The 121,896-nt window shown below is 41.5% G+C and overlaps 5 protein-coding genes across 6 annotated transcripts; 3 read left to right on the top strand and 2 right to left on the bottom strand.

Moving 5' to 3' along the window:
* Positions 1-280: 280 nt before the first annotated feature.
* Positions 281-17,276, bottom strand: LOC124287228 (nuclear pore complex protein DDB_G0274915-like). The gene is made up of 11 exons (XM_046723727.1): positions 16,626-17,276; positions 14,656-14,889; positions 12,654-12,737; positions 11,304-11,375; positions 10,579-10,831; positions 8,315-8,430; positions 7,476-7,557; positions 7,166-7,288; positions 5,295-5,418; positions 2,159-4,275; positions 281-776 (listed from the first exon to the last, which is right to left on the bottom strand). Exons 1-10 carry the CDS (start codon positions 17,231-17,233, stop codon positions 2,810-2,812), a joined length of 3,162 nt encoding a protein of 1,053 aa, XP_046579683.1. The 5' UTR covers positions 17,234-17,276; the 3' UTR covers positions 281-776; positions 2,159-2,809.
* Positions 17,277-17,547: 271 nt separating this feature from the next.
* On the top strand, positions 17,548-62,860 carry LOC124287085 (condensin complex subunit 1-like). Its single transcript, XM_046723564.1, is given in 36 exon segments — positions 17,548-17,625; positions 17,819-17,948; positions 18,814-18,886; positions 19,201-19,259; positions 20,224-20,402; positions 21,281-21,343; positions 21,345-21,427; positions 26,153-26,274; positions 27,032-27,126; positions 33,482-33,492; positions 33,671-33,818; positions 34,222-34,344; positions 34,994-35,068; positions 35,476-35,610; positions 35,744-35,837; positions 36,250-36,394; positions 37,230-37,445; positions 37,957-38,021; positions 38,443-38,543; positions 39,774-40,027; positions 40,614-40,698; positions 41,546-41,742; positions 42,449-42,581; positions 42,840-43,066; positions 47,575-47,731; positions 48,340-48,460; positions 49,171-49,226; positions 49,228-49,295; positions 49,926-50,081; positions 50,560-50,737; positions 57,985-58,079; positions 58,200-58,280; positions 58,797-58,980; positions 60,220-60,364; positions 61,002-61,157; positions 61,648-62,860. Coding segments are annotated over 36 exon segments (4,380 nt in total). The 5' UTR covers positions 17,548-17,595; the 3' UTR covers positions 61,788-62,860.
* A 5,124-nt stretch (positions 62,861-67,984) lies between these two features.
* Positions 67,985-77,179, bottom strand: LOC124287052 (45 kDa calcium-binding protein-like). The gene is made up of 6 exons (XM_046723522.1): positions 76,643-77,179; positions 74,315-74,451; positions 72,010-72,123; positions 70,684-70,842; positions 69,496-69,671; positions 67,985-69,250 (listed from the first exon to the last, which is right to left on the bottom strand). The coding sequence occupies exons 1-6, from the start codon at positions 77,011-77,013 to the stop codon at positions 69,074-69,076; spliced, it is 1,134 nt and encodes a 377-aa protein (XP_046579478.1). The 5' UTR covers positions 77,014-77,179; the 3' UTR covers positions 67,985-69,073.
* A 378-nt stretch (positions 77,180-77,557) lies between these two features.
* Positions 77,558-89,049, top strand: LOC124287049 (cyclin-L1-like). 2 transcript variants are annotated; one of them, XM_046723518.1, is made up of 11 exons: positions 77,558-77,786; positions 77,903-77,977; positions 78,232-78,341; positions 83,123-83,243; positions 83,603-83,667; positions 84,919-85,018; positions 85,309-85,413; positions 86,813-86,933; positions 87,087-87,174; positions 87,684-87,776; positions 87,901-89,049. In XM_046723518.1, the coding sequence occupies exons 1-11, from the start codon at positions 77,583-77,585 to the stop codon at positions 88,226-88,228; spliced, it is 1,410 nt and encodes a 469-aa protein (XP_046579474.1). In that variant the 5' UTR covers positions 77,558-77,582; the 3' UTR covers positions 88,229-89,049. The 2 variants fall into 2 exon arrangements, with proteins under 2 accessions (XP_046579474.1, XP_046579475.1); XM_046723519.1 differs by lacking the exon at positions 87,684-87,776.
* A 10,195-nt stretch (positions 89,050-99,244) lies between these two features.
* On the top strand, positions 99,245-100,414 carry LOC124287084 (acetylcholine receptor subunit delta-like). The gene is made up of 2 exons (XM_046723563.1): positions 99,245-99,757; positions 100,355-100,414. The coding sequence occupies exons 1-2, from the start codon at positions 99,245-99,247 to the stop codon at positions 100,412-100,414; spliced, it is 573 nt and encodes a 190-aa protein (XP_046579519.1).
* The last annotated feature ends 21,482 nt before the right edge of the window (positions 100,415-121,896 follow it).

The following is a 121,896-nucleotide window of genomic DNA, read 5'->3' as shown; positions in this document are numbered from 1 at the left end:
ATCTTATGACAATGGATAATAAGCTTCTGTATCCCTTATGAGAATACCCGCTCCACATCCTTCTGAATCATGCACATCGATATGCATGTGTATTATATGCATGTTAATCTTGAGGAAGGAGAATATCCTGCCCCATTACTCTGACATCGATATGCATGTGCAGCCCAAGCATCCTACTCAGGAGGAATGAGTTTATTTGTACGCTGCTTTTAGCAATATTCCAGCAATATTTCAGCAATATCACGGGGAGTGACACCAGAAATGGGCTTCACATATTGTACCCATGCGGGGAATGGAACCTGGGTCTTCAGCTTGACGGGCAAATGTTTTAACCACTGTAGTACCCCACCACCTCCTCAGGAAGAAGGCAGAGAATACCTCTTTTCTGAGGGTTTGGATACAACTTACAAGCTGTCTCGTTAGGTGGCTTCACTTAAAACTCAATCCTGCTAACATTTCCACATTGTCAGCATCTTCAAGTGACAGTCCCATTGGAGATATTCTCTCTTGATAAAATAATTTCTTAAATTCTCCATCTAATGTCAGCACTGGAGAACAAGAAGAGGTGTCATCACCGCTGAGTCAGCTAGAAATGTAGTGCGGTGGAGACCCATGGTCCTGTCCCTAGCATTTGTTGAGTTGGCTTCTGGGTGGGACTCATCTCCTGGCACCCCTCCTTCGTCCTCGTGCGGTGACCCGTGGCTTGGGTGGCACCCCAGTTGCACTGAACATGTTGGATGGAGTACCGAAGGAAGTGTTGGGAGTGTTCGGGGTTCCTGCAATGACACGATATGGTAAGTTATCTGACACCTGGAAACACTAAATGATGACATGAGGATGAGAACTGGCTCTGGGTAGTATTGAACAAAGCGAGCTCAGTGCTACGATTATTGTAGCTCCTAAACCTTTAACCACCAGGCTGCCTCTGATTTGTTGAAGATTATTATTCAGTGCTGGACCCAAATAATGACGATGTTTATGATGATGACAATGAGAGAATTTGGATGTTAACTCACATCAGCAGTGTACACAAGAAATACATGTATGCACACTATTTAAATACCCATCTACAAAGGAGAGTAAAATAGCTTGACCTATAACATTTCATAACCATAAAAGGATATCGCTTCACAAAACAAGGCATTTTAAATATGCCAGCTACCAAAGTTAGACCACCATCCCTGGGACATAAGTTCAGTCACTATATGAGTGGTGAGTGAGGATTAAATATAGAAGGACTACTGTATGCCATGTGTACATACTAGTGTTGGGAATTGGCTGAAATCTTACAATTGAAAATCAAAAATAATTGGTTAGAGTAATTTGTCAAGTTTTCCTGATTATGTTTGTTAATGCACAAAAAAGAAGAAGAAAAAACATGTAAATCTTTCGAGTTTTTGGCACACTGCACAATATGCATTTGCAAATTTCACATCTTTAAAGGATGACTAGTATGACTAAAAGGATGACTAGAGTCTCTAAGATAAAGGCAATCCTGACTTGGAACGAGATTGTAGTGCTTATGAAATGTAACACACAAAACCAACCTAGTGAAAAATATTGTTAATGCCAAACAAGTGTTCCAAAATTGTTTGAGTTCGATTATGAGAAAACATGATCGATTGCTTGGTCATTTAGTCACTGCGACCAATCTTCGATTATTTCAATTAATAGGACCACCACTAGTACATACTATGGTTGTTCGCACACAGAATGGATGCAAGTGAGTATGGTTTTACTCTGCTTTCAGCAATATTCCAGCAATATCATGGCAGGGGGCTACAGAAATATGCGAGACACATTATTTCCCTGTGGGGAATCAAACCTTGGTTTTCAGCATGGCAAGCAAACGCTTCAACCACAGGGCTACTCCAAAACCAAGTTGAGCATGCCTTAAGAAGTGACTGATCCCAGTTGCATTTAGGTTCCCTGATGGTGGGGCTTGTTCAACATTTACACAGCAGAAAGCCACACACTGTAGTATTAAACAAGATTTGCACATCATAATGTAATCATTGACTTATACCTTTCGTCTTATTGGTTTCCTAATACCATCACAATGTTTCCGTCAAAGAAAATGAAAGCTGAGTTGAAGATACGAATATGTATAATTGCTTCAAAATGAAGGAGTAATGGATGTAATGAATGAGTAACTTACCAAAGTTTACTTGTGGAGAACCTGTGAAGGATGCATTGAAGTTGAATCCCTTGTTTTCCCCTGTACTTGGCTGACTTGTTTGACCAAACTGAAATGTACCTGGAGTGTTACTTTTACTGGGTGTACTCGTGCTTCCAAACCCAGACGATGACTGTCCAAACCCAGGCTGTGAACCTGAAGAAAACGCACTAGGTGTTGATCCAAAATTGAACCCTGCTTGGGTGGTGGGTGCACCAAACACACTTGTCTGTTTCTGGTCCTGACTGCCAGAAGGTGCCCCAAACACTGAAGATGTAGAGGCAGCCTGACTGGAACCGAAGGCTGGTTGTGAAGGAGTGGAAGTGTTACCAAATGTGAACGTACTTGACCCTGTATTGTTCTGTTTTGTAGTGCTTGCACCTGCTCCCGAATGCTGGAGCAGCTTGTCCAGTGCTGCCAAATGCTGTCGTACCTGAGCTTGTTCCAAATGCAGACGTAGCTGTTCCTGTTGCAGACCCAAATCCTGGAGCTGGTCCTGTGCCAAAACCTTGTGCCGAACTGTTTCCAGAACCAAAGGCTGTACCACTTGTTCCTACACCAAAGGCTGATGTTGCACTTGCTCCTGCCCCAAAGGTAGATGGTGCACTTGTTCCTGTTCCAAAGGATGATGCATTAGTTCCTGAACCAGGCTGATGTAGCACCTGTTCCTGTTCCAAAGGGTGATGCTGCATTTGTTCCTGAACCAAAGGCAGATGTTGCACTTGTCCCCTTACCAAACACTGATGTAGCACTTGTTCCTGTTCCAAAGGCTGTTGTGGAAGTGCTCCCCTTTCCAAACACTGGAGCTGCTGTGCTACTCACCCCAAGTGCAGTGTTGCTGGTGTTGCCAAAGGAAGCTGCTGCCCCAGCTGCAGGAGTTGCACCAAACGAGAACAACCCTGGCCCTGAGGAAGTCTTTGCTTGAGTTGTTGACGCTGAACCCAACTGAAACCCAGAAGACTGAGCAGTTGAGCTGCTACTCTGTCCAAACTGAAACCCACTAGAAGCAGTGGACACAGCTGTATTCTGTCCAAACTGATTAGCAGCTGCAGACCCTGTGACATTCTGCCCAAACCCCAGCATAGTTGATGCAGTGGATGATGCTGTGGTAGCTGCTCCAAACAGGTTTTTAGCTGGAGTCGAAAGTCCAGTTGACTGTCCTGCTGTGATGCCTTTTGTAGTCGCAGGTACAGAACCACTTCCTCCAAATTTAACATTCGTGGTAGTTGCTGCTGGTTGTTGGCCAAAAGAAAAAGTAGGGGCTGGAGGCCCAGTAGATCCTGCTTGGTTTGAAGATGCTGTACTAGTTGCTGAAGGAACTGAAGTCTGCCCAAACTGTAGAGCAGTAGGTCCCGATAACGAGAAGCCTTGCTGAACTGCAGGCTTGGGTGTACTGGTAGTCAGTGGTAAGATGCCGATCACTTGAGAGCTTGGTTTAGCTGGAGCACTGGAGAAGTTGACAGGGGCATTTCCAACTTGAGTTGTGCCTGGGTATGGGGGTGGGGGATTGGCAGGTGAATTAAATGTGTTAAACAGTGCCTGCGCTGCTGATAGACCGGTACTGCCAGTATCTGTTTTAGTTGATGGAGTTGGAACAACAAGGTTTGTTGTTGTTGTTGATGTCCCTGTAGACACAGCTGGTGGAAAGATGGGGTTGAAGCCTGAAACAGTCGTAGATGACACTGGGGTTGTCACTGATGCTGTTGTTGAGGTGCTTGCAGATGATCCTGTGGCCACTGCACCGAAGATAGGCTTGAAGGTTAGGTCTAGTTGAGAAGCTGTGGTAATGGCGGCCGGTTTGGTGTTCAACAAAGGATTTGTACTTGCAGCTGGCTTGCTGTTTAAGAGAGGATTGGTGGTGCTGTTTAAGAGAGGATTGGTGGCGGAGGTTGGCATGGTGTTCAACAGAGGGTTGGTGGAGGAGATTGACGATAAGGTTGGTGTCTGGCTGACGGACGTCAATGTCTTTGTATTAATGGGCACAGATAGGAGAGATGAAGATGTGCTGATGCCTGCCTGCTGAGACGAGGTGGTGCTGGTTGTGGCTGCTGTTTGGCTGGAACTTGCAGGAGCGGCAGCAGAGGCCACCACATCAGTACCTGCAACAACAGACATATTTATCACCAGGAAGATTCACCTTAATTTTAAAATCCACCATTTTGGCTGCCAAAGTGAGAAACCATAACTTTGTAAGGTGTTAAAGGGTTCAATGTTGCTTTCAAAACAGAAAGCAACATGCATAAGTGTGTCAGTGTGTGTACTCATCCTAAATAATGCAAGTTCTATAGTAGTTTCACATGGATACTGACTCTGAGCTGATCAGTCCTTATTTTATTCCCTTCCTGCTAAGCATCAGGCAGAGTAACAACAAACACCATCTTTTCGTGTCTCATGGCTGATTTTCGATTCTCCACTACATCACTGAAAAGGTCAACCCTTTGAGACAAGTAAAAGAATATGTAGTACCTGGGGCCATCTTTACACCTAACCATAACAGTACTTCCTTAACAGTGAATCATGGCACTGAACTGTTTCTCTGTCAGGCAAACCAGCTGCATTTGTAGAAGAGGTGACTTACATTATAAAATGGTCAGACCAATTGACTTGATTGATGAATGCTATCATTTGCCACTAATTTATTATTTCAAAACCAACATCATACAGCTGGAATTACATGTGATGATACGAATTAGAATTGATCTTTGTAACCCATGCTTGTCTTGAGTGAGTGAGTGAGTTTAGTTTCACACTGCTTTTAGCAATATTCCAGCAATATCGTGACGGGAGACACACAAAATGGGCTTCACACATTGTGCCCATGTGGGGAATCGAACCCGGTGTTCAGTGTGACGAGTGAACACCTTAACCACTAGGCTACCCCACCATCCCTTGTCGCAAGAGGCACTGGGTAGTCAGGCTCACTAACTTGGTTGACACATGCTATTGTACCCTAATTGCGTACATTGATGCTCATGACATAAATCACTGGATAGACTGGTCCAGATATGATTATTCACAGACCACTGCCATAAAGCTGGAAAATGCAGTGCAGCATTATATAACAAACAATCAACCATCAAGTTGAAGACAAACAGCATGAGTGTGTTCCATCGAGTACCTGGCCTGCTCTTCTTTTTGATGGACTCCTCAGCCTCCTCCAGCATGTCCTGCACTCGCTGCCGCTCAGCCTCCCGGTCTGCCTCGTAGTCGTCTGCTGTAGCTGACACTCGCGCCACTGGCACCTGAAAAGCAGCCAACAGCAAGATCAGTTTACTTCTGGACATTATACCAACCCTAGCTTATGGGGTACAAGGTAGGTGAACAGATAGCTAACTCCTGTAAATGTACAGTTCAAGTCTGGGTTCCAGCTACAGAATATTTAGCCATACAAATGAATCTGAGAAGCCTGGGTACAGGGACAGATTACTCCAGAATACCAACACCAGCAAATGAAGCATTGAAGCCTGGGTACATAGACAGATTACTCCAGAATACCAACACCAGCACATGAAGCATTGAAGCCTGGGTACATAGACAGATTACTCCAGAATACCAACACCAGCACATGAAGCATTGAAGCCTGGGTACATAGACAGATTACTCCAGAATACCAACACCAGCACATGAAGCATTGAAGCCTGGGTACAGACACATTACTCCAGAATACCAACACCAGCAAATGAAGCATTGAAGCCTAGGTACATAGACAGATTACTCCAGAATACCAACACCAGCACATGAAGCATTGAAGCCTGGGTACATAGACAGATTACTCCAGAATACCAACACCAGCACATGAAACATTGAAGCCTGGGTACATAGACAGATTACTCCAGAATACCAACACCAGCATATGAAGCATTGAAGCCTGGGTACATAGACAGATTACTCCAGAATACCAACACCAGCACATGAAGCATTGAAGCCTGGGTACATAGACAGATTACTCCAGAATACCAACACCAGCACATGAAGCATTGAAGCCTGGGTACATAGACAGATTACTCCAGAATACCAACACCAGCACATGAAGCATTGAAGCCTGGGTACATAGACAGATTACTCCAGAATACCAACACCAGCACATGAAGCATTGAAGCCTGGGTACAGACAGATTACTCCAGAATACCAACACCAGCAAATGAAACATTGAAGCCTGGGTAAAGACAGATTACTCCAGAATACCAACACCAGCACATGAAGCATTGAAGCCAGGGTACATAGACAGATTACTCCAGAATACCAACACCAGCACATGAAGCATTGAAGCCTGGGTACATAGACAGATTACTCCAGAATACCAACACCAGCACATGAAGCATTGAAGCCTGGGTACATAGACAGATTACTCCAGAATACCAACACCAGCACATGAAGCATTGAAGCCTGGGTACATAGACAGATTACTCCAGAATACCAACACCAGCAAAATGAAACATTGAAGCCTGGGTACAGACAGATTACTCCAGAATACCAACACCAGCAAATGAAACATTGAAGCCTGGGTACAGACAGATTACTCCAGAATACCAACACCAGCACATGAAGCATTGAAGCCTGGGTACAGACAGATTACTCCAGAATACCAACACCAGCACATGAAGCATTGAAGCCTGGGTACAGACAGATTACTCCAGAATACCAACACCAGCAAATGAAACATTGAAGCCTGGGTATATAGACAGATTACTCCAGAATACCAACACCAGCAAATGAAGCATTGAAGCCTGGGTACATAGACAGATTACTCTAGAGCCTGGCATCTCGGACAGATTACAGAATACTAAACCCAGAATATGAAGTATTGAAGCCTGGGTACAGAAGCTGATCACTGTAGCAGTGTTCCTGCTAGCATATTTTATTTGCCAGTCCTTGGGACCGGTAACAATGAAAATACCAGTCTCTATACTATTTTGCTATCTGCAGTAGAATACCTACACCAAAAATATTAAGGCCTCGGTGCAGGACTGAGTACTCCCAAACACTAACCCCAGCAAATGAAGAATTCAAGCCTGGATACAAGGACAGGTTCCTCCGTCTTGTTGGCTTGTGTATACCATCCTGCTGCAATCTCCTGTTGGGTGTTGATGTCTTACTGGATGGTGTGGATGACTGAACAAAAAACATCACATAAATATGTAGACATTTCAAGTCTTGATAACAAACCAGATGTTATAAATACTAGAAAACAAACACTTCTTGTATATTTATAACAAAGAGCCTGTTTCATCTAATATGACCAAAGTCAATTGCAAGTTCAAAAGCTTAATTTCACTTTCTCTTAATACAAAGTAAGTACCTTATCTTGACTGACAAATTCGGTTGTGGCTGCATCAAGCCTATTTTCTTCACAGTCTGGAGTCATGATAGAATCACCATCCCTGGAACACAGCAGAGAACATGCTTGTAATTACAGGTCTTAGGTTACAAGCAGGTAATCATGGACTTAGGTGGATCAAAGTCAAACCAGACAAAAAACATAATGTCATTCTTCACACTAAATACTTGCTAAATACAAAGTTTCATTATGAACAGAAAAAGTTAAGAAACAGAAAAAAAGGGGCATTTTCAAGATGGCTGACATGACACCTATCCTGTCTGAGGAACATTTTCAAGACGGCTGACATGACACCTATCCTGTCTGAGGGACATTTTTAAGATGGATGACATGACACCTATCCTGTCTGAGGGACATCTTCATGACTGACATGACACCTATCCTGTCCGAGGATCATTTTCAAGATGGCTAACATGACACCTATCCTGCCTGAGGGACATCTTCATGATGACTGACAAGACACCTATCCTGTCTGGGTGACATTTTCAAGATGGCTGACATGACACCTATTCTGCCTGAGGGACATCTTCATGACTGACAAGACACCTATCCTGTCTGAGTGGCACTTTCAAGATGACTGACATGACACCTACTTAGCCTGAGGGATATTTTCAAGATGGGTGACATGACACCTACTCTGAGGGACACTTTCAAGATGGCTGACATGACACCTATCCTGTCTGAGTGACACTTTCAAGATGACTGGCATGACACCTACATAGCCTGAGGGATATTTTCAAGATGGCTGACATGACACCTACTCTGAGGGACACTTTCAAGATGGCTGACATGACACCTACTCTGTCTGAGGGACATCTGTTGTTGGGGCCAGGGACTGGTCAGTAGCTCGCCTCTTGCTTTGTGGAAGTTCTGCATCTTGATGAGACAGAGGAGTCTTACTCCTGGCTTCTATTCTCTGAAAAGTGAAAACAAGAAGACATGGTCATCAATATCCCCCGCCACAGTGTTCTTGTCCTGTTTGGTTCCTGTTTTTTAACTCCATCACAACATTCATGTCCCGTAAACACATACCACATTTGGTTTCCCTATCTATAACAGTTGCTGAGAAAATCTGTTCCCATTGGGGATACCGTGCACTAAGTCTAGAAACGCATGACAAGGGCTGTAAATCTGTAACAAATTGCAACACGGTTCCGTTTTTGAATTCCATCAAGGCATTCATGTCCTGAAAACACATACCACATTTGGTTTCCCTATCTGTAACGGTTTCTACGAAAATCTGTCTCCATTTGGGATACTGTGCACTAAGTCAAGAAACGCATGACAAGGGCCATAACTCTGTAACAAATTGTAACACTGTTTCCGTTTTCGAACTCCATCAAGGCTTTCAAGTCCTGAAAACATATACCAAATTTGGTTTCAGTATCTATAACGGTTTTTGAGAAAATCTGTACCCATCATTTCAGACGGACGGACAGACGGAAGGAGCTCAAACCAATATCCCCTCCCACTTCGTGACGAGGGATAATAATACTTCATGACTACAACTTCCAGTCAATACAGCAGTATTAAGTGACAAGACGAGAGATACGGACAAGAACAACAGTTATGATAACAAAAAGCATTAGTAGATGACGCAAGCTGATGATGCATGATGGCGATGCATGCTTGAGGCAAGACCAAAAGTGTGTTGTGTCCCTTTGACATTCTTTTAGTTGTATCACAGTGCATGGTGGTGTGTGGTCCTGTGCATAGAGCTCAGGTCACAAATCAGGGGAAGTTAATCAATGTTGGGCATGAGTTTCTAGGACTTCAGTCCTGCTTGACTCTTGAGAGTTTCTAGGACTTCAGTCCTGCTCAACAATGAAGCACATGTGATACATGTGGTCTCACCTTAGGCAAGTGAGTTAATTAAAAATGGCCTCTGTTCACCCAGCAGAAGATGGGTACCTGGTGGGATGAGTCATGTGACTATAACATTCTAGCATCTAACAGGCAGCTTGGGTTATCCGGAGTAACAATGTGCTGTGCTTTTCATTGTTAGCGATATGAGCATACCTGGAGTGGAGTTTGGCTCTACATAAATTGACACATTATTATTACATTATTAATGTAGGTCATAGACGCAACCATGTTGTGAAATCCACAATCACAATATTTTGCTAATAGGCCAAGCAGTGTGATTTTCTGAGGTTTTGGGGCCAGCTTTACTTTCCTTAATGAAGGACACGACCATTTTCCTCTACTAACACCTACTTTCACCCTGGGATCACATTTCAGTAAACCTGTCCTGACCCCATGATCCATTCCTGTGGTTCTCACAATCTCATATTACCTTCCTGGATTTACATTTTCAAATTTGCTTGGCTGTGCAACTTGTTCTAACATATCAATTGGAATTCAAGTTACAAACAATCCGCCGTGTAGATTTATCAATATCAACTGGACAACAGCCTGTTCCAGAGGTATAGGGTAATATGAGTTATCTCCCTTGCCCTGTCCATCATGTTGATGTTTGGAATGAAATTCAAGGGCAGGTAATGTGAAATCACAAGAATCAAGGGAATGGATGCAAGGGTTAGTTAAAGTTATCCAAAATTTGATCCCTGGATTTATGGAAATGAACCTCCCTGCAACTGTATATGGCTTACTGAGGCACCAAGACTGAAATGAAGAACCTTAGTCATGCTGGACAAACTGACATCCTGACCCCTGAACCAACCCCAGACATTCACTGAACTGACTGACTGACTGAGTTTAGTTTTACGCCGCTTTAAGCAATATTCCAGCAATATCACGGCGGGGGACACCAGAAATGGGCTTAACACATTGTGCCCATGTGGGGAATCGAACCCGGGCCTTCGGCGTGACGAGCTAACGCTTTAACCACTAGGCTACCCCACCGCCCCGACATTCACTGAAGAGTGAGTGAGTTTAGTTTTACGTCGCTTTTAGCAACATTCCAGCAATATAACGGCAGGGGAAATGGGCTTCACACATTGTATCCATATGGGGAATCAAAGCGAAGTGACAAGCGAAAGCTTTAACCACTAGGTTACCCCTATTCACTGAAGAGTAAGTCTTGATGTTACTGGACACGTACCTCTCTGATCAGAATCTTCCTGCTGGAGCTAAGTGAGCTGGTGATAGGGTTGTTGCGTGTGTTCTTCTGTCGCTTGGAAACACTGACATCCTCTTCTGCCTCCTCCATGGCCTCCCTACTGGGAGCAGATGGACGCTTTAGACTGACCTCATCCAGCTGCATCATCACGCTCTTGTCTGACAGGTCCGGCAGGTTATCTGGCATTGGGGGCAGGGAAGCTGAGGAAGCTGTGGACTGGCTACTTTCCTGCCGCCTACAACAAACACAAACTGTAAAATATTTCCATTTGTTTTTTAACAGGATTTTTAGAACAGCAGACAGTTTGGTGTGGCTGTTTACAATAACAAAAAGTCTGTTTGATATTACTTATGTTAGAGCTTTATTTCACTAAGGCAGTTGTAATTAGTCATCATGTTAGACATGTTTTAAACATTGCATCAGGATTATGAAACTAAACATATTAAAAGGGGGGCCTATGCTAGGTTCAAACTTCATTCTTATGTATTAGTCACAAATTTGATAACTTGCTGAATTTATCAAAATGTCACAGGTGAAGGTTCAGTATATCACAGCTGAACAATATACGATTCAGTTGATGTCAGGGTTCGGCACACAATTCTGCACATTGAGTTGGGTTTTTCACCTCCACTAATATTTCTTGCCATTTCCAATCTTGACATCAATGGTAAGTTTCATCAAAGTGAGAACCAACTACACTGAATCACCTTCTCTTGGCATGTTGACCTGATTCTTCAAAAAGTGTGTCTTCTTCTACGGCAACAACAAGTGATCTTTTCCTGAAAGAAAATAAAAATGCTGTTAGTTGTATGAGTGAGGAGAGGTGAAATTTGGTTAACGTCGTGCTTGAGAATATTTCGCTCATATGACAACGTGCATGCGTGTGTATGTGTATGTGCGGCTGCTTGTACTAGCCCAGACTTAAGGTGGTTTTATAGTGCTAGCCCACTGAGATACCATGCCGTAGTGAAGCATGAATACCCCACTCAGACACATTATACTGACTCCGAGCCGACCAGTCCTTGTTTAAACCATTATGTGTATGGCGTATTTATGAGACTGACTTTACACAAAGATTTTCTCAAAGGAGTCCCCATAGAAACAAATCTAAACTAATCCTATTTTCTTAACTGTCTTAGCACAAAGTACTCTTCAGTTTGTGAAAAGAATTAAGGTTAGAGTTATAACAGGTAAGAGAAAGGGAATGATAAGAAGATAGTGACAACTATTTAATGAAGTTGAAAACATTCAACACCTGTTCACTCATGATTTGCCTCGAGATAACATTGTAATAACAGGCTACAAATGGAAAAAATTATGAAATGATATCAGGTGAATCGTCTCACTGTGCAAGTTAAGCTTTGTTCATTCATTGGTTAAGCAGTGAACAGTATCCCTTCTACCCCATACCACACCCCAAGACTGGCTTCATGTATTACCCTCAACTAAACGATCTTGACACAAATGGCTGACGACACATCCGCACAAAACGGGGGTGTGGTCGAAGCAAGCCCTCTGGTTGGTCAACGCTACTTAATCTGCACATTCTTTATAAATTCTCGGGAATTTTTACTTTCATCGACTGCTTGACTTGGAAGTAATGTAAGATTTTTTCTCCCAAGCAATGGCTTCTCCAAAGAAAGCATCATTTGTAAATGTCTCTTTAACAAACATCAACCAACCAGAGGGCTTGCTTCGACCACACCCCCGTTTTGTGCGGATATATCGTCAGCCATTTGTGTCAAGAACGTTTAGTTGAGAGTCAAAATCGGTTTTCAATCAACTTGCAGAAATAACAATAAAGAACTGGTAGGTGTCATGAGTGGTGCTCGATAGGCCAATCATCCATGATTTTGTTTACATTAAGTTTAAATCGATTGCATGTGATGGTAGTGTAGCAATCGGCAAAGCAGTCGGGTGGGGTGTACCGAAGTGTCTGGCCTTGTCATAATGTATTATACTGTGAAGCATTTCGAGTCGGGGGGTCATCTCAAAATTTTGTATATATTTCATAAAATCTCTAATCATCGCAAAGACAAGAGGGCCTGTGGTATTACCTTCTTTCCCTGAGAGCATTGACGACAGCTTGCGTGTCCACTGGCTTTGGTGTGTTGTCGGTTCTCTCTTTCAATGGCATTAAACTGTGAACAGAAGGAGATACTGATGTGTACGGTACTAAAGAAAGGAGAGAAATTGGAGTGAGTGAGTACGGTTTTACCCAGCTTTTAGCAATATACCAGCAATATCACAGCAGGGACACCAGAAATGAGCTTCACTCATTGTACCCATGTGGGGAACAGACCCCGGGTCTTCAGCATGAAGAGCGAGTACTTGAACCATGGAGAGTGATGGGAGGAGAAAGGCATAGAACCAGTAGGGCTCAATTTATAAATCGATACCAGAACTATTCATAACTTTGATAAAATTGGTAATACATTAGAGACACAGTATTTTATACATTACTCACAGTTCACAGATTTTTAAAACTTCATCAGGTAGAGCTTTGAAATTCCAGTTATAAACTGGACCAAGTGTATAAATGCAACATAACATTGTCATATACCAAAAGCCAGACATCTTTATGACCCACATGATATTCCAACTGCATTTAATACAATCAAAACTCCAATCAAATTCAAAACTTTGGCCTTCTTTTTGAATTCAAAATAGTTCACTGACAATGAATGATTTGTCAAATTTTGTTGGCAGATTCACAAATGAGACAGTACTGTGACATCAGCCTAGCAACAGGGGTGCTGGGGTCATTGAGTGTACAAAAGTTTCTCTCTATGATCTATCACCTCAACACTCATCGAATAATCCCAGTGCTGCTGAGTGATTTAAGTATTTGTTAAAGTTGTTCTGGCAGTTTTTTATGCATGCACACTGCTAATAAACACAGTGCAATAATAATATTAAATTGTGGTATTTTAAATGAGGTAGTAATAATGCTAAATATTGTACGGCACCTCGAAACCAGGTTAAAGCTTGGACTTCTGACACATGTTCATAGGATGAATGCCCGCCTCCCCGCACTGTTCACTGATTTATTCAGCAGAAGGAATGATGATACGGGCCTAGGTGCTTACCTGGTTGGCTGCGCATGCGTAGCAGGGAGGTAACTCCACAGGGTGGGGGCCGTATTATAGATCAAAAAAGATTTTATTTATTGTACAATATTTTTATTAAAACATTGATATAACTGTCACAGGACATTTTCAGCCGCAGAAAATGCATATAAGTACCCCAAGGACGATCTCTATGAAAAAGAATGGGATTCCACTTCTGTGACTAAAGTCATACCAACATCTATAACAGACCCTAAATACCAAAGGCTAACAGTGAAATATCACACTGAAAATCTGGTATGCACCGTACGATATATGATACATATTGTTTTCCATACATCAGAAACAAACCACATATCCTTCACTTATTAAACAAAAATTTTCCCTCTTAGCATGATTAGTCTAAACTTCCCTTTCCTGACATATCAAGATATGTACTGTATCATGATGAGTATCACATCCAGTGTATCAAGAAACTAGTGTTGGGAATCGGAAACTAAATCCACTATCGATTATCAGATGACTTGTGATGAACGATTATCGATTATAATCGAAACATATACATTTTAATGCAATCACAAATTTGTTTTCTAATTAATGTTTTTAATAACTAATACTGTCATGCAATGAAATGCACACATGCAAGAAAGACACTTGAACTGTTATTAAACAATGAAAGTGGTTAAAATTTTACAATGCACATAGCTTTACGCTGTTGAGCGCATGTTTGTTCGTGAATATTCGTCAAAATTAATGGTTAGTTTGCTTCATTCAAGTGTGTTATACTAAAACAACAAAATTCTGATTAATCAAAAATATGTTTTATACAATCGATAATCATTTTTAATCCTTCTTTCGATCGATTTTCGATTTTTTTCGATTATCGGAACACCACTACACGAAACATATTCTATCACAGTCTTCATTATCATTAACATATGATTAAAATCCTAACATTACTGTAGAATTGAGTCATCCTGTTTGTGCTTACCTTGGGGAGAGAACTCTATGTGGATCAGGTGGAGCTACCCGTACAGTGTTTTGATGTTTGAAGGAATTGATGTCGGCCTTGTATAGGGAATGTCGATCTCTCCTGCCGAAGCGTACCCATGGCAAGACTCCAGGTGATGAATCTACAGGATGTGTTGGAGTGAAGTGGAACGTGTTGGCTCGTCTGACTGGTCGGCTTCGAGTGCCACTAGCAAGTGGGGAATTGACATCCGGGCTAGAAAATGAAAGAGAATAGAACACTATCATTGACTATGATTACCAATACATATGTGGCAAATATGTTTGATAAATGAAACCAGTAAATAGTAGGGCTGCAACGAATACACTATGTGGCGAATATGATATTTATCATGAATATTGGGTAACGAATACGAATAATTATTCACAAATACAATATTGTAGTTAAGTGATTGACGCACAATATGGAATGCCCATTTTGACAGTGTTAATTTGTAGCAGCAATAACCAATTATCTCATGACACTCAAATTTGGTATGTAATAGTTTATAGGGGACTGTACCATGTGAAGCCTTGGCAAACTAACATGACTTGTGCTACTGCAAGGCTAGTACATATTCCATAATTGCATATCTCACTTTGAAAAAGAACATAAGGGTTCAAGCAAAACACACTCCCTTAAAAATTGTAAATATTCGTTAATATTCGGTTCTGGTGACCACAAATAATGAATTGAATTCATGAAGGGCCTCGGTTCGATTCCCCAAATATGCGAGTGAATCATAACAGCCTTTGTAAAAAGATGAATTACCGAATGTGAAAAGGACAGGAAAACTGTGACAAAAGTGAAACTGGCACAGTTAGACACAGCCACTGGCCATGCGTTTCATGAAAACATGGGAAAACCTTTAATTTTCACAAAGACTAGTAATCTAACAAAAATAACACTGGTCAGAAAATGTGAAGTGGACAAGTTAAATCACCACCTGGCATTTACCAGAAAAGCTAATATCAATGGGAAATGGCATCTAATACAGACCTGTTTTTGTTTGTTACAATGTTTATAGTCTTCTCCACTTATTTCATTATAACCCTTCACAATCTTAAATGTGGTAAACTACAGGGAAAATGAAATCAACGATTCAGGACATTAACTGTCCCATCATCATGGTCATCAGATAAAGGACTTCTACTTCAATTTACAAGAAAAAAGGTAAGAGTTCTGCCCGTAATAACCGCTTGAAATGTATTCTGTTTATTATGATTATTTCAAGAGTTAGGGTTTAGGTTTAGGGTTTAGATTTAGCATTATGTTAGGGCTAGGGTTAGGGAAGGCCTTCTATAAAAAAAACATCTATTCTTACTATAAATCTTAGGCATAGAATGATAAAAAAAACACTGGGGGTTACGGGTGGAAATCTTTCCAGAAAAAGGTTGTTCCCAACTGTGCAACTGCAACTCGCTTGAAAAAACAGTAAATATGTGTGTGAACATAGTTACATCAAGACTGTGACTCAAATAGTGTTGCCTCAGAACTCTCAGAAGTTCAGTGTAATGCAGGGTTTTACATGACGTGGGATTCCTGCGTATTTGACGCAACAATTTAGTTAAAGACTCTCAAAATATTATCCTACGAGTCAAGCTTGACGCAAGTATTATGAGTGACCCTCAGAATTCTGTTCAGAGTCAATAAAATCGATTTGATAGCAACAATGATAGTTTTTGTGAGGTCTTCATTAATTTAGATATTTCTTTCAATTCATGTTTGTTACAGTGAATAAATCACAAGCCTGATTATGTGTTCAGTATACTGGAGTTTGTTATGAATGAACTGAACAGTGAAAAATATACTATTTATTAACTAACAACTACATGACAATACAACACAAAACAATAAAATATTTGCAAAACTCTTGCTTTTATATATACACACATAAGTATTACACTAAAAGTTTCACGACTCTAAGGAGCAAAATGGTAATATCGACATACCTGAAAGTGTCATTGTGTCCAGAAGTGTTCGCTACAGCTCTTTTTATCATGGGCATTAATGGGGTGGACAGCAGTGGACCAGATGCATTCAACACTGACACACTTGTATTTAAATCTCCAGTTGATACATTTCCACTAAGGCCCCTCTTTGGTGACTTTGGACTTGACACAGATATGGGAGCTGGTGAATTCAGTGCGTTAGATCTCTCTTTTTGCTTACTCTGTCCAAATTTAGATTTTTTGGTTCTCCTGGCAAACTTGGATCTCATCACTGGTCGCGATCCTGATGTTTGGCCGTCTTTTCCCTTCCACAACCATTGCAAAGGGTTCCAACTCTCAAACATGTTTGGAGTTTGGTTTCTGAATAAAGGTTTGTGAAGAACAGTGCCGATATATCCTGTGGTTTCTCTGATATGGTCAGCGACCGGTGCCAGGTGCTCTGAAAGTCTTACCGGAAGAAGACCGGTCCATTCTCTACCCTCGACCAATAAAAACACGCATAAAACAGTCAAAATATATAAAAACAGCGTTGTTTTAAAACCAAACACGATACAAGATAACAACGTTAAGAAAACAGCAGTTAAAACAGTAGAAAAATTTAAAGACATTATTCATAAAACTTTCGCATTCTCCCGGTGCGTTCGACACGAGAGTATCCGGTCGGACAACAGAAACGAACGGTGAATTCATCAGTTGGTGGAAAACATATTAAAATTTTATTACCATTGTTTTCACTTATTTCTAAAATGTCATTTCATATATAATATACAAAGCAAAAAAAATCCATCAAGCATTTACTTGTTTAGCAATATGATAAATTTAAACCTCTCCGCACTTCCAGATTTAGGAAAATCTGATTGGCCAACATCGTGCGCTGACACTCGCAGGCGCACTTTTCAAACCCGGAAGGTACAATGACTGACAACATATTGTAAATACTGAACCTTTGGATTCTATCGGCGCATTTTAGATGCACCGATGCAATTGTGCATTTACGCTAGTAATGCAAATCATTTATGATTGATCGTGTGACTGTTTTGACAAACCTCAAATGACCCTAACTGGCCTGTTTATTTTCTGTGTATTTTGGCCAAATAAATCGTGCCCGTATATGATAGATGGTTTTGCTTGTTTGTTTCTCTTTATGCCAATGGCAGTAGATTGATAATTACATCCCTACTACCTTGTTCCAGGAGACAAATTTCAAGATGTTTGAATTCCAAATCCCTGTGTCCCGAGACGACCTGCTAACCAAAACAAGTGTGAACCAATACTCCGTGGAGGAGATTCTGACACACAGACTAGTTCAAGGAGCTCTTCAAGGTATGTAACGCTCGGACACTACTGCGATGCCGATGAGAGATTTGAATGTTCCTGTTTGATTGTAGAATAAACAGCACTGGTATCAAGGAAATTGTAATCCAACGAGCTTGACGGTTGACCGACTGTTCCGAGACAACATAGTGTTATCTAAGATTACATGTCTATCTTACATAATTAATCATAACAGTAACAAACTGGTCGACACAAGGATTCGAATTACCACTTCTCATCGACACCAGTTAGACGAGTATTGCATTATCTATAAGTAGAAATGTCAGAAAGCATAATCTCAAAAAAAACAATAATGTCTCTCAGCTGATGTGCCAAAATATCTTTATCATGTTTTATGTTAACTGACCAAATACAGGCATCACATACACATAGATTTACTGCAGTTAATACTGCACTAAATGTTTTGTTGTCATGGTAATGTCTCACATATTGAAACTGTTGTAACATGTGATGTCATGTTATGGTTCAAAAATGTATGTAAAAAGTCATCTCCCTTTTAAAAATACTCAGTGGACTGGAAACTACAGAGTAAATATGCACGTACATTCAACACGCAGTAAAACCTCTCAATACTTTAGATAAATGATAAGATGTTATACTTGAAATATTATCTGGAGCCTGATGAAATGACCTTGAAATCAAGAAGATAGTTAAAACAGTAACTTGTCAAAAAAGGTTAGGTGTACTCCATTGCACAAATGTATATGAAGCATGGATCTAGATCTGCAACAGTAAAACAACTTATGTTGGTTATAACCCCTTTTAACTGTATTGGTTTCACTGTGTACTGGTTGAAATCAAGTGCCAAGTTATTTGGACATGTGAAACATGTATACTTTTCTCTAAATTTCAGATTTTAAATATGCCATCCGGTCCAACTCTTTTGCTGTCATCGATAATTTTGACTCACTCTTCAGCATCTTGTGGTTAGTATCCAGTTGTACTACTTAACAAATACAATATGAAGTCTGGATGTCTGTTTCCAGTCTGTCAATTTAGCCAATTGTATCAATCTTTGAGGATGCTAAAATGTCTTTCTGTTCTGTAAACTCAGCAAATATAATTCCATTCATTAAAACCAAATCTTCAAAATGTGTTGGCAAATCACAACTTGATTTCCATTTTTTAAACATCATATTTGTCAACAGTTTGGGAAAGAATTGCTCTTATTCCATTTGTTATATGTATATTTGAGCTTGAGTTTCAACTGTATATACTTTTTGGCTGTTGTATTTTCCAGTCTACAGAGGGATCTTGATGCTGCAGTGAAGGAGGAAACATGGGACTGCTTGTTGAAAGGTGTGTATGTGTTGTATGGACTCCTGAAGATCCTGTTAGAATTGGTCTTCACCAACCCATGCTTTTCGTAAAAGGCAGCTATTATGATTGGGTGGTCAGACTAGCTGATTTTGTTTGCACAAGTCATATTATCCCAACTGATCACTGGATTGACTGTTCCAGACTTGATTATTTACAGACCGCCGTAATACAGCTTGAATATTTCTGAGTGCGGCTTTTCAACAACAGACAAACCAAATCACACTTATGTCTTCCAAAGGCAAGGGAGCTAACTGACTGAACTAATGTTTCCATCCTTGCAGAACTATGCTGGAATTTTGTGGCTTGATGATTATTCCACCCATTACAAGTTGTGTGACTCATGCGTCATTCTTATTGACCAGTCAGATTCAAACTCTTACACTGCTAGCAAAATTTGCACCCAGATATTTTGCTGTTGATAATTTTTCCTTATCCTGACTCATGCTTAATTGCTTGTCTCCTTCTTCTTGCGAATGATACTAGTGGAACACTTGAATCCCCTTTTGAAGCTCCCTTTAAAAAAGCGGACGTAAAATCACTCACCTAGTGTTACCTCCCTTAGGTATATTAGGTGTTTGGTATCTGTCACATAACCAAACACGCTCTTCGACACAGACAATGACAGAATGACTATTACTGTTCATGTCATGAAAAGTTATGAAGCAAAATAAAAATTATCTTATCATAACCAGAATATTTTTGTTGAAATGATGTTCTAAATCATCAATACCCTAACTCGAGCATTATATATAATTTAGTTTTGAAGTGCAACCTGTATTTGTCTGGTGCAACAAGGTAATTATCATCTGAAGTCTTACCAACAAGGTTATTACCTAAGGTTGCAACAGGTGCATGTCTCTATTCCATAAATCCAGCCCTGCACTTACTTTCAGTTGAAGAAAATGTAAACCCAGAAATATATATATATTTACTGTTTTTGAAGCTACCCGTGGTGTAGCAAGTCAGGTGTCCAGTGTGGTGGAAGAGACCGGTATTGACCCCGACACCCGTGCCCGCAACCTGAATCTGGTCAAAATGACTGTCTACCTCCTGTGTCAGTTCATTGAGATGTTTGAGACTGACTTCCACAAAGCTAATGCTGTACAGATCAACGTCACCAAGGTAAACAGTTTGGGAAACATTTAGATACAAGGGTTACCATGCTTACAGCGGTATACAAATACTTAATCTTTGTGGGTCAGAATGCAAAAACAAGGACCCAGGGACTGGATCCCCGAGGGATAACGTCTCATTAAAAGTTGTATGGTGTCTTTTATACTGAAATTAATGTATACAGTGTTTATGTTTGAGGACTTCACCCCATTGTATTGTGAAAACAAATACCTGAGTATCTGAGTTGTGTAGATTAGTGGTGGTCCGATTAATTGAAATAATCGAAGATTGGTCGTAGTGACTAAACGACCAAGCAATCGATCATAATTTCTAATTATCGAACACAACCAATTTGGGAACACTTGTTTTCATTCACAATATTTTTCACATGGTTGGTTTTGTCTGTTACATTTGTAAGCACTACAAGCTCGTTTCAAGTCATGATTGAATTTATCTTGAAGGCTCCAAGAAATTTATGTTCCTAACATACTAGTCATCCTTTAAAATGTGAAATTTTGCCAAAAAGCCCCAAAAGAACTACTTGTTTTTTACCTTACTTTTATGTGCATTAACAAATTTCATAAATGATGTTAACCAATTATTTTCGATGATTGATCGGTTGTAATGAACCAATCATCAATTATGAGATTTTAACCAATTCCCAACACTAGTGTAGATCCATGCTCATGATGTTGATCAATGGAATTATTTACAGACTGCCACCTTGAATGTTGCAGTGTGGGTTAAATGACAAACAAACAAGATGAGCATTAGAATCCATGTTATATCATGTGATGTGATTTGCTGAATGAATGAATGAAGTTTACCGATAACAGAAACGTTTTCAATCCATACTTATCTTGTGGTCATGTTCACTTTGTCACCAGGGTCGAAAGTCCCAGAAGAAGCGTGTGGATTCAGGAATTGACTGGGAGCGTGAGCGAGAGATGGGGGGTACACGCCCTACTTCAGATCATACAGCTCAATCTCCCAAAGCTCTGGGACCCACCCATCCCAGAGGAGGAGTTCGTAAGGTCAGCCATCTTGTTTTATGAATCAGTCTAAACCAGTGCACCTGTATTAATGTTGCAAGCCACCTTAACATTTTCTGAAAGTTGCCAATAGGTAATGGCATCTTAGATTCTTAGTGTTGAAACGGTAGCAAGCATACACTTCTGGTTTAGAAACACTGCCAAAACAGCATGGTCGTTTTGATTTACCAATTACAGGGGCGGTGGGGTAGCCTAGTGGTTAAAGCGTTGGCTCGTCACGCCGAAGACCCGGGTTCGATTCCCCACATGGGCACAATGTGTTAAGCCCATTTCTGGTGTCCCCCGCCGTGATATTGCTGGAATATTGCTAAAAGCGGCGTAAAACTAAACTCAGTCAGTCAGTCAGTACCAATTACAATTCACTCAGCGTCAGATAGGCCTACTAATCACCACCAATACCCTGCTGATCAGTCATTAATCTGGATTAGCAGACACATGGGACACTCACGCTTCACTTCACATAGTCAGCGGAAGATCAATGCTTTGTGCGGATAAGTGAGTCATTTTGTTTTCAGAAGAAGTCCTCCTTGGGGATAAGTGAGTCAATATTGTGTTGATTCAGCCGGTTGGTTTTAAAATTTACCGTCCGGAATCGGAAACCTTTTTAACATAAGAGATTGTTGTTGGTTTTTTTTATCAAAATTGACTGGAAGGCGAGGTTTCCGGATATTTGGGGTGCAGGTATCGGGGGTCTCACTGTATTTGATTTCAGTTGAAAAGGTCTTATGATGATTAATGAATGTTGTCACTGTCATTTGTGGAACTCTGTAGGTGGAGGGCGTCAAGTAAACTTTCTGATCATTATTGAGGTCTGAGTGACACATAAACATACATATCTCATTTCTGTCTCTCAAAACAAATCTATATGAGTAGTTTCAAATGCATAAAACACAATCACAACTATTTTGTTGCGGACTTTATACATTATGTCGTTCATGTGCACCATGATGTCCACATCCCAGAGGGTGGAGTGTCTAGGTATATTTGTGTTCTTTGTTTTTTGCTCAAAACATAATTTTTGAACTTATCCTATCTCATGGTATGCATTCTCTCTCTTGATTTGACACTTGAGAGTGGAACGATGTAACTTTTTTCTCCCTAGGCTTCTCTTGTCCATCCGTCCAAGCACTCCATGCTACCCTCATTATAAGACAGCTTCCTAGTTGTCATGCAAGGCATGCGCCACAAGCTACCCACGTGACTATCTCTGAATCATCATTATTCTTCTTGTCGCACATGAGTGTGAACGTGTTTTGCTTTACTCAATGTTGAAAACATTAGTCTACAACATGGGGAAGTTGACCAGCCCAAAAAGAGGAAGAAATGTTCGCAGTGTAATAAGGTGATCTCTGCGAGTGATCCACATATGTTTTGTGTTGACTGTGTGGGACATTTAAATGGGACTGTCGTTGCGATAAATGCAAGAATCTTACCTTCGAAGCTTTTGGTGATTACACTAGGGCTTGTGCTCGTCGTGTTGCTGACAGCAACGGACGGACCCAGTCCCACCAAGAAAGGCAAGTTTAAGCGTCCTACTTTGTCTGCTCGTCGGTCACAGTCCCCTCCCTTGAATGAAGAGGATTTCATGAGAATGTCTTATTTATCTGAAGACCTTCAGAAACTGCTTGGCTCTCAACATTCCAGCCCGAGTCCTTCGTCTTCGACCACATCCCGGGTAGTGGTTGTCGAGCGTGTTACCACCCCTCAGGATACTTCTGCACAGCGGGACCTTAGAACTACGCTCTCTGTCTCTCATTCACCGGACCAGTTATCAAGGCAACCTGGATTATCTGTTTCGGACAAGAATCAGCTTATCTCTAAGCCTGGCTGCCCAGAGCGCATGTGCCATAGCCGTTCTTGCTCTCGTCGTTCGTCCAGCAGTGACAGGAATCAGTCTACCTCGCCTAAACGCCTGCTAGTGGTTGCTTCGCCGTCTATTTCCCATTCAGTGAATAGAAGTGTTGTCTCTTGCATCCAACTACCTTGGTCTTCTACTTCTCCGAAGCCTGCCAGTTCGTCGAATCACAGTTCAACAGATCACGCTTCGCCTGTCCGTACCTCTCCACCTTAACTTTCGCCGGAACGTCTACCTTCGCCGAAACAGCACTCGTTGAACCAGTTAGACTGGCTCCCTACGAAAAAGCTCTCGCCGAACCTGTCTTCATGGAAACGGCAGTCTACTATTCAACATTCACCGGATCGGTCTTCTTCCAAACAGGTTTCACCGAAATGGACTTCGTCGAAACAACATTCGCCAAAACAGCAGACTTCACCGAAATGGCATGACATGGTGAATCGACTTTCGCCGAAACGGCTTTCCTCAAATCGGAACGCCCTTCTCCGGATCATCTGTCTCTGAGTACTTCCCCGAACTCTGTTGGATCTTACAGTCACGTCTCTTCAGCACGGACGCGGTTTTCACCAAGTCGTTTGGACCAGTCTCCTATTATTCTTCGGATTTGTTCACCGGATAGACCTGGTAGGTCTACTCTTCACAACTCTTCGACTCGTTCGCATTCAACTAAACACATGCCTTCATCTACTTTGTTGAGATCAGTTCTTCGCTGGAAGTCACCACCTCGGACTTCGTCTTCTCGTCATTATCTGCGCACAACCTAGATCTCCTACACGATCGACTGCTGTCTATCGTTCAAGATACAGGGATCATCGTTCTCGTTGCGATACCTCCCCTCCTCGCTCCCGATCTCCTCAGCGGACTTGTTCAGCCTTTTTAGTTGAGGACAGAGAACTGTTTCACATGGACACAGCTATTCGTCGCTCCTTACTCTCGATCAACTGCATCATCTTGGAGGTGGATGCGCTTGCGGCATCAGTGGAGCACTCTTTCACCGTCCAGGATGCTTGCATCAGGGGCTGTATGTCCCTTATACTGAACCAATTTCAGATCGTACTGGACCAGCTGTCTCATTTCCTTGGTTATCTCCTGGCAGTTCATCGTCGCCATGGGATCGACAGGTTTAAGGCTGAACTCTTCCGTGGATCGGGACATTTAGTTTCAAGTTTAGGTGGAATTATTGAAACTCCAGAAATCCCATCTGCAAGTGTCCATGATACAGAGACGGGCTCCGTGGTCTGTGCCATCTCATCTGGAACTTCTTCAGGGTTTTCATGGTCATTCGTCCTGAGCTAGAGGTAGCAGGTCCTCCCGTGGCACCTCTTCCAGACGTCCTCCCAAGTCCGACCCCGGGGCTGGGAATGTGGTCCCCAAGCAGTGACTCGTCGAAACAAGGGCATGACTGGGAACTCCCGCCTCATTCCGTCCCCATTTACGACTCTCCAGTGGGCGGGAGATTAGGGAGGTTCGCTCCCAATTGGACCATCCTTGACGATCCTTTTGTGACTGACCACCCCGCCAAAGGCTATCAACTTCCAGTGATCGGACGCCTGCCTCTGACAGTGCATCCGGTACATCGCAGTTACCCGGTGGACCAGATCCAGTTTCTTTGCTCCACCATTGGTACACTCCTAGCAAAATGTGCAGTCCAGTCTCTCAGTCCGGCGCCCAGCACTCCAGGGTTCTATTCCCCCATCTTTCTGGTTCCCAAGAAAATCTCCATGGAATCTAAGACTCATTTTCAACATGAAACTTTTCAATGCACACTATATCCAACGCCCGCCTCACTCAGGATGGTATCAATCGTCCTTCTTCGCACTATCCTGAAGAAAGAGGATTTTCTTGTCAGCCTAGACCTTCAAGATGCATATCTTCATGTGCCCATTCATCAGGATTTGCAGAAATTCCTCCGGTTCGTGTTCCAAGGGATCCATTATCAATGGACCGTCCTGCCTTTTGGAATTTCCACGGCTCTGTCTACTTTACCAGGATGGCTCATTTACCAGGATCACCAAGAGAGACCAGTCGCTCTTCTACGATCAGTATGAAGCTTCTCCAGCAGCTGGGTTGGCTGTTAAACACTTGATCTCCCGACCAAGTTCAATTCATCGTTGTGTTTTCCAAGAGATGTACATAGTTCCGTTAGCACTGAGGACATGCATTCAGGCACAGAGACTCCAGTCTGAAGGAGTTGATTCTTTCCACCACAGAACCCTTAGTATTTGTCCTCTTCAGTTGGAGTTCAGTATGAAGCTTCTCCAGCAGCTGAGTTGGCTGTTACACACTGCACCGTGAGATAGGATAAGTTAAAAAAATTAAAATTTTAAATAGAGATTGTATATTTATATGCTTATCCTATCTCATGCGACAGATTCCAGCCCATCCTCACCACTATGCAGATTCTCCCCAGATTGATATTATGCAGTGGCTCCAAGAATGAGAATGATGATTCAGAGATAGTCACGTGGGCAGCTAGTGGAGCATGCCACATGCTATGCATGACAACTAGGAAGCTGTCTTATAATGAGGGTGGAGTGCTTGGGAGGAAAAGATTACATCTTTCCACTCAATGTCGAATCAAGAGAGAGAAGTGCATACTGTGAGATAGGATATACAATTTATATTTAAAATTTTCAAATTTCCTATTTGAGGTGGTAAAGAAATTGACCTGCATTTTTCTAGAAATCATTCTTGCTTCATTTGGTAAGAGTGGTGAAAGTTTGTTCGGGATTCAATGGATATTACATGCTATAGAGGTGTAGACAGATCTTGATGCAGATCGATATCAAGTTGAGTAAGATTGTAGAGAGTTGTGAAGATATAAATGAACATGTATTTTTTCTTCTCCACAGTTTAGTGAGTAACACATGCTACAAACTGCTGGAGAATCCTGGAATATCCAAGGTGAAGGACACAAGGGAAACAATTTCTCACATTCTTGGCTGCCTGGTGAAGAGATATAACCATGGTCTCGGTAAGTGTGATCAGTAATTTACATCTGGAGACAAAAATCCAAGGCATTTACATTTGGACCAAGATATTGATGATATGTGACACTATGCCATGATGTCGTGTGCGTGCTCATGTATGTGTGTGTTTGTGCTTGCATGTAGAATGTTCACTTTTTTCCCTCTTGTTGAATGCGCTTTATTACTTAGCAACTTCTCCACAAATGGCCATCTGTATTCAAGGGTTAAGGAAAAGCCTTGTGATTGGCAAGCCTCTCAGTGAACATGTATTCAAAGAGACCCAGTATTGCCCTCAAAGTGAAAATTGAGCCAGCATAGCTCATTCGATGCAAGTGAAAGTGACTCTGTATTGCCCTGAAAGTGACCCAGTATTGCCCTGAAAGTGAATGTTTTGCCCTGGAAGTGACTGTATTGCCCTAAAAGTGACTCTGTATTGCCCTGAAAGTGAATGTATTGCCCTGGAAGTGGCTCTGTATTGCCCTGGAAGTGACTGTATTGCCCTGAAAGTGAACCAGTATTGCCCTGAAAGTGACCCAGTATTGCTCTGAAAGTGACCCAGTATTACCCTGAAAGTGACTCTGTACTGCCCTGAACATGACCCAGTATTGCCCTGAATGTGACCCAGTATTGCCCTGGAAGTGACTGTATTGCCCTGAAAGTGACTCTGTATTGCCCTGAAACTTACCCCATAAGTGAATCAGCATTTCCCCAGGAGTAATCCAATATCCCTACAAATGAACCCGTGTATCTCCTGTGTTGTAGGAGCCAGTCTGAAAGTGATCCAGCTGCTCCAGCATTTCGAACACCTGGTCTCACCATTGTCACTCACAGTGGAGATGTTTGTCAACCATTATGGAGCCAATTTTTCCTTATCCTGACTCATGCTCTTTTGCTTGTCTTCTTCTTCTTGCGAACATAGTGGAACACTTGTATCTCCTTATTTGAAGCTCCTTCAAAATAAAATCACTAATTGGTACTCACCACGAGTTGCTCCCCTTTGTCTCCCCTGGCGGAAAAGGTGTAAGCCACCCTCTGGCCATGTGCTTCACTCTCTCCTTCTTAGCCCAGTGAGCAGGATGTGAGAGCCTTGTGTCTCCTTACACACATATCCTTTGATAATCTCTTAGTTTTACCTCTCATAGGTTACTATAGAGGTATAGCTAGTATCCTTTACTATTTGTATTGATTAATTATCATTATTTCTACTGTTTATTCCGTGTATTAAGTGATTGTTCAGCTAACTTTACGTTCATGAAAATCTGTGCGATTTGTAGATTACGTTTTCTGCCTCCGATCCACATGTAATATGCCCTAGTTGTTCTCGCCCGTGTGTGCGTTTAATTCCGCGTTGCAGTTACTGCATTAATTTATCTCATTCTGCATTTAATAAATATCATCTTTCGTCTTAAGGCGTGCTGCAGATAGATCACGCAAACAAAGGCAAAACATGGCAGAGAGTCCAGATATTCCTTCCAGTCAGCTGCTAGCGATCGACCCTCTCCGTCTGGTGTTCTGCTAGAGACCCCTGCGGCAGAGGCGCGTGGGGCCAGATCCGTTACCTCGAAGAAGCGACCGGCCTCCCCAGACATCCCGTCATTGCAGACTAAGTCTAAGAGGGCCTCATCGTCGTCTCAAGCAGATTGAGGACACCCAGGGCAGCGCCAGACTTCCAAAGGGAAATCTACGAAGACAGCAAGAACTTTCTCAGCCGAGATCGTTCCAGCAGCAGAGTTGGGCCTCTCGATGATCAGCCGATAATCATCCCGACTTCTGGCAGAAGAAGCGACCCGGTGTCAGCGACTGTGACTTCTGCAGAGATCTCCATGCAGCCTGATGCCTCTACACCGGCGTCAGGCGTCATTGATGTGAACCCCATGCGCAGAAAAGGCGCCGGCGACCGTCTCTGATCATCCCAGAAGACATGATCGCGGCAGATTATGAACATCATGGAGGACCACTACAAACTGCGCCAAGCGAAGTCCGAGCCCAGCGAAGGCTCCAACGTGAACAACAGCACCCCAGAGGCACCCCGTCAGCGTAGCAGCCAAGGCGATGTCACCTTCGCGAAGGAAGTCCGCACCACCTTGGCGAAGGACCTAGATGTACAGCCTTCGAAGGCCTTAGCGGCGGAGAGATCATCACCATCTTCGATTTCATCTCTAGATATGGACTCAGACCATCAGACATCACGGAAGCCTTCCGAAGGTCATATCATCGATCCCCGGACGGGCGCAAATGAAGCTTGAAGGCATTCGCGAAAGACATATGATTCCAGATCTTCATCGTCTAGAAGAACATCGAGGGACTGCCGAAGAGCTTAGCGAAGCTATCAACATTCACCTCACAAGTCTCGAGAAGATCATCCCATAGGCGATCTCCACTCCGTTCATCACCAGGTCGATCACCCATCAGATCTCCACATAGAAGCGGCGCAAGTCAACTAGATCGCCACAAACCTCATCAGATATTCAGACAGCTACGCGGTCGAAGAGCATCTACAATTTATTAATGATGATGGTTTTGAGGATGATGGAGGAATCATATTTTCTGATGCAGAATCACGGTATTGGATGGTCAATAACCTAGATCTCACATCACCATCTAAAAGTGGCAATACAGCTCAGGCGTATTTGATGAAGGAAGATGATCCAGATGCAATCACTCTACCCCGATCGACCCGATTGCGGCAGTGCCACAGAATCTAGATGCAGCTTTCCAGAAAGCTCACGAAAGTTCAGATACCACATCTACCCAACTTTCAAGCCAAGAAGTTCTCCACGCATAACATGGACTCCTTCTACAAGGCCCAGGACATCGATGAGAACTATAAGATCATCAGCGATGTAAAGAACAAGATTTACAAGATGGATGATGCAAGTTGGCTCATATAGAAACCATGGCCGAGGCGTATGTTCTTTGGGTTAAATAGATCTAGGGCGATCAATGAGACTCTTATTACTAGATTCGGGGATTCCACGGAGGAAGATGATAGAATGATTTATTCTGCCTTACTTATGCAAAGAAAGATCAGCAGTTTTAGCGGATCATCTTACATCTGTTTCAGCAGCACTGACCTTAGCTTCGTCGTCAAGGCCTCCTGCGCCTCCTGTAATTGGGGGAGAACTTTACAGCCCACTTTATACAGCCCGTGGTCGACAACATCCATCTTTGGCGAGAAATCGACAAGGTTAAGCCAAGGAAGTCTCTAAGGATTCCAGGGAAGTCCTTATGATTAGATCGATGGACACACTAGCCAGCGTCATTAGTCAGACTTCACAAAGATACTCAGGCAGATCTAAGTTCACGGGCCTACAAAGAGCAAGAGACAGGAAGATAGCCAGCTCTAGAGGTAAAGATTCTTTTAAATTAAGCCCATATGGCAACTATAGAGGAGGATCAGGAAGAGGCAGGACACCCAGAGGTTCCCGCAATTATAGGCAGCTGAAACACAGGTTGGAGCGACTGGAGTCTTCCACCCCAGCCGTTCCAGTACAACCAGCTCAAGTGGGTGGGCGCCTCCAACTACACTGGGAAAACTGGGAATACTGCAAGATCCTTCGTCTCCAACATTATTCAACCGGTTTTAGTATCCCTCTACAGGACAAGCCTCCGCTGACAATCAAACCCCCCAAGTTCGATTTACAAGCGCAACAACTACCAAAGATAAAAGAGGCTGTCTCATCACTCCTATCCAAACAGGCCATAGAAGTAATAGATCAAGCAAACGTCGAACCAGGTTTCTACTCCCCAGTTTTCCTAGTTCCCAAGAAAAACTCCACGGAGAAATACAGACTCATCTACAACATGAGCTTTTTCAACAAGAACTATCTACGCAAACCACCGAAGTTTCGCATGATACATTTACCTCAGTTACGCCAGATGATTCGTCCTATGGACTACATGGGCAGCATAGATCTACAGGATGCCTACTTGCACATCCCCATTCATCCCGATTCCAGGAAATACCTACGATTTACTCTAGAAGGGCTACATTACCAGTGGAAAGTACTCCCATTCGGAATATCATCAGCCCCCTGGCTATTCACGAGGATAACGAAACCGATTATCAAATTTCTACATCGTCAAGGGCTACGCAGTGCGTTTTACCTCGACGACGGGATACAAGTAGATCAAGATCCACTGCGTCTCAAACTACAGTTAAATTACATCATAAAGCTACTAACACAACTAGGTTGGTTAGTAAACTTACGCAAGTCGGACCTAGTACCATCGCAAGACCTACAGTTCCTAGGTATTCGATTCATCACAAATCGCAACCGTATTATGGTACCAGAAGACCGTTGGCTCAAGATACAACAGACCATTCCACCAGCTCTACTCTCTCCGTTACCACTGCGACAATGGCAGAGCCTACTAGGTCTTCTCACATCAGCCCAAGACATGACTGTCACAGGCAGATTACAGTTACGTCCCCTACAGGTCCTCATCAACGCACATCTCAACGATGTACAACCATTCAGTCTACCGAAACATCTCAGACCACATCTACTATGGTGGACCAAGAAATCGAATGTCTGCGAAGGGATTTGTTTAGCAGAGCAGGAATACAAAACCCATCTGTATGTAGACGCGTCACTCCAAGGTTGGGGAGCTCATCTCACCAACCACACGATATCAGGGTTATGGAATCAGCAAGAATGCAAACTCCATATAAACAGTCTAGAAATGAAAGCTGTAATCAACGCCATTCTACATTGGAGCACATTTCTACAAAATGCGCGCCTAATGATCCATACAGACAATTCGACAGTGGCGTTCTACATAAACAAGCAAGGCTCAACGAGATCGATGAACCTTTTGAACCTAAGCTTTCAACTGTTCGATTTAATACAAGATCTAAATCTACATGTCAGAGCAGTGCACATTCCCGGAGCCAGAAATATACTAGCAGACGCTCTCTCTCGGCCTCATCTACCATCACCGACAGAGTGGATGATCAACCGGGAAATTTTTGCACAGATAATCAAGCAATTAGGAGCGCCGCTAATAGACCTATTCGCCACGCGATTCAACAATCAGCTACCGACATTCGTGTCACCAGTCCCAGACCCCCAAGCTTGGGCAACGGACGCTCTAAGTCTATCATGGGAAGGCCTCAATGCGTACGCGTTTCCGCCGCCAGCAATAATACCTCAAGTATTACAGAAAATCAGACAAACACAGAGCCTACAACTCACTTTGGTCGCGCCCTACTGGCCGGCCAGAACGTGGTTTCCCATACTAATTCAAGAAATCGGTCAACCAACACTGGAGCTACCCAAGCGCGCAAACCTGTTAATTCATCCTCACACCAAACAAGTGCACGGAAACCCAGCAATGTTCCAACTACACGTATGGACTGTATACAAATGTGTTTAAACAAGAGAGGATATTCTGCCAGGGCGGCAAAAGCAGTCACGCTTGCCTTACGTTACTCAACTCGTAACTTGTACGACGACAAGTGGCACAGTTTCGAAAATTATGCAACAAAGAAAGGGTTTACAGCAAGAGAGGCTTCACAACCTCAAGTGGCAGACTATTTGTGTTACCTACGCCAAAACAAACATTTAAAAGGTTCAACGATATCAACATATCTTGCCGCGCTTAGCTCTGTAATCACCATGAGAACGGGTGTCAAATTGACAAGATCTCCAGAGTTACTGGCCTTACTACGAGCTTTCCGATTGGAGGACCAAAAGCGGAAGTTCCACGCCCCAGCTTGGGATCTGAATGTAGTGTTACAACACCTCACGAGTGAGGTCTATGAACCCTTGGAATCGACAAACTTTGAATTTCTCTCACAGAAAACATTGTTTCTGCTATCGCTAGCCACAGCAGCAAGAATGTCTGAAATTCACGCTCTGGATTACGAGAGGATACAGTTTGATGACAATCATAACACAGCGCACCTCGGATTAAGATGGGATTTCATTGCAAAGAATCAACTGCCAGGTCAACCAGACAGATTATTCCACATCCCGGCGCTATCCTCTATTCTCGGATCACAAGATACACAAGACCTATCACTGTGTCCGGTAAGAGCGCTCAAAGTTTATTTACGACGATCCAAAACAAGGAGAAGATTTCTCAAACGTTTATTCATCCCATTATCGCCTACGAATCAAACAGAAGTGTCACGGACCACAATATCTATTTGGATAAGGACTGTCATTCTCCGTGCCTACAAGGCAGCAGGCTTGGACCCACCAACAGCATCAAATCCACATGAGATCAGGGCACTGGCCTCTACCCTCGCCCTACACGGTAACTGTTCCTTGAACACGATTATGGAAGGATGCTATTGGAAATCTAACATGGTATTTGCTAATCACTACCTAAGAGACATCACTACAGAAGATGTCTCTGGCATTCACCATTTCGGACCACTGGTCCTCGCTCAGCAACTGACAGTCCCTCGTAGGCGTTAAAATATTAGCCTCACAAGATTAATATGTATTTTATACATACTCATCTAGCTTATAACTCTAAGGAGTTTTAGGGCTATGTATATATGTTCAGCTTAAGTATTCTACCTTAAGCATATACTTGGATATAGTCAATTTCAATGCCTCTATCAGAGTCACCTATATATATATATATATAATTTATATGTATTGTTCAATATATTCATAATGTAATTCCCCTTTAATGGCTTTATATAACCTATGGTTTTCTTTATACAGGAAACATCCTAAATCTAAGACTTCATGAAGTTCCCGTAGGGGATATTACAGTATATCTATACAAAATCACTAATTATAAATCCAAAGTATTCTGTTACCCACCTCCGTTCCGTTAGGATGCTACAAGCAAAGAGCATGAGTCAGGATAAGGAAAAATATGTAATTTTAGAGTAAAATTGATATTTTATACTTATCCTGACTCATGAGGTTAGCCCTCCCATCCTCCCCACATAACACTTTGGATTTCCCTGTAAATTCAAGTGTTGGGCTCGCTAAATCAGGAGAGAGTGGAGCACATGGCCAGAGGGTGGCGACACCTTTTCCCGCCAGGGGAGACAAAGGGGAGCAACTCGTGGTGAGTACCAATTAGTGATTTTATTTTGAAGGGAGCTTCAAATAAGGAGATACAAGTGTTCCACTATGTTCGCAAGAAGAAGAAGACAAGCAAAAGAGCATGAGTCAGGATAAGTATAAAATATCAATTTTACTCTAAAAATTACATTATTGTTCTCTTGATTTTCATTCTCAGCTCCCTGGGAAGTACACTTGGAAAAAAGGGCTCTGCAACAAGCATCAGCAACACGTTGTGATATCTTTTGTTAGCTATGCTCACTGGTATAACTGTTGATTTGAACTGGGATTGTACTTTGACTTCTCAGATGGTAGATGTTTGTTTTGTTTCAAAAGCCATTAGCAGTTTTAATTTTGAATATTTCAGAGAAATCGGCCGCATAGATGCCCAGGACCTGAGCCGTGACACGTCTGGGACGAGGGCGTACTCGCTGTTCCTGGTGGAGTTGGCAGAGCGTGTGCCAGCAGTGATGTTGCCGAACATCAGTGTATTGCTGTGTCACCTGGATGGAGATGTAAGGCAGATGCTTCACATGCTACTTAGTGTCTTCGTTCCTCATGGAAAGTTCTGACATTTGAAACTTTTGCCTCCAAAAGACCCTAAATTTGTTTCAGCCTTGATAAAGCCCTTATTACCAGTGATTTGCCTTTAAAAGGCCCTAACTTGAGAAAAAATTGTCAACAGGATATGATTTTACAGGAAACTAATGCATAAAAACTACCATGCAATGTTGAGTGTTTATTGATCTTATTTGTAAAGCAAAACTTTACCAGCACCGAGATGTTGTCAGAGTTATTTCCCTTCGATGTCGGTTCCCCATTCGACCAACCTCATTGTTAGACTACTTTTATGAACAGATTGTTTGCATTTGTGAGATAGACCATTTAACATAGAAATTTATATGGTGTAACTTTCAGTCCTACTCGATGCGGAATGGAGTGTTGGGTGTGCTGGGTGAGATTCTGCGGCGTGTGTTGTCAAAGGACGGCCTGGACGATAACATGAAGAAGGCCAGAGATGGCTTCTTTGATAAACTGGAGGTAAGATACTGAACAGGTTTCACATTGTCTCCTTGCATGTTGTCATAAGTGCTGATGAACCTGTGAGATCCGGGTTAGAATTGATCTTGAGCCGCCCAAGGTTGTCGTAAGAGGCAAATAATGGGATTGTGTGGTCAGGCTCACTGACTTGGTTGACACATGTCATCATATCCTAATTGTGTAGATCGATGCTCATGCTGTTGATCACTGGATTGTCTGGTTCATACTAGATCAATTACAGACTGCTGCATAGCTGGAATAGTGCTGGGTGTGGCGTTAAACACCAACCAATCACCTAACATAAGAGCTGATGAAGATGAGAATCAGGTATCCATGATGTATGACTTAGTTGACAGCATTCTGTTAAGTTGACCAAAATTAGGAATTTGCATTCAAAGCACAGACATTTCACAGACTGTTCACTTTGAATGAATATTTTTCTTGGAAAGTATAATGTATTTCTCACAATCTGTGTCACATCTGTGAGATTCATGTGGAGAGTGCTTCATCATAGGACTAAATCACTCAACATTATGCATCAAGATAATACAACTAACATACTATTCAAAACAACATTAAACTCCGAGGTTAAACTGAAAAACTCACTCACTCACCAAATAACATCTCATCGGGGTTTTTTTCTTTTCAGGAACATATTCATGATGTTCATGCATTTGTCAGAAGTAAAGTTCTGCAGATCTGGTTGACAATAGTCAATGAAAAGGTGAGAGTTTCATCTGTTCTGCTTGGCATTTTTTTTTTTAGCTTTGTGTCATGTCTTTAAACTGAAATGAGTTTTTTAGAATGTGTGAAGGACTTGTCAGGTGGTGTAAATACATTTGTCCAGTAATAACAAGGTTTCTATCAGGTATCTTAATTGAGCTACTCACTCACTTCTGGGGGACATTCTACTGTCAGGTAGGGGCAGTGCGGTAGCTTGTGTTTAACATGTTCGCCTATCATGCCAAAGACCTGGGTTCTATTCCCCACAATGTGTGAAGCCCATTTCTGGTGTTCTCGTTATATTTCTGGAATATTGCTGAAAGCAGCAAAAAATTAAACTCACTACTGTCAGGTAACTAAATTTGTAGTTCTAATGAACTAACTTTAGTTCTATACCTTGATGCCTAGTGTTTACCACTGCCACGCCAAGAGCACCTGGTTGCCAAGGTGATTGGTCGGCTCCAAGACAAGTCCAGCCAGGTTCGGAGGTACGCCATCCAGCTGATGACAGCCTTACTCAAGTGTAACCCCTTTGCTGCCAAGGTGAGTACTTGCTGGTGTGTTGGATATTACAGTACTGGGGATTTCTAATACAAATGAAATGCTAAATATGATACAGTCTGTATGATGTTTGTGGTGACTGTAGCTCCCAGTACAACTCTGACTGATGTTACAGTTGCCGATGGAGAAGTTGGAGTTGAACCATCAGAAGGAAGTGGAGAAGCTGGCGGCCATGAAGCCAGCAGAGCATCTCCCACAGCCCATCCCTGGTATGTATCTTCGTCAGGGATTCACTAGGCTGTTATCTGGGATTCCACAATAAATGCCCTTTGTAGGCAAATCGGGAAGTTGGGGAGGGAGCTAACGATTTAACCACAGATGCCCCAAATGCATGACACAAAAAATGCATGCCATGATTTTCTAACCATGAATTAGGGTAACAGTAGTAAAACTCAGGTTTTGTTAAGAATGCATCAGGATATTGTTCCCAAAACACACACACATGTATCCTCCTGTGATGAGAAGACAGTGGGCATGCTCCTGGTAACTTCAGTAACACTAGTGTTGAAGTGGCTCAAAATCTTCAGATTTCCCCTATAATTTGATGTCTGCGAGAATGCCAACGAGTGTATTTGGAAAAGGTTTATAGCTGATAAAAAATTAAATTATGCTGCATTACAGATGACGTGCTGCAAGGCTTTGAGAGAGAGTGGTTGGCTGTTGAGGAGAAACTGCTTGCTGCCCTGGATGAAGACAACAGCCAAGAGGACACACAGGACGAGGACAGCCAGGAGGACATCAGTCAGGAAGACATCACTGTTGCAAGGTGAGCACATATGTCAGGTCGACATCACTGTTGCCAGGTGAGCACATATGTCAGGCCGACATCACTGTTGCCAAGTGATGAGCACATATGTCAGGCCGACTTCACTGTTGCCAGGTGAGCACATATGTCAGGCCGACATCACTGATGCCTGGTGCAGGAATCACAAAGACATGCAATACTTTAATGAGAAAACGTCATTTGTGTATGAGCTATTCCTGAAACGGTGAGTATTGGCTGTAGATTGTTGGTAACAGTGTTGCTGAAACTGAGTTGTGCTGAAAAGGCGAAAGGCTTTAGAGTTGATAGGCCCCGCTACTTTGGTGACATGCCCTTGATGTTGTGGCAGTGTACACCACTAAAAACACCTGCATATGTTTGGTAATACAGTTTGCACATTTACCAACCATCCCATCTCCTCACCTTCTCCTGGTCCCTCTTTCAGCTGTTCCCATGACCACCACACCCTCAGGTCTTCATTCCTCCCATTCACACCAAGTGAAGTCTAATCTTTCCCTCCCTTATCCCTCTCTGCCCCTTCCCATCCTGTTGCTCAACCTTTCTGATGGCCTCTTTCACCCCTCCTTTATCCCTCTCTCTCCCTACCCATCCCATGTCTCAGCCATTCTGATGGCCACTTCCACCCTTCCCTCCCCTGCCATCACATGTTCAAACATATCTCCAAATTCTCCCCGACACAGTCCCAACCTTCTCTAAGACTCAAACCCCACCCCAAACCCTGCAACCCTTACTAAATCCTCCCCAAACCCTCCCAAATGTCTGCAAGCAAGAAATCAGGCTTGTGATTTTTTTTATCCACAATATCCCTGCCTTGCAGTCAGCTGACAAGGATCTACCACCTGTTGCTGGAAGGTCGGTACCTGTCCGCTGTGAAGGTCCTGTCGGCCACACAGCAGCAGTGGCCTGACCTTGCACCAAGGGGACACAACCAGGAGGGCGATCAGACAACACAGACTGATGAGGATGGAGAGACAAGTCAGAGCGAAGATGATCAACAGAAAGAAGAGAAAGATGGACAGGAAGATGGTCACAGGTAAGGGAGACAACTCTGTGAAGAATGATAGTTGCTTGCAAAAGAAAACAGTACTGCCCACTCCAAAATCTGATGTTTTTTTTGGGGGGAAGCATTGCTGCAGATAATTTAGCACAAAATAATAAGTGGGAGATGTATCGATACCTTGTTTCTAAAGTTACTTCATTGAATGTACGTCACATTTTCGGCATAGATCATGTGTAGAAGTGAACTATGTTGCATGAACCCAGATCTGAAATAACACAGGAGGGGGAATAGACATTTGTAGTTGTGTAACAGAAACCATGATGATGATGATGATGATGATGATGATGATGAAAAGTATCCTGAAAGTTGATGGAAAGTATCCTGTAAGTTCTTGGTGGTTTTGACTGGTCAGTGTTCCTTTCTCATTCACATTGTGTTGGCAACAAGGGCCAAGTGCTGCTGATGAACCTGAACAGTCCTCTTTGCTTGCATCAGTGTATCTCAATGATAAATATAATAATGATAATGTGTTGCTGTGTTTCAGTGTCGACAAGCATGAGGTAGATCCTGTGTCGGAAACTGTCACGCAGCTGAAGGAGATCTTCCTAGGTGAGGGCAGAATGTTTGTCACCTTGCTTGTTTGTAATATTTTATTCAATGTTTAAAATTCAACATGAAAGGGAGTGGGTCCTTGTCACGATGCTACTGTTGAAAGTTGAAGATTGAGGAGGTCCCAGGGTTAAATAACTATGTCTGTTTACCCTCTTGATTCCTTAACCGTTTATTTCATCTAATTTTCAATTGGAATAGACAGGAAAGTATTAAAGTCACCTCATATCAAGATTAATTAAAAACTCCTAGAAAATTAATTATATACCGTTTCCCTGAATATTGCCGAACAAATAAAGCATCAGACCCATTGATTTTAGAAGCTATGGTTATGTTTTTGGATATGATGTGAACCTGACAAATTATTTTGTCACTAAAATAGTTTGCACACGCTCTGACAGTATATGATGGACCGTTTCAGGCAACAAGAAGCTGGCCCACGTGTCTGCTACCCCTGTTGAGGGTGAGGGAGATGCTGCCAGCGAGGTGTGCAAGCAGCAGGTGCTTGTCCAGTACCTCAAGGTAGATAACTCTGTCTCTCCATTCCACCTGAGAAGTCAGTGTAACATGAATGCCATGGATGAATGGATGGATCTATGCTTTTGTCATTGATCATCTGATTGTCTGCTCTAGACACATATTGCTGGAATATTGCTGAATTATTTCCTTTCATCGTCCTGGATTGTTAGTCATGCAATCACCCACTGTTCTGGCTATCCCAGATATGGTACCATGATATGGCTGAACTATTGCATACACAAAGGTGCATAATATGAATCTCATCTCCCATGGTTAGATTGTCTTCAAGATTATAGTTTTTACTTTTGCCGTTGGGGCGGTGGGGTAGCCTGGTGGCCTGGTAGCCTGGTGGCGTTGGGTTGTCACACCAAAGACCCAGGTTCGATTCCCTACATGGGTCCAATGTGGGGAGCCCATTTCTGGTGTCCCCCTGCCGTGATATTGCTAAATAATGCTTAAAGCAGAGTCAAACTATACTCACTCACTCACCTTTGCCATTTCAAGCAAATACAGCTAGGCTGTTGGACACTTGTGTAAGATGTCAGTGATACTTAGGTTCAGGCAGCACTTGAATCGTAGGTTTGTTAGATTACGATGTGCTAGGAATTGAACAGAATGGCTGTATAGCAAAACAGGAGGACTTGGTGTTGGGTTTGGAAAGTTGTTTCTGTGAGGTGTGTGGAATTTTTGTTTTAAGTTGGGGGTTTTAAATATGTATACACAGTGCAAGCTGTCAAAACCAGCAGCTGTCCAATCCTGCATGTTGTCATCACCGGCATAAAATTTAATCCTGCTGTGGCTAGTACATTTATCATCATTTAAAGGCTCTGCAATCCGGCAGCTGTCAATTCCGGCTCTCGGCATGAAATGAGCCTCTTGAATATTTGTTTATACAATAATCAGTGTTGTCTAGTGAGTTGACATGTTTTATTGTGATGCAACACTGTATATGAGAGTGACAAAACAGTTCAGTTCTAGTCGTGGGTAACCGTGTCAGCTCTACAATCCGGCACGCTGTTTAAACTGGACTAATTCTTCAGTCCCGATGAGTGCCGGTTTAGACAGCTTCCACGGTAGTATGATTTCATCTATCTTACTCTATTCTGGTGGTGTATCATGATACCAGAGGTATCATCAGTGGATACAGTGATCATATTGTGAGATTTTTCATGCAATTCTCAGCTCAGGTACATAACATCTTTTACATTGAAGTCTACTGTCATGTGTATTCAGGACTCTCTGACCTTCGCCAAACAAGTTCAGACGTCTGTCCCCACCATCTGCCAACTCCTGGGGTCTAAGAACACGTCTGATGTATTTGAGGCCATTGAGTTCTTCGTGACAGGGTTTGAGTTTGGTGTGACGGCCACCATGTTGGGGATCAGGCGGATGTTGACGCTGGTGTGGTCGAAGGAGTCCGGGGTGAAAGAGGCGGTAGTGGCGGCGTACAAGAGACTGTACCTTAGTCCCCAGGGCGGGAACCAGAGGTGAGGGTCATGTGTAACTTGTATGTCACTGGTTTAGTCATCTGTAGGAGATCAAAACAAATGCTGCTTTGGCTGGGAAAGGGGGAATCTTGTAATGTCAGAATTCCAAAATGAAGTTGAGTGTCTCTACCTGAAAATGTGGAACCTACAACCTTGTACAGTTTAGTATTGAATACCAACTTCCCACGAATGTACCATCTGTGAAACCCTGATAACTTGTGAAACACACAATATATGAAACCATATGTAATAAGATATTGTACAATCTGTGAAACCACTTACCTTTAAGATTTTGTAAAACCCAGTAACCCAGTACAGCACCATATGTGAACCCCTATTCCCATGTACTTTACACCATGTGATACCTATTTCCAAATGCATGTTCAACAGACATGTTACCGAGTACAATACAAAATGTGAAACTTGTCAACATTACCTTTTGTGAAACACCTAGTTCTGTACAATTCGAGAATCCATCATGTACTGCAGTACAGTTTGATGAAATCTGTTTTTCTTGAACTCCATTCACTTATAACAGATGTCAGTTAAATATTTGCTCAACCTGAATTTGTTTGCCCTGTGACAGGTCGAAAGCCCTGGCCATCGTGACGAATCTAACAGCCCTCACCATCGGAGCAACATTGGGTGACCTGACATCACTGGAAGGGCTGGTAATGCTGACTTTTGTACCTCATCAGCAACCCCAAACATACTGAGATAGAAACATTCTTACTTCTTGGCACCTACCGGATGACATGGTGACTCAATCATCTGCAGGGCTGAAAATTAGGCACGCCAGATGCCTAAGATCATTATTATCCTGATTATGTTTATAAGTTTGCAAACTCCTTTCTTACTGTTGTCACCAAAGTGCTAAATCCATGATATGCTTTCCTGACAAGCTGTCCTTCTATTTCATAACTGAAATACTGTTCAAAGTAACATTAACCAAATTTACTCACCCGGGAATTTTAATTTTTCTTTTGAATCATTTTCTGCATCACTTTTTCAGTCATCAATTCGTAAATAGCCATTACAGTTTAGATGGCCAAGCCATTATCATCTTGGTTTAGAACCGGTCATTTTAATTAGAAAAACAATAATCAGATATGCTCATCTGAATTGTTCACTTGTATTTAAGAATAAAGACCTTTGTGACTTAAACATTGATAAGACCCGTGAATTTCCGGGTTAGAATGAAACTTAAGTAACCCATGCTTGTCGTAAGAGACGACTAACGGGATCAGGTGGTCAGGCTTGCTGACTTGGTTAGCACATGTCATCGGTTCCCCATTGAGCAGATCAATGCTCATGCTGTTGATCACTGGATTGTCTGGTCCAGACTCGATTATTTCCAGACCGCCACCATATAGCTGGAATATTGCAGAGTGCGGCGTAAAACTAAACTCACTCACTATGCATTGATAAAGTTTACCTGGTGTGACTACATCAGATAGATTTGAACAGATCATGTATTTAGTTTTGGATTAAAAGCTCAGGTGTTATTGTGTGCTGCAGGTTGTTGAGTTCATCAAGAGCGGGGAGATTGGGCCACCAGTGATACAGATGCTGTGGGAGAGGTTCACGTTGAAGGTGCCGAACACGACGGCATCAGACAGCCGTGCAGCGTTGCTGCTGCTCTCAATGGCAGCTGGGTATGACAACTTCAGTTTTTTACCTACGAGATATATCCCCAGTCGGAGATTCAACCAGCGGTAGGCCTCATTGTGTCACTGTCCGCACGCTGGTTCTGTATTGGTCGAGCTTGTGACCACTTGCAGTTTGTTTACCTTGCCTTGAGTTAAAACTGTTTACCTTCGTTTAAGTTGTCTGTTTTTTAATAGTTCATGATTCGCCTTTTACATGCTTGAAGAAGTTCCTGTTTCTCTGATCATTTTGATTTGCAAGTTTCTGTCTCATATACATGTTTTGATAGATTTAAGACAAGACAGAATATATGTAAAAAAAGAATAAAATAATAATAACAAATAATAACATGAATAATGTTGAAACTAAAACTGATGATATTTCTCTATACTTAGACTGTTACCATCATAGTGACTGGGTTTAATTCCATCAGCTGTAAGGGATTAGGCTAGGCTGGTGGTTAAAGTGTTCACCCATCACACTAAAGACCCGGGTTTCGATTCCGCACATAGGTACAATGTGTGAATCCCATTTCTGGTGTCCCCTGACATGATGTTGCTGGAATAAACCTTTTGTGTTTCATTTTCAAATTATTTTACATGTTGAAACATGGTGTTGGGGTGTGATGTGTAGTTATTGTGCATTGAAATAGTTCAGGTTAGCATGACCACATCTCAACCATTTAGTGGTTGCCAAAGTATGTTATTGCACATGGGAAGTTATGTTTATGCATACAAAACACCATGACAGTGTTGACGCCTGTGTTGTTCTTAGGGCGGAGATGGAAATGGTGAAGAGTAACATTGAGGTACTGATCAAGGAAGGTTTGGGACCACGAGCTGAGGATGACTTCCTGCTGGCCCAGAACGCCTGTCGTGCTCTCGTCAAACTGGGGTCTGTCAAGAAGGTAGGTGTAAGACAATGATCTCGCTCTCGTCAAACTGGGGTATGTCAAGAAGGTTGATGTTGCTCTTGTCTAACTGAGGTCCATCCGGAAGGTAGGTGTAAGACAATGATCTCTCTCTCGTCAAACTGGGCTATGTCAAGAGGGAGGTGTAAGACATTGATCTTACTGCCAAACTGGGGTCATTTTAAATCAAAACATACCCACTGTTACAGTGACTGAAGCAGGAAGAAGTTCAGAGGTGTTTATTTTACTTTTCAGAATCGAGGAGAAACGGCAGCTGAGCCATTCCGCCTACCACAGTCACATGAGCTGTTCTCCAGACTGTCTCACCTGCTGGTGTCTGAGCAGACAACCTCACTGGATTCCACTATGCGAGTTGTCTGTGAATCGCCATCTACAAGCTGTCTGGAATATCCCTACTCTGTGGTGTGTGGGAGAGACATCCTCAAGGGTTGGACTGATCAGAAAACCAGGCACCTCTGTCTGTAATCGAAGGGAGATGGTAGGGGATTCAGCCAGTTGTCGCTGTGTTCACAGGTAATGGTATAGCTAAAGTATTCATTCGCCATGCTAAAGGGGGAGAGGACTAACCTGTTCATTGACTCATCCATCTACACCCTGTACTTCCATTGGCATACTCTATCTATTCACATACATATCATGCCATCCATCACATCCATCAAGTACTTCATCTATTCTCATGCCATCAAGGCACTTATCCATCCATTCACACATGTACTCTATCTCACCATCAAGGCACTCTATCCATTCTCCACACGCCACCTGGTATATCCATCACAGTTTCACCTATCAGTACTTCATCTTGTTCACATCTCACCTATCATAAAATATATTCTCATGTCAACGAATAAGGCACTCACCCATTCTCATGTTTCACTATCATCCATTCACATGTTTCACACCATCAAGTGCTCATCCACATGTTTCACCTATCATAATTTCCTATTGTCATGCTCACCCATCAGTACTCTCATCCCATGCTCACCAAGTACCTATCCATTCATATATGCCTACTGTTCTCCAACTATTCACATACCACTCATGTACTGCCTATTCACATGCTCACCTCTATCCATTCATATGCCACCTCAAGTAATTCTTATCTATTCTCATGCTCAATGGTCCTTATCCATTCATATCGCTACTATCAATCCATTCATTCATGCTGTATCCTTACATGCTCACCTATCAATGCACTTCTTATCTGTCCATTTTTCACATGCTCACCCATCTACATGTGTCACCTATCAAGGTCCTATTCACATGCTCACCTATCAAGGCAGTTCATCCATTCTCATGCTCACCCATCAAGGCACTCATCCATTCACATGCTCACCCATCAAGGCACTCATCCATTCACATGCCTCCCCCATCAAGGCACCCATCCATTCACATGTTCCCATCAAGGCATCTTCATCCATTCATATGCTCTACCTATCAAGGTAATTTCATCCATTCACATGCTCACCTATCAAGGCACTCATCCATTCTCACCACCCATCACGTTATCCATTCTTACGCCACCCATGTTTCATTCACATGCCCACCCACTAATTAAGGTATCTATTCACATATGCTCACCCATCAAGGTGACTCTATCCATTTCACACGCTTCGCCTATCAAGGTAATCTCATTCCATGTTTGCTCTATGTTTCAATGACAGGTATTTCTTATCCATTCACATGTATCTATCAAGGATACTAAACTTACTCATATCTTGTCTCACTTAAGGCATTTTCATCTTATTCATCCACTTCATGCCTCTATCCAGGGGTCATTTCTTATCTTATCTGTCTGCTTCATTTAATTAAGGCACTATCCATTCACACGCTCATATCTATTCATATCGCCATCCTTATCCATTCGTTTTACTTCTAAGTTTATCCATAAATCTCTTACTATCTATCTACTTACTTATTCATCTTACTACCTATTCATCTACTTTCTCATTTATTCATTCAAGTCCATTCATTCCACTAATACTTCGCTTTCTATCTACTATTTTAATTATCTTATCCACTCTGCCTTCATCTTATCCATTTCTAACTCATATCAATCACTTCCTTCATCCATTCTTGCTCACTTCTGTCTATTCCATCAGTCTCTGGCACTCTATCAACACTCTTATCCATCTAATTTCATACTTGCTCTTATCCATCAGTCTCTTACTCAGGCCCCATTCTATCAACTTACCTCATCTTAGTCCACTCTTACTTCTACTTTCCATTCTTATCAACTTCCACCCCATCCATTTCAATACTTCACTATCCATCCAATACCTACCTATCCATCAACTTCATCCATCGCATCATTCCACCCATACCTATCAATACTTCTATCTTATCCACTTCCACTTAAGCCCATCTATCAACTTCACTAATCCATCAAATACTCTTCATCTATCCACCTATTTTGCCGTATCCTATCAACATTACCAATTAATTTCAATACCTATCCATTCCAGCCTACCTACCCATCTTATCAACACTCTCATCTATCAGTCCATCATCACAACACTCACCATATATTATTTGCCATTCCAATCTCCATCCATCATCCATCCATCAACTCTTTGCTCTATCTTATCAACTTCATCCCATCTCACTCTATACTTGCTCCTATCTTATCATCCATCTATCCATCAACTCTCACTCTATCCCATCCATCAACTTCTACTCATCTTATCTTATCAGTCTTCACTTCTACCCATCCACTGGGAACACTCATCCATCCACTCCACTTTGCCCATCCTTTTCAACTTTCATACTCCATCAACACTGCTTCACTACCCATCCATCCATCTATCTTATCAACTTCCACTCAACGGGGTTTCATCTTATCCATCAACTTCATACTCTGTCTATCCATCAACTCACTTTTGCCCATCCACTCACCACTTGCTTTCCTTGTATCCATCAACACTCTATCCATCCACTTCCACACTTGTCCCATCAACTCAATACCTATCCATCCACCTTATTTGTCCATCCATCAACACCTCCCATCCATCCACCTATTGTGTTCTATCCATCCACACACCACCAATCAATCAACATTCATCCCATCCACCTACTCTTTCACCTATCCATCAACACTTCATCCATCAGCTACTTCACCCATCCATCAACACTTCCCTCATCCATACACCTATTTTGCCTCCATCCAATCCCCTGCGCTCCATCCACCTTCCACCTACTTTGCCCATCCATCAACTCATCCATCCATCAACCACCCTTCATCATCCATTCTCACCCATCCACAATACTCATCCTCAGCTTTCACTCATCCATCCATCAGTACCATCCATACACTTCACCTACCACCTCCTTCCATCCACTTCCCCACCCATCCATCCTGGCCTCCCATCCATCAACACTCATCCATCAACACTCATCCCACTCACTCACCCATCCATCGGGAACATCATCCATCAACTCACCCATCCATCCACCTATCCACCTGCCACAGATTGCCCATCCATCAACTCCACCCATCCATCAACACTCATCCATCCACCACTTCTGCTCCATTCATCAACCTCCACCCATCCATCCACTCCACTCACCATCCATCAACACTCACCCATCCATCAACACTCATGCATGCCTCACTCCAACACTCGCCAATCTATCAACACTTCCATCCATCCGCATTCCATCAACAGCATCTATCACTCACTACCATCCATCAACACTTTATGTACTTCTACTTACCCATGCATCATCACTCATCCATCTACTCTTACTTGCTATATCAATCTCCATCCATTCCTTCACCCAGTCCATCAACACTCATGTATCCTCACTTGCCATCTTGGTCAACACTCCATCTACTTCACTCGCCTATCCTATCCATCATCACTCCCATCAACACTCAATCGCCCATCCATCAACTCACTCGTGTCCATCCACTCTCATCCATCTCACTTGCATCCATCCATCAACTCCTGTCCATCCACTCCACTCCTGTCCATCTCACTCACTCTGTCCGTCCATCCATCAACACTCATGTCCATCCACCTTCCTCCATCCATCAACACTCATCCATCCAGCCTCACTCATCCATCCACTCTTCATCGTGCCTCCGTCATCCTTGTCCGTCCATCAACTTCACGCCGTCCATCCATCAACACTGTCCGTCATCCGTCCATCCTTCCTCGATCCATCAACTCACTCCATCCATCCACTCTCGTGTCCATCCGTCCACTCCGTCCATCCATCCACTCGTCAACTCCGTCGTCCGTCACTCACGTCGTCCGCATCCACTCGTCCATCCATCTCCTTTCTATCCATCAACTCGCTCCATCCATCCACTCCACTCCACTCCATCCATCAACGTGTCCGTCCATCCATCCATCGGTCCGTTCACTCCGTCCATCCATCAACTCATCCATGTCCGGGTCCACTCACTCCATCTCATCCATCGGCTCACTCACCCATCCATCAACCTTCACTTGTCGTCATCCGTCCACTCACCCATCCATCACACTGCATCCATCCATCCATCACGTCCATCAACTCATCCATCCACTCACTCACCCATCCATCAACACTCGTCCACTCACTCACCCATCCATCAACACACTCATCCATCGGCCACTCACCCATCCATCCATCCGTCCGTCACTCTGTCCATCCTTTTCCTCGTCCATCCACTCCTCCGTCCATCAACTCATCCACTCACTCACCCATCCATCAACACTCATCCACACACTCATCCATACACTCACTCACCCATCCATCCACTTCCTCACCCATCCATCAATACTCATCCATCCACTCACTCTCCCATCCATCAACACTCATCCATCCACTCACTGCTCCATCCACCATCAGTGTTCCACTTATTTGTCCATCCACTCACTCCACCTTCAAATATATTATAGGTAAGAAACATGTATTTACTGTCCTTGCAGGAGCTGACAACACAGAGACCCCACTTCCTGGATGTAGCTCTGGCCAGCTGACCCGGGCTCCTGTGTCTGGCGGGACACGTGGCCCTCAAGCAGCTGGTGCACCTAGATGTGAGCGTGTTCGGGGAGGTGAAGCGACGGCTTGCTGTGCAGGAGGAACGCAATAACAGGAAGTCCTCGGGGAAGAAGAACGATGCATCACTCTCGAAGACAAAGGTAGCAAAGTCATGGACAATTTTTTGTTTTGTTAATAAATATTATTTAACAAATCTGTGGTGATCCTGGATTGAAATTAGTCATATGCAACCTGTGCTTGTCTTCTTTTGACTTAGTGAATCAGAGGGTGCGACTAGCTGACTTGATTTAAAGCATTACAGTAGATATCATGCACTAGTGCGTGGATATGTGCGCTATATAAATATGCAATAATAATAATAATAATAATAATATCAATCACAAGATTGTCTAACTCAATCATTTACAGATCACCATTACATATGAAATAACGCTTGGTATGGTCTTAAACAACACCCGGACACACCCACATGTTAATAATGTTTATTGTTTAACGCTGCACTCAGCAATATTCCAGCTTTATGATGGTGTTCTGTAAATAATCTGGACCAGACAATCCAGTGCTTGACATCATCAGCATAAATCAACACAATTGGGATCATGCATCAACAAGGCCCGATGGTCAACTCTTATGACAAGCATGGGTTGCTGAAGACTAATTTTACCCTGGATCTTCAGATGTTTTTAAAGTAATCGAATAACAGGCTGAGACCACCCCTTTTTCTAATTTCTGTGTTCATCCCTCACAGGACAGTGTGATGACAGAGCAAGAGACAATGGAGGATGAGATGGGGTTGGCTGGTGCGGCAGCCCGGAGGATGCAGAGAGTGAATACATTCGCCAGCATCTGTGAGATGGAGATTGTCACTGGTAATTCTTTTAATACAAATATTCCTACATTCTTTTTCAGAAGAAGTCCTCCTTGGGGTACCAAACTCAGTCAGTCAGTCAGTCCATTTTAAAATCCAACGACTCGTTTTTGTCTTGTGAGACCAACCCTACAGGGCTCCTCAGGGGCCCCCAACAACCAAGAGCAGGTTACTCTCGCTGTCTACTTCGTACCTCACTTTTCATGCTGTTGTTTCTCAGGAAGGACGTACTTGTGTTCATTCTCAGGAATCTTTCCCTGTCCCTACAGAGATAAGGGATACGAATGAAATACTGTGTGTATGGTTCCTTTATTTATGCATGGGCGTTAGATGGATTTCATATGTAGGTATTTTAAATAATGTTTTCTTATCCTGACTCATGATCTTTTGATTGTTAGCATGTTGATACTGTGTACAGGGTGTATAACATATTCACAACAATTTACAACTATAGTTATTTTTGGCTTTCAGATTTTCCCTGTTGATAAAACTTTAAGCCATACATTGGCTACTCTATTTGAATGCTTTGAAGTCCTAACACTGGCTGTTTTTAGAAATTTTGTCTGAATCCAACTTCAAATATATTAAGGCTTTGAACTTCTCCCAAATGTGTCTTGGTATTTACAGGATATTCTTGAGTTGTCTTTGATTTAGTCCTCTTATTTAATTTAAATGTTTAGTGTTATACAACCACTATTGCTATGTGACCAGGAGCAGGCCTGCTGTCTGAGTTTGAGCCCCTGCTGGTGGCGGTGTGCAGTTCCCCAAGGCAAGTACCCCGATCTGCAGCTGCAGACTGCTGCATCACTCGCACTTGCAAAGTTTATGACAGTCAGGTGTGTACTTAACTGCGCTAGTGGTGGTCTGATTAATACAAATAATAGTAATAATAATAAGCAATCGATCATGTTTTCAATCAAACACCCACCCACTCACTCACTCATGACTCACTTACGACTCACTCATCTGCACGAAGCTGTGATCATCCACTGACCGTTGGAAGTGAAGCGTGAGTGTCCCTTGTGTCTTGACATAAGACAAGGTCTGCTAGTCTGGATTAATGACCGATCAGCAGGGTATTGGTGCCCTTGGTGGTGATTAATAGGCCTATCTGACACTGAGTGAACTGTAATTGGCAATTCAAAACTACCATGCTCTTTTGGCAGTGATTTTAAACCAGAAGTGTATGATCGCTACCGTTTCAACACCACAGCCTGGATGACAGAAATCCAGATATCCGGATATTCAGTTATCTGGACAATTTACGCAAAAACAAATGTGTCCAGATATCTGGGGTCCACTGTAATTCTTGTCCAGAATTTAGTTGTTCAGTAAAATATCACTGTGATTTCTTGATGTTACCCTAAATCATTCAGATAAAGTGCATTTCCACTCTTCAGTAAGAATACAAACGAAGTGTTTAGATTGACATGACTTATGTCTCAAATATCTCATTTCTGTTGCAGCTCAGAGTTCTGTGAAAACCACCTGCAGCTCATGTTTACAATCCTGGAGAAATCCCAGAGCCCAATCATCCGTGCCAACACAATCATTGCCCTTGGCGACCTGGCGTTCCGCTTCCCGAATCTCATTGAACCCTGGACGCCTCACCTCTACGGCAGGTGAGATGCGCTCACAGCTGGCAACTTAGGACCAGCAATAATTGGATCTGATCAGCTGTTGAAAAACTATTGACAATAAAATCCTTTCATCTGTTGGGGAAGGGTGGGTGGTTTTTTTTGAGAAATTAAAAGTTAAATTGTCCTTCAGCTATATCAGTTTGAATATCTGACTCAAAACTTGTGATATTCCTGCTGTTTAAGCATAAAATAATGTGCTCAAAGCACCTCTGTACTTATGTAAATAGAGCCAAATGTCGGTAGTTTGGTTCTGTTCATGCTAAAACCAAAAGGCACCAAACAATAGTACTTGTTGTTACCCTGGCTGGTGGATATAGCAAGGATAGGTTGGCTCGGAGTACCACAATATTAGCTACTTTCAATTATGGTTTAGTGTGTGTTTTTGAGCTGGGGATGTAAGGCAATGAAGTTCCTGTTGGTTTGTGTTTTGTGCGTAAGTCAAGGTGTTTCTTTTTCATAGACTGCGTGATGAGTCGTCACAGGTGCGGAAGAATACATTGCAAGTTCTCACCCATCTCATCCTTAATGACATGGTGAAAGTCAAAGGTCAGATCAGTGAACTGGCGTCATGTATTGTTGATCATGATGAGCGAATTGCCAACCTCGCCAAACTCTTCTTCCTGGAACTGTCTAAGAAGGTGAGATGATGTACCTTGACGACGATATCTTGTACCTGTAGACACTTGTGTAATAATTTTTCCTTTCTTTTCAGAAGAAGTCCTCCTTGGGGTACATATAAGCATTAAAATGTCCATTTTAAAAGCCTACGACAGTTGTAACAATATTTCAATAAAATATTTTACCAAACAAAAACTTCGTTATGTGTGGTGAGACCACCCTACAGGGCCCGTAGAGGGGCCCCTACAACCAAGAGCAGGTAACTCTGGCTGTGTACCTCGTACCTCACTTTTCATGCTGTAAAATTCGGCCCGTGTAGGTCGATTGCATGGTCAAAAGCTCTGAATAAGAGATGAGTGAGATAGAGTCAAATCCTGTATGTATGGTTCCTTTTTTATTTCGAGCTAGCTGGAATCTTTGTATGACTTTTTTTCATTCATGATTTGTTGTAACTTTACCGGCGTGTTAAGCTGTCTCCAGCCACGTGGCAGGCAAGATGGCGGACCCAGCGGGGTTCCGTTTGCTTTCCTTCTCCTGGCTTTAGAAAAAGCCTTGTAGTCGGGTTGTGAAAGGGCTGATATTTCATTTTGTAGATTATACTTGCCTAAATTCCTCTTTTTCAGGCTTTAGGTAAGTTTTGCTTGAGTGTTTTAAATGGCCCAGCGTTTACGTGTAAGCTCACACATGTTGCTCTTTGTCACCTATATGCGCCCAATTACGGCCAGCTATTATGGCTTTACGCTAGTAATTAATAGCTTTGCTGTAGCAGTTAAAATATCGCCCGGCGTTGTATTTTGTTCTGTTTTGTTGTGTGCATATTATATTATGTATATCGTTACAGTCCTTGCTATTATCATAGCGTGGTTCTGTTTTTGCAGCCCAAAGGGGTGTGTCACCTGTAAGCGGCAGTTTGTAAGCCTCAGGATCGCCACCTGGTTTGCTTCGTTGTTTAGCGGAGGAAAGCCCATGGCGAACAAGGTTGTTCTATGTGTCAGGCTTTCTCCCCGCTTTCATCAAGTCCAGGCGTGCTGATTACATGTTCTACACGTCCTTACTTCAGGCGGGGGGACATTTGGGGTCAGGAGCAGCCTAAAGACAAAGATAAAAACAAAGAAAAGAAGGCTTGGCTTCCTCTCTTTCGGGGATGCTCCTAAGCGAGGCCGAAGGGTGCGGGGCCTCCGGCTCTTTCACCTGCCATCCCCTCAACATCACAGGCACCTTCCCCCCTCCTGTCCCTGTTTCTAACCAGCTAACAATTGATTTACTTTCTGATATATTGCAGAAGCAGATGGATTCGGTCCACTCTCGTGGCTGGCCAGCGATGGCTGGCCTCCGACAGGAGGTTGGTGTCCGACCAGATGCGGGTGTGTGTGTGGCCGGGTCTATGGCGGGCAGTGCTCCCAACCTCAGCTTAGGCTCTGGTGTGGGGGTTTCTGTCGAGGGGTGCGTCGGCTCCGAGTTTTAGTCTCGGTTGCTGGCCACCCTCGCTGTAGTAACTACTACCGGCCCGAGCCTTGGCTCGGGTCTGAGTCCAGTAGTTAGTAGTTTGGCAGTCCCTGTAGTTGCCGCTACCGCCCAGTGGTCCCACCGCTTGCGCCCGGCTTGGCGGGCCATTGATGTCTGGATCATTTTGTCTACCATTGAGGAATCCCAGCGCGGGCTCTTCCTCATCCGCGGCACCTTGACTCAGTCTCGAGTCTTGGGTGGGTGTGCGGGCAACCCGGCTCTGCTCGAGCCTTTGTCCCTCTCTGTAGACCCCTCGGATGATCCCTCAGAGCTCTCTCTGGAAACAGAGACCTCACTCATTGAGGATCGATTCGAGGAGGCTATGGAGGAGGATGAGGGTCGGGAGGAGTTAGATGCATGCCTTTGGTTTAAGCTCGGTCGTCCCTGAGGCAGATGCGGGGGCGTGTGCTTCTGTCCTGCCCCAGGTAGTGGTCAGTACTGGCGCACCCGACCCTCAGGAGTTTAGCCTCCCAGGGGAGGCTTTTGCTCCCACCAAGGTGGGGGACACAAGGCTCGCGTATATTACCCTCAGTCTTGTCTGAAGTAATCAACCCCTCCTCTGTGGTACCAGGTCCAGGTTGATTTGCCAGAACTTGACCGTCGGTACCTCATGGGGAAGGCTTGCCTCTACAATCCCCAGTGGTTGGCGATTGTGTTTTACGCATCCATTAAGCCCTGGGGGTTAAATCGAGTAATTCTATGGCTTCAGCCAAGCAAGGTCGCCCGGCTTCCGCCCGTTCCGCGACTAGCAGCTACAGCGCTTAAATCCGCCCTATCGATCCTTTGAAGAGCAATACGCAATGCGGTTCAATGCCTCAAAGTGGCGATCCATTCCGCCTACATCTCGGTGTTGCAGAGGCAACTACTGGATGTGGGTGGGGTGGAGAAAGATTAGATCTCCCTCCACCTTGGCTAAGCAATTAGCGGAGGTACAGTCACATCTGGTAGCGATTCTATCAGGTGTGTCGGCTTGCCAAATGATGTCGGTGATGGGCCTCCGTTAAGCCTGTGGCTTTCCGTGGCGAGGTATTAAGCCTGCCATAACAGGCTCTGCTGGCTGCCATTCGGATGGGTTCTACCCTGTTCCCGGGGCAGCTACAGTAGTCGGGAGGCAGCGCGGAGGCTGTCTCAACCTTCAAGGACTCTAAGCCCTTGCTGGAACAGCCTCACGTCTGGCTTCGCGGCCCCGGTTGTCTCCTCCGCATATCCTTCTGCGGCGGCGAAGGAATCTGTTAAATGGGCTCAGCCCTTGCAGTGTGCGGAGGGTAAGGGCAGAGGCAGGGGCAAGGGGCAAGGCCCGCGGCCCCACCAGCCTTTTCAGAGGAAGGGGAAGTCAGCCCGGCTTCCCAGCTATAATTCCTCGGGCCCTTGTTGGTACCAGACCAAGCAGTCAGAGTACTGCCAAAGTCCGGTATTCAATGTCTCCTGCCACATATCCCTGTGGGTGAGTGGACTTTCCCTCTTCCTGTCGAGATGGGAAAAGTCCGTCAATCCCTGGGTCCTGTCCACACTCAGGGAAGGCCACTTGCCACAGTGGAGGCGAGACCCACCCCTTCTCCGGGATCCGTTGCACTCCAGTGCGGCTGCCCTAGAGAAGGCGGAAGTGCTCCGTGCGAGGTCCAGTCGTTGCTGGACAAGGCAGCCATAGAAGATGGTTCCTGTGGGACAAGAAATGTTGGGTTTTACTCAACTTATTTCCTTGTCACCAAAAGGGACGGAGGGGGTTCAGACCTATTCTAAACCTCAAAGGTCTGAGCGACATGTTAGAGGTACCGTCATTCAAGATGGAAACACTGCGTTGGTGATTTAGTCTGTGGAGAGGGGAGATTGGCTCCGTCAATCGACCTCAAAACAGCGATACTTCCATGTCCCTATGCACCCGAGTTCGGAAATACCTAAGGTTTTCCTTCGGCGGGGAGTGCTATCAGTTCAGGTACTCCCCTTGGCATTTCCACAGCGCCAAGGGTGTTCACCAAACTCATGCTAATTCCAGCTCAGGTAGCCAGGTCACAGGGCAGGTGCTGTCACCCGTTACCTAGGCGATTGGCTCCTTAGATGCGCTGCCACTCACTTGAGTCGAGTTGCGACACTTGCTGTGATGAGTATTCTCACCAAGTTGGGCTGGATTATCAACCTCAAGAAATCAGAACTGGTTCCCACCCAGGATCTGGTGTTCTTGGGGAGAGTTGAGACAGCGAGGATAGTCTCCCTGTCTCGGACAGCGTCACCAAAGTCAGAGAGTTGTGTTACAATTTCTCGAGTTCCCCAGGGCCTCAGCTCGGACTTGGCTCCAGTTGTTAGGCAACATGGCGGCAGCGGTGGACATCGTTTGGCGGCCTTGGTTGAGGATCACGACCCATTCAGCAGGCTCTAGCTTCGAATGTGGGTCCACACCCAGGGTTCTGAGTTGATTCTCCACACTCCAGGGTGGCTAATTCCTCATTTACGGTGGTGGACACTGGCAGGGAATTTATCCAAGGGGCTCCTTTGGACATCCCATCGCCAGATCTCTCAATTCAGGCGGACGCTTCCCTCACAGGGTGGGGCGTGCTGAAGCGCCCTAATGGGTCTCAGGCCTGTGGTCACAGAAGCGGCGCAACTGCACATCAATGTGCTAGAATTGAGAGCAGTCAGGTTGGTGTTCAAGCGACTTGGGGAGCAGGTTCAAGGCCGTGTGGTCCGTCTGAGATGGACAACCAGGCGGCAATGACCTACATCCTGAAGCAGAGGCGATCTGGTTTCCCGTCTCTTCTGCAGGAGGCATGGCAGTTTCTGCTCTGGTGCGACCAGTTCGACATCACGGGTAATGCCTGTTTATCTCCCAGGGGCGGACAGCGTTCGAGCAGATGCACTCTCTCGTCGTATCCTGGCCCCACAGTGGATGCTCCATCGGGGGATATTCGGGGCTATCTCCCAGTTGTTGGTCGTTCCAGGTGGATCTGTTTGCATCTGGGGGCGAACCAGATTCGGTGTTTTGCTCTCGGATACGGATCGAGAGCCATCGCCCAGGCGCTTTCCAGCTCGATTGGGCCGGACAGGGTTCTGTGGGCGTTCCGCCACTACCCCCTGATTCCCAAAGTCCTCTTGCAGCTTGCCACCCAACCAGCTCGACTTCTTGTGCTCCTTGCACCTTTGGTCGGCTCAAAGCTGGTTTCGGTACTACTCAGGTTTCTGGCTCAGCCTCCTGTACTATTACCCTTTCGACCCGGACTTACTATCCCAGAGCGGGCCGCCGCACCCGAATCCCAGGATTCAGTGGGTGGCCTGGCCTCTGTCGGAATCGCCTCCGCCTTGGCGGAATTCCTGCACCAGTTGCAGACACAATTCTGGCCAGGCGGAGGGATTCGACAAGCGTTCAGTATGAGGATAGATGGGCCTGTTATGCTGGCGCTGGTGTTATTAATCGGCAGAGGATTCTTGATCCCTTTTCTTCAACTGTAATTGAAGTACTGGAGTTCTTGCAGTCTCGGTTAGAAGCCCGGTTTAGCGGCGTCTACTATCGGGGCTACTCCACGGCAATCTCTGCCTTCCATATCCCTGCCGGCGGTGCTCTCTTGGGGCAGCACCCTCTCGTACAGCTTTTTAGCGTGGACAGAATCCGTCCGACTGTCCGGCGGATTAGTCCCCGTGGGACTTGTCAATCGTTCTTGATTGGATGTCGGTCCTCTCTTTCCGCGATCTGTCGTCTCTTTCCTCCAGCTGTTAAGTTGGAAGGCTGCCTTTCTTGTGGCGGTAGCGTCTGGCAGGCGGGTAGGTGATATCCATGCGATGTCAGCGGATCCTGCTCTGACTGTCTTTCACAAAGACAGAGTCAGTATTCGGTTGCCAGACTCCTACCGTCCTAAGGTCGCGAAGCCTTTCATATATAGCGCCTATCGAACTGCCAGCTTTCACTCAGCCTCCATCGTCCGGTACCTCTCTTGGCGTGCTCCGTCTTAGATGTCCGTAAGACTCTCAAGGCTTATATCAAGCGAGCGGCTGCTATCAGGAAAGATAAGCAGCTGTTCTGTTGTTATGGCGGTGGCAAGGCTGGTCTTCCGGCGAACAAGCAGACCATATCTAGGTGGCTTGTCTCTGCCATTTGTTGAGTTACTCTTACAAAGGATTAACCATCCCTCAGGGTTTAAAGGCTCATTCTATTAGGGCAGTGGCGACATCAAAGCATGCGCCCGGCGGCACTGCCCATTGAAGAGATCTGCTCAGCGGCTATCTGGAGCCGACCGAGTGCGTTCATCCGCCACTATCAGCTGGACAAACACTCGCGGGGCGTGCTTTCGGTTTGGCCAGACAGTTCTCACCAGTGGGCAGTGTCGTGATTCTCTAGCGAATGAGCCTTAGAAATCACGTTTGCTTTTCTCATGGTGTAGGTGTTAATAAATTCCTCAATTTTTATGGGTGGTGGTATCACATTGGTGGTGGTTTTACTGTATGTAGCGATTATCACTTTCGCTACAGTCACTGTGTTCATCCCTGCACCAGCGCGGCTGGTTTGGGTTGCTGAGGGATATATATTGGACTAAGCCCATACTTTCCCTCCCATTTTGATGGTTGGGGGTGGGACTTGCGTCCGCCTTTATAAATTCCACCAATAGCCTATCGGCTAGGCTCCTTTTCCCCATGCCTTGCGCCCCGCCTGATTGACATCAGCGGTCAGGTGACTAGGTGAGTGTACTTTCTCTCTCTGTCGGCCCGGCTGTGCCTTCCGACTGAACTAGGGGGTATGTTAGGCAGACAGAATACCACTCCCGACTCAACATCGTTGGGAGTCTGTCTTATGCTTATATGTACCCCAAGGAGGACTTCTTCTGAAAAAGAATTTTACAAACCTGGAGAGGTTATGAATTCTTTGAAGAAAAGTCCTCAACAAGTCTGACACCTCCACCTCCCCTCATTCTGTCTGACACGTTCAGCATGAAAAGTGAGGTACGAGGTACACAGCCAGAGTTACCTGCTCTTGGCTGTAGGGGGCCCTCTACGGGGCCCTGTAGGGGTGGTCTCACCACACATAACGAGTTTTTTGTTTGGTAAAATATTTTATTGAAATATTGTTACAACTGTCGTAGGCTTTTAAAATGGACATTTTAATGCTTATATGTACCCCAAGGAGGACTTTTCTTCAAAGAATTCATAACCTCTCCAGGTTTGTAAAATTTTAGATTTATGCTCATGATGATAGTAATTGTCAAAAGATTATTAGTGTGTATGTAAATCTTTGAATAATACTTAATGACCCAAATCCTCAAAACATGTAAACTTCCCCAGCTGGAGTTGAACCAAGTGATCAATCAGTCTGTAGTTGGGGTTATGTTTGTTGTTGTTTAATGCCACAATCAGCAATATTTCACCTTTTTGAAAGCGGACTCGTGAAGATCTGGGGTAGAATAGGTCTTCAGCAACCCATGCTTGTCACAGAAGGCGACTATGCTTGTCGTAAGAGGTGACTAACGGGATCGGGTGGTCAGGCTCGCTGACTTGGTTGACACATGTCATCGGTTCCCAATTACGCAGATCGATGTTCATGATGTTGATCACTGGATTGTCTGGTCTAGACTCGATTATTTACAGACCGCCGCCATATAGCTGGAATATTGCTGAGTGCGGCGTAAAACTAAACTCACTCATTTTTTATAGCGGTCTATGAACAAATCTATTCTGTACCAGACGATACAGTGATAAGTTCTATATGTTTTGTGTTTTGTCCTTGATTTTTATTGGTGCTCTGTTGTATATTGTCATGTTATTTACTGGTGATCTATTGCAGGGTAATGCTGTATACAATGTCATGCCTGATATAATCAGCCGCCTCTCGGACCCCGACATCGGCGTGGATGAAGAGAACTTCAACACAATCATGAAGTGAGTAAACTGTTCTCTCAGACACAAAAGACATCCACAACAAAAGAGGCTGTCATATGTCTAACTGTGTAATGGTGTCTCAGAATGTCACATGCTGAATGTGATCATGTGTTCTTGCAGGTACTTGTTTGCGTTCATCCAGAAGGACAAGCAGTGTGAGAGTCTGGTGGAGAAGATATGTCATCGATTCAGAGCTACACGGTACAGATCCAGATTATTCTGTGTTTTTAAAACAATTGCACAAAACAGTCCGCTTGACAGGATTCCTTACATAATAAGTTCCTGAAGCCCATTTCTGGTGTCCCCCGCTGTGACAACAGAATATTGCTGAAAGCGGTGTAAAATCAAACGCACTCACTCAATAATAAGCTCCTTACATAAGAAATCTGAGTTATGTCCCTTGATACACAGACATTGCAGAAATTCCCTCCCTTACCTTCCAAGAAAAGGCAAAACTGGAAGCTTCCAGCACAGTCACTTAAGATGGTGAATTCGTCATATGATCTAGACCTATGCTAGACTTAAGCAATGTCACATTGTGGCATGGTGGCTTGTTTTGAAAAAGAAACCTTTCCTTTAACTTAAAACGTTTATGAAAAATAATCAAGTGATCCAACTAGTAAAAAAAGTATGGCTTTACGCTGTGAGTCGAGTGTATGTAGGCCAATAGCTATAGTGTTGTGTGCATCCATGTACTGACATGTGTTGCTGTTTCAGTGTGGAGCGACAGTCAAGAGACCTGTCCTTCTGTTTGTCTATGCTGTCCTACAATGAAAAGAGTATACGCAAACTTCAGGAGAACTTCTCCTGCTACTCCGACAAGCTGTCTGATGATGCTGTGTACAACTGCTTCCTCACCATCATCAACAAGGCAAGGACCTTTCAGAAACAAGAGGCCAAGGTACGTGATATTCCATGCAGTATGATGTTGTCAGGAGTTCTCTTCCACAGTATCTTCTCGCCATCAAACAAAGATAAACAGGATAAAAACATCATGCAGGGAGCAATCAATCAATGATATTTAGTAGGTAACACTGTAAAAATGTCCCTATTAGTCATATTAGGCAGCTAACCTGATGCTGAATGATGTCATCTGTTCTACTCACCAATACCCGAAGAAAACGTACTAGAATCTGTACTTTACTGATAAAGTGCAAAATGTATGATCCAAAATTAACATCGCATTTGACCACTTTCTAGAAGGCATTCATTCTCTTCCCACAGAGGTTACTCCTGTCATATTTTCCTACGTAACCTCTGTTCTAATACGGCCCTTTCACGGTGTGAGCGTTCAAGACTCGTGATTGGAGACAATCAGATTTAGTTGTGCAATCAGCGACGTTGTTTCAAAAGTGATCATTCGCAAGGCCTCGGTAATTTCCGTATGCTTCGAGAAAACTAAACTTCTTCCCCTGCGCGATGCGCAAACGTTTCTTCTAGACAGAACTCAGTTATGTTATGGCGGATCAGTGGCGTCTCCATCGCCCTCGTTGACAACGGACAAGCTAGCCATTAAACGTCTTGTGTGTAACATCAACACAAGTCCCCGGCAGATGGGGGATATTTGTGGCCCCACATTTGCTTGTGTTAGTCAAGTTGAATCTAAGTCGATGTAACAGGTGTTCTGATTGGATAGAAAGAAGGGAGATAATTCGTGTTGCGATCTTTTGCCGCTAGGGGATTTTACGAGAACCGGGAAATATGGCCGTATTAGAACAGAGGTTACGTAGGAAAATATGACAGGAGTAACCTCTGTGGGAAGAGAATGGAAGGCATTGTGTATCCAGAGTTATAATGCTTGAATATTGGTTGTGGAGTGTTGATCAACAAGAGCACACTCTCAGTCAAAGATGTTACGTTTTACTTGTTATGGTTATTGAGTGGTGTCTGTACTGCAGACCGAGTTACATTGATTTCTATACACATTTAACTGTGATGGTTAATGTCGACTGAATCCCGACATGGGTACAATGTGTGAAGCCCATTTCTGGTGTCCCCCGCCGTGATGTTGCTGAAATATTGCTAAAAGCGGCGTAAAACCAAACTCAGTCAGTCAGTAATGTCGACTGTATCAGGTTACCAGACAAGAGTTCTATTTAATAACTCTGGTTTGAATTGATGCCTATCTTTTCCTTTCAAGACCATTGTTGATGAAATTGAGGAACGAATAGAACGGTGTCGCAACAAGGGGTTAGAGGAAGATGAGATCGCTCACAAAGCAAGCAAAGCATCAGGGGCTGCTGCTTCACAGAAGTCGAAACACAAGACACCTGCCAAAACACCAGGTAGGTACTCATCTGAAAACCTGCATCCAAGCTCACTCTATCCATCACATGTTTGTGTGACAGAAGGATGTGATTTCCTGAAGACACAACTGCACAGGTGCAGATTAAATTGGCATGTGCAGTCCGTAACATGTTCACAGAATAGGCAAACAAACCTCACCTGCTTCAAATTTAAACCTTATTGCCAAGATTTAAACAAATTGACATTAAATTACTGACATTTTGGAATATTCCTTGAACAGTCTAAGATATCACTTGTTTCAAATTTAAACCTTATTATCGAACAAGGTAATCATTATGAGGTGACTGGGATCATATATTACTGTAATGTTGCATGGTAAATCAATTTACCCCAGGGGTGGTAGGGTAGCCTAATGGTTGAACTGTTCACTTGTCAAGCCGAGGACAGTTCGATTCCCCACATGGGTACAATGTGTGAAGCTTATTTCTGGTATCCAACTGATATTGCTGGAATATTACTGAAAGCAGAGAAAATCCATTCTCATTCACTTGACCCAGAATATTGTCACTGCAAAATATAGCTTGCTCTGGATACAGTGTAGAGAAAAAAGAAATGAAATTGCGCCCTGTCATGTCATTGCTGAGAATTTTCAAACTGTACTTATATTATGTGAAGGGCGACGGCGACGCAACACAGGGAAGGAAAATCGTGAGTTTGATGATAGCCCAACACCACAAAAACGACAACTGAAGAAAAAAACGAAGGGAAAACCAAAACTGTCATTCAGTTCTGATGAAGAGAGTGATGTGGAGCTGTTCAGTGTGAAAGATGGTGAGTAACTTTTCAGTTACAGTGAGGACCGTGAACGTCTGTGATAGAAATGTCTTCAGCAATACGTGCTTGTCTTTAGAGGTGACTAAGAGGATTGGGCTGTATCCCATTTGCATGGATGATGTTTGTTTGTTTATTGTTAATGCTGCACTCAGCAATATTCCAGCTATATGGCATCAGTCTGCAAATAATCAATTCTGGGCCAGACAATCCAGTGATCAACAGCATGAGCATCAATCTATGCAATTGGAATATGATGACGTGTCAACCAAGTCAGCGAGCCTGACCAGAGGATTCCGTTTGTTGCCTCTACGACAAGCATGGTTTGCTGAAGACAAATTCTAACCCAGATCTTTAACAATTAATAGATAGGGATGAACATTCCCTTATTGTTGTCAGGTAGTCCTGCTTCTTTGTGTCACAGCTCGTAGATGACCCAGTAGTCTTATGAGCCACAAGAGCTTCTACTCACAATTTTGTGTTGGTTCAGGTGGCGATGGGTCGGAGGCAGAGGATGACATTGATGACACGTTCTCCGCTAAGAGTCCGGTGAACAAGCGCAGCAAGGGTGGAAAAGTGAAGCTGACGCCTCGACAGAGAGGAATGAGAGTACTGAACACATCGGAATAGCCTACTGACTTGCTCTGTATTGTTAATATATCCCACTCATGAAACACCACAGATCCTTTATCTACTCTGTCCTCTCTATTGTCTGTTTTCTCCACACTTCTCTACACACCACAGAATGATGTGGTTCTGTTCATAGTAGCCAGGGTAGGAAAACAAACCATTCCTGAGCTCAAACATGTTCAGAAGAAATATCATAGTTTAGTATGCAACTGAACTGAAGGACTATGTTTTTAGATGCCAATCTGCTCAGAAATACTATAACACTCTCAGGCTTTTTGTTAAGAACACAAGTTCCACAAAGGGTATGATTTATTCCAATTAGAAGCACAGCAGGTTTTCTGCAGTGAAATCTTTAATCCAATTACTTCCAATCTCTGGAATACTGTATTCACTAAAATAAGCACCCACTGACCAAGTTTTTGACAGACTTGTAAAACATGGCAGTTTGTATTTTTTTGTGTACAATGTACATTCAGCTCAATTTTTTGGCAAATGTTTTAGTTTCATCTTTACCATTATTAGGCCAGACCAATTTTATTTCTTGTTTTATGGATTTTTGTCCTCCGAAAACCTAAAGGCCCTATAAGAACATAAGGATTTTATTTTTTGAGCAGGGAAATTTAAAAAAAAATTTTTTTCTTATTCTTAAAAAAATATGACCAGCGGATCCGTAAAACAAGAAATAAATTTGGTCTGGCCTCAGATATATTTTTATCAGGATCCCTCCTTGTCATGTTAGTCGAATCCCGGGGTCCCTATTAACAGGAATGTGGTTATGTCCATTTCAATACTGGCAGGTATCACCAGCTGTGGAGACAAGCAGTTTATCTGCGTGTTGACAAAAATGTTGTTAATGAAAAATTCATTTCTGTTTCAAAATAGTTAATGTCACTTATTATTTTTCATTATTTTTATTCAAGATGTCCATTCACCAAATTTAGTGGTTTAACTGCATAAACAAATGTGGCTTCTTCGTGATCAAAAACATTGTTGTGGACTTTGCTTCTGAAGCTGATAACTCCAGCTTCCATTGTTGCCTCTGTGTTACATGATTAAATAACCATTACCATTCAGCAACTTTGTTCATTTATGTGAAACATGATTCAATGCTAGAATTGATACATCACGCTTGTTCCCTGATGGATTCCAAATCAGAATAGGTCTCTGGTACCTCATGCATGTCTCCATGAGGGTTTGGCCATCAGAATAGGCCCTGAGTACATCATGCATGTCTCCATGAGGGTTTGGCCATCAGAATAGGCCCGAGTACATGATGGAGGGTTTGGCCATCAGAATAGTTCCCGAGTACCTCATGCATGTCTCCATGAGGGTTTGGCCATCAGAATAGGTCTCTGGTACATCATGCATGTCTCCATGAGGGTTTGGCCATCAGAATAGTCCCCGAGTACATCATGCATGTCTCCATGAGGGTTTGGCCATCAGAATAGTCCCCGAGTACATCATGCATGTCTCCATGAGGGTTTGGCCATCAGAATAGGCCCTGAGTACATCATGCATGTCTCCATGTGGGTTTGGCCATCAGAATAGGTCTCTGGTACCTCATGCATGTCCCCATGAGAGTTTGGCCATCAGAATAGGTCTCTGGTACCTCATGCATGTCTTCATGAGGGTTTGGCCATCAGAATAGGCCCCGAGTACATCATGCATGTCCCCATGAGGGTTTGGGCATCAGAATAGCCCCCAGTACCTCATGCATGTCCCCATGAGAGTTTGGCCATCAGAATAGGCCCCCAGTACCATACACATCTCCAATCAATGGTTGTGTATAAATAACAGTAGTCGGAATGCGTCCAGGGGTATAACTGTATCACTTTACGTTGATGGCTGGGATTGTTGCTGGCGTACCTGATCTCTGCTGCATTGCTTATCTGATACAGTTGGATTGTCACTCATTTTTCCAGGAGACAAATTTCCAATCTGTGCAGAAATAGTTCAATACCGTCAGCCGTAATGTAAAGAACACAAGTTTACACAAAGTGTATGATTTATTCAAATCAGAAGCACAGCAGGATGTCCATCATAAATACAATCATTGTTTACACAATAAGCAATTAGTAAGCATGAGTATTCATAAACATAGAAACTAAAACTTTTTCACCTAATATCAGTTAAGAACAAAAATATACCCCTGAAAGAAGTCAAGCATATATGTATTCAGCATATATCTAAATGACATTAATACCTGTTGACCACTGATTTTTTTGCATGTGATTATGTATTTTTATTACCAATGAGGGCGATGCCCTAGGGCAAAATATCACTTTGTCATGGTGACGTAGACAGCCTATGTTTGAAAGTAGTTTTGGGTTATTTTCCTCAATTTGACGACTTCGGTAATAAACAGAATATTTTATTCGTGCCCATATCATACTATATTTACGACACTCGTGCCTAAATATCAGTATATCCCTCGCTCTCGCTCGGGAAATACCAACATTTAGGCACTCGTGTCGGAAACATAGTATCACATGGGCACTCATGTAATATTCTGTTTAACACTGCACTCAGCAATATTCCAGCTATATGACAGCGGTCTGTAAATAATCAAATCTGGACCAAACAATCCAATGATCAACATCATGAGCATCAACCTTCGCAATAGGGATACAAGCCTTGACCACCTGACTGACCATATTGTCGCCTCTTATGACAAGCATGGGGTGCTGAAAACCAATCCTATACCAGATATTCATCTTCCTCCAGATAACATGATGCCAATATGCATGTCACTGAATAATTTTCAGTTCAGAATAAGTACAAGTTCATCACAAATGTTTTGTTATAATATTTTTTTAATTTGCTTGTTTCAATGCATGACTTTGTTCCAGGAGTATATTTCATATTTCTGTGAAAACAACTAAAGACTTGTCATGATTCCGTGCTGAATTGTGGATTTCACATCTCGGCTGCATCTCCAATGTATTTATCCAATTATCATTAACCAATCTTTTTGACACATAAATTTGGGAGAACGTAAAGTGAATTCAGCATAGCTTAATTCAAATTGCACAGCTGAGAAAATATCAAGACTTTCCTGAGAATGAGATATGCATGACTTCAGCTTTCTCCAATAACTTGATCCTGTTCCTCAACTGATTATGCTTCAAAATGGACAGGACATTTTTAAGCTTAACAAGCCAAGCAAAGAAACATTAACAAAATTAATAAAGATTTGAATTTGTGCTTTTCTTTTTGAGCTTGATCCAGCATATAAACCTTATCCACATGAAATAACGAATTTATGACTTAGTTAAGTAAATACTGAATTTGATTTTTAAAACTGTAAAATACTGAATTTGATTTTAAAAACTGTAAAATTTGTGTTGGATATTGGGCTGCATTCTGAGAATTTGGAGAACAGACTTCTGAATGCATGCAAAATCTGAGATGGAATGTAGACAACAAAATATTTCAAACTAATAGTAACAAACATGGGTGCTAATAGTTTAAATATCACTGTCAATACTTAAAAAGCCTTTGGGGATGCTAAAAAATTATCCCCAAAACATTTCCCATTAAAACAAATTTCCCAACAAATATTTTGTTTTTCCCTCCTTTGATTATGTACAAATATCCCCTGTCATTAATGTGTGACCATATCCACCTCCCATCAATTGTATTTGGTGGATCCTAGCCCCTTTCTTTAAAACACAATATATTCCAATAAATAGTTGAAAAATGAAACAAAACAATCTCTCATCCATGATATTCACACCTCAGAACAAACTCACATTGGGACTGGCAAATATTATTTGTTGTAACAATAAAAGTATGTATTACCACCAACCTGGACATAAAACACCAATTACAAAAATGGACTTCTTTGTAACATTCACAAAAGTTCAACACATCGCTGGCTCAAACCCGTGAAGGTCCGGGTTAGAATATTGATCTTCAGTAAACCTAAACTCACTCACTGGCTCAGTGTTCATATCCATTCTGCCACAAGCAAAGAGGATGCTGGTTTGGATAAAGGTCCCCTGAAACCTATGCTGCATGTTTGTTGCTTAACGCCGCTCTCAGCAATATTCCAGCTATACACTGTAAATAATCGAGTCTGGACCAGACAATCCAGTGATCAACACAATGAGGTGAGGTGAAATTGGGTTTAACGTTGTGCTTAAGAATATTTCGCTCATATGACGACGTGCATGTATGTGTATATTGGGCTGCTTGTACAAGCCCAGACTGAAGCTGGTTTTATAGTGCTAGCCCACTGAGATACCATGCCGCAGTGAAGCATGAATACCCCACTCAGACACATTATACTGACTCCGAGCCGACCAGTCCTTGTTGTACCAATTAATGCCGAGCGCCAGGCAGGGACCAACAAGTACCATATTTTAACGTCTTTTGGTATGAGTGGTCGGGGATCGAACCCGCGACCTTCCGCTCTCCGGGCGGACGCTCTAACCACTACACCACGGAGGCAGTCATCAACACCATGAGCTTCAATAGACGCAATTGAGATATGACAAGTCAGTAATTCTGACCACTAGATCCTGTTCATCGCTTCTTACAACAAGCATGGGTTTCTGCTTATCACATAAATGTAGCGTCCTTAAAATATTTTAACTGTTATACCCTGTTATGTAGCATGTTACACTGCATTTTGTACAACTATACCACTGGCAATACATCTACATGTAGTGGCCATAAAATTTCCGAGTCCCTTGCTGGGATTCAAACCATGGACCTTCTGATCCGAAGTCAGATGCCTTATCCACATGACCAACAAGCTGATATGGTAAGGATGTCTCTCTACCAATGGGATTCCAAGCCCTGTTACAAAAATACTCCTTATTACTGCCTCTTCTAAAACACACACAGAGACAGAACAGTTTAAGAGGTGACAAAATGGATGGAAGACAGCAGGTCCTTGTTTCCAAAAGTAAAAGATCTGATTTTTATGAGACTAGAGATAATACAAGTGGTTTGGTGTCAAGGATGTGAAGAATGAGATCTCTTGGCAACACTTTAAATGCTGTTACAGCACACTGTCAAACACAGAGGAGTGTTCAAAACCAACAGAGCTAGAAACTAGAGATATTACAGCGTTTAAAATTCCCACCTGCCCGACCGTCCGGAACAGTCTACAGTGAAGCCCCGTTAGTCCGGACTCCGATAATCCGGATGTCTCGCCTCCCGGGCGATTTCAGCTTGTTACCAATCTATGCCTATATAATTTGCCTCGATAATCCGGAAATTCGGTTTCCGGAACCGGACGGTAAGTAGCTGTCACCAATCAGTAAAATAAACAGTAAATTGCTTCACAGTCCGGATGCTGTAAGTCATGTTCACGAACCGTAACAACACCTCCCGGCGATGTTTACTTAATTAACTGGCCAACTGGGTTGTTGTTTTAATAAGACATTAAAAGCTCCCGACTGAAGATACTGTACATTTACACTTTGATTGACACCACAATACAAAGGCGTGGATGACAAGTGAACTGTTTTGTGATTGGTTAATGTACTTTGACAGACAGATGCGGTCACGTGGACTTTGCTTTACGACAATGTTGCAAGTCACAAGTGTGCTTCGCTAACTTTGCGAAATGTGACCAAATACCACGTCTCATATTCAACCGATGGATGCAGGAATAATTAGGACATTCAAGGCATACTACAATAGATCGCTTGTTAGACATTACCTCACCTGTGCTGAGTCAGGACGTGATCAGACATGTCGGATCAACATGCGGATGTCACTCGGTAAAATTATTGATGTGATGAATTAAGCTTTACACTAAATGCTTATTTGTTTTATCCAGATTCGTATCGTTTTTGTAATAGTTAGGGAAGCAACTTGGGTCTTGATTCAGTAGTCCGGACTATTCGCAATCCGGACGAATTTACTGAGAAACGCAACCGTCCGGATTAACGAGGCTTCACTGTATTTTCATCTCGGACAGTCAAATTTCAAAAGTAGCCTGTCCGGTGGTCTGGTAGATATTTTTTTTACCCCCAACAGTAAATATTTCATTATATCAGAAAGGTTCTCTTGTCGCCAATTTGAGGTGTTTACAGTATTATGATGATTATGTTAACCTACTTACGATTGACAGTTCATGTTTCGATAACCAACCACAACACGTGTACATTCAGTTTACCTAAACTCGGTGCATTGTGATACCTACAAACAGTAACCTGACTAACCTGGTTTCGTTTGTTTTTATTGTTGAAAACCGGACGAGCAAGTTTGTATCCGGACTGGTAATTATTATTGTTACCAGTCCAGCTGTCTAGCTTGGAATTTCGGGAGTTTTAAACACTGGATATAACTATTTCAACATAGAGGCTTATAAAGCTCAAATTAGCAGCTGAAACCCAGGAACCCACAAGACCAACTCATTGACCCACTCTGCAACAATTGACAGCAAGAATTTGAATTAAAATAAATTAAAATTCCTCATCACACCGATCAAAATTAAATCCCACACACTCAAACCATGGCAGGACAAGAACATTAGTAATGTAAACATTTTCCTCTGATCATTTTTTAGAAGCTCAAGATGGATTCAAAGATTATGAATTTGAACATACTTCTCCTGAGGAGGTATTATATGAAATGACACAAAGAGAGATCACATCTGGCTAAAACAAACATAAATTAAATTTATACTTAAAAATCAGTAATTTCTCTCTTTTAAAAAAAAAAATATCTTGATTTGGGTCATATGTTGATTGCATAAAGCTACTACCACTGTCCATCAAACAAAACAATATGATGTACAGGACAATTTGATTTACCAAATACATTGTGACATTGACAACCATCATAATCTTCATAAGTCTGTCTCTACAAACAATACTATTAAATCTTCAACAAATGTCAAATCATAAATGTTTGCCAACTGCAGCAAACCCCTCTCACATACTCAACTAAATATATATGAGCCACTCTCACAAGTCAAAATATACATATATATTGTGTGTGTGTGTGTGTGCATGTGTATGTGTGTCTGTGTTTATAACACTGACTCATTCTCACACGTCCACGAATTTGGAACATAATTAACAATGATAAAAATTCTTGGAAGAATACCTCTAACACCTGACGGCCTTTTCTTGAAACATGTTCTGAATCCACAAGTTTAGCTCGAAGAAAATTTCTTAAGTCAAAGGTTATATGTTGCCTTTCTTCCTAGTTATATTCCCGCTAAACCTATGGATTGAGAAACAAGTAAGGCAATCAAATTTTAGAGGGACATATTCATAAGAATTTCATATATGTACAAAAATACCATTTGTAGCTCAATGTTTTCAGAATTCGTCATGTACGTTGGCTGCAAAGTCGACGATCTTGCTGGAGATGAAGATGTCCTTGTGTTTCAGCATTTCATCCTTGGATACCATCTTGTCTTTGTCCTCGTCCATAAGGGAGATCAGATTCCTTGACTCCATGAGTGCTTGAATTGGGTTTCGTGGGTCCAGATATGCCTGAAAGTGCAAATTGTATCAGTAAACAGTAATTGAGTAGGATTATTGTTTGTTTATTTGGTGTTTAACGTCACACCCAGCAATATTCCAGCTATATGATGGTGGTCTGCAAATAATCGACTCTGGACCAAACAATCCAGTCATCAACAGCATCAGCATCAATCCACACAATTGGGATACAATGATTATATTGCTAAAATTGGCGTAAAACCATACTCACTCATTGAGGACAATAAGACACTTACTTTGAGTTCCTTTGAAGTGACCTTTCCATCCTTGTCCTGGTCAATGGCATCCTTAAATTCAGCTTTGCGCTCCTCCTGCCAGTGGACATCCATCTCACGGAAGTCATCTCCTTCCACGTCACCAGGGGGCAATGCTATGAATTCCGACAGTGACAACGTGCCATCTTCGTTTGAGTCTAAAACACACCACCAGCCTTCATTACTGCCTTATTCTAAACCCGAATCCATGACTCATGAACCATAATCAAGGTAAATCTAGGTTTCGATTCAAAGATCAGCAAATTCTGGCACAACTAAGGGATGCAACTCTGCAAAGCAAATTGTAGGACCATGAAAACTAAACCCCTCATGCACTTTCCACTCAGATGTTAACTAAAACACAAGAGACAGCTTCCTTTGTCTAATATTCCAGATTCCAGCTATACGGCTGTATGCTTGTCATAAGGGACCGTTCATAATTTATGGCGATGGTGGTGGTGTGATGATGATTTTTATGAAAAAGCATGTACCAATGTGAAAGACCCCCACCCCAAAAAAAAATAAAAAAATAATAATAATAATGTATGTACAAAAGTAAACACACCCCCACCCCCACCCCCTACATCGTCATGCACAAATTCAATGACCCACCTCTCCTCCTTACCTTAATTGTTAGCATAATTTTTAATAATGAAATGAACAAAATTGCTGACACCCCCCACACACACACACACAAAAAAGAAAAAGGAAAGAAAAAGAAGTACATTAAAGAATGACTAGTATGTTAGGAACATAAATTTCCTGGAGTCTTCAAGATTAATTCAATCATGACTTGGAATGAACTTGTAGTGCTAATGAAATGTAACTGAAAAAACAAACCTTGTGAAAAATATTGTTATTGCAACTAAGTGTTCCAAAATTGTTTGTGTTCGATCATGAGAAAACATGATCGATTGCCTGGTGGTTTGGTCATTGTGACCAATCTTCGGTTGTTTCAATTAATCGGACCACCACTACTTGCATGTGCTTGATTCAACTTACCCGGAGCAGTGTTTAAGGTGTTTGCTCGCCACGTCAAAGACCTGGGTTCGATTCCCCACATGGGCACAGTGTGTGAACCCCATTTCTGGTGTCCCCTGCCGTGAAATTGCTGGAATATTGCTAAAAACGGCGTAAAACCATACTCACTCACTCACTCACTCAACTTACCCATGCTGTTCATGATGCTGTACACCATAGTGCTGATTGTCTTGTCACTCTGTTCAGGGTGTCGGAACCCAAGGAACTCAGTCTTGTTCAACTGGTTGTCTGCTGGGTCAATGTCGGCATCTGTCCAGCGGAACTTGTAGCGGACGAGTTCCTCCTTGGCTGAAACGTTATCACATTAAATCTCAACTGCACTAAATAACGTACCAATCGGCCAGATGAGTATCAATATCTTATCAATAAAGGCATCCTATTTTTCAAACAATATGAAGGCACAATGGCCAGATGAGTATCAATATTGTAACGGTCGACGGGGTGACTGGAGAGGTATGTACTACGACATTGTGGGTATGTGGATCTCTCTTCCAGCCACAGCAACACAACAGTTTTAACTAGTAAATAATTTCACAAGTTATAAAAGTTACCAACGATAAAATTTATTATATACAATAGCCAACTTCTACCAGTAAAGACAATATGCAATCACGCCGCCCAAAGTGTTACTCTACAAGTAATGAAGTAACAGTACAATTATATATAGTTACAACAGTGGAAAGATTTTACATGCGCTTCATTGAGTAGAGTGCCTCCAGCAAGCCGGGTGTAAACTTACAGGTTATTCATTGTTTTCTTCCAAGCAACAGAGATGCCACCATCCAACTCTCAATGATTCGTCTGTCTCCTTCAACCGTTAATTGAAGAATCTCCTGATCTCCGTTATTTCTATTGTGACGTAAATCCTAGATACGAAACCCTCTAAACACCTCGTTGTGATGTCACAACATGGCGGCACCCATGTCGCGACGTAGCTTACCTGAGGCAGCACAAATCAACACCAAAGTCGCTAAATAAATTACGCCACATCAGGTAGGCCGATGGAACGAGGTGAAGAGAAGGCTTGGATCTGTTTTACATACTAATTCCAACGGTATGAGCTCTCGTAATCCTAAGATCACGGTAAACTATATGTTGCAGTGCACTGGCACGGAACATTCACTATATTGACAGTATAACTGATACCGCGGGAATTAGTATACCCAAAATACGTCGTAAATAGTAAACATATTTATATAGGGTAATTATTATTGATTACCCTGTACATTACAAATATCTTATCAATAAAGGCATCCTATGAAGGGCACATTGGTCAGATGAACATCAAAAGAGAACTGGTCCCCTTCTGCCCACTATCCAATAGGGACAGTTACTACCTCTGCATGTAACTGCAATTTATAAGCAGATGCAGATGACCTTTCCTAAAGAAGTCACATTCTCTTTGACAGAACAGGTCACATGATATCACGTGCTCAGATCAAGTGTCAGTATTACCATCTGAATCCAGTTCGATCTCATCATAGTCCTGGACATGTCTCTTGGCCCGCGTCTCCTCATAGCCTTTGGCCAGCAGGAAATGTGTGTAGTATTCCTTCCAGTGCACCACACCTGTACAACAAGAGTCGTGGTGATAATTATTATAATGATAATGGTGGTGGTGGTGGTAATTAAAGTAATGGTAATGGTTGGTGGTGGTAATTATAATGATAGTGGTGGGGGTAATTATCAATGATAATACAGGTGGTGGTAATTATTGTAATGATAATATGGGTGACGGTAATTAATATAATGATAACAGTGGTGATAATGGTTGGGTGGTAATTATTACAATGATAATAATGGTGGTGGTAATTATTACAATGATAATGGTGGTTGTAATTTTTATAACAATATTGGTGGTGGTAATTATTACAAAGATAATATGTGTGATGGTAATTATTACAATGATAATAGGGGTGGTGGTGCTAATTATTACAATGATAATAGTGGTGGTGGTAATTATTACAATGATAATATTGGTGGTGGTGGTAATTATTACAATGATAATATTGGTGGTGGTGGTAAGTTTTATAACAATAATACTGGTGGTGGTAATTATTACAAAGATAATATGTGATGGTAATTATTACAATGATAATAGGGTGATGGTAATTATTACAATGATAATAGTGGTGGTGGTAATTATTACAATGATAATATTGGTGGTGGTGGTAATTATTACAATGACAATATTGGTGGTGGTGGTAAGTTTTATAACAATAATACTGGTGGTGGTAATTATTACAAAGATAATATGTGATGGTAATTATTACAATGATAATAGGGTGATGGTAATCATTACAATGATAATAGTGGTGGAGGTAATTATTATAATAGGGTTGGTAGTAATTGTAATAATGATAATAGTGGTGGTTGCAATTATCATAATGATGATACTGGTGGTGATGATGCTGACAACAGCAACAATAATAAGCCATATATATTCTGTGCTGCATTATAACACCACACAGATGCAGGCTGAAAGTTCTCCACTATTATTAGCCAGGCCAGTGCATCAGTGTTGATTTCATTATCAGCTACTTTGCAACATTACGCCATTATTTCACAAACTCACATTTATTGATCTGCAACATCTGTCAGTTATTGCCAATATATATCACATTATGACAAAACATAACGTGACCACACATGAATGACTCACAATCACTTGACTGCCACATAACTCTGATTCGTTTTAATATTCTAAAATGTGGATTTACTTAAGTGATGTAATATGAGTTGTGCCACTCATGAGTGAGTGAGTAGCAATACCCCTACAATATCATGGAGGGGGACATCAGAAATGGCCTTCACACACAGTACCCATGTGGGGAATCGAACACCGGTCTTCGGCATCATGAGCTAATACTTTAGCCACTAGGCTACCCCACACCCCACCGACCACTGTGCCCATTACGAAGGACTGTATAGTACAGATTATATTTTAATAACATTTCCAAATTAGGGACCGTTCATAATTTATGGATTAGGGGGTGGGGGTAATGATGATGATTTTTGGGGGTGGGGTGTGTCACCCATTTTGTTCTGAGGAGGTACAGGGGGTCATCAATTGTGTACAAATGTACTAGGGGGTAAGTAATTTTGTACAAATTTTTTTTTTAAATTATGCTTAAAAAATATGGGAAGGGGAAGGGGGGTCTTTGATTTTGTACATAAATTTTAGGGGTGTGTGTGTGTGTGTGTTAACTCACATTGTACATGCTTCTCCATAAAAATCATCATCACGCTCCCCCAGCCATACATTATGAACTGTCCCTTATTTCAAATGTTGATTTGTGGAAGGAACGTAGTGTACAGATTTTCCGGATCAAATACATCCTAGGCTCCTGTAATAATAATAATAATAGTCCATTTATCATGCGTATTGCTCCATGCACAATGCATGCTCGGAGCGCCTAAACAATCTGATTATTATTATCCCAGATAACCCAAGCTGCCTGTTGGCTCTAGAGGGTTACAGTCACATGATTTTATCCCACCGGGTGCTCATTTTCTGCTGGGTGAACAGAGGCAAGTTTTAACAAACTCACTTGCCTAAGGTCACATGTGCTTCTTTGTGGGGCAGGACTGAAGTCCTAGAAACTCTCAGGAGTCAAGCTGCCACACAGTCACCCATCCAAGGACTCTCTGCACCCAACTTTGCTTAACTTCACCTGATTTGTGACCTCAGCTCTATGCACATTACCATACGCCACCATGTGTAACCATGGTAACTGATCTCCTTCTTCCTCTCACTTACCATTCTCATCTGGGTCCAGATGCTTGAAAACCTCATCATTTTCCTGCAGAGCTTCATCAAAATGTTCTTGCATCTTCTGCATAATCCATGCCTCCATCTCAGCCTCACTCAAGTGCTCATCTTTGTCAGAATCCACTCTGGAAACAACACAAAACAATTTGCATGACAGTTACCACACAAGAGAGAACTGAAAACCTGTAAAATGGCTATGTTGACAAACACATGAAAAAGAAACTGTCTGAATTTCAAGAGACAAACTGCTATTTGGGGCCTTTTAGGACCTGGCATATGTCTTACCTACATGGAAGAAATGTATAAGGAATGTGTGGAAGGAATAAGGCCAAGTAAAAAAAAATATTTTTAAATATTTTTATTAGACTGACTGACTGACTGAGTATGGTTTTACGCCGCTTTTAGCTAGAATATTTCTGAGTGCAGCGTTAAACAAACCAACCAACCAAAATTGAAGTTGCCAGGACTGCCTATCTGCCAGATTCGTGACACGATTTTAAGGTGTTGACACATCTTGGAATCCAAACCATGTTCCTCTGCATACAAATTTTGATAAATTGTTATTTTGTTCAGCTATGGGCATGTCAGGATTAAGCTCATACTTTCTTCGATTCAGAAGTACTTTAACATGTGAGGAGTCTTTGACATGCAATTTCAAGCTAAAATTTGAACACTGATTGTTTACATAAATATGGATGATATTAGAAGCACTAAGATAGAACCATGCTTCATAATTAAGATTAGTACTCGGAAAAGCAACATGGCAATAAGAGATTAGATTTGGTCCGCAGGAATATATGCTGGTTGTAAAAGATGAATAATTGCATAAGGTACACAGACTATGTCATTGCTCATAATATCAATCATTGAATTATCAGGTTCAGTCTTGAAATTTACAGACCACCATCGTTCTGCTGGAATTGGGAAGTATCATTCAACTGAATATGACATGGTCAGTGCAAATTGATGGAAACTAGGCATTACACATACAGATGTGTACCCCAGATATGTTTCCGTATATAGAAACCTACCCTAGCCAAATACAGAAACGTACCCCAGGAAGATTCCATTCTACATTGTGTTGTTTTCTTGCTCATAAATATCATACTGTTGCGTTAGATGCATTTGATTGCATTATATAAGAAACGAGCACACACAACAACAAATATTTCGTAATGCACTATACCACTCGCAATCAGTTGAACGGGGATAACTACGTAGGTTGCGGTTTTGTGAACCTTGCGGAATATGGACTTGTCCGTCATTTAGGGTACCAAGTACGTCTCTGTAGTTTGACTTTGCTCTGGGTACATATCGTTGCACCCGTGCCGACAACGACCCCAGTGTTATTTATCTTTATTACTCAAATGACAAACAAGTTGACATATGAAGACCCTGTAAGGCTTGTTAGGGACCGTTCATAATTTATGGCTAGGGGGGGTGATGATGATTTTTATGGAGAAGTATGTACAATGTGAATGATCCCCCCTAGAATTTATGTACAAAATAAGTGCCCCCCTGCATGTCATGTACAAAATCAATGACACCCCCCCTTCCCATAATTTCTAAGCGTAATTTTAAACATATTTTTACGTACAAAATTAATGATCCCCCCCCATTCCCCCTCCCTTAGATCCCCAGAACAAAATGGGTGACCCGCCCTTAAAATCATCATCACTCCCCTAGCCATAAATTATGAACGGTCCCTTACCTCCCAATCTCTCAAGATGAAATGCAAGAAAGCAATTACATTTGTACTTTCAAATCTTTTGAATATGGTCATGCAACATGTGAGGTTTGTAGTGACATGCTGAGGATTGTGTTACTCTATCGACCCCCACCTTCACAGAAGAATAAGCACACATAGAGCGACTTTTTCCGGGACTTCTCAGACCTTTTGGAATCCACTTCTCTGGAACCAGGAATTCTTCTAATCATGGGCGATTTCAACATCCATGTGGACAATCATGCTGATCACATGACTAAGATGTTTAATGAACTGTTGAGCACATTTAATCTCAAGCAACATGTGACAGAGCCCACTAACACATCAGGCCATATACACTCGACCTCGTCATTACTAAGGAGATGTCAATTGTTCTCAGCATCAAAGAAGTTATCGACGAACAAATGTCAGATCACTTTGCTGTTCATTGCACAGTCGATGTCGACAGACCAAAACCAGAGCGGAAGAAGCTGTCATACAGAAAAACTAGGAACATTAACATTTCAAATTTCACATTTGATGTCGATGCTGCTCACTTGGTCCCTGCCCTGTCCAAAATCAGTAATATTGATTATTATTATTATTATTACCTCGTGAAGATATCCAACAGTTTTGCCGTAGAGTCTTCTCCTTCCTTTTCAAACTCCTCGTGATTGCCTAAAAATAGTTCTTTATGATACTCTTTGTTGATATGTCCATCTTGTTCCATCTTAACCGCATCGATGTGGTCGACTGGTTTCAGTTTATCCAAAGGAAGATTCTCGTCTTTACGTATGTAGAGAAGGTTATTTTTATTCTGATCGTTTTCAAGCGGTCTCAAATTGTCTGAATCAATTGCATTGTCTGCCTTTGCATCGTCTGCCGGATTCCGAACTTTTAATGGGTTTACTGGAATTCCATTTCCAAAACTTACACACCATAAACATAAACAAATACAACACATCCATGCATAGGGATCCATTTTTGCTGGAGAAAGCCCAAACAAGTGTATATGTCTCTTAACAGCAATGTCTTTAGCTAATCTGGGCAATTAGCTGAATGATTAACTCATCAAATAAGAGCCTATTTCATGTGTAATCACAATCTACACGTTGACACACTATAAACAGGAAATGAACAGTGTTTGATTGTGAAACTGGAAAATTGGCACCGAAACCAGTTGTGAATAATACATTTCTATCACCCTTTTAATAATAATAGACCATCCCAATGGTCTTTTTCGACTATTCCATTACACCTTTTGGGTGTATTTGCTTATTGCTCGCCCTATTTCTCAAACCGGTATCAGTTTGTCCGGGACTGTTTACCCTCTGAACAAAAATGGTTGTTTCGTTTAAGAATATAGTTCAATTGTTTTTGTGGAATAATTTCAAAATGATAGACAATTTACCACAGTTATTACCACTGTTGATGCAAAATATCTATATGGTTCTATAATGCTCTTGTCCTCCCTGATACGTGAAAATAGCTTAAACGTGTCACAGTGAAAAATCTGCGGAGGTATGTAGTGCGTCAACATCACGAAGAAACATGGCGGACAGCGTGGTGAATCCTTTGACTGTTCGTGACTTCAGTAAAGTTATTTTAACTTTAGACAATGTTCTTGTTCAGAGCGAGAAATTGTCAGAAACACCTTCCATGCAAGATGGCCTTGATTTTGAAACCGAAACAGATCTTCGAATATTGGGCTGTGAGCTGATTCAGACGTCGGGGATCCTACTCAAACTTCCACAGGTTAGTCATGGCGGCCATTTTGTCTTTCAAATAATCTTAACGTCGATGTTGATCGTTGACCATTTCGTGTATAATTTGATGATGCTAGTGGTTGAGACTGTTTGTTTTCATTGTAGGTCGCCATGGCCACTGGTCAAGTTCTGTTCCAGCGATTTTACTATTCGAAATCGTTCGTAAAACACAACATGGAGGTAAGAGACTTCAGTGATTTCAACATTCATTTTCCTAATGATATAGAACATCCTGATAATGTCCCCAATATCGTGAGTGATGATGTCTTTTATGTTATCTTTTCCAACAGCGTTACTTATATTCTACCCCTGTTGTCTGAATGAAGTCATGTAAAGACAGCATTCAACATTACAAGTGCAAGGAATCCATCAGATGGAGGTTGTTTTTGACCATAGCTGTTTGAATGAATACTGATTGTGTTAATTTTCTCCAGGTTGTAGCTATGGCATGTGTCAACCTGGCATCCAAAATTGAAGAGTCCCCACGAAGAATTAGAGATGTGATCAACGTTTTCCATCACATCAAACAAGTTCGAAGTGGCAGGTATGTACCAACATATGATCAAGTCAAGAAATTCAGAGGAAATTTACAATATGTTCACCTCCAACCAGAGTGTCATTGGTATTAAGGCTGCAGTCTTTATTACTGACATCATTAAAAGTGTGTTGTGTTATTTTTACGAAGATAAGCTGCAATTATTTCCTAAAAAAGCAACATTGACATATAATCTGTGAACATATTGTAAAGTTGTTCAAGAAATTCTTAAGTTTGGGTACTAGTTCATTTATTCTTCATGTAACATTTTTGCTGGCTTCAAATAAAGTGGTTACTTTTTGCCACTTATAAAACTGTACTGTGCCTTACACAAACGTCAAATGCATTTTGAAAATGGAAATGCAAATGAGGAACCATTCTGTGATTGATTTGCGTCTTAGTCGTTGAGGTTTATAAGAGACCCCCTTCAATTTATATCTTATGATAAGACCAGCCTCTTACCTATGCTTAGTCAAGTAACACTATTTTGTTGCTGTAGTATACTCACTCAGCTTCCAAATGAATGAGTTGTCACTATTTTTTAACTGGATATGTCAAAATACCTTTTCAGGCTTGTAGAATGTAAGATGTCTTATGTCTCACAGAAAGACATGTCTGCAAATGTTCTTGATGGGATTCCAGGTTCAATATTGTATTCACTGCTGACTCTTTTGTGGATAGTTATTAGTCAGTTCAGATAAATAATTGTAATCGGCCTAGGCAGAAGTAAGTGTGCTCAAAACAACAAGGCTAATGTTATTTTTTTTGACAATTTTGAAATATTTTTTTACAGTCTTTGCACCTTTTATAGAGTTTTCACATCTGTGTCCTGTAACATGGTTTCAGATCACTGTTATTTTAGATTATTTTTAACAACAACTGTTGGTCTTTAAAAATGTCCAGAAGTTATTTTTCCGATAAAGAAGAATGTCCCACAGACTGGTGAAATCATGTACATGACACGACAGTTGAGATTGTTCACTTGCTTGCTTTATGTTCATTATCATATAAGTACGTGAGGACACAATGTTCTTTTGCTAAAATTTGTTTGTTAGCATAAAAATACACTGTAATTAATAATGTTAACCAGCCACCAATTTCTTGTTAATAATATTAGATTATTAGGGATGAAGCATGTTTCGTGAGCTCAAAATGCTTAAGTATAAAATATTTATTGCAAATCTGTGACCATCCATTGTCTGAGCCAGTTTTAATGTTTTCACAACTAATGCAAATGTTGACCTTGTTGTTTATTGTAATTTTATTAACTTGTACTATTTTTTCTTTCACTGCCTGCACAGTTGATGGAAGCCTTCGTGAATGGCATGTGGAACAATCTGGTGATCACACGAGTCTCTCATGTGACTCACCTGACAACCTCCCAGCCACTTATTGTAAACCTGGTTTGTATGGTCATATTGTTACCAGTGGTCTCAGCAAGTTATGATGGGGTGATACTTGTGGCAAATATTTAGAATGTTGTAGAAATAGCCACACAGTTACCAAGAATGTAATCGGAAAATTAAATTGAAGATGGTGAACTTTCACAACTAATGTTTCTTTGTTTCATTCATGTGCTAATAAAATGGCAAATAAGTTCAATAATAAGCCTTGATCATGTTGATATGACATTCCAAAACAAACATGATTGTTACACCAGATTTGTTCATGAATCTTTTCAGAAGTTGTACTCGTGCTTATGAATACAAGTTACTGTATCTTGTCTATTAAGTTCATGATGTTATTCTGTGTAATAGCATTTGCCTATTTTGATGAATGAGAAGAGGATCTAGCGACAGAAAAGAACTTGCTTGAAATGGGGGGCAAAGTCGAAGCATACACAGATATCAAGCTCAACTTGCAAGTCCACAGAAATCTTTCAAGAAGCAGGTCTTTCATCAGCATATGGCTCGCTGTGACTCTGATACAATGACATTATTGTGTCATGAAGTAGAAAGAAGGCCTCAGTCAAAGGGAGACAATTCTTCAAGCACACAATGTCTGGTTCATTTTGACGTGGGCTTTTGCCTATGAAGCACTAGTGAAACATGGATGTATGCAAAAGTGCTTCTGTATTAATGATCACAAAAAAAGCTCAGCTTGTAGTTGGTTCTGAAATAATGCATGAGAAAGACTAGGCATCTGCATCACATGCTGAACTATCTGTTCTGTCAAAAGTCAAAAGCACATTATCTTGTTTTGGGTTCCAGTTTATAATACAGTGTATTTATTTCAAAGGCTTGGGAAAATGGTGCAATTTGTGCCATTATAACTGTCGAGAATTTTGAAAAAAACAGTTATATATATGACATATTGAATTCACAACTTGCATGTTTTTTGGTACACGTTAATGGATAAAAAAATGCCAGTGTATGCTTGTTACTAACTCAGCACCTTTTGGAATAATTTCCATATCTTGCTCACTGTTATCAGAGGCAATGTAATGGATCAGGTGACAGGAATTGGTTGGTTGTCTGCCCCGACTTCTCTTAACCAATCAATATTTTGTCTGGTCTATCATGTCTTGATCACTTACAGGAGCTGGAATATCATGGAGTGCATCATAAAACACTATATCTAGCTCAAAATTTGCCAAAGACAATTCCATGAAATGATTTGTATCAGTTTAAAGACTTGTATAAACACACATTAAACTAGCTATGGTTGCACAGTAGATACATATTTGTTATGGGAGAGTTGAGAAGTTTGGATTATGGCTGAAAATTGAATTTGCCTGTATGGGAATGAGCTCTTCGATTCTTTTGAGGATATATATACTTTAGTGAATAATTCATTATTTGACAAAACAGTTAAATTTACCTCATATCTTTTGATGGGGGGTATTCAGTGTGTATTTACTCTCGACTGCAGTGTCATATATATTTTTGCACCAATTAGAAGACGTATGATGACCTGCAATATGTATGTGACAAACCATCAAGAAAAGCGCAACTTATCATGCTTTGTACACAACAGTTCATGTATCTGAAATGCCAGCATTCAATCAGTAAACATAGATGGATAAAGAAAGATAGGCATGCACATTGAAAAGGATATAGTGGGTAAAAAATTGGTTGTTGGCGATACGTTTGTATATTTCATGCTATTACATTTACATTTCATCCACATTTCATCCAGAGTTCTGATATCAGTTTATTCATTGAATTTATCACACAAGTCCCATTGATACTTACCATGGGTTCTCAGGCCACGTGGTGTGGCATGCTTTACTAAATTTGCACATCAGCAGGTTCGTGCCAGGTGTAGGGTTGAATTTCCATATCTTACCTGATAGCTATGTGGGTCACATAGGACATGAAATTGACATGACATCTATTTAAACAGCAACATTTTTACATCTCTCTCAATTCATTTTAAGTATGCCTGGTTTGTATGTTATGAAACAAATTTCAGATCAGTTACAATAACATACAGTTTTCTCATTTGGTGCACACTAGATCATCACTTCATTTGTCACCTCATGTTCAACTTCTTGGCCTCATCTGATATTCAAGGGAGACAACTCTGGTAAATCTGCTAAACTGTTTATCCCCAGAGGGTCTTTGATGTTGAATGCGGATCACAATTTATCCCTGAAATATTTTGAGGTTGATAGAAATTTGGAGAGAGTTGTGTTTGAAAGATCTGGTTTTATTTCTTTCTTGTTAGTTATGCTCGTAAAAGTTTGTGATTCATGAGTATTTTTAAGAATGAAGTCATTGTTTTTGTCATCCCAGTTTTGCCAGGGGATTCTTCACATAGCCGATTGCATTTCATGTCAAGATGCTGGTTTGAATAATATTGACCCAGATTATTTACAGGCTATTGAAATAGATAATACAGTTCTGAGTATGTATTCAAGAGTATAATTCGTAGGTCCTATCATTTATTTGTAGTGCTTGGATACAAGTTACTTGCCTTAAATCTGTGTCAATCTAATTTTAAGCATGTGGCTGAAAAATCCTCACGTTGAGTAGACAACAAGAAATATCCTGTTTAGTTTGTTTTTTCATATATGCCTCTTGTGTGAGAAAGTTCTACTTACGATCTCTCCATTTGCATTGGGATATCCTCATTGTATTTGCTTTGCTATGGGTTTGATTTGATGAGTGTGACCAGTTGAGAAAACGGAATTGGTACACGTGTTGTGATATGGCTGGAACACTGGTGACAACGGCATTTGACCATGTTCACTCCATACATGTATGAGAAATACATTTTATGATAAAACAGGGCTGGGAAGTAATTTCTTTTTTGCCTAAGTCCACAATCGGCTACAGTTTGCATTTGCAGTTCAGAAGGAAGTCATTACTCCTTTCTGGCTATTATGTGTGAACAAATAAACCTTATCACGTGCTTCATTTGTCTTGCCTTGATGCTTGATCACTCTATACCTTGAGCTTTATTTTGCGGTGTCCACCAGATCAGTTAACATTTGCAGGAAGAGATTGGACTTCTTCAGATACTTTGATATTGATATCTTTTGTAATGGAAATCTATCATGCCTAATTCGAATGCTGGCTGTACTCCTCAAAATATACAGACAAACATATCATAGCTTTCATGTTTAGTCTTGTGATTGATGTTACACTGCGAGTTGAACATGTCTCTATTAAACATCTCAATTAGATGTTTTCATTTATGTGAAAGAACTAGTGTGTAACATGCATGTATTTTGATAGCAATAAGCCTGCTGAGACCACTGGCTATTAGACCCAACTGTGCAGGCAGCGAGTTGTTACTGACCCAATGTTGACTGGTCAGTGTGTGAGATGTACGATTTGTTCCAGGACCATCCAGCCCCTTATCCTCGACCAGAACTATATAAACATAAAGAACCAAGTTATCAAGGCAGAGCGACGTGTCCTCAAGGAGCTTGGTTTCTGTGTGCATGTCAAACATCCTCACAAAGTAAGTTGGAATCTCCATACCTTCATCAAATAGTAGGAATGTTTCTTTTGAAAGTGTATATTAATGTGAATAAGCAGGGAAATCATGTTTGTTGGAATAGAATCTCTGCAATCAGGCTATGTGCTGTCATTATTTTGTGATGGTTTTGAACTTAACTAAGCTATCCACCACTGGATTGTCTGGCGCAGGCTTGATTTGTTTTTAACAGGCTACAATTGTGTAGCTAGATTTATACAATAACTGTGGCATTAAGTATGGAGTAGGGTTTTCCATTGCTGGACTAACATCCCAGTTGAATGAATAAGATTTTGAACATGTTTGCAATGTCATTGTTTGAGTTAAGATTTCTCCATTTCCAGATCATTGTAATGTATCTGCAAGTACTAGATAGTGCTAACAACCGGCGCCTGGTGCAGTGTGCATGGTAAGTATTTTCATACAGAGTAATTCAGTAGTTGCATTGTCTCGTGAATATATGAGGCACTTTCCGTTTGAACAGGACATTATAACAATGCAGTTTTGTTTCGTGAACGATACAAATTCATCCCTGGTAAGTTGTTTCCTTTGTCTTGTATCCCATGCTCTGACTGCTCTAATCACACAAGTGTCTCGAAACAGGCATTAACATATTATTCTTTTCCTTTTGCCTACCCCAGCATAGGTGGGTAGAAGTGTTGAATTGCCTCACCCAGCCAATGGATGAGTGACGTTATTGCACCCAATGCAAGCAACACAACTTTACCCAACCGCCTCCCAAAGTTGCAAGCAACGATGGACCCCCAGCCAAGTTTTCACTCAAGCTTCTGCAAGGACTGTGGTTATGTTAAAACGACAAATGAAGGATCAAGACTCGACAGCATTGTGGTTCTAATTCACACCAGTGTGTGGGGATATGTGTGGATATTAATGTTAAAATAATTGCCATTGCATTTGCAAAGTCTAAAGTAAAGATGGCATGATCATTTAGACAGTAAGCATTAAGTGTCCACTTCAGGCTGTGAGAACTTATTTACAGTGTCTAGTATGTGAGACTCTTTCAGATGTCTTGTCTCGGACCTTGAGGGAAGCGTGGGAGAACTGATGTGTAAGGCTGGCAGCAGCCTGTGTAGCCTCCAGTTGGAAGTCTGGTTTGCTGGGGCATGGCAGCATGCCATAAGAGGTGGTAACGGGACTTGTTGTGGTAATTGTGGCATGCACACATGCTAGGATGTAGCCCATGATCAGCACGGAACATGCACAGTTATTCAGTGACATTGACCAGGATTTTGAGCGAAAGATGGCTTGGGTACATTGTGGAGATGGTGTGTTGTTACAGAGGGTGCAATTTTGTATCATGAATTCATATTCATTTCAACATGTAACTTTGTCAAGTTTCAGAAACTTGAGGTAAGGCTGAATGAATTTGAATTGCAGAAAGAGAAACTGTTTGTGTTGACAGACATCAGGATAGATGAGAGCTGTGATACGTACAACAGAAACACTTCTGATGAATTTGTATGTTCACAAAACTTCACTGTGTATTATCTCAGGATTGAATGTTAATATTTTGTCTAAATGTAATAATATCCATTTTCCTTGTTGCAACAGATCAATCAGAAATTTAAATATGTAAATGAAATGTCATAAATACTTTGTCGGTTAAAAAAGGGATTGCATTGTCAAATTTGTGTTTCAGGAACTACATGAATGACAGTTTCCGTACAAATGTGTTTATGAAGTACCAGCCTGAGACTATCGCTTGTGCTTGCATATACCTAGCAGCCAGACAACTACAGGTGAGAATTATTGTGATGTGAATGGATTTTCCTTGGAACGTGGCAAGATACGTGTTCTAATTGTTCATTTGTTTACCATGGAATGTTTTGTGTTCACTTGACTTGGATTAACCCTAAAAAAAGTCATGTTATCCATAATGATAGTACAAGGCATATAGATGAACAGGGACAGGGTGGTGTTTTTCCAGAAACTGTTACTTGTATCCTTCAAACCCTGAAGAATTTATCGTGTCTTAAAAACTGATCAAGACTTTATATCCATGTTTTCACATATTCTATTTATTTTCAAGGTTCCCTTGCCTGACAGTCCTCCTTGGTATTACCTATTCGAAGTGGAAGAAGATGAGATACGAGATATATGCATATTATTGTTGAATCTGTACAGCAGACCAAAGGTATGTATATGTTCCCTGAAGCTATATGAAATCAGATTGAATCGTATCTCTTTAACTCTTTCAACACCAGTCAACCAGAGGCATTTACTGCCATGACACCTATGTTTATGAAGGAAATTATAAGCTTGTAAAACGTTATTGTTACTACATCTCATACACCATTTAAAAGATCTAATCCCACTGTTGATAAATATGAAGTTTATTTTTATGATATTATTCAAATAATACAACTACAACTTAAATAAATTTATTTTTTAATGAAAATGCAAGCTTACATTAATAATGTCCAGATAAACCACAAAAGAAGCAAACACTATGGCGATTTTTTTTTCCATTTGTGACATTTCAGAACATGCCTGTGCATTTTCTTTTATATTTTCATTTTTACGTAATCAGAAAATTATTATAAAAAGATCTCTTAAATAATATGTATGGTTGCCTATTTCCCGATATCAGTGACTTTCCGCTCGGTAATATCACACAACAATGGAAAATACCTCCGTTTTCGAAGCTTCGTATGAATAATATGCGAGGCGAATGGTTTGATGTATCGTTCGAAACGTCAACAATATCACTGTACCCTTGCCGAGAGTATTTTCACAGTTGTAAGAAGCGATTTTATTGGATAATGACGCTTTTTCACCACAGTCTACTATCAGGGTCGTGATTGGTCAAAATTAGACACGTGACCTAAATCAGCCAATCGTATTACGGCAATGGATACCGTATTGTTAAACGAAAACTTTTAGATTTAGACGAAAGTTTTGGGTAAAATAATGCTATTCTGAACATATTAAGCAAGAAATCGCTACCTATACGTAAATTATGGAACTTATTGGACGTATCGTGCTAGGTTATGACCTGTGACCAAAATGCTTCGTGCATATGTTTTCGCATTAAACATCCTGTCCGCACAAAAAGATGGAAATAGTAATTTTATATGTACGTTTGACAACTTTTATGAATGCTGTTGTTGATTTTATTCAAAAGTTTATTCAATATATTTAATGATTTCCTCGAAACATCGTTACTTTGTTTTTTGACAATGTTATTGTGGACCCGCTGCCGAAGCATGTGTCCGAGAATCGTTGTTTTCAATAACATTGCGAAAAATAGTGTATGATTTTAATTCTGCCGATAATATATGATCAATTGAAATTTAATAAGTGTTTTCAGACATTGTGAAATGTGATAGATTTAATATATGAATCATAAGTCAGGTAGGTTCCTAAAATTATGTCTCATTTTGACATGACTACTGCCTGGACGATTAATCGGCCTCCGGTGTCTAGGGACTCATAACGTTGTGGCCGATTATTCGGCCTGCGGTGTTGAATTGGTTAATGTGAGTCATTAGAGTGTTCTCCATCTTGTTAAGTATCTTGTTTTCTGCTTGTAGCCAAACTGTGATGAACTGGAGAAGATTGTGGAAAAAGCCAAGAAGATTCAGGTAGAAGCAAAACTCAAAGCCAAAGGACTTACATCTGAGTATGGCACTCCCAACTCAACATCCAGACAGAGTAAGGTTTTACAATTTGACTTCCATTATCAAACAACAGACCTAAATATATATATAATCCATGCTCAGCTGACTTTCTTTCAGGCTCTGAGGCTTTCTGAGAAACTGTTGGTTATTTAATTCATTTTGTTATTGTGAACACCTTCTCTTTCAGACTCGCCAAAAAATGTTAGTCCCAATCCGTCCATATTGCCTGGGATGAGAAAGGTCAAGCTTGAAGAAGATCACCATTCTGATGGAAGGTGGGTTGAAGTTATCCATAATGTTGAATCTGTGGCAGACAAATGTCCCCTGTGCCTCGTGCTTGTCCAAAGTTTGAGCTAAAATTGTATGGCACTGTCATTCCTTGTGCTGTCCACTACTCTTGAAACAGTTTTAGAGTTACAATTTGGATCACTGCTTCCTGATCACTGAACTGGTGAAGATTATTTACTGGCTGAGTCAAATAGCTGAAATATTGTTTTGTGTAACCTTCCCAATGATCAGATTAACTGTTAACAGATGCTTACAGGTAGGTGGAATAATGCTGGTTGACTAGCATTGTCAATTGCTACACAGACATGCATTCATCATTTTACAGTTGTCAGCAAAAGCACATATTTTTGGTTGATAGCAGCAATATTTTTGACGATTTCCCTTACTGTTTACCTGAATGAAAGTTACAACTAACTGGTACCACTTTCCCTAAAAAATCTGTTATTGTAATGAAATATGGAAGCCAATTGTTAAATGAAGCCGTTATCTATTTTAGTCATGGGAGCCACAATCACAATTCCAAAAAGCGGGGCCACTCGGGTAGTGATCAAAGCCGCTCAGATAGAAGTCGAAGTCATTCACGCTCAAGGTAATGCAACCAAATTAATCTAATTAACACTTGGCAGTAAGTTAGCAAATTACAAGGAATTTTGCGAAGGTTGTTGACGTCTGACATTTAGGTTGATTTTATTTAATTACAATTGTTTTTCCAGATCCTCAAGAACCTCATCAAGTAGAAGCACAAGCAGGAGTCCAGTCTCGAGGAAGAAAGTGCGAAGCCCATCCAGGAAATACAAGAAAGAAAGAAGGTTATCACCCATCAGGTACACATATAAAGAAAAGCATTCCCACAAGCGAAAGCGAAGATCACGTTCTAGATCTCAGAGTCGGCCCCATGAAGAGCATTACTCCAAATCAAGTCTAAAAAAATACTACAAAGAAAAAGACCGAGGCTACAGCCCAGATAGACATCGTTCTCGGAAACATCGGAATGGTCACCGTGCAAGTTCCAGGGACCGATATGATATATACCGTCGGTGATAATATTGTAGGAGAAACAATGCAGACGGGTGTGCGTTAGAGACATTGGCCAGTGAAACAGTTTGATGACAGCAGGGATATTCTTTGTCCAAGATTAAATTGTGACTTAAAATGTTGATTTAGATATATATTTATGTCTGGCTTTAGTCTTTGGACAGTTTACAGTTTGAAAAGAGTTCATCCCCAGCAACAGTTCAGACAAAACTACTAGGTATGTGTTCTGTTTTTCTTATTTTCCTGCTTCATTGGAAATGAGGAATGCAACATGTCAACAGTATTTTCTATTTTGTCAGTTCGGTGAACTGTCACTGATATTAGTTTGTCAACAGTTTTGGTAATAATCATGTTGGCAGGTTTGTACAAATATTGAAGTTATGGCTGTGATTAATGTATGACAATTATTTTGCTTGGTCAGATGACCCAGTCACCAATACAAGTGCAATTGACTTATGCTGAAAATATGGAACTGAAAAATGGAAAAAAATGTGATGTGTTGAATAACTTTTGGTCAACTATGTTTAGCTGTATGCTTTGGCAGTTAATGCTCTATGAATATTATTGGAAAGATTAACAGGAAGTTCAATTTGCTAGATTTGGCATTAATGATTTGCATTCCAACTTCTGTTTAGTTGTATCATGTTGTATATAACAATCATGTCCATTATAAATTCTGGTCTCTTCAGACCTGTTATGCCTGTACTCAGGGTACAAGACTGTGTGCCTGTCAGATCTGACTGTTTGAATGTTCATATTGAATGAATGGCAATTCTGTTTTGTAAATAATATATATTTTACATGAAGAATAAATTAAGTATGGCAGATTCCTTTTCTTGTTGTTTTAAGCAGATCATAATTATGCTGTTTTCGACTGCTCCAAAAAGTGTGAGCACCACTTCTAGAACATCTGTGAGTGGATAAGTTGATCACCAGATAGTCTGATCCAGACTCAATTATTTACAGACCGCCTACATACAGCTGGAATATTGCTTTTACCTGTAAAACTAAGCTCACTCACTGCAAATGGATAACTCCTTAAGCCTCTTTTACATGCACACATTTACTCCTGTAAGTATATTTACTTTCTGTTCACGTGGATATTTAACCAATAGGAGTATATCCGATTTGCATACCACCCAGACATCTGGTTTTGAAGAAGTTAGGTCATTTAATCTTAAGACACAAAATGAGTAGGCTTTTGACTTTAAAACGCACAGGAGATCTGCTGTATTCGTTAACTACAGGACTTGTCCTAGGTCTAACAAAGGACAAGAATGATTGGAATAAGACCCGTTCAAGAATGTGGTGGACAGACATTGTGCAGGGCACCTTAGATGATGACCAGTAGGTAGAGAATTTTCTACTGAATAAAGAAACGTTTGCTCAACTGGGACCCTCACTAGTAAGGACTTGCAGCAGTGACCTCAATCAGTTCAATATCGAAACGTGTAAACCCCCCTTGTAACGATTTGGAGTAGCTTACGGTGTCGCGAAAATTAGAACAAACCCTATTTGTCACGACTGATCGCATGCTACAAGTTCTTCACTACTGATCGTACCATGTAAAGGCACCTCTATCATTGTATCTTTACAGTGGTACTTGTTATTTTATGGCAGTCATTACCCAAGTAACATCTTCAACAACGTACCTCCGTCCACAATGTCCCAGTCCACTCAGCTGTAAAATGGATACCCATGAGACTCACAATGTGAGCCATTAGTTCTCTAAGCACAGCGAGGCTGTATGGTCCCCAAATAGTTGAAAAAGTATCGGAAGGTACAATGGTGTCCAATGACAGGGATACCTTGTGCATGCATGAGGCACAGATCTGACATAAGCGACTATTACGTACTGATGTGCGATATTTTATGCATGAAACGTGATAGATATGAATGACAACCTCTTACGGCACAGGTCAAATTGTTTTCAAACAAGCAGACTGTACAATCCACAGGGCTGTTACAAACTACATGTAGATGGAATTACTAATCGCTCTATTTACAGGAAAGGAAAAGACAATTTCAACAATTGAGATAAAATATAAAATCTTTAAATGAACTCCTGAAACTGATACTGCTACTGCTGTCAAACTGACTTAATGGCTAGGGTTACACCATGTTCCCGGTGGCCACGGCAGCCCCGTTTCGCCGACAAAACAGGGACAAAACGGGATGGACGTTGGACAACGTAGGGAGACTGACAAGCCGTGGATGCCGTGGCAGATTAATAACCTGTTCAAAAATTTGCAACGGCAGTAACGGTACTAATGAGAAACCTAGTAGGCTGAAGTAAAACGGAGGGTCGCAATAAAACGTGACAGCACGTAATAGGCCGTAACAAAACTTGTAGACTGTCCGTACTGGGACGGGAGCATGTGTACTCCCAGGCATTTCACGGTTTTGTCACGTTCGGCCACGTTTGATTGGCGTACTGTAGATTTTGTAATAGTAATAATATTGAAGCTGAATTTCATTTTATGTTTGACTGCCCAATATATCATGATCTTCGTCAAAAAAGGGATGTCAGTGTACATCAATAGCCATTACTTTATTCATACACTTCTTTGTAATAATTTTTCGTTTGCTACCAATTGTGCAAATTATGTAAACGATGCGCTTGCTTTACGTTCATCATATATGTAGTACAAACTTAATATTGAAATAACATTATCATGTTTTTTTGTACGTGGGCCTAAGGCCTTTTCACGAACGCCGAAAGGACGCCAAACGAAGATGCTATGATAACTGAATATCATGAACGTATGGATCAGGTAAGATAGTGTTTTGTCCTGATACAATTAATAGCATGGAAAACTTACACAACACCAGTGGAAAGGTCACGGCAATATTACCTGTGTTTGAGAACTTTCAAAGAGAAATTGACTCCTGAAGCTGCATATTCAGGGAAAACCAAGAACTATTGGATATTATTCTCCGCCACTGACGACCTAATTAAAGGTTATATACATTTGTATTCTATTGAATAGGAGAGTGTTCTCCTGGTCTGTGATATAACTCTGGTTTGAGCTTGGGATATACATGTATAGAGTTAATAAACGCGACAAAACCCCTTCCACATCCATACGAAATCTCTGCTATTAAAGTGCAGAGTGGATTGTACAGTTGTAACTATATTGTGAGCATTTGATCGTTTGTTTAACGTCGCTCTCAGCAACATTACAGCGATATGGTGGCGGTCTGTAATTAAATTAATACTGGACCAGGCAATCCGGTGATTGAAGAGGTGAGGGTGTCTCTCCACACAGGTGGTACCCGTCAGAAACATATATTACAGTAAATGTCAAATCAGGAAATGTGTAAATTTCCTGGAATATTTAGGAAATGCGTACATTTCCTCACTCACTAAATGTACACATTTCCTAAATATTCCAGGAAATTTACACATTTCCTGATTTGAGGGCCTGATTTTTTTACACATTTCCTGATTTCCTGATATGAAGTTTTTGCTTAATTTGCAATGAAAACGAGAATGTGGCCAGATCTGTTGATGGTAAGCCTCGTCATCCCCAAAGCCAAGGGTCTGTAGAACGTCTTAACTATGACATCAAGGATATGTTAGTTGCCTGGTTAGCGGACTAACAACTGACTGGCCGAGTGGACTACGATTTTTTGCAGTTCCAGAAAAACAGCAGCCATCACTCTGGAATCAAGCAGTCACCTTTCAGAGCCCTGTTTGGAAGTGAGCCAGAGTAGGTCTTCGTTCTTCTACCCTCCCCTCTGAAATACTGGAACGTCTGGTCACTGCAGATGACCTCCAAGCAGCATTCGAGCCGTCTACTAGACCGCCAGCAACACACCAGCAGGACCAACCATCCTCTGCAGAGTCATCATCATCAGAGATCTCACAGATTGAGGAGCAGCCTCAAAACATCCAGCTTAACTGCAAGAGAGCTGCTGATGGACAGTTTGCTTAAGCTGAACGCATGGTGAAACGCAGTCGTTTGGAACATGTTGCTGGAAATCCAGGTGATTATGTGGCAATACCAATCCCCCTTATAGATCGTGGCAAAGGGGACCCCCGAAATATCATGGGTGTGATATTGGATAGAAATGAGAATGACTTGTATCGAGTTGCTGTGAGATCTGGTATCCTGAAGGAACGCTACTGCAGAAGTCAATTTGACTTGTGCGCTCAGAACATTTTGTCCATGGTTGATATACAAACTGACAAAGAAATTGGACTGCGTCAAGCTGTGCAACAAGAATCAATCTGTGGTGGTCAAGGATACACTAAGTGCAGTTGTGCGCAAAGTACTAAGCAGTGCAAAACCAGCAAATGTATAGTATGACCAGAAATTATTGAGAATTTTAGGAATATGTTTAATTGGATTTCTAGTATAAACAACCTTGACCAGCTATCAAGTGCTTGGTTTCATTCAAGAGAGACAACTCCGTTAATCCTTTTTTCATTAGTTTGTGAAGTGTTATCCCCCTTCGTTTACTTGCTAGCAGACGACATTTTCAGTGATCCTCAGTATGGATGATTTAGAGAAGAGGAAGTTGATTTTAGAGTATTATAACAAGGACATCAGATCAGCTAAAGTGATTTCAAGTAGAACAGGCATCCCGTTGTCCACTGTTTATCGTGTTGCAAATGGATATGGCATTGAGCACTAGGGAGGCGCAGGTAGGCCCAGAAAATTGACTGTCGGTGACAGATAGCGGGTTGGTATTCTTGTTTCTAAAAACAAACGAAGGAGTTTAGAAAACTTAAGGCTGTATATGATTGATAGAGGAACTGTGGCTGTCTGTAAGGAGACAATTAGAACTGAGCTGCATGAATTGTGTTGGCAGAAAAGTCAAAGAATTCCATCACCGATCATGAAACCTGAACAAAAGGAGCGAAGTTGAACTGGTGCTTACAGAATAGACATTTTAACTGGGACAATGTGATTTTCTCAGATGAAGGTTGTGTGTGGCTGTTTCCGAATACACTGAAATTCTGGACCAAACAAACTGAAAAACCTTTGTATCAGCGTCCAAAGTACAGTCCGAAATTTAACGTGTGGGGTGGCATAGCTGTGTTAGGGTCAACGCCCCTCTGTGTATTTGAAGGGAATATGAACAGTGAGCGGTACACAGATATTCTCGAGGGACATTTACTTCCATCTGCTCACGTGTTCTGTGGAAATTTTTGGATTTTCCAGCAGGACAACGACCCAAAACATCGTTCAAAGCATTCACAGGCCTGGTTTCGGACCCAAAATATGACATTATTAGATTGGCCAAGCTATAGCCCTGACCTAAATCCAATAGAAAATGTTTGGGGACTTATGAAGGTAAGTGTCAATAAGAAAAATCTGAGAAATATTGCTGAAATGAAAGAAGAGGTGGCCCGATATTGGGACAGCATGGACCACGACTTTCTAACTTCTTTGATCAGTAGTATGCCCCGCCGCATTGAAGCCTGCATTGCTGCCCATGGTGACTTGACAAAATACTAACTGTTCACCTGTCTTTGAATCTGGAGTTATGTTCTGCTAATATTCATATTAATAAGTGAGTAATGAGTGAAAAAACACATTACAATCTTTAAATTCTCAATAATTTCTGGTTGTACTGTAAATGTTACAAAGCAGGATTTAAGTGTAATAGCCGTTGTCATTCAAGCTTGAATTGCCACAATCAATGAGTTCGTGTAAATTGATGATTTTGTTTGTCATTTAAATCGAAGCTGTATTATCTGAGATAGCAAAAAAAAACATATCAGGAAATGTGTAATAAAATCAGGCCCTCAAATCAGGAAATGTGTAAATTTCCTGGAATATTTAGGAAATGTGTACATTTACTGAGTGAATCAGGAAATGTACTCATTTCCTAAATATTCCAGGAAATTTACACATATCCTGATTTGACATATTTACTGTAACATATACATATGCCAAGGACAGGCAATACTAGTAGTTCAATGATGCATCAAAGTTTGAACCCCCATGCCCAACTCACACACACGCGCGCGCGCACACATGTCCACATATACTTTTTCTTGAAAACTTTACAGGGGCCTTGAATGTTTATTGTTTTAGCGTTGATGGAACATCTTCTGAACAAGATTCCCAAGACGCTCTTTGAAATCTTGGTAAAAGTGCATGTCTCGTGTTGAATCAAAGTCAACACATTACAGTATAACTAATTAGGGATGGGTTTCATCTTAGCTGTTCAAAAACATGTCACCGACTGCTATGACAATCACGACCATCAATCTTCAGCATTGTAATTGGCAATTATTTCGAACATGTTTAGTTAAACAGAAGTATTGGATAGACAAAAGTGAAATAGTCATCTTGTCGTGTCTGAAAGCATTGACTCAGTCGATCCATACAGGATATCAGAGTGACGATAGCATCCAATGTCGTTAATTTGTACAAATATGACGAAGATAAACATTTATAAGCAGAGTGTCAACAGAGATTTTTTTCTCTGGGACTGAAGACTTGAACTCATCAGAGCTTCCAGTGTTTATTCAGTCCACGTTAATTGAAAGTACATATGTGGACTAAAGATCTATCATCGATCTATACTGTTTTCATAGCTACTTTTCCCTATACACTAAACGATATATTGATAGTCTCAACTGGGTATTCTGTTGCACTGACGTTCAATGACATTCCATCAGAAGCATGATCTGATCAGTCTGGTGAGCGCTGTAGTGCCGCCATACGACGCCAAAATGGAAAAGGTATTGTCCTTCCCAGTATTTCCAACATTAATGTGCATTGTACCCTTCCTTTCTCCAAGAGATTTAGTGTCAGAATACTCATCTAACTACATCCTCTGGATCGGCCTATTTCCTGAGTATTAACCCAGTAATAATTGAAAACTGAGAAGTCAGTTTATTAAAAAATTACAATTATTATGTATACAGACGACTCTCATCTTCAAGCCTATTTACCAAAGAAAATGATTAACTCTATGTGAAAAAAACATAACAAAGGCCTCTTCAGCATGATTACAATGCCATTTAGCATCTCTTCAACATGCTCAGACATTTGCAAGAGTTTTAAGTATCCAAGAGCATTGAACTGAGTATTTGATTTACAGATCATCAACAATGAGCCAAACATATCTCCAAGGAATATAATCTGATAATTGTCTTTTGTAATTGTTGTGCGATAGTCGTGAGTCATCATCTCATTTTAACAAGAAATCAACACTTATTTTCTCTATGACGTTCATGTATTATGTCTGGATTCTCACACGGACAAGGACCGTTCAGTCGGTTGGCATGATTTCCGTCTCTGTGCTGACATCGCTGCATTAGAACTTTCCACCTCGCTAAATCAGCCTTTTTGAATCGTTGATTCTTAAAAAATAACACCAAAAGCTCAGAATACATCATTCATTTAGTCCACACAGAAAATAGGTAATTCAACACTGTTCGTTGACTCTGCTCAGGGTATATAAATAACTTTAACAATGATAAACGTTCGTTTTTATATTATGATGCAGGGAATGGGATAGAGAGCTCTGACAATGGGTCATTTTCAGGATTATTAGCCATTTTCTAAATTTAGAATGGACCACGGCCCTTGTATCAAAAGTAAACTTCAAAACTTTAGCGGGCCATTTTTTATAAAAATTTGCATCGGACATCATCTTTGTCGTACTGGTCGCTTTTATTTCACGGTCGTTTGGGTAAATCAGTGGAAGGGAATGGCCTTTTTGATGGTTATTGAATGATATAAGATTATTGATATACCTAAAGCTTAAGTTAAACTTCTGTGCTGAAGTACCTTGTTTTAATTTTGCCCATCAGGATGCCTACTTCTTGCCTAAATGTTTCGCTCTCATCTTTACACAGATGTTATCAACGAGAAAGTCCATCATAGTTTTCTCATAAAACTTGTATATGTCATTTTTCTTTCATTTTTGGTAATTTGTCCCTAACCTGAAGATAGACCTATCTATCTTTCTTCACCTCGTGTATTGACATATGCCCCATGGATCAAGGAATTAATGTTTTCGTTAAATTTGTCATGTGGGATACTGGAATCCATCTTTGAAAAATCAAATGCTTTGACATAACTGAACTCGTTATATTCTGAGATTGTAAACATTCAAGCAATCCTTTGAATTTCCTAAGAATTCGGATGGTATTAAATCAGCTTTTAAAATACTGTGAATATATTGATTGCCCCTCCCTTGCAGGTAAAAGGATTATTGTCATTATTATTCTTATATTGCTTGAGACCAGAATTTGGTGCTAATTTTGCATGACCCAGAAATATATGTCTCTTTGTAAGGATGGCCGATACAGGGCAGCCATACTTTGGATGGCAGTTGGCTGGTATAGAATGGATACATTTTAATTCTGTTATTTTTTACAGGTGGTGAGACTAAAATAATACACTCTGAAATACATTCTAAGGCTACCTTTGGCCCTTGTTTTGGCATATGCTTCGACAGCATCCATAATGATTTTAAGTTGTGACAGTTATCTAAGTTGTAGGACGCTGTTGACATTTTGGTTGTAATTATTATGAAGAAGTCATGAGCCACCTTCAGGTTTGAAGCAGTACACTGCGTCTTGTGAGCCACATTAAATGGTATTTGCATCATTTGCCGCCCAGTAGCACATCCTATAATTGCTCAGTATGTACGTATTATATATAATACATTGTAATACGATTAATATCGTTTTAAGAAAAACAACAAACGTGATAACGTTTTGCTGTTGAACGTTTGCTATAACTTCAGTAACTTTTAATCCCTTACCAAAAGACATATGGTTGCCAGATTGTGTTGTCAAATGCTATCAGCAACAATGGCCGTCCTGGTGGCGAACACCTACAATACACTATAAGCAACAATGAAACTGTAGAGTGGCACACCCTACATGGCTGATTAACTTTCTGAAAGTAGATGCAATTATTCTCAGTGGGATTTAGTCATGCTATCCGACCACGTTGTTGTGCTACATAGTTTCAATAACTCTACTATGACGATGTCCGATTTCTTTGAATGCTGTTATCAGTAATGTCATGATCCAGATCAATAATCAACCCAGAACATGATTGAACCCATGCAATATATTTATATCGGTATATTAAGTCATGAGTGACAATATTCCAGCAATATCACGACGAGGGACACCAGAAATGGGGTTCACACATTTTGCCCATGTGGGGAATCGAACCCGGGTGATCGGCGTGACGAGCGAACGCTTTAACCACTAGGCTACACCACCGCCCCATTTAGTCACGACAGAATGGAGATAAATGTACTCTCATTTCAAATATACACATGGTTTGGTTAGCTACATTTAGCTCACTATGATCTTTAACATTACATTGAAGACCGCCTCCGTGGTGTTGTGGTTAGAGCGTCCGCCCGGAGAGCGGAAGGTCGCGGGTTCGATCCCCTACCGCCTCATACCAAAAGACGTTAACATATGGTACTTGTTGGTCCCTGCCTGGCGCTCGGCATTAATGGGTACAGCAAGGACTGGTCGGCTCGGAGTCAGTATACTGTGTCTGAGTGGGGTATTCATGCTTCACTGCGGCATGGTATCTCAATGAGCTAGCACTATAAAACCAGCTTCTGTCTGGGTTAGTACATACACATACACACGCATGCACGTCGTCATATGAGCGAAATATTCTCAAGCACGACGTTAAACCCAATTTCACCTCACCTCATTACATTGAAATAAAAAACATGTTTCCTCTGTGTATATCTGTCAGATATGTTAAGCTACATATTTTCATTTTGATATTCTATATTAACCTTGGTGGCCCTTTACCAATAGACATTCATTTGAAATATTGATATATCAAACACAACCTGTTGTTTACAAATTATGTAATGCCAGTGATATATGTCTTTCAGTTTGATACAATGCATCTGTGTGTGTGCATGCGCATGTTTGTTTGCTTTGTAAAAAATACAACAACCTGAACATGTGTCCCATAGGGTTAAAGTGAACATGTCGACAAGTAAGGAATAAGCTTCATTTTGTATATTAACCACAGTGTGTGTAATTTCGATAAAACACATCACTGGTTCCTATGACAACCACGATCATCAATCTGCAAGATCACGGATGCCAATATTTTGTTCAGAGTTATACTGTTTGATAAACAGAACAATGATATCGACATTGTTGACCACAAGGGAAAATGTCTTTCTATTTGTCACGGATGTGTACTCAGTCGATTTTATTATGACCATGGAATCCAACACGATGTATTATATATAGACCTTGTTATAAATAAAAAGAATAGCAGTAATGTTTTAAGCTAATTAAACGGGCTTCTGCTGTTTATTCAGAACACATAGCTGTGAATTAAAGAGCTGTGATTCTCGTGGGATGCATTAAGTCAGTCTGTTATCGCTGCTGTCTCATACAGCCTTGTTACACAGCATTTTTTCAGAATGGAAAGAGAACTTCTGGTTTTACTTATGTCTACGACAGTTATGTGCAATGTTACCTTCCTTTCTCCAAGAGATTTAGTATCAGAATATTTATCTAACCACAATCCCATTGACCATCCGGTGCCTATTTCCAAGTCCATTCTAGAAGTCTCTGTCAACTTTAATCTGCTACACATTGAAGATCTGGACGAGTCAAAACAAATGCTGACCACCACTGGATGGTTTTCCTTCACATGGACACTTGAAGGATTGTCATGGGATGAAACTAAATTTCAGAATACCTCAAAAGCTTCGGTCTTACTAAAAGACATATGGTTGCCAGATTTAGTGTTGTCAAACGCCAATGGCCGTCTTGGGGGCGAACATCAACCATGCACTATTAGTAACAATGGAACTGTGAAGTGGTACGCCATAGATCGCCGCTTAACGTCTTGCACTGTAGATGTCACAGGCTTCCCGTTTGACAAACAACGCTGTTCCTTAGAGCTGACACAATGGACTACAGACACCTCTGAGGTAGACTACGTATTTCACGATGTACCAATATCCTTTACCTCACTTAAAGAAAATGGAGAGTGGGAGGTTTTGGGTTCGTTTGTAAAGGAATATTACACGTATGCGGGTATGTATCAGGTCCTGGAGATGGGACTTATCCTTGGTCGACGCCGAGCTTTCTACATACTAACTGCCGTTTTGCCTGTTTGCATTCTGTCTGCTCTGAATCTAATGGTGTTCCACGTGCCCCCGGAGTCGGGAGAAAAAATGACTCTCTGTGTGTCTGTGCTTTTGGCCTATGCAGTCTACCTGACATCCATCAATTCCTTCTTACCCTCTGTGTCCGACCACGTGGCGCTCTTCAGCGTTTATCTGAACTGCATGTTTTTCCTCAAGGGGCTGACTGTTGTGGCGTCAGTCTTTGTCCTACACCTTCACTCAGCACTGCCCAAGTCGACAATAAGAAAACAACTGACAAAGCTTCTTTCTGCCAATCCAAAGAAAGCTACAATCGGTGCCTCTTCATCTGGTAATCCCGATGAAGCTAATGACCCGAATGATGCATCTATGAAACCTAACATGAAGGCCGTGGACGTCAAACAGGTGCTGGAACAAGAACAGTGGTTTGATATTGTCAAACAGGTGGACCTTCTGTTCTTTTGTGTTTTCTTAATGTTGTACATTGTGTCGACATGTGGATTTTTCTGTGCAATTGCATTCAGACAAGTGTAATATTGATAAAATGATTACTGTAAAATCCGTCCTGGAGTTTTAAATTAGTGAATTCTACTGTTCAATCAGAGGTTGTCAAATCACAATAAATCGCCTCTGGATCAAATGGTTTAGTGAGATGTGCTTTTCAACTCTCATTGTCGGTTGTCAACTTTTATACTTGTAGCTTATAAAATGCAAATTGCCTCATAACTCAACGCATGCCAGGCAAAACATTTACAAAGTGAACGTATACTAGGCGTCATTAATAAAGGGTCAAATGATATATAGCACATGTAAAGAATAGTTTATCAGAAATAATAGAACTAAGAGTGTCATCATAATGTTTAATGTATTGACAAACGTGACACTCCGGACACAGAACGCAGACACCAGGTATTACTTCAAAGGTAATATACTCGTGCATGAGCTTAAAGAAGATAGGAACGAGAGAAGACCAGACAGTTCTGAAGACCAAGGACAGGCCCGGACCTCTGGAAGCACACTGACTCTCAGATCTACCTTCAGAACCTCGGACAGGGGGCAGTCACGATAGCGGAGTGTCCAGGGCCGATCGAGGGACAATGACTATATGGCGCTTCAGAACGATTCGAGTGACCGTGATAGTGATAAACAACCAATTACTTACTGTGCAGGTTGTGTAAGATTAATATTTTGGAAGATGTCAGGTATTTCACATAATCCGAAAACCACTAACAACACCATCATGAATGAATTCTGAGTCCTTGTCATTCTTCCGTTCAGCTTGTCAAGTTGGCAAGCATTTACCCACGAGGCTGTCAATACATGGAGGGACGAAAACGAGGGGGCACCTCCCTGTCCCTGTGATGTTCGAACTGTGGGTGTTTCTCACTGCCTCCCATGACAACGCATGTGTGACTGTATTTACAGTTTGGAAACTTACAACCGGAGGGGTGTTGGAAGTTAATGCATATCAGTTTCCCAAACTGATCTACTTGTCTGTTCCTATGATGAGGAGCTGAACTTGTGGGAGGCTTTCTTGTGCTTGGTGCAGTAGATTTCTTTTCTAGGTAGTAGAACATGTCATGGAAATGTACACAATTCCAACTTGTGCTACCTTCATCTGATTGTCGCCTTCTGTGTTTGTTATCTAGTACCATTATAGACTGTGTCGTGTAGGTCTGCGCAAATTCGCCAATCTGAGCAGTGTAATCAAAGTAAGATTTCACCCCAGTCATGTCAGTTTTACCCTCATCAGTCAGCTTGCGTAATATCCTAGCATTAGCAGAAATCCACTGAGATAAGGAGACTTGTTCTGGCGTTGGCTTAGAGTTACTTCTCATGAACAGCTTATTGTCACCCTCACTAAAAATGGGAGTTTCATCACTGGATACAGATGACTTTGGTTTAGTGATAAAGTCAGGGATCAAATGGGGTTTCTCACCTTTCCGTGATTTGTCTTTGGCACAGATCTCTTCTTCACATTTATTGAAGTTCAAATAGTATTTTAAATGGATATCAGACATTCCCTTTAGTAAGTCACTGAGTTCAACATTCTTAGACAAATCTATAGTTGTTACCCCAGCACTGCTGTCAATATTAGGTCCAAATTCTTGCTGAAAGGTAGTGGTTGAAGGTTGCTGCAGCAAAGTCACGTCTTCCAAAAGACCATTACGTTGCCCAGAAGGCATTTTCAGTTCAAGCACGTCATCTGTTGATAATCTCTGTAAACACTGCTTTGACACAATTTCTTCCTTGGAAAGAATGTCCAAAGTATTGTTACTCAGTCCTGATAAAAAAAAATACTCCCTGATACAGAAGGAATCTTTGTCTTCCGTTTCTTTTTACTGCAAATTCTCAGTGCACATTTTCGTCTGCTATGGTTCTAAGGTGACCTTGAACTGCCATGCCCCTTAGCACCTTAATTAACATAGTTATCTCCCTTAGGTCAGAGGTGAAGGGCTGGGGAAATTGTGTCTCCAAGAGTTATGTCCCTTTACGTGGAAATCAAGCCTTAGGTAGGTTATGCTGTCAGTTTTAATATCAAATATAAAAAAAAGTAATTTTCAACATACACAACCACTTACTAACTGTGCTGGTTGTGTAAGATTCATATTTTGGAACATTCAGGTATTTCACATAAACTTACTGATAACGACTCTTGATTATATTACATCCATTGATATTGTTGGTGTAATAGAGACATGGAGTAAGAATCTAGATTTTAGTGACTATGATTATAATGATTATGATTGTGATTGTGCAGATAAATCAGCATGATACGGAAGACTGTCTTGTGGAATACTAGTTATGGTACGAAAACCGCTATTGCAACACATGAAGTGGTCCAAAATAACGAATAACACAATATTTATCTAATTTGATAAATGTCTCTTTGATCTAGATGCTGACCTATTATATAGTTGTACTTATATACACCCAGATGGATCTTCCTGGTACAACAAACTGAATGCATACTATAGAAATAGTATTACAATTTTCCAGGAGAAACTGTCAGAGCTGATATCTGATTTACCAAATATCTATTTGTTATGTGGGGGTGACTTCAATGCTCGAACAGGTACTAATCCTGATTTTGTTGACGATCATTCTTTACACTTAATAATCGAGACCACACAATCCAGTGATCAGCAGCATGAGCATCGATTTACGCAATTGGGATACGATGACATGTCAGCGAGCTTGACCACGCGATCCCGTTAGTCGCCTCTTACGACAAGCATGGGTTACTGAAGATCAATTCTAACCAGGATCTTTACGGTGCCTTGCAAGAAGCATTATGCCGTTATAATAGTTAGGCGCGTCTGTAAGTATTCTCAGTTTGGTTTAGTGATGCCTGTTTCATGTTATCCGCTGCTATCAGTGCCTGTTCTATGTTGGAGTGAGATATGTTAGAGTTGTTTCTGTGTTTGAGTTGTCAGTGATTCCATGATCCCGATCAACCACCAGCTCAGTACCATTGCATCAAAAAGATGTAATTGGAATTTGAGAGAAAGATGAAACTGTCGGCCTTTCCGTCAACACAAATACATAGATTTAGTGACAATGTTACTTATGTTACAGTTAAATGCATTTCTCTTCTGAAACGTAACTCCAAGGTATTTATATTCATCAGCATATTCTGAGGAAGTGAGATTTAAGTAAATAGAAGCGACAAACCTTATCTACGTTCATAAGAGTCGATTGTACAATTGTGACATTTTCATGAGCATATATACTCACCGCCAAAAGAAACGCGAAATTCATCAATATCTACTATGACGTAAATCGACAGTGTTGAAGAGGTTTCTGATATGTAATTGCTTCAGTGAATACTGTTTTTCACGGCAAAAGAAAAATGTTTACGACAAACGTAGCATTTAAAATGTGAATTCAATGGTTTTCATGTTGCCCGTACAGAGATAGGTCTTGAAGTTAGAATTGCATTCTTTGCATGATGTTCTTGCTCTTACGATGCTACTTAAGGAACGGATACTGCTAAACTTCTGCATTCGCATTTTAATGCAGCAGTGACCATGTCACGTTTAAGTGCAAACGAACGTCAGAGAGCAATAGGGAATATTGAGGCAGGTTGGAGCATCCAACGCGTCGCCATGCATTATGGAACACATCAGTCCACCATCTACAGACTGCTTGGCCGCTACCAGCAGACAAACACCGTCGTTGACTACCCTCGTAGCGGACGTCCACGTGTAACGTCATACCGACAAGACCGCTACCTTCTGAGTTCTCATTTGCGAAATCGCTTCATACCAACCACCACAACGGCTCGTAACACCATAGGAAGACACAACAGACACATCAGCGACATTACTGTACGTCGCCGTCTCACTCAGGTTGGTTTACGTTGCCGTCGACCATCCTTTGGTTTACGTTTGACGCCACGACATAGGCGTGCTCGACTGAACTGGGCAGCAGTCCATCGCAACTGGCGCAATGGACAGTGGCAGAATATCGTCTTCCCAGGTGAAAGTTGCTTTTGTATCGATACCGCAGATGGCAGAGTGAGGATATGGCGTCGTCAAGGTGAAAGATTCTCAGAACCCTGTGTTTTGGAGAGAGATGGGGAGGGCCTTCCCTGGTGTTTTTGGGGGGCCATAAGCTGGGGGCGTCATGTTCAACATGTATTCTTTCATAACAATGGGCAAGGTCGTAATAGGGGTGTAACTGCGCAGCGCTACATCGACGAAGTGTTGAGGCCAGTAATTCGTCCATTTTTTGCTCAAAGAATGACACAGACATTCCTCCAGAACAACAACATCCAGACCATGGATTGGCCAGCTCTAAGCCCGGATTTTAATCCCGTCGAACACCTCTGGGGTGAGATGGAAAGACTAATTCACCAACAGCGAGTACATCCAGTTAACTTGCAACAACTGCAACGTAGTGTTGAGGACGCTTACAACAACGTTACAGGAGGTTCATTCGACGTCTCTTCAACAGCATGGGGAGGAGATGTGCAGCTGTTGTTGATGCCAACGGAGGCCACACCCGTTATTGACGTTAACGTTTGTTTCCCTGTAAAGGACAATTCCTAAAGGCATGGGTTATGTGGTTTCCATATTGACTTATTGGATTTTCATGTCATGTGGAGAGTAAACACACTAAGTGCTTTCTTTCGAGTTCCCGTTGCCTTTAGTGAAAGTAAAGTTAGTTGAAAATACGCCATATTTTCACTCATTGTCAGTATCGTCATTTCACACAATTCGCGTTTCTTTTGGCGGTGAGTATATTTGTTTCAGCAGCATCACAGCTGTATGATGTTGTTGGTAGTCTGAACCAGACAATCCAATGATTGTCACCATGCGATACAATGACAGAGCATGTGTTTATGAATCACTATGAAATAGGGATGATACCAGGTGTTTGCGAAAAGGTGAGCGTATCCTACCCCACCGGTGGCACCAGTCATAAACATATGCTATTCACCTGAATTAATTCGGGAACGTATGATACAACTCAAAATAGGGAATTTTTTTGTCTCCAACAACTAAAAGATTTTTGTTTTTGATGTATTTATGTTTAGTTTTCAGGATTTGTAATATTCGTGGAAAACAGGTGGTGAGTTCTGTAGGTCCATTGCCCATTTTGCTTTCAAAACGGCACCACCAGCATAAAATAAAACAAAACAAGCAGGAGAGCTGTAACAGGTTAAAGTTTTGGAATCTGTATGCTCACCTTCACAGATATGGCCAGCTAAATATAATTGAGTATCATTGAGGTATAGCGAAAAAACAACCGGCAACAAAATTTCACTTTGTCTACCTTCCACCAAACCATGGAAATAGTTTGAGCAATATGCATCTGCTCGAACGTATGATTGAATCCACGTCTACATGGATCTGATAATCTGAATATATTTAGCATCATAACCTTGGTTAAAGATGTTAAGTCACTTTTCTTCTCTCCAGCTACTATCAAAGCCTTTTCAAATGAATATCTCGATTTCAAGAAGTATTTCAAACTGTGATGAAATGGGGGAAAATGTAATCAATTGATGAATATTAACCAGCATGACTTTGATTCAGAGAATATATTGTTAAGATCTAAGAAGTCGAATAATCTGTTGTTCTCGTAACATTACAGCAACATTCGCAAACCCAGCCCATACCAGTATACACATTTACAAAGGACACAGACAGTGATCAGTTGGATTTACATTTTGGATCGTGTTTAAACACTCAGTCTGTGAGGGACGCATGGATCCATTCTTCTTCCAAACATACAACCAGGAAACTCCAAACTGCCGAAGTTTAACATTGTGTACAAGATTATGATAAGTCTGTTTGAATCATACATATTCTAAAATGCAAGCAAAAGGATCAGACACAGTTTTTCACTATTGAGATAGCCCTCTCCCTCAATATTTACATGTATAGTGATTCTGCTCTCTGGCAATGGTGGTATTTATTATTATGCATTGTAGCACAGCTCATATACACACTATCCCATTTACCAAAATACACTAAGTTTTCTGTTCCACACCTAGTTAGTATTCTGTAGGGATGACACGATACATAAGTTTCATGAATTGATATGTATCACGATACCCATGTCACGATTCGATACGTATCACGATACCTATTTTCGCGGCATTATTTAGTTACATTTTGAACATTAATATTTCATATTTTATAATTGTCCATGAAAAGATCAACATTTTGATTCTCCGAGATAGAAAACTTCTAATTTCCCATCTTTGTGCATGAAACATAATCATTTATAACTCTCATAACATACAAAAGCATGATGCTATTGCAAAATGTAAACGAAACATACACATATTTAAACCAATACTTTCAAAACTAACTATCGATACAGTTTTGAATGTACCGATAATTGTATCGTCTAAGAAAAAGTATCGATGCATCAATGTATCGATGATCGTGACATCCCTAGTATTCTGCATATCATGTAATTACATATTGTAGATAGTCTCATGTAACCATAATAAAACAGTGATCAATATCTATCAAACATTTCTGTTATTTTCTGTAATTGTAACCTGTTTTTGTTAGCGATGGTATATTTACCACGTCATTTTCGGGCCATTGAAACATATTGATGAACATACATTATCTGTAGGGTGTGAAGATTTTGATTCAATGATGTGATTGCCACCCCATCGCTGTTTAATGTGTAACGCTGCGTTTACACATGACCACAGTTATGCCGATCCGACGCGAACCAAATATAGTAGGAGAGCTTCATGACCGTGGAACGTTTTGTATATTCTCCCCTTTCTTGGCTCTCTTTTACGGTGTCATACGCTTTGATAGGACCAGGTACGCATTCTTACGATTAAATATCCGATCAATTACGCTTCAATGAAGATTTGTTGCGGATGTTTGACGATCTGTTCCGATTTTTTACTATCATCACGATTTGAGTATAACGATCTGCTACCTTTTGTTGCCTACTGTTCAGACAAAGAAGGGCGATAAGACACGATTGTCACACGAATTTCGGACAGCATGAGTTACTTTGGAACCCTTTCCTTTGCCCTTGCCCTTTTTCGGTCCCATCTCCTATATTCTACAGTGCAAATGACGATAGAATAGGGTGATACGGCTTGCAGTTGGATCACAATGAATTTCGTCTGGCAGCGTGACAGTTTATAGGTAGGCACACCAAACGCATCAGAACGTGTCGCAGCACAAGGGAGCGTAATAGGTCGTAACAGATCGCGATAGATCTGGACCATAATCGTAGTACAGCGTGTTAAAACGATTAGAGATACGATGTTAATTAGAGATACGGTGTGTACAACGTGACACAATGCAGGAGATTTTAATAGAATCGTAATAAATCTTTATAGAATCGCAATAGATCTTGGTAGACAATGGGAACAAACATCTGATACTCGTTATTACGATGTATTACGGTCATTCCGACACGTTCCATTGCCCTTTTTCACGCTTTCTCACGCTCTTTTACTATTATTCTACTACGCAGTTCTAAGTTTTTGAAACGATAGCTAAAAAAATTGGCATGATCGTGGCAAAATATTAAACATGTTGAATATTTTGCTACGATTATAAAGATTACGATGAAAGATGAGTCACGATGATAGAGAGTTTGGTTTTACGCCGCTTTAAGCAATATTCCAGCAATATCACGGCGGGGACATCAAATGAGCTACATTGTACCCATGTGGGGATCGAACCCGGGTCTTCGGCGACGAGCGAACTCAGGCTACCCCACGCCCTCGATGATAGAGATCTCTTGCGATCACTACACGCTTTACAAGATGAGTTACGATTTTCAAAGAGAATCCAAATCGTGGCCATCGTGACTTAATCGTGGCTTAGTGTACACGCAGCATAATAAACGGCCGGCGAAAAGTAGTATACACCTAAAAATTGCGACAAAAGAATTTAGAAGCGTAAAGAATCAAAACGTTAAAATGCTGTAACAGGTCCTTGCATACTGCAAAATTAAGGTTCAAAATAGAACTATGAGACCTGCATCAAAAGCATCATCACTCAGCAACACTTGCTTGTATGTTTCGCTTTCATCTCACTTCAAGCATAGGTGTTTACTCACGTTTGCTGGACAGTTTATTGAGTGAGTGAGTGAGTATGGTTTTACGCCGTTTTTAGCAATATTCCAGCAATATTACGGCGGGGGACACCAGAAATGGGCTTCATACATTGTGCCCATGTGGGGAATCAAACCCGGGTCTTCGGCGTGACGAGCGAACGCTTTAGCCACTAGGCTACCCCACCGCCCGCTGGACAGTTAATGTAAATTGGATGAGGTGTAAGTAAGATCAGTTTAAACTTATTATAAACCATTTAAAATTGTTCATATGCCAAGCAGTTGATGTTCCAGTATCATTATTTATAACCGCCCTTTCTTGTTTTTTGACAGCGGTTGACCTCGTGATCAGGTTCCCTTTGAACTTTGACATCTGGGCCCCTCCTCGCCAAGTGGGTGACTTAGGGAATCAGTCAGTTATAAGGGTCACTGTAAATCTAAAATGGTGTGCTCTGTAAATCATGAGTGTATTTGTAATCCTTTTTAACACAACGTCACTGAAAAATAATGTTTTTCTTCTAACATGAGACTCATGAATCAACCCGTTTCCAAAAACTACCCTTCTCTTTTTCTACAAGCTGCTTTCATCTTCTGTCACTCAGTAAAACTAACCTCCTTTTCTACTTGCTTCTGACCTGTGAAGATCCGGTTTAGAATTGATCTTCAGTAACCCATGCTTGTCGTAAGAGGCGACTTGGTTGACACATGTCACCATATGCCAATTGCGTAGATCGATGCTCATGCTGTTGATCACTGGGTTGTCTGGTCCAGTCTCGATTATTTACAGACCGCCGTCATATAGCTGGAATATTGCTGAGTGCGGCGTAAAACTAAACTCACTCACTCTCTCACTCACTCACTTCAGTCACTCTGTAAATACCCTTCCCTCCCTCCCTGTCACCTTCCTACTGGGAGGTACATGATCATCCCTGAACCACTGTCTGAACTGCCCCTCCCAACCTCTTCCATCCCCGACCCTACCCCTCTCTCTTCCCCTGTCCTTAGTGACGCCCCTCACTTCGTCGAAATCAACCTTGATGACGACGACACCCCGACCCAGGCCCCAGTTCGAGTCTTCCTATCACGTGTGTCTGGATTCTTGAGGAGAGTGTTCCTTGTCAAGATGGACGCAAAGAATAACATCTTGCTACCTCCAGTTGTGTCATATTAAAGTTTCAAACTTTTCGGACTTTTTCTGATTTTATTAAAAAGTATGTTGTGAGTTATCTATTTTTGAGTTATCTATTTTTTCCCCCTGGTCAAATCTTGATTAAAGATTTATCTTGTCTTGAGTTTGTAGTTCCTTGTTTTCTTTGTTAAAAAACACACGTCATTTATCGCTCTGGTCAAGTGAATAGAGAGTCTTGACATAAACGGAAGGTTGATCGTCCGACCCGCTGTCTGCGCTATACCTTCACTATAAAATAGTTGCCTAGTGACGCAGTAAAAGGACGATGGAAGTGGGATTGTTTTTCGGATCAGCAATTTCTGTTGTGTTCTGTCAATCGTTCCTCATTCTTTATTTCCAAACAATTCCATGTGAGTCGTCTTCAAGTTAGTCGTTAAATCTGAGGCCCGCTTTACTCGATCTTCCTAAAGACTGACTGACTGACTGAGTTTAGTTTTACGCCGCTTTTGGCAATATTCCAGCAATATCACGGCGGGGGGATACCAGGAATGGGCTTCACACATTGTGCCCATGTGGGTCTTCCAAAAGAAAACACAAGAACGTCATGTATTTTTGTCATGAAACAACTTTTAGCCCAGTTTTCCAAATAAATGTTTAAACTGATTGACATCACATTTCCTGCAGAACAAGGAATGGGAGAGTATCTCAATGTTGAAACTCAGGCTTTAATCAGATTCCTCGATGGACAATCGTTTTTTCACTGCATAATGAGACAATCCTGTTTTCTTACGTTGCACATATGCGAAAAGTGGTTTGTGGTTATTTTATGCGCATGTCCATATCATACACTGAATTAACGAGGAGGAAATCTGGTGTAATTCTGATGTAATTGTCATAGATTGATTGATCCAAGGACTACCATATATTGCCGCCCCTCCCCAACCGTCTGTGACATGACCGACACTGATCACCCCTATTTTCCCCACCCATGCTCCGATGGAAATCACTTAATCGCTTCTTGTCATATTAAAAGACGTTAAAATATGGTACTTGTTGGTCCCTGCCTGGCGCTTGGCATTAATGGGTACAACAAGGACTGGTCGGCTCGGAGTCAGTATAATGTGTCTGAGTGGGGTATTCATGCTTAACTGCGGTATGGTATCTCAGTGAGCAAGCACTATAAAACCAGCTTCAGTCTGGGCTAGTGCAAGCAGCCACACGCACGCACGCACGCACGCATGCACGCACGCACACACACACGCGCGCATACACACACGCATGCACGTCGTCAAATGAGCGAAATATTATCAAGTACGCCGTTAAACCCCATTTCACCTCACCTCCAATGTTTGAAGCGAGAGATTGACGATGATTTTGAAGGATTCGGGTCCCTTCCTTCGGAATACTGCGTGCTAACCTTTTCAAAGTTTTCAAGATTAGAAAACGCATTCCGCCTATCTCTTTCCAAATCTATTAGGCTCTGACTGATTGAATGAAGGATCGTTCTGGCGTGATATTCTGATATCTTTATTTAGCACACGCGTGATCTGAAGTTATTGAGAAAAGATTTTATTGAATTAAAGTTGGATCAGTTTATGTTCAGTCGTCTCATCACCGTCTCAGGCTTTTCGTTACAGACAATGAGAATCTATTTTAATATCAAATATACTCTCCCAATAAAGAAACGCATCATGAAAATAGCAATTTCATGTAGCAATGAATTAAAACAAGATTCATTTTACAAAAGGTTTTGCTCTGTTTATGAGTCCTATGGTGTTTATGTTTTGAAACATTACAACAAAACGCACCATCCGTAAAATACCCGTATTTAACAGCATGATTTTCAATTTCGGCGTGTAGTGTCACAGAATACACAATTCACATGCAATGCACGTGAAAGTTGGGGATCAGATAGTCTCAATGATGGGTATAAAAGGTTGATCGCTGTCTGTCGATTATTCACTGTATTTGGAATATTGTTGACGAACGCAAAATACCACGTCTAAGTGAAGCCAACCGTCATATCGCCATTGGTTTGCTTGAAGCTGGCCAGTCTCAACGTGCAGTTGCCCGACGCATGAGTGCTCACCAAAGCACCATTTCACGGCTCTGGGAGAGATATCGCCGGCAGAATGCGGTAGCAGATGCCCCTCGTAGTGGGCGACCTCGAGCGACCACTGCGGCGCAGGATAGCTACATCCAGGTACATCACCTGCGTCAGCGGACAGCTACGGCGACCAGTACCGCTCGACAAATACCCGGATTGAGGAGGCTTTCTGCACAGACCGTCAGGAACAGGTTAAGAGAGGCTGGTTTACGTGCCAGAAGACCTTATTTTGGCCCTGTGCTTCGACAACAACATCGTCGACATCGAGTTCAATGGTGCACCAACGTTCAGGCCTGGAACCTACCGAATTGGCGTAGAATCTGGTTCAGTGATGAATCACGATTTCTATTGGAACGACGCGATGGAAGAATGCGGGTGTACAGACGTCGACGTGAACGTTTCGCCGACGCTTGCGTTCCCCAGGTGGACAGATTCGGCCGGGGAAGTGTTATGATGTGGGGGGTGATCACCTGCCGTAGGAGAAGTGATTTGGTGATGATCCAGGACAACCTGACAGCTCAACGGTATTGTAACGAACTCCTACGCCGACACTTCCTTCCAATCATTGATCGCCAGAGGGAGTTGTTTCAACAGGACAATGCCTGGCCCCACACAGCACGTCACACTAGAGACTTCCTCCAGAACTACAACATCAATGTGCTCCCCTGGCCCTCAAGACCACCGGACTTAAACCCGATCGAACATCTGTGGAATGCCCTGGACAGACAGGTGCCACACCGTAACCCTCAGTCCCAGACACTTCAGCAACTCGCACAGGCACTACAGGCAGAGTGGGCTGCGATTGGGCAACACGAGATTCTGAGACTTATTCGTTCGATGCCGAGGCGATGCCGTGCAGTTCTGGATGCCCACGGTGGTCACGCGAGGTATTGACTTCAGCGCCACCACACGTCTCCATGTGACACTCAAACTGACTTTCCTCGAGTTGGTGCCAAAGACGGATAAGTCTGCATTCCCAGTGTGCAATTTCGCTATATTTCATTGACTTATAAAGCCTACAAGATGTTTCAAAATAAACATAAACATACAGTTGAAATTCATATATGCGTTTCTTTTTTGGGAGAGTATATGTTAAAGATAGGTTGAACGATACCAAAGAGTATGGTAAGAGTATGTAGGAAAACTCCAATTGTTTTACTTTATAATTTGTATGTGATAATGGAAACACTGACTGGGTGAATAGTCTGTTCAAATTTAGATTTGAATTTGCTTGTGTGTCACCAGCAATTGGGAAAGCAATTAATTTTGTGTCTCTGCAAAGATTTATTGATATTCTTCAACAAGAATGGTTTAGTGATTTATCTAATCTTGCAAATGGAATTATTATATGCAATTCAAGTCATTGTTAAATAGTCCTAGAAGGCCAGTATCAAGATGTTGATGTAGGAAGGTTAACCCATATCTGGAAACTGGAGGATATTCCAACACTGAAGGACTTTGTCCATATTGCAGAAAATAAAACAACAAATGTTTGATCGAAGATGAATGGGATGTATTATTTATTTGTAAAAGTACAGTGAGAGAAACCTGTCTCAGTATATATATATACCAAGTTTACCAAGCGAATACCAGCTGTAATACCAGTCTGTACAGCACTTTGTAAATTGTAATGTCACCAACAACAACTCATTATGATACATTGTATAACATTTGCTTGTTCACGCCGAGTTTTCGATTCACATTACATTTGACAACTCATGTTCAGCAGTCCGTCTTCCATCTTTTAGATTGGTCTGTATTTTGCTAGAACTTCCACACTCAATATCCATCTTTGTCAACAGACTCCACTTTTATAAAATTATTTGTCTTTTCAATACGTCCACCTGTCTTTCAATGTCTTTCAACAAGATTAATATTTTCAATTTAGTATGGTTTATAACCTCATCGTGTTTTTATTCAACACATGATCCCTCGTTTTCACAATATCCTTGTTCACGTCTGTTCAATGCATCATGTTATTCCAAAAGGGGCGGTGGGGTAGCTTTGTGGTTAAAGCGTTGGCTCGTCACGCCGAAGACCCGGGTTCGATTCCCACATGGGTACAATGTGTGAAGCACATTTCTGGTGTACCCCGCCGTGATGTTGCTGGAATATTGCTAAAAGCGGCGTAAAACCAAACTCAGTCAGTCAGTGTTATTCCAAAATGATCCGTCTTTGAAAAATGATCTGTTTTTCTTTCATCTGGTCAGTATTTTCAACATGATTCGTGTTTATGTTCATCTTCTCATTATACTCGAATCTGTTATGCAAAACAGTTTTACAGAGGAGCTGTCTTACGAGTATAGTTACATTACGAGTATACAATTACATATTATATAGTTACGTTCCTATCTTGTAGTACATAATTCAGTAACGTTAACTCGAGGATACCTATCTTATGACTGTATGCAGTGATATTTATAGAAGATACCTTGAGTCGGACTGATAACAGCATCATTGTTTTCAGACTGTATACAGAGGCATTATCGCGTAACTGATATCTACAGTCACATAATGTTGATTATCTCGAAACACCTCTCTTCTGACAGGATAGAGTTTTGTGTAGAGGATGTCTACCTTCTGAATAGATATGGTGACAGGGGTGGAAATAACCCATTGCCCGACGCCCGAGTCCAGCGGTTTTTTCTATGGGGCAAGCAAATTTGTATATCACACTGTACCGGTGTCCAGTTGACTTTCCAATATTAATTATGTTGTTTATTTAAAAAATCAACAAGAAAACGGCCGGTATAGTGGAAAAATTATCAGGGCAAGTGATTTACATGTGCCACTGTACAGGAGTACACTAGCAATTTTAAAGTTGAACATAGAGATTTTTTCTGGGTTACATCTTCTTTTTATTCTTTTAAGAAGATGTAACCCAGACAAAAACTCTATGTTCATCAAACATCATCTTCTAAAATGCCAATCAAGCATCTAATTTTAAAGTTATTTCCACCCCTGGGTAGCATTGTTTATGGGATACCTATTTTCCGACTGGACAGGGTAAGTTTATTTTGAGGATACCAGTATTCGGATTTGATACAGTCACATTATCTAGAATATACTACTCTTCTGATTGGCTTCAGTTGCATTTCCAAATCCCCAGGTATTGGGGATACCTGCATTTGGAATACGCACAGTTACGTTATATTGAGGATAGCTGTATTTTCGGACAGTTACATAATCTAGAGGATACCTCCGGATAGAGTGGATAGAGTAACATTTCCTAGAGGATACCCCTCGTCTGACTGGATGCAGTAACATTAACTAGAGAATAGCCATCATCGGGATGGTTGCAGTAACATAATCTGGACGATACGTATATTATGATTGGAGACAGTAACATTATATTGAGGATACCCTGATACTTCTGATTGGATGGGTATCCACTAGATTATGTTACTCTATCAGAAAATGGGTATGCGCATCTTTTCATTGGAGGCAATAACATTATCTAGAGGATACCATCTTCTGATTGGATAGAGAAACATGATCTAGAGGCTACCCGTCTTCTGATTGGAGGCAGTAACATTATCTAGAGGATACCTTTCTTTTGATTTGATGGAAAAACATTATCCAGAGGATGCGCATCTTTTGATTGGAGGAAATAACATCATCTTGAGGCTACCCATCTTCTGATTGGAGGCAGTAATATTAACTAGAGTCTACCCATCTTCTGACTGGAGGCAGTTACATTATCTGGAGGCTACCAATCTTCTGTTTGGAGGTAGTAACATTGTCTAGAGGCTACCCATCTTCTAATTGGAGGCAGTAACATTATCTAGAGGATTCCTTTCTTCTGTTTGGAGGCAGTAACATTATCTGGGAGCTACCCATCTTCTGATTGGAGGCAGAAACATTATCTAGAGTCTACCCATCTTCTGTTTGGAGGCAGTAACATTATCTAGAGTCTACCCATCTTCTGTTTGGAGGCAGTAACATTATCTAGGGTCTACCCATCTTCTGATTGGAGGCAGTAACATTATCTGGGGGCTACCCATCTTCTGACTGGAGGCAGTAACATTATCTAGGGGATACCTTTCTTCTGTTTGGAGGCAGTAACATTATCTAGGGGATACCTTTCTTCTGTTTGGAAAGAATAACAAAGGGACCCTTTGTCTGATTGGATACAGTAACATTGTCCAGAGGAAATCTCTTTTCTGATTGGATACAGTTCCTTTCGTGTCCAAAAGACACCCAACCATTACCTTCTCAGGTTTCATTAAGAGATTGTCTAAGGGAAATCTGGTTTTGAACATGGGGCACGGAACACAAAAAACCAAGAAGTTGTTCTGTACGCTTGGCAACTGTATTCTGTACATTTACAGTCATGGTAGTCAAGAAATAGGAAGCACTGTTATAACACATCTGACAAATATTATGCGACAGAGAACACTTCCATGAATATTATATATCTTTTGAAGCAGATACCATTTAAGAGATGAGACTGCGTCATAAGCATGTATTTATGAATCAATATCAAATAGTTTTGACACCAGGTGTTCGAGAAAAAAGTGAGCGTATCCAGTCAAATAATCGTACCACTATACATTTTGGGAGAAGGTGACAAATACACGTTGGCATCGCCCCATCAATGTCGAACCATTCAGTTTACCATTTAAACATCTCGCCTTTCACAGTTCTTCATGTGAGTCATGTTGGATTTAAGCTGAAACAAATTTTCATTTTACAAAATATATATGCAGCAAACTACTAAAATATATCTCTATGGTACACAAATTGATACAAATGAGCGCCTATATTTTCAAGTTAAATCATGTGCCACGTCTTCCATTATGGTGTTCCCACAGTCCAAGACAGTATTCAAACGCGCGACTGGTCGTAGGCGCCACAACGCAGCCACTGTGGCAAGCAGCTGAATGTCCCGCCGACCCAATCCGTTCACACAGGGTACACACACTTCGACACATATTCCTTCTCTCCACCACCGGTCTTTCCTCGGCGCTGATGTCGTGGTTTGGGGGACTTCTGTCGTGAGAATAAATGTTTAGTTTGTAGACATTCTTGCCTTGTCTGCCTGTGTGTATATTATGGCGGAATAACTGTCTATGGGTGTAGTTCGGATGGCTATAGTCGCCTGTGACTGGTTGGTTCAGAGGCGCCGATTCGAACTGGTACGGGAGGAGGAGGAAGAGAACGACAGGCACAATACAGGGCATTCTGAAACAAAATAAACAGTACAAAATCTGTGCTACAATAAATCAGTAATTACATTTTCACCACCACCTATTTTTACGACAACGGTACAAGAATCTGTATCGAAACGTCACACTCACGAAATAAAAGAAGTTGTTATCAATAAAGTTTGTTTAAATTATGCTTCTCAACTCCTAAAACGCCACTCAAAGAAGTTAAGCCCCCATCTCGTTTGAAATTGACCTAGCAAATCATGCTGGCCATGAATGGCGTCTCTATGGATCAGTTTGTGTTGGTTGACAACCATCGTAACTGACAATCAAATCACGATCGTCCGTCATCAATTGCTGGATTTTTTGTCTTGACTATCATTTACAGACTGGGGTAGTGTGGCGTTTAGCAGCAAACAACGTTTTTTCAGTGACACGTTTGTGAAGCATTTCCTCTATATATTTTATGTCAACTGCCTGTGAGACCTTGTCAGATATGATCTCCCATATCAACAGGCCTCTTCAATCTTTAGCAACTATGCTTGTCGTAACAGGGCACTTACGGGATCAGGTTGTGAGGCTAACTGACTTAGATCATGTATGATCGTATCCATAATGATCGATGTCCCTTGGAAATACACCAATGAGTATATAGTGTGTGTTTCTAGGTTTGGAATTAAACAATTTAGCCATGTATGAGAAGGACAAATTTTATGGATGAATGAATGAGTGAGTGGGTTTGGTTTGACGCCGCACTCAGCAATATTCCAGCTATATGGCGGCGGTCTGTAAATAATCGAGTCTGGACCAGACAATCCAGTGATCAACAGCATGAGCATCGATCTACGCAATTGGGATACCATGACTTGTGTCAACCAAGTCAGCGAGCCTGACCACCCGATCCCGTTAGTCAGCTTCTAAAAAATGCCACTCAAAGTAATGTAGCCATGGTTATTGTATGTGATATATTTTATGATATTCGACCTTTCGCCGTGTACCGATTACCAAAGATGTCATTTTCCGCACTTTTAAGCTTTCACTGCTTAAAACAGCATTAAACTAGACTCATTCCATATTTGAGTTGACCCTGCACTACCGAGAGTGCTAAAAATGCACGTAGCGCTAGGAGTAGATATCTGTTGTTTGATGCTCCATGTTACAAATATCTATCATTGTTATATAATTATGGTATACAGATTAAAATGTATTACAAAGAGGGTTCGGGTGATCCTGGCTCATCATCATCTCGGGGTCCCTGCCCACTTTTCACGCAGTCCTGTCAACAAATGGGACTTCTCCCAGGAAGCGCTGCCGATTCGAACCCACCAAGAACGTTCCGGAGAAAATGTAGACAAACCACTACTGCAGCCTTCTGCATAACCCAGAGTGTCCGAAGGCTGTGCTGATTTGACATGACACCTCGCAAGGTTGACACTCATTTCAGGACCGTCCAAAAGTATAGAACCATAAAAAAAAAACGAAAAAAAACTCACGTTACGATTCTGTCCAATATTTTTGGCTCTTTTTAGATAACCGTAGAATGATCTGTTTTCGTCATGAGTTTTGATCTGCCTTATAGGATTATCATCAGATAAATAAATGTGAATAAAAGTGCACATATTACATTCGACATGAAGGACCTCCACGTTAATGAAACCACGCCTTCCATTAAAACTAGTACATTCAAATGATTGAGGGTGGTGGGCTCTATTGTCTGACATGATTCTTCGTGTCAGGGTGTCAACGGGCATGTTTTCATGTTATCAATTTCATGTTTCCTCCTATCAGCAACACCAAAATATCTTCAGAGGGCTGGCACAGTAAAAGAATTTGAGACTTTGACGTTGAATCCAGCGTTGAGCTCTGACCTCCAGATTTTCTGAAGCCAACATTTATATTCTCCCCGATGTATGTCCTTTATATGGGCATTTGTCCTTCACATGGGTCTCTGACCTGCATCCCACGTATAGGGTCAGCCTACCACGATATGGTCAATACCTCCTCCTTCAGGCAAACTGACTGATCCTCACATAATTAATATCTGGGACAATAACTCGACCAATGCTTTGCTTCTTTAGTTACTGTGTCATATTATATTTCAAAGGCGTCTTTTCTGCGCTGTTTCTGTTCGTCAATCTCGAGACAATCGCAGATCATTTTCACGCCGGTAAATTACATGAAAAACAACTCCGTCATTTAATATTGTCTGAGTCACCCACGGAGTTGCGAAAATGTAGACGGCTCGGTTTGACAGTATACAAATAGATTTAAAAAAAATTATTTCAAGGAGTTTCTTTCAAAGTGAAAGTGAGTCTGAGTTTCGAACTCACGATCGGCGGATACACAAATCTGAATTGGTGCACCTCAGACAGCTGAACTTCAGTTCAAGGCTTTATTCAGATACAAATGTCTGATTCAGAGTAAATGTACGTGTTGGTGAATGAATGGGTCTGTGAATGGATTAGCGAGTGAACTTATTGATTAGTGAGTTAAAGGGTTAGTGAATGTATTAGTGAATGAATGTATTGGCTGGAAAGTGAATGGAGACGTGAGTGAATGGATAAGCGAGTGAAAGGATCAATGAGTGGATAAGCGAGTGAATGTACGTGACGGCAAGAGAATGGATAAGCGAGTGAATGTATTGGTTGGAGAGTGAATGGGTTAGCGAGTTAATGTACAGGTCGTTGAGTGAATGGATAAGCGAGTGAATATTGGTTGGATAAGCGAGTGAATGTGCGTATCGGTGAGTGAATGGATAAGCGAGTGAATGTACGTATCGGTGAGTGAATGGATAAGCGAGTGAATGTATTGGTTGGTGAGAGCAGACTTTGTTATCCATGACATCAACGCCAGAAAATAATCAGTCAGTTATCTTACGAAACAGTTAGGGTCAGAATTAAAAATATATTCTGATCCAACTTGATGTTCTACATATTATATAAGTTGAGTCAATAGTCCGTATCACACCCTTGGGAATTTTCTATTTTTGCAGTAATGTCTTTCAATATCTAATATTGGATGATCATCATCCAAACGTTGTGAAAATATTGACCGGTTCCTTCTTGCATCGTTAATTATTTTATTTTCTCTTTATCGAAAGGCATAATGTTTCTATGTTCATCTTTTCATAATTCCCATGAATATCACATGACGTACTAGTAACGAGCGCACACTTGTGTACTAGTCCGGACTAATGCCGGTTTAATACACCATGCCCCATATTACATTATTAGAATAGCATTTGTTAGGAGAGTGCCCGGGTTCTCCACCGAGAGCACAGCCCTTCTGACACTCTGGGTAATGCAGAAGGCTGCAGTGTTGGGGAGCCTTCATATTCTCCGGAAAGTTCTTAGTGGGTTCGGCTAGGCAGTGTTTCCTGGGAGAAGTCCCATTCGCTGTCTGGGCTGCGTGTAGAGGGGGCGAGGGCCCTGAGCTAATGATGAGCCTTACCAGCCTGACTGTGCCAGGATCACCCGAACCCTCTCTGCTGCATACTATCTTTAATCTGTAAAACATAATAATAATGTCTATTTATATTGCGCTGGGTTCCATCCACAAAGGTGCATGCTCAAGGCGCTACAATAGTCACAGATGAGAAGTTCACGGGAGGAGGTAGTTCGTGGGGATAGAACTTTCTAACGAGAAAGGTTTTTAGGTTGGTTTTGAATGTCTCAAGGGTGGGGGATTCTTTAATGTTCTGAGGTAGTGGGTTCCATAACTGAGGTGCTGCTACCTGAAACGATCTGTTGCCGTATGATTTTTAGTCTTGATTTTGGTACTGCAAGTAGGCATTGGTTTTCAGACCTTAGACGTCGTAAAGGCTGGTATGGTGAGATCAGTTCTGATAGATAGTTCGGTGCTGTACCATTCAAACAGTGGTAGGCAAAACACAAGATCTTGAAGTGGACCCGGGCTTCTATTGGTAGCCAGTGTAGGGACATCAATACCGGTGTTATGTGGCATCTTTTTGGTGCCCTATTTTGTACCTTCTGGAGTTTGTTCAGCAGCTCCTGACTCAAACCATACAACAGACTGTTGCTGTAGTCAATGCGGGATATCACAAGTTGTTGGACTAGTGTCTTTGTTACGTCTTTGGTAATAAGATGGCGGATATTACCAATACTTCTTAGATGGAAGTAGCAGGTCTGGCACACTTGATTAACTTCGGCTTCCATTGACAAGGGAGAATCAAAGATGACACCCAGGTTCTTACCGTATATATTTGATAGTATTTTGTTTTAAACTGAAAACCGTAGCCGTATTTAAATGATTGTAATGCTTCAATGCTCCGTTGATGATATCTGAACGAATGTTCTTGAATGTCAAATGACAAATTTGTTCGTTGGAGAGTCAGGCGTCATTTTGCATATCAAGACTTGTGGAGTTAACGACTTTTTGAATGTCTGTAAAATAAACATGAAGACAAATAGATTCACTTCATGACAACACCCAGTCTGGGGTTTCTGTAATGTTCAGAGCCTAAATACGTTGATTGAGTTGAGTGTACGGTTCCGACACTATCATGAACACGTGTTCGTGAAGCGCTATTAATAGTGATGCTACTTTGTGTTCGCGGAGTTCTTATGAGTGAGTGAGTGAGTTGGGTTTTACGCCGCTTTTAGCAATATTCAAGCAATGTCACGGCGGGGGACACCAGAAATGGGTTTCACACATTGTACCCATGTGGGGAATCGAACCCGGGTATTCGGCGTGACGAGCGAACGCTCTAACCACTAGGCTACTCCACCGCCCCGGAGTTGTTAATAGTTGAGTTGAGTTTTACGTCGCATCGGCATTATCTCATCATGTAGCCACGACACCAAGTATAGGCATACATGGACATTTTAAGTACAAAGCTTAAGTGAGTTTTACAAACAGAAAATATCACAGCGCCAAATTCAAAAACAAGCAGTCCGTCATTCACATTATATAGTTCCAATTTATGGTACAGGGCCCCGTTCCTCAAGGCGCTCGTAGCACTACGACAGTCGTAAGTCTATGTTTAAGTATGGGAGTTACGATCACCTTAGCGCTACGATCGCCTTGAGGAACGGGGCCCAGGTCGACTTCCCTCGAGCTACCAATGAGATGTACGCTGACGCGGGAATACTGGGCACTCTTAGCTCTAAGATAGTCGTAAATGCCATATATTAACATTAACTTACGACTATTTTAGCGCTAAGAGAGACTCGAAAATCTTGGCCCTGAGGTATTTCAGTTTTATAGCTTCATAATGTGAGTCCCTTGCAGTTGAAAAGTCCGCACAGTCAAGCAGTATATGCTTGATGGTGAACACTTCATCGCAAGATATGCACATAGGAGGTCCATCTCCATCTGTTTTGAGCACATAGTCATGGGTAAACCGACTGTGGCCAATACGACATCGCCGTAAAACTACGTCATCACGTCTTGACTGACAGCCCTCATGTTCTCGGAAGGATCCTGCCTGACTGGTGGTACAGGCCACAGACACATGCGAGTTCACATACGTTCACCTGAAGAAATACTCGCGTATATGGTACAAATACAAATAGGGAATTTCACCAGACAAACGATCATAGGTGCGAAGCGTGAGGTAAGATGATTTTTTATTGGTCCCTATTTTAACTATGTTAGTTGATTAGAATGTGTTAAATACTTT

Source organism: Haliotis rubra, unplaced genomic scaffold (genome assembly GCF_003918875.1).
Source record: "Haliotis rubra isolate DU_JTF1 unplaced genomic scaffold, ASM391887v1 Scf4, whole genome shotgun sequence".
NCBI lineage: Eukaryota > Metazoa > Mollusca > Gastropoda > Lepetellida > Haliotidae > Haliotis > Haliotis rubra.
The sequence above is the reverse complement of the archived record's forward strand: the minus strand, read 5'-3'. Positions and strand labels throughout refer to the sequence as shown.

What these genes read in the sequence shown, in the direction of transcription:
- LOC124287228 (XM_046723727.1), bottom strand. Translation starts at nt 17,233, where the DNA reads ATGTCTTTAAATTTTTCTACTGTTTTAACTGCTGTTTTCTTAACGTTG. An exon ending in AATGCTCTCAGGGAAAGAAG is followed by an intron (nt 11,376 to 12,653) that starts GTAATACCACAG and finishes ATTTTCTTTCAG; the next exon opens with GAAAAGATCACTTGTTGTTG. An exon ending in GGTCAACATGCCAAGAGAAG is followed by an intron (nt 10,832 to 11,303) that starts GTGATTCAGTGT and finishes TGTTTGTTGTAG; the next exon opens with GCGGCAGGAAAGTAGCCAGT.
- LOC124287052 (XM_046723522.1), bottom strand. Translation starts at nt 77,013, where the DNA reads ATGGATCCCTATGCATGGATGTGTTGTATTTGTTTATGTTTATGGTGT. An exon ending in TCTGGACCCAGATGAGAATG is followed by an intron (nt 72,124 to 74,314) that starts GTAAGTGAGAGG and finishes CTTGTTGTACAG; the next exon opens with GTGTGGTGCACTGGAAGGAA. An exon ending in GATCGAACTGGATTCAGATG is followed by an intron (nt 70,843 to 72,009) that starts GTAATACTGACA and finishes ATAACGTTTCAG; the next exon opens with CCAAGGAGGAACTCGTCCGC.
- LOC124287049 (XM_046723518.1), top strand. Translation starts at nt 77,583, where the DNA reads ATGGCGGACAGCGTGGTGAATCCTTTGACTGTTCGTGACTTCAGTAAA. An exon ending in CGCCTGGTGCAGTGTGCATG is followed by an intron (nt 83,668 to 84,918) that starts GTAAGTATTTTC and finishes TTTGTGTTTCAG; the next exon opens with GAACTACATGAATGACAGTT. An exon ending in TAGCAGCCAGACAACTACAG is followed by an intron (nt 85,019 to 85,308) that starts GTGAGAATTATT and finishes TTTATTTTCAAG; the next exon opens with GTTCCCTTGCCTGACAGTCC.
- LOC124287084 (XM_046723563.1), top strand. Translation starts at nt 99,245, where the DNA reads ATGTATCAGGTCCTGGAGATGGGACTTATCCTTGGTCGACGCCGAGCT. An exon ending in GGTTTGATATTGTCAAACAG is followed by an intron (nt 99,758 to 100,354) that starts GTGGACCTTCTG and finishes ATCTACCTTCAG; the next exon opens with AACCTCGGACAGGGGGCAGT.